We start from the raw sequence: 137,658 nt of genomic DNA on the forward strand, positions 1-137,658 counted from the left end.
TCCCTGCCTAAGATGATGGGAGGGATCGGAAAGGAGAGCACCTGAAAAGGAAGACAGAGAAGAGGTGTGAGAGGGACCGAAGCTGTTTCAGAGCGCAGCAGCTACGTCTCAAGCTGGAAGACATCGGTTGCTGTGTGGCAAACGTCCATCGGGAGGGCTGTGGGACACCAGCAGACAGTGAGCAGCCAGGGCAAGGAAGAGGCTAAGCTCTGGGTCTGAGTGGATTGGGGAAAGCCATAAACCGTCATTACCCCTATAAAAATAGGATGTGGGGCAAGATGGCTTAGCAAGTGCAGGTACAGGCTGATGAGCTCGACAGCCTGAGTTGCATCCCCAGGACCATTATGATGGAAAGAGAGAACTGACTTTCATAAGTTTTCTTCTTACCTACACACACACACACACACACACACACACACACACACACACACATTGGGGATCCCACACCCCCTACACTGTATTTGTGCGCGCGCGCGCGCGCGCGCGTGTGTGTGTGTGTGTGTGTGTGTGTGTGTGTGTGTGAGTGTGTGTGTGTGTGTATGTTATGTTATGTTATGTTATGTTATGTTATGTTATGTTATGTTATGTTATGTTATGTTATGTTATGTTATGTTAAAAAGTAGATTGTGGGCCACTCAGATATTTTTCATTTTCTAGCATCCATGTTTAAAAGGAAGAGAGATGAGCTGGGTGTGTACCTCAGCTGGTAGAGTGATTTCTGGGTGCACATTGCTCTGGGTTCAATCCCTAGTATCACACAAGAGACAGAGACAGAATCAACAGCTCCAAGTCATCTCTAGGCATCGTATCTAATTCAAATCCCGGGTTATATGAGAACTCATGTCAAAAAGAAAAGTCGGGTGAGCGGAGTGGTGGTGGTGGTGGTGGTGGCGCATGCCTTTAATCCCAGCACTCGGGAGACAGAGCCAGGAGGATCTCTGTGAGTTCGAGGCCAGCCTGGACTACCAAGTGAGTTCCAGGAAAGGCGCAAAGCTACACAGAGAAACCCTGTCTCAAAAAACAAAAAAAAAAAAACAACAACAACAACAAAAAATCAGATGAAACCGATTTCATATCTTATATATACCTAATATTCATAACCTAATACAAGCCCAGACACCATTCAAACCATACACATCTTGGCTTGAACTAGCCATGTTTCTGGTGTCCACATGCAGCCATTGCATCAAGGAATGTGGACTTTATCATTCACCTCCATTCGGAAGGAAACACCAACATTTCCTGAGGCATTGGTGGAAGCAGAGCCCATCAGTCCAGATCTGATGGGTCGGAGAGACCCACACACCTCTGACCATGGAGGGGCTGCTCGTGATAATGCTCTGTATCTAGGAAGGGCCTGCATGCCTGTCCTCATGGCTTCTCCCGTCAGCCCTGAAGTAGGGATTGACTCCTTTTATGAGCAAACTAACTGTCGATGCAGCTATGGTGTGCCAGAGCCAAGCTTAGACCCTGTCTGGGGAGGTGTTGCCTTAGGGGCTGAGGCCTGATGGAGGCGGTGCCCTGTATTCCAGGGCCTGGACAATGTGGTGAGGAAATGTCTGAGGAGCCAGGCCCCGTGTGCAGTCTGTATCTAGAGTGAAGGTGGAGGCCACCCATCAGGCCACTTAAGCAGGGCCATCCACAGTGGGGTGAAGCCGCAGCAGGCGGGGGGGGGGGGGGGGGGGGGGGCGGCGGGGGTGGACTGCTGCTGCTCCTTGTCAGGGATTGCAGGAAGCGGTCCTGACTGCAGTGTGGGACTCTTACTCTTCCAGGAGCGGCTGCTGCCCGGGCAACAGTGGGTACTGGGTGTCTATGTCCCCCTCCCATGCCGCTGTCAGCTGGGCGTCCACGCCGGCCCAGGCAGGGCTCGGTGTCTTCTTGTAGTCACGCCATCCTCCCGGCTACTTGTCTGGGCCACTTCCTTTCAGGAAGGCAGCCAGGCAGGCTTCTGTGTGCTCTTTGGAACTGAGCTGGGAGAAAGAGGCTGCCAAGACCCCAAGGCAAGGCCAGGAAGCAGAGGGAGGGAGGGAGGAGCTGACGCCTCACTCTCCCATCCTTGACCAGCCCAGGAAGGCCTGCAGAGGACCAGACAGAGGTGAGAGGGAGCCAGAAGTCCCCACCTTAAAGGCACAGGGACCCAGGGGAAGCCAGCCTAAGACCTAGGGCCACTACACTGAGCTGCCACCTGAGCTGGGCCTGTGCCTCTCCATCCATCGGCTGAAGGGCCTCCAGGAAAGAAGGAAACAGCAGCCAATGAGAAGCCAGAGGCACCTGTTTGTTCTGCAAAGAACCTTTTGATTAGAGATCATCCCTCCAGCCTTCATTCACTGAGTACATATACTGTGCTTGCGTGTGAGTATGCACACACACACACACACACACACACACCACCAGGCTCTGTCAATGCTTAACTACTCAGTTCCTTAATTAGGCAGCTAATGGGTTTGGGGTGCCCAGAATGCAGGGGAGGCACAGGAGATAGTGGTTTGGGGTGCCCAGAATGCAGGGGAGATGCAGGAGATAGTGGTTTGGGGTACCCAGAATGCAGGGGAGGTGCAAGAGATAGATAGTGGTAGAGGCTTAGCCTTTGGCCTAAAGGGGAAGTGCAGCCTCCATAAGCTCTGAGCGGGCGGGTCTGAAGGAAGTGAGTTATCACAATTGACTGGTCACAATCAGTTACAGATTGAACTCCTGTTCTATACTCACCCCCCCTCCCCTTCTCAGTACTGCACTTAACTAGTTGTTAAAAAAGAAAAGAACTCTGAGCAGCGGCTGGCGAGACGACTCAGCAGTTAAGAGCATTGGCTGCTCTTGCTGAGGACCAGGGTTTGATTCCAGGCACCCTCATGGCAGCTCACAACCATCGTTAACTCCAGTCCCAGGAGATCTGACGCCTCTTTTGGCCTCTGCAGGACATACATGCACACAGAACACCCAGACACATGATAAACAAATAAACAAATAAATAACTGAGCAAACACACAGACAACAGTGTCCCTTAGGTATTCCCTCTAAACAGCCTTGCCTGGCATCTTTGTGCAGGGTCTGTGCTGGGGCTAAGCGGGTAGGGATGGGGTGGGGGGAGCTATTAGAGAGAGGGTGGACAGAACCCTGAATCTAGTACTGGAAGAAGACTTGGTGCTTTGGGTTGTGAGCCCAGCCTTTAACAGCTGAGCCATCTCTCCAGCCCGGAAGACCTATAACCCACGAGCCCAGAAGCATCTCCTGTCCGAGAGCCAAGAGGGCTGTGAAGGGACTCTGGAGGTCGTGGGAGCAGAGGGGACAGGGAGGGTCTCTCTGAGGATATGTGTTAGAGCAGAGACAAATGTCTACTAGTGAAGGAAGTTGTGAAGCTATAGGGGGAGTTCGAGGCCAGCCTGGTCTGCACGGTTCCGGGACAGCTAAGGCTATGTAGGGAGACCCTGTCAAGTGAAAGAAAGAGGTGGGGGCAGCTGAGGGGCTGGACGCTCCCAGGAAAGCAGCCTGAAGGAGGGCCAGGGTTTTGGGTGTCAGGCACTTGTACGCCTTCTCTTAGAGCTGAGATCGGCTGGGCCACCTGTCCTTTGTTGCCACCCTCTGTCAGGACCCTTTCAGGCTTAGTCCCAGCCTGTCCTCCCACGAAGGTGGTACCGTGTGAGTCCCGGTCCCAGTGCAGATGGCAGAGAGCACAGCAGAACTGGCCCACTCCAGTTGTACCAACCTGGGGAAACAATCCCAGGCCTCTGCAGCCAGCTAAGTACTCCAGAGCTCCTGGGGAGAAGCCACACTGGCAACACTCAGATCAGGGAGGGGACATTCTAGAATGGCAGACCTCTGGGGCCTAGGACGGTCAGCCAGTAACACCTCCCAACAGCTCCATACTGAGATCAGCTCCTCCCCAAACACAGTGCACACTGAAGGTCCTGCAGGGAGCTGTGACAGGTGTCCCCCAACACAGTGCACACTGAAGGTCCTGCAGGGAACTGTGGCAGGTGCCCCCAACACAGTGCACACTGAAGGTCCTGCAGAGAACTGTGGCAGGTGTCCACCAGATCTCTAGGTAAAGACCTAGATCCCCTATTTCTCAAACTCCTTAACTCCACAGAAGGCAGTGTATGGGCAGACAGGCCTTGCTCTGTGACCCTGGGCAAGTCACTTACTCTCCACAGGCTTTAGTCTCCTGGTCTCGAAAGTGGAGTTAGGGCTGGAGAGATGGCTCAGAGGTTAAAAGCACTGCTTGTTCTTTCAAAGGTCCTGAGTTCAATTCCCAGCAACCACATGGTGGCTCACAACCATCTGTAATGAGATGTGGTGCCCTCTTCTGGCCTGCAGGCATACATGTAGGCAGAACAGTGTATACATAATAAATAAATAAATCTAAAGAAAGAAAGAAAGAAAGAAAGAAAGAAAGAAAGAAAGAAAGAAAGAAAGAAAGAAAGAAAGAAAGAAAGAAAGAAAGAAAGAAAGAAAGAAAGAAAGAGGAGTTAATAATCCAGTCAAGCCTCATGATCAGATCCAGGGAGCTTGAGAACAGCAAAACTGGAAGAGTCCCAATGGCCAGTTGGTGGCCTCTGGGGATTCTCAGAGGGGGACATGGAGGACACAGTGACATCTACTGAGAAGGTGACACCAGAATCAATAGGTGAACACAGCAGCCGGTATTTATTCTTGGGTGCTGACCCCAAGCGCCGTCCCCCCACTACCCCATCCATCTGCCTGTCTGGAGCAGGAGGTCCAAGTCGGCTAGCAGCTGGAATCAGCGGTGGACGTAGTCACAGGTCAGCGGCTCTGAGGGGTGCAGCTGGAACTGAACTAAACGAGAAGGACATGTGGGAAGGGTTGAGGGTACCAAACTCCTGTCTCCCTTATCCTGACCCTCTGGTCCTGCGTGCTTGGCAGTTGTGGGGCACTGCTGTGCACCCTGCCTATGGGAGCGGCAAGTCAGTGTGACCCCCTACATCCCACCCCGTGCCCCTGCCTTGAGATAGAGCCTCCCTTATTTCTCGGTTAGAGGATGGCGCTGCCCAGCCAGACCCACCTGGCAGGGCTCTCAGTGCTGGTCCAGGATGAGGGGCACCTGTGCGCTGTCCACTCGAGGAGGCAGCCGCTCTCCCGTGCGTACGTTGAACATGGGTAAGGTAGAAAGAGGCCGAGGCACCTCACGGCTGGCTGCCATCTGCCGAAGCTCTTCCGTATTCCCGTGGATGGTGCAATGGTGAACCATCTGGATGCTGGAGACAAAGCAGAAGATCATCAGCTCTTGAAACGAGCCTCTAGGGTCCAGCCTGGCACTGTCTCAGAGCCACCCTGCAGTCTGCCTACCAGGTCTGGTTGTAGGGGCACCTAAACACAGGATGTAAGTGCAGGGGGAAATGGGGAATTCACTGGGGCCTGCTTGTGCCCAGTGACTGAGACAAAGCTCAGGGTGCAGACAACCTAGATTTAAAGCTCTGTGTTGTTGGCTTAACCCCTTTGTGCCTCCACTTCCTCCAAGTGTAAAACACAGATGATAATGGTAACTCTCCTCCTAGACTGTTATGCAAAGTAAGGAAAATACAGCTGGGGGTTTGGAATAGTGGCCCGCATAGGTAACACACGAGATGCCAAGGCAGGAGCAGATACCCACATGGAGCATATATTTGCAGAAGCTGGTACTGGCTGGGATTTCTAAGTCTAGTGTTCTGGTTTGTTTGTTTGTTTGTTTGTTTGTTTTAAGACTTAGGTAGCCTGAGCTTCAAACTCAATACTTACAGAGGATGACCTTGAACTCCTGATCCACCAGCTTCCACCTCCCAAGTGCTAGGATCACTGGGATGTGCCACCATACTCAGTGTACATATGTGTGATAAACCCAGCATGCTGCACATACTAGACAAGTGTCCTCCCACCTGGCCTCCTCCTCAGCTGTATGATGTCTTTATATTCCGACGGTCTTCTCAGTTCCTTCTAGAATTCGGCAGCCTCCCTCAGTACCAACTCCAAACACCAGGACTAACTCTCTCACCTTCCTCCTGTCTTTTGTTAGTCTGGCTATCCGGCTCATTCCTTCACCTCCTCTTATCTCCCAGACCTCCACCCTTCTGGGAATACCTTCCCCGTGTCCCATCAAGCTCTGGATCTCATTATCTGGGCTCCTTGAACTTGATCTCTGTTCCTTTGTGCCTGCCCCCCTCTGCCCCATACCTGCCTCCCTGTCTCTCTTTCAGACCAGAGCTCCCTGAGCTGTTCCCAGCTCCACCCTCAGCAACTTGGAAACCCCTACTGCAGGGCGTGGCCACACCCATCAGGCCTTTCCTGAACTCCAGCTTCAGGTCCTGATTTAATCACATGTGACAGACTGTCCTTGGTCCTTGCCTTCTGTCATCCAGGGGCAAGCTGCAGTGTGTCTGAGCAGAGGCTGGCACGGGAGCAAAGCCTTGGTTTTTCACTGAAGCTTCAGCTGCTTACTGCTTTGTGACATTTGGCAACTTGCTAACCCTCTCTGTGGCATTATTATAGGAAGCTATATTTTACTATAGCAAGCCCAGCGGTGAATTTTACCTCCAGGGGAAGTTGTTTTCAAGCCTAATTTATATGAATCCACCTTATTTGTTGGCTTAGTCTGGTGACATTTTCCCAAACTCGCGATCATCAAATCAGAGCAGAGATTTCTCTTTGTAAACAATGTTTTTTGTTTTTTTTTTTTCCTGCTAGGATTAAGGCTGAGGCAGGAAGAGTGTGAGTTTGAGGCCAGCTTGGGCTGCACAAGGAAGCTATATCAAAAACAGTTTTTAAAAATAGAATTGGGCTGGGCGGTTGTGGCACACACCTTTAAGCCCAGCACTTGGGAGGCAGAGCCAGGCGGATCTCTGTGAGTTCGAGGCCAACCTGGTCTACAGAGAGAGATCCAGGACAGGAACCAAAACTGCACAGAAAAACCCTGTCTTGGGGGGAAAAAATAGAATTGGGTTTTCTTAGGGAAACCAGGCTCCAGGCAGGCTAAAGAATGCCTCTTCCCTTGTCATTTGATTACTAATAAGGTAGTGGACCACAGCTGCAGTTAAGAGCCTGAGGCTGGAGAGATGGTTCAGAGGTTAAGAGCACTGGCTGCTCTTCCAGGGGACCTGAGTTCAAATCCGCACAACCACATGGTGGCTCACAACCATCTCTAGTGGAATCTGATGCCCTCTTCCGGCATAAAGGTGTACATGCAAATATTGTGCTCATATACATAAAATAAATAAATCTTTAAAAAAGGCGGGGGGCGGGGGGTAGAGCTGAGGGATTAGACCACTGAAAGACAGGCAGGCCTCCTGGAGAAGAGTCGGTGCTCCCCTTGGAAGTGACACTGAGCACCCACTGGCCAGGAAAAGAAGTGAGGTCACTGTCTAAGGCCAGGCAGAGTTAGATAAGCTCCTAAATGTGGAATCTGACAAACTGAGTTGTCAGAAACACAACTTTTCATCCCTGGGGGAGGAGACCCTGTAGAGGGGAGAGAGCAAGAAGTGTGTGGATGCTAAGAGAGGCCAGTGTGGCAAGTGTGTCCCCCAAGGCAGGAAAGGCCCTTACAAGCAGCCCCTCCCCCTCCAGCTCCACATCCAGGTCTCATCACTCTTGTAATGCACAGGTAGAACAATTTCCCCAAGCCGGGCGGTGGTGGCGCACACCTTTAATCCCAGCACTGGGGAGGCAGAGGCAGGCAGATCTCTGTGAGTTCGTGGGCAGCCTGGTCTAGAGAATGAGATCCAGGACAGGCTTCAAAGCTACACAAAGAAACCCTGTCTTGAAAAACAAACAAACAAACAAGAAAAGAGAAGAAAAGAGAAGAGAAGAGAAGAGAAGAGAAGAGAAGAGAAGAGAAGAGAAGAGAAGAGAAGAGAAGAGAAGAGAAGAGAAGAGAAATCTCCCTAAGAAGAGCAGATGAGCAGACATCAAATCCAGAGGCGCCTTCCCAAGAGGCTTCATGTAAGTACTCCAGGCCAAGGCACTGTCACGTACAAACACAAACCCACAGACACACGCACACACGTGTGGTCACAGGTCTCTCCTACACCTACTCCACCACCAACGGACATTCTGCCCCCAAACACAGAGGCCCACAGGGCAATGCCACTGGGGCCTGGAGAACTCTGTGACCAGTCAGATCTGCTGCCAGTGAGAAAGTCACCAGGCAGCAAAGTCACTGCTTGTGGCTAGTTTGAAAAGTGGCAGACATTGATGTAGGTAAAATAACTGTATCTGGTAGAACTAAATCAGCACAAAAGTCAGGCCAGCCCAGGATGCTCGAACACAGGGCAAAATTATTGGTTACAATCAAGAGGAGAGCAGGTCTCCCTGACATCAGAGGTACAAACTGAACCAAGAAAGCTAGAAGTGGCAAAAAAAAAAAAAAAAAAAAAAAAAAACCACTGGTCACAAGAGAAAAGTCACAATGTCAGTGACACAAGTGATTAAGTCTGTCACAGCCCACAAAAAAAACTTATAAAAAAATCCTCTTGTGAAATGTCAAAATTATTGATCTCAGTGGAAGAGATCTATAAAGCAAAAACAAATAAAAGACATAAAACCCAGTCAGGCATGGTGTCGAATGCCTTTAATCCCACCCAATACTCAGAAGGCAGAGGCAGGTGGATCTCTGTGAGTCCAAGGCCAGCCTGGTCTACATAATAGAGAGACCCTATCTCAAAAAAACGAAAACAAAGCCCAAAACCTTTCTTTTTTTTTCTTTTTGGTTTTGAGACAGGCTTTCATGGAACCCAGAATGGCCTTTGAGGGAGGCGAGGTGGAGATCCTCCGGCCTCCACTCCTACGGTGCTGGGATTACAGGCATGGACCAACACACCCAGTTTAATAAAGCATTTTACCAGTTTCATATGGAAGACTGGTTAATTTAATAAATCGAGGAATTGCATTTTACTCTGAAAATTATGTAATCTCCTTTAAAAAGTATGATTATAATTCTTATGTTTAAAATGTATTGGAAGAGTTCAGGTGGTAAAGTGTCTGCCTAGCACGCACGAAGCCCTGGGTTCAACCCCAGCGCCACACAAGCTGCATGTGGTGGCACATCCGTAATTTCTAGCACTCAGGAAGGCGAAGGTAGGAGAATCAGAAGTTCAAGGTTATTTTCAGCTGTATATTGAGGCTAGCACTCTACCTCAAAAAATAAACAAATGTGGCCAGGCATGGTGGCACACACCTTAATCCCAGGACTCCAGAGGCAGAGGCAGGGGCAGGTGGATCTCTGTGACTTTGAATCCAACCTAGCACATATAGGGAACTCCTGCCCATCAAGGGCTATATAGTTTGATCCTGTCATGGCTATCAGTGGTGGCGCACACCTTTAATCCCAGCACTCGGGAGGCAGAGGCAGGAGGATCACTGGGAGTTCGAGGCAAGCAAGCCTGGTCTACAGAGTAAGTTCTGGGACAGCCAAGATTGTTACACAAACTGTCTCAACCCCTACCCCCCAAAAAAGCTGACCCTGTCTCAAAATAATAAACACAAAATATTAGCATTTTTACACTCAGAGACACAAAGACACAATGAGCAGAAGATGTTGGCAATTCAGGGGTGGATTTAAAAGTGAGGGCTTGAGTTAGGAAGATAGTTCAGTGATGAGACACTTGCCTAGTACACAGCACCACTAACTGACTAACTAAAGGTCCTGGAATTGGTTCAGAAATGTACACGTCACATATGCACGGGCATTCCCTGTGTGGGCTCACCCTGCTACAGCTCTCAACTGAAGGGCATCTGGCACATCAGATGTCCCCACTGTCTCATGCCTCTGAGCTTCCCAAGAAGAGACAGTGGGTCTGCTATGACCCCCACAGGATTCTGCCCACCTCACAATGGCCTCCTGAGGTCATAGCGGAGATAACTTCACCAGCCCCTGAGCCCACAGCACAAGTCTGCTGAGGCCAACCGTGGGTGATCATCCTCGGTCCTCCCTCTGGCCACCCAGAAGAGGAGCCTCTGAGGGAAGCAGAAGCCAGAACACAGCTCGCCCACTACTGAGAGTAGCCCGGCGGATACTTCCAGCCGCCACCCTGGAGGTCTTAGCATCCAGTGCCCTGCAGTCATCCCCGGGAGAGATGCAGAGAGACACATTGCTGGTGTCACCATCTACAGCCCCAAATTCTGCGGTGGCTGTAGACCAAGATGCCAGCACATCAGACGACCCAAGCAAGAGTGAGACGGGGCCCTACACCTGTCCCCAAACCGTGCGGAAGCCCAGCATGTCGAAGGTGATTCTGAGGGCTGTGGCTGACAAGGGGTTGCACAGACGTGTGTCCCTTGTTGCCTTGAAGAAAGCTGTGAGCACCACAGGCTACAATATGGCCCACAACAGCTGGCGCTTCAAGCGTGCGGTCGAGAATCTAGTGAAGAAAGGCATGCTCAAGCAGGTAACTGGCAAGGGTGCCTCAGGCTCTTTCCGCCTGGGCAAGAAGCAAGCCTTCAAGTCCAAGCGCAAGGCCAAGAGACGCCAGCGGAGGCAGCGGAGGCAGAAGCCTAGGCAGCGCCGGTCTGGACCACGCCAGTCACTACTAGGCTCTGGAAAGAGCCATAAAGGGCTTTTCAAGGGAGTTCGTAGGGGGGCCAGAGGCCGCCGCCATTAATAAGGCAGGTTAGGCGGGGTACCAGGCTTGCCACAAGCTCAGTGAGATGGAAATAAAAGCCCAACTTATTTCACAACTGTCTTCTGGAATCTTTGGGGTTCAGAGGGTGGGAAAATTAGGCCAGGGGCTGAGGGGCACAGGGTGGGGGAGGAGGCCATGGATGATAGGAGGAATCTGAGGCAGAATAAGATGGGCTTGGAAAGATACGGTAGGATTCAAAGCATCCATTGCCATCCACTAGGCCAGCCACATCCTCTAACACATGGAGAATCAGAGGCCAGATGTCTGGTTCACAGCGGGGGAAAGCAGAGGGAGGGAGGGAGGGAGGGAGGGAGGGAAGGGGAGGGAGGGAGGGAGGGAAGGAAAGATGGAGGGAAGAAGGAATGGAGGGAGGGAAGGAAAGATGGAAAGGAGGGAGGGAGGGGAGGAGGGGGGAGGGAGGGAGGGAGGGAAGGAAGGAAAGATGGAGAGGAGGGAGGGAGGGGAGGAGGGAAGTAGGGAGGGATGGAAGGAAGGAGGGTTGGAGGGAGGAAAGGAAAGATGGAGGGAGAGAAGGAGGGAGGGAGGGGGAAGTGGGAAATGGGGAGATGAGGGAAAGAGAGAAAAGGAGGGAAGGAAGGAAGGGGCAGGATGGAGAAGAGCGAAGGAGGAGGAGAGAGGAAAAAGGGATCCACACGGGGAGCCGCTTGCCGCCTCTCAAGCCCTGTCCTCGGTGCAGGGGCAGATCCCCTTCCCTGCGCTGTGCCACAATAGCCTCTTCTATGACCAGAACACAGGAGGACAAGGTCAGGACATGGGCTTAGCCTCCAGCCAGCCCAGGGCCAACCCTCAGAGGTCACTGCTGCTCATAAAGAGTGAAGGGTCCAATTCAACAGTCCAGGGGAGGGGAGCATCCCCTATCCAACCTCCCCCCCCCCCGTCTTCGCTTTACTCACTCAGAGGTGGCCATGTCTCTCTTCAGCCTGTGGAAAAATGGAGGGGGGGGGCAGTCAACACAAGTGCGGCTTTGCCCCACGGTGTCCCGAGAGCTCCCGGGTAGGAATCTCATGTGCTTAGATTCAGAATCGCTCCTAGTCCCAAGCCAGACAAGAGTGGACCTCCATCTGCCTAGAAAGGGGGCCCCACATTCCTCTTACAGTTGAGAATCCCATTCCCTGAGAAGTATGGCTCCCCCAGTCTCAGGGTGGTCCCTTAGATGTGCCAGGCTTCTGCTCCCCCTGGCCAGCAAGCACACTCACCGTCCTTCACGCCGGCAGCACATGACATAAGCCAGCAGCAGGGTGAGCAGTAGCGCCACCAGCAGAGGCACCAAGAGGGTGACCAAGGCATCTGCCAGGAAGTCTTGGCCTGTGGCCTCAGTGGGTGGGCAGAAAAATGGGTCATGCTCCAGGATCCCGTCACCTGGAGTAGGCACCTCATCCAGGGGCTCCGGCACCGACCTGTCCACCTGTGTAGAGTCCAGAGCTGACCCAGGAGTAGTAGCTCAATGGGCACACGGGACACTGTCCCACAGGAAACATGGCAACCACCAATCTGTCGACCCCATATAACCACAGGCCTTCTTCCTGCCTGCCTTCCCTAGCCCATGAGACTACAGGATGGACACTGGATGAGGGGCCAGGAGAAGCCAGTTCCAGGAGAAGCAGGGATGTACAACAGTTAGTATTGGTGCTACGTTTGGACTGCCTGAGTGTGAACTCGGGGTCAGGCTAGTGCTTCATGGGGGTGAATTGCCTCAACGTGGTCAGTGAATTCAGAATGATGATAAGTGTGCTTATTCCTGCAGTGAACCATGGTGGTGAAGAGACCTGGGGGTGAGCACACAGCCTTCAGTAGGCTGCCCATGACCAGTGCTAGCCCCTGACCCTGATGGAGTCCCCTGTTGCTGGTTCCCGGGAGCTGTACACCAGCAGTTTCCAGTCAGGGATCAGGATCCCTAGGGTCCCTTGAAACATCACCAAGAGCCCAATGAGTCTCTTATTGCAGGCAGCCTTGTTTGGTGGCACTTCCTCCGAAAGCAGACAGGGCTGTCACACGGATGCCCTTGCTGGAGTTCTAACTTAGGAATTCTTGGTAGTTTCAGCTGTTGGGCTGAGCAGACCAGGGACTCAGAGCTGGAGCGTCCAGATGTGGACTGTAAGCTTTGTCGCCCTCTTGTGGCAGGAAATAGAACTTTGTGTGTGTGTGTGTGTGTGTGTGTGTGTCCATGACAGAGACCCCAGACTGATTCTGAGACGCAAACTGACCCTATCAGAGAAAAAAAGCTGGGCTAGAGAAATCATAGATAGAGAGGACTTGATGAGGACTGTACCCTAAACCCAAACCCCAGAACCAGGATCCCTTCTCACCAGAGATACATTGCACCAGTCAACACGGAAATGGGGTGCCAAGTTGTCATAGCAGGACAGTAATGGAGGCTGTCCCTGGGCACAACGGGCAGAGCTGTCCGGTGATGCCACCATCTTCAGGCAGGTGGAGAAGGGTGTGGCAGAGCCCACCTTGATGTATACCCTGAGGCAGAAAGAAGCCACCGTCAGCACAGTGGAAGAGGGTAGGGCACCTCTCTGTCAGGGAGAGGTGAAGGTGTCCTGACAGTAGGCAAGGACCTGGGCGAGGGCAGGGCTGGCCCATGGGAGACACATGAGGGCCTGATGGGAGCGGTCACAGCCCCCCAAGACCTGAGACCAAGTCAGAGCACCCCACTCGTTATGCACCCCAGAAATGACTTTTAACAGATGGATCTCAGATGTCCTCATGGGGTATCAGCAAGTACAGACTTCAGGGTGATGAGGGTTTGAGCCCAGGAAGGAGATGGAAGGGGAGGGAAGCAAAGAGAGATCAACCTGATGAAGGCATGCCACGGTGGTAATCAGGAAATCAGGGAGGTGGCTATTTTGGGTCCATTCCCCAGCCAGCCAGGAAGCCCTCCCGGATTGCCCCCTTACCCTTCCTTCCGGCCCTCGATGGGAAGAGGGACGCGACCTCCACGGTCCAAGGCAGAAGTGATGTTGAGCAACTGGAGCTCCCCTGGCTCCCAGAGTCCCCCCAAGGCGGTGAGGAAGCGGCTGGCAGGGGTGGAGGGCAGCACTTCCTCCACATCATGGCTGCGCACCAGGAACTCGGCTTGGTATGGCAACCGGGGACCTGGGGAGGCCAAGTCAGCACTCAGTTGGGCCCCACCCTGTGCTCGGTTCTCCAGGTGCTTCCTAAACCTCCTCGGAGTTTTCCCATATTCCGCACACCACCTCTGCTCCAACAGCCTGTGTACAACACAGGCCTTAAGTTCCCTTTCCCAACACTGCGGCCAACGGCCAACGACTGCCTAATGCCCTGCAGCCTGCGGGCAGCTCAGTTACACAGGTGAGGACAGACCTCCCTCCAGAGCTCCTTCCCTAAAGCTATCAATGCCCCGCCGCGCTGCATCTGCCCTGATGCCCCCTCTCCGGGGTGCCGCGCTCCCCACTGCTTCCCAACACTCTTCAAGATTGGCACCAGTGGAGGAATGGAATAGGGATGGAGGTACCTTCAGGGTCCTCAATCAGCAGCAGCAGCCGCTGTCTAGTGGTGTCAAAGCTGTCGCGATTGTAGGCTGTGACCTGGGGGAATGGAAAGAGGGCGGAGGACAGGGGCTAAGGGGAAGCGGGTATACATGGAGTGTATGCAAATTATATGTAAATAAGCATGCATAAACCCCCCAGTCCCACTGGCAGGGCTAGTCCTAGGAGGACCCAGTGGCCACCCCCAGGGGGTCTGGATGTTTCTGGCCGCCGCCGGCACCTCGATGACCTGGCGCCCACGATCTTCCGGAGTGGGAGTGCCATAGAGGAAGCCAGGGTTATAGGGACTGCGCTGTGTGTAGCGCAACCACCGGGGCAGGTCTGGATGTCCCTGGAGGTGGGCCTGGTAGGTGAGTCGGACGGTAGGTGGCACCGCTGACGGAAGAAACAAGAGGAGATTGGGAATTGGAGACAGGACAGGCGATCGGGATTGGCACACTCCAGCCCATCTGGCCCCTCGCTCACCGATGTGTTCTGGCAGGCGCAGGAAGGTGGCATGTTCCAAAGGGTGCACAAACACACGGCCCACGAGTGGGTACAAGGTGGTCTGCTGGGCTGTGGTGTCCCTCAGCCCTGCCAGAAGACCTGTGGGGGACCCCATAAACCCCAAACACACAGCTTCAGTCACAGGCAGGAGGCGAGCTCCCTTCCTCACAGTGGTCCTGATGTTCTGAGAGCTGAGGTCTCCTGGCTGGCTCCAAGTGGTGGGGTGCAGACCCTGCTCTGATGCATAGTTTAGAGGGTAACAAGCCCCAGACTTTCGTTGGCTTTGGATTCATGGGAGGGACCCCCAGCCATCATTTCAGTCCATGTTTTGGGCCCACAGTGGGAGGGGACTGATGTCTGGCTGAGAAAGGTGTTGTATGCTGTCTGTGTTCAGGTTACTTGAAAAAAGAACCCCATGTTGAATGTCTGGGAAGCTGGAGATAGAGAGGACCCTCAGAAAAGGGGTAACCACGACGAGGCCCCCAACTCCCAGAGAAGAACACAGAACAGGGTCTACAATGTAGGCCAATAGGAGCCCAGCAAAGTGGACTCACCCAGGCTGCCTCCTCCTTCCCTCTTAATGCCAAATTTAGCCTGTCTGCCAGAAGTAGCGTCCCAGCCAGCTCATTAAAGGGCCCATGACCTCTTCCCTTGTCCTGCCATGTCCACCCAGGGCTCTAGGACACCCCTGCCCTCAAAGCTCGCAGTCCCCATCCTCCAGAGCCCAGCTCCCAGTCCCTGGATCCTCGAGTGACTTATCATTACCCCACCCCCCAAAACCCTCTAGGTCCTGTTTCACCCACCCCAAACCCCTCTTCTGAGGACCCCCCCCACTCTTCTTCCTCATAACCTCTAAATTCCACCCCTCATTCTGTCCCTTCCCCTGAAGAAGATCCCCGACTTGCCCACAAGGAGAGGAATCCAAGTCAGCACGGCTGCCATGGCTGCCCCAGCCTAGCCAGCCCTGTGAGTGACAGAGACAGGGGCTGGAGCAGAAGAGGGAGGGGCGGGGAGGGGGAGGAGGTGTGTCAGAGCAGCTGGGAACAGCCTGGCCCGGAGTGAGCACTGAATCTGGCACAGACGCTGTCCTCACACACTGTGTCCCCCAGCTGTTTCCTGGTGACCACAGTGGGCTTTATTTTGTGTGTATGTTTCTTTTTTTTTTTTAATATCATATATTTGATGCATTATCCTGCGCTTTACTTGTTTCTTTTTTTATTTTGTTATTGTGTGTGTTTGTGTGTTTCCTGCACATACGTCTGTGCACCACCTGAATACAGTGGCTCCCAGAGGCCAGAAGGGGGAACTGGACATCTGATACCCTAGAACTGGAGTTACACGTGGTGGTGAGCAGCCATGCGGGTGCCAGAAATTGAACTCGGATCTTCTGGAAGAGTAGTCAGAGCTCTTACCCACTGAGCTACCCTCGTTTTTGTTTTATGAGACAGTCTCATGTAGCCCAGGCTGGCGTCAAATTTGCTATGTAGTGAAGATGGCCTTAAACTACGTCTATTTCTCCTCCTGCCTCCATCTCCTGAGTGCTGAGATGGCAGGTACGCCCCATGCTCGGCAATGCTGGGGACTGGACCCGGGACTCTGTGTATGTTAGTCAAGGACTCCATAAACTGAGCTACATTCACAGCCTTGTTGTTTTTTGTTTTTTGGGTTTTTTTGGTTTTGTTGTTGTTGTTGTTTGTTTGTTTGGTTGGTTGGTTGGTTGGTTTTTTGAGACAGGGTTTCTCCGTGTAACAATTCTGGTTATCCTAGAACTACATTTGTAGACTGGGCTGGCCTCAAACTCACAGAGATCTGCCTGCCTCTGGCTCCCAAGTGCTGGGATTAAAGGAGTGTGCCACCACACCAACCCAAAATGTATTTGTTTATACATATGGGTGTTTTGTCTGCACACAAGAGGAAAGCATTGGATCACACATGTCTACAGCTGTAGTCTATTTGAGCTGCCATGTGGGTGCTGGGAATTGAACTCAGGATTTCAGGAAAAGCACTCAGTGCTTCTAATTACTGAGCCATCTCTTCAGCCCCTCAGCATGTTTTCTAAACCACCAATCTGGCTACTTGGGCCCTCTCTTAAATTTTTAGGATTTATTTTTATTTTGAGTGTATGAGTAATTGCCTGCATGTGTGTTTATGTATGACATGCATGCTTGGTGCCCATGGAGATCAGAAGAGGGAGCCAAATGCCCTGGAATTGAAGAAACAGTAGGTGGATGTTGGAAACTGTCCTTTGCAAGAACAGTCAGTGCTCTTAACCACTGAGCCATTTCTTCAGACCCGCCCCCTTTTAAAATCTCAGTGACTCCCATTGCCTTTGAGTTCCCAGCTCATATCCAGTGGAGGACTTTCTGGCCCTTCCTCTATCTGGCCATTTTGTCTAGAACCCCATCCCCACCCCCATACATCTCCAGTCTCTGGCCCTCCCTCTGCCCTTGCCTAGCTTAATATGTCTTCTTAGTCTCCTGGCACCCGTCCAAGCTGTTCCCTCTGCCTCGTATTCCCTTCCTGCCTTGTCCCTTGGGCAGACTTTGATCAGACTGCATGCACAAGTCCCCTCCTCCCTGAAGCCTTTCCTGTCCCTCCTCTTCCTAGGCTGGCTGCTTACGGAGGAGTCCACACACACGCACACATCTCTGTCAGCTCAGCCCCACAGCATCGTGGTGTGGAACAGGTGTTCTGGTCTCCTCATCTTACCACCTTCTTAGCCCTGAGCCTGACGTGGGGTCTAGCAACTAGTAAGTGCAGGGGGCTGGTTGATAACTTCCTTAACAGTTTCCCCCCAGTCCGAGCCCCAGACCAAGCATCTCCATATGAAGGCCTGGATGGAAAGAACCCAGATGGTACCGTCAGGTGGGGACAGGTAAGCCGAGGAGAGGCTCTCTGGCTCATGTAGCTGGAGCTCAGTGCACAGGCTTGGCGTCCCAGCTTGACAGTTCCTGTAGACTGTCTTATCACTCGCCCTCTCTAGGCCTGTTCTCACGACTATAAACTGCATGATTAGTGCTGGCCTCTGGGCACCGCCGTGCAGAATCCACACAAACACCCATGGTAGCATGTGTTCAGCCACCTGTATCATACAGGGATGAGAACATCCTGTCTGACTGGGGCTGGTGATGGTGGGAAGGACAGATGACCTGTTAGCTTCTGTGCCAAAATGCTTCCATGCATCTGTGGGCACTGACCCATTCTGTACCCACAGCAATGGCCGAGGTAGACGTTACTATAGCCCCCATTTAACAGTTGATAACACTGAGGCATGGCGGTTTCTAACGTCCTCCAAAGCCATGCTGCTGCTGATCGAATGCTCAGAAAGTGCATAACCCTGTGTCCAGCTCCCTCCTCGAGGTACTGGATGGTGGACACCACCGAGGAAGAAACAGTGCCCACCACTGCCAGCACCCCACAGTCTCAGCAGGCATGGCCCCAAGGCTCATGCGTCGCTTACCTCACCCCACCCTGAATGTCCCGGTCAGGCTTGCATTCAGGTGACTAGTGGGCAGGTTTTGTCCTTGTCCCATCTCTCTTCCCACCTGACCACCCTGCTTGTCCCTGGAGAGTCACAACATTCCCAGAGTCAGCATCCACGCAGGCTCCCAGGCAGGTGTTTGTCCCCGGGGTCACCTTGCCATCTCCTGCCTTCTCCGAGATGGAGGAGAGAGGAAAGGGGTGTGGAGGCAGAGCAAGAGTGGAAGGCGCGGAGAGTGGGCGGGGCTCGGAGCCGGCAGATGGCCCTGCCCTGCCCCTGCCTCCCGTGTGACGCCCTCCCCAGATGCCTTACTGCTATTTTTGGTGTCACTCGCTCGCACCCTCAGCTGCGTTAAGGCAGAGTGTGCTCCAGTGTCATCAACTCCCAAAGACGCAAGGTTCACAGGGGCCGGCCTCCCTCAGTGGAAAAGCTACAGCTACTTCTCTTCTCCTCTTCCCCAAGAGCACCCCCATTCAGGAGAGCCAGGGAATGTCCCAGGAATCCACCGGAGGCCCCCAAAGCTCCCAGGTCAGGAGCTGCTGCATTAAAACACCTCAGGCTGTTGGGATCTAGGGACTGGAAAGGTGTCGCAGAATCTTGAAACCTTTTTTTTTTTTTTTTTGAGAAATTTTTATTGATTGCTTTCTGTTTTAGGAAACTGGACCTGACTGTGCAGGCACGCTCCTTTAGTTCCAGCATGAAGGAGGCAAAGGCAGGCAGATCTCCGTAAGTTCAAGGCCAGCCAGGGCTACACAGTGAGGCCCTGTCTCAAAGGAAAAAGGGAGGGCTGGAAAGATTGCTCAGGCTGGGAGCACTTGCTGTCCTTCTGGAGGATCTGAATTCAGCTCCCAGCACCCACACAGGAAGTTCACAATCACCTGTAACTCCAATTCCAGGGGATTCAGCTAAGTGTGGCATACACACACACACACACACACACACACACACACACACACACACACTAAATTATTAACTTTCTTTTCATTTTATGTACATTGGTGCTTTGCCTGCATGTGTGTCTGTGTGAGGGTGTCAGATCTTGGAGTTACAGACAATTGTGAGCTGCCATATGGGGGCTGGGAACTGAACCATGTCCCCTAAAGAACAGTCAGTGCTCTTAACCACTGAGCCATCTCTCCAGCCTGGAAAAAAAAATTGTTTGAACATGCACAGAATAATAAAACAGGCCCTTATATATCTATTCCTTATATATCTATCATCCAGCTTTAACAATTATCAACTCCTAGCCAATCTCTTCCTGTCTATCTCACCCAGGTCCCCTCTCCCATTTAATTTCATCTGTCAATATCTCAGTACATATCTTTTAAAGATAATTACTCTTTCTCTCTAAACACAATCACAAAGTATTACCAGTTATCAAACTTCCAGTGTTTGAATTTCCATTCTCTTGTAAATTTCATCTTTATTTATTCTCTAGGACACTGATCTCAAACTCACGGGCTTAAGGGATTCCCCTGCCTCAGCTTCTCAAACGCCTGGGACTGTGGCCTCATGCCTTGGTACTTCTCTCATTTCAGGCTTTGTTTTGCTTTTCGTTGAGACAGGGTCTCTCACTTTGTAGCTCTGGCTGGTCTGGAACTCATGACTCTCTTGCCTCAGTCTCCAAAGTGATGGGATTACAGGCAATGTATCAAAACGCCCCACACATATTTCAGGGTTTTTTAAAAAAATATTTATTTATTTATTTATTTATTTACTGTACATTAGGGTTTTGCCTGCAGGTATATCTGTATGAGACTCTCAGATTCCCTGGCACTGGAGTCACAGACAGCTGTGAGCTGCCATGTGGGTGCTGGGAATTGACCCCTGGTCCTCTGGAAGAGCAGCCAGTGCCCTTAACTGCTGAGCTATCCCTCCAACCCTCTTCAGTTTTTCTTTTTTAAAGCAAAGTATTTGCTTTTGTCAGGATCCAAATAGGTGGATACACTTTAACAGGTTAGTAGACTTAAATATTTCTGCATTTTTATAGACTTTCCATCATCTCTTCCTCTTTTCCTTCCCTCGCATCCCTCCACTCTCCTCCCTCCATCCTCTCCTCCCTTCTTCCCTCTCTCCTAGGAAGAAGCCAGGTCAGTTCTGCAATTGCTCACACTCTGGATTTGCTGATAGCATCTCCCTGGGGATCTACCACGTCCCTCCCACCTCTGTATCATCCATAGAAGGAATTCTCTGGACACTGTTATCTTCTGTAGAGTTTAGTTGGATCTAGAGAGTGGGTCACATTGAGGTTCTTTCTGTAGATGAACCCACTCCATGGATGCGCAGGCTCTTCATTTGGAGGCTTAGCATGTGCCCTCAGCATTACCGCTTTTGATGCTCTGTCTTGCAAATTGGTGATACTCAAATTCCGCCATCGGTTGGACTATAGCAAGATAGAGAAATTGCCCTCACGATTTGCTTTCCAGGTGGTACAGTTCGTAACAGGAAAGGGTGTAAATGCTCGATTCTTTCCGTATCTAAATTTACTGGTTTCAAAATAATGGGTTGGTTCCCCAGCATCCTCCAAACTGTGGCCAATTAGCATCTTGGTTTTCGCTAGCAGTATAAGCATTACTTTACGGTTTAAACATATTTGATTACTTTAATCCATCACAAACAGCATCCCTCCTGGTGCTCAGGGTGTTCCATCTTTAATTTATTTATTTAATCCTCATCAGAGAGAGCATGCGGTACAGGATGGGTCAGGTCTCAGCCTCTCTCAGCTTTATCCCTGTAAGCTCAGTAGGAGCTTCCCCCTGCTCCCCTCCCCCCCGCCACCGAGTCCTGCTCTTTGCTAGCAGGGTCTCTTTCCTCACCCCCACCCCCACATCAGCGACCATTTCCCTAGCTTCCTATGCCATCTGTCCAACCCAGAGAATGTTTGGGCAATGAATGAATGAATGAATGAACGAATGAATGCATGCATGAATGGAAGCATCATCTCCCCAACAGTCTCATTCTATTCTTGTCTCCCCTTTGATCTCAAAGGAGCATATTTCTTTATCTGCATCCGAAACGCATATTATATGTCTTTGTGAGGGACAAAGGAAAAGCTTCCTCATCATTGTGATCTTATTCTCGCTTCTGCCTCCCAGACTCCACCCACATCTTTCTCCCTCCTCTTCCCCGCCCCCAGAGCAACAACAAAGAATGCAACTGGGTCAGTCCACCACGAGAGGGCGCGTTCACAGGCTTCAGCACTTCCCTGCGCTTGCGCAACGTAAGGACTGATCCATGAGTGGAGAGCTGGGAGGAGCGAGGCCTGCGCATCGCCCACTTCCAGTACCACCAAGGGGCATGCGTGCTGGACCCGGCTGTTAGCCTAGTGACCCAAGACCACGAGCCTATCGCGTGTGTCATCCATTTCCCTGCCCAGAAAACGTACTTTCTTACAGGGAGAAGGACTCATGGAGGGGTAGCTGGTTGGAAATAATGCTCACCTCCCCACCCTCCTTCACCCACCATGCTCTCATTTCCAAGGGCATTTTCTATTCCCCCACCAACCTCACAGACATTTTGGGGACACCAGTCTGAAGACCTAGTACATCTTCCTGACCCTCTTGTTTAATTTTTGTTCTGTCTTACTCTTGAAAAGGGGTTTCAGAGAAGCCCAGGCTGGCTGTGCAGCTAAGGATGACCTTGAATTCCTGATCCTCCCCTCTGTGGTGGTGCTGCTGAGTGCTCAGGGCTTTGTGCAAGCTAGGCAAGCACTCTACCAGCTGAGTTGAATCCCCTTTCCGTAAGTGGACTAAAGGTCCCCAAGGAATGACCATCCAAGAGCATTGAAACTGGAGTGCCAGGCTGTTCTTGGACAAATTTCTTCTATTACGAGAAGTGGGGGGGGGGGACTGTTTGGGGTGCCTCGGCCATTGCCACTGAGATGCTTCCTCTAAAGTGGAGGTAAAAAAGAAAATAGAGGGCACAGTGCTTTGCAAACTGTAAAGCCCTGTAAAGAGTATGGGGTCGTTTACTTTTTATAACGGATAGTGTGCACAGCAACAGCTGGCCAGAGCAGCCCATCAGCTGGGTTTGAGAACTGGAAGCAGTCAGCTTTATCTATTTAATTATTTGGCTTTTTTTGGGGGGTGGGTGTGCGAATTTTAAGACAGGGTTTCTCTATGTAGCCCTGGCTGTCCTGGAACTCGCTCTATAGACCAGGCTGGCCTCAAACTCAGAGATCCACCTGCCTCTGCCTCCTGAGTGCTGGGATAAAAGGCAAGCGCCACCACCACCTGGCTGTATGCACATAATTTTAACAAATAAAATAGTTTTAAAAGGATAAGGAAGATAAGAGACAAAATTGCTGACATCTTTATTAGTGAATTATTTACTGAGAAAATATAAAAGATCCTAGATTCTTCAGGCAGGTGTGTGTGTGTGTGTGTGTGTGCGCCTCTGCTTGCTCCTGTGGAGGCCAGGTGTATTTCAGGTAACTTCTACTATCTATCACCACTTTATATTTTGAGACATGATCACTCATTAAACATAAGGCTTGCTGTTATGATTAGATGACCAGCCAGCAAGGCCCCCCCCCCTCCCCGGCATCTGCCTGTCTCTGCCGAGCATGCCACCACAGCTGGCTTGCACATGAGCACTGGGGATCCAGTCTCAGACAAGACCTCTTGCTTGCAAGTCCTTTACCCACTGAGCCATCTTTCCAGCCTCCATATTATTGGAATTATTATAAGGGGCCTTGACTAGGTTGCTGGACAAAGATCAGCATCCAAATACAAATGAAATAGAAAAATTCAGTGTTTCTACACATTAACAATCACTCATTAGAAATTTTAAGCTTTTAGCCAGGTAGTGGTAACACATGACTTTAATCCTAGCACTCAGGAGACAGAGACAGGCAGATCTCTGCAAGTTTGAGGCCAACCTGTTCTACAGAGCTAATTCCAGGACAGGCAAGGCTACACAGGGAAACCCTGTCTCAAAAAAACAAACAAACAAAACCTAACCAAACAAACAAAAAACAAGATAAAAAATATGTAAATGTTACAAGATTTTTGTTGTTGTTCTTAGACAGGGTTTCTCTGTGTAGCCCTGGCTGTTCTGGAACTCACTACATAGACCAGGCTGCCCTCAAACTTACAGAAGTCCACCTACCTCTACCTCCTGAATGCTGGGACTAAAGGTGTGGGCCACTACACCCAGCTGATATTTATGAATGAAGCACTATACTTTAGTCTCAAAGAAAGAAATGGAGAGATGTAGAAGGGATCGTTTTAAGCTTGAGAATTCTCACGGTCATGCTCAAAGACATTCATCAGTTGATTCCATGCATGCCCAACAAAGATCTCAAAAGAAGCTTCTAACTGACTCTAAACATCATACACACTGCAAAGGGCCAAGAAAGTGGTGGACCATTCAGAAGAAGAAAGTGGTGGACCATTCGGAAGAAGAAAGTGGTGGACCATTCAGAAGAAGAAAGTAGTGGACTATTCAGAAGAAGAAAGCGAGCCTGGCCCAAAGAGACGCCGAGACTTTCTTTGAAAGTGATAGTAATTAAAACAATGTGGTATTGGTGCCGAGCTGGACAAAGGGATCAATAGAACAAAGTGCCCAGAAATGGAGCCAAGTGTATGTGGGGATTTGATTTATGATGGGGGAGGCACAGCAACTCGGGGAGAGAGAGAGAGAGCAGTCTATTCAATAAAAAGTGTTGGGACAATTGGCTTTTCATACGAAACCTCTTTACACCATCCATAAATATTAATTCCAGATGGATTAAAGATCTCAAAGTGAAAAACAGAACTTTAAAATAATTAGGAAATGTAGGCAATCTGAGAGTAGGAAAATAGTTCTTACATAAGAGACACAATTCAGAAAAGATTGATTTTTATTATATTACTGCCCCCCCAAACCTCTATTATAAAATTGTCATTATGAACAAAGTAGAAAGACAAGGAACAGCCTGGGTGGCAATGTTGGGGACACATAAAACAGATAAAGGGTTAGTATTCAGATTATAGAAAGACTTCCCAGAAGTCAGCCTTCTCGATACCAAAGCAGAAGAGTCTGGAATTCTAAGCCAGCCTTGGCTACACAGTGATGCCCGCTCTCAAAACACAGGGGTTAGGGATGTAGCTCAGTGGTAGAATGCTTGCCTAGCCTATGCCAAGCCAATCCCCAGCACTAAAATTATTATTTTTTTCTTTTTTGCTTCAAGACAAGGTTTCTCTGTGTAGTCTTGGCTGTCCTGGAACTCACTCTATAGCCTGGGCTGGCCTTGAACTCACAGAGATCCACCTGGCTCTGCCTCCCAAGTGCTGGAATTAAAGGGGTGCACCAACAACAACCACTACCATCACCACCCAGCTTAAAAATATTTTTTAAAAAAACAGACCAGGGCTAGGCATGGTGGTATACACCTTTAGTCTCAGTGCTCTGGAGGCAGAGATAGCTGATCCCTTGAGTTTGAGGCCAGCCTAGTCTACATAGTGAGTTTGAGGCCAGCCAGAGATACATAGACAGCAAGATCCTGTCTTTACGTAAAGAAAAAGAAAAAAAAAAAAAAAAGACGTATCTTGAGTGCATTCTAAATGGCATCATTTATCTTTTCCATCACAGAACACTGAACTGAGTCAGGCTGTCAGGCTTTGGGGATGGATGGCCCCTCCCTAGTCCCATCCATGAACTACGATTGGTCAAAATATAGCAACGATTTTGTTCCTCTGGCCCATGATTGGTTTGAGTATGGACATGTGTAGACTTCTGGTCACCAAGCACGAAACGAAGATTATTTAATGGGAGTGGCTCTGGGAGAGACTCTAAGATGAAAAGCATCTACTACTGTCTTCTGCCTCTGGGTATCTCCACACTGTTGCTTGTGTCAGATACCTGGAGTTGAGGCAGCCATCTTGGTACCACTCAGGGATGGCGGCGGTTTACCCTCCTGAAAGGAACATGGAAAAGAAAGATGGAAGAATCTGCATCCTGATGTCTCAGTTGAGTCTCTGCACTAACAAACTCTAGGATTTCTTTCCTTCCTTTTCCTTTATTTTTATTTTTATTTTTTTTTTTTTGAGGCAGGGTCTCACTATGTAGCTCTAGCTGTTCTGGAACTCACTCTATAGACCATGCTGGCCTTGAATTCAGAGATCCACCTGCGTCTGCCTCCCAAGTGATTAAATGCTTGCTCCGCCACTCTTGGCTTCAACTCTAGGATTTCTTGATATGGAAGATAATCACTTTTGCTCAATTCTCTCTCTCTTTTTCTCTCTCTCTCTCTCTGCACATCTATGGGTCTGTATGTGTGTAGACTAGAGGTTGATCTTGGGTTTTCTTCCTCAGGAGTCATTCCTCTCGGCCACCCCGCCCCCCGCCCCCACCTCTCTCTCTCAGATTTATTTACTTTTTTTCACATGGATAAGTGTTTTGCTCACATGTATGTCTGTGAACCACATGTGTGCCTTGTGCCCACAGAGTTCAGAAGAGAAGTTTTTGAAACTGGAGTTACAGACGGTTGTGAGCCACTATGTGGGTGCTGGGAATTGAACCCGTGTCCTCTGGAAGAGAAAGAAGTGCTGTTAACCACCTCTCCAGCCATCATTCCTGTCATTTTTTGGGACAGAGTCTCTCTCACTGGCACCTGGCTAGCTGATGAGCCACTGGGGTCTGCCTGTCTCCACCTCTGCAGCAGTAGGGTTAAAAGTGTGTGCCGCCACTCCAGCTTTTGACAAGGGTGCCCCTCCATGAGGCTCTTTATAGCGTCCATCAAAAGCAACTACAAGACAGCTAAGGTTACAGACTGAAGTGATTTATCCAGAGGAAACCCAGATGGACAATGAGCTCAGGAAACGTGCTTTACCTCAGTCAGGTCACGCACATTAAGGTGAACTATGTCCCATCCAGCAGACTAGCAAAAATAAGAAGTCCCAGGTGCGAATGTAGCCCTCTGGTAAAGCACCTACCCAGCATGTGTAAGACCCTTGTTTTCATGCCCTACACTGGAAAAAAAAAACAAAAAACCCTAGAAAAAAAAAAACCAAAAAAACCCAAAAAACAAAAACAAAATGAGAGGAAAAAAAAAAAAAAGAACAATCAGACTGCAACCCACAGAACCATGGAGGATACATATATAGCATGGGGGACCCTAGGACAACTGTGGCTTATAATAAGTTTTGGTTTTACTCAATTACTGAGCAAGCCTCAATGAAACATTTCACTATTAAGATAAGAATTTATACTGTATCAAGCTGATAATAGAAAAATTAATTAATTAACTAATTAATTAATTTAAAAAAACAGGTAAAAAGCCCAACAAGAGAGGCTGGCTCAGCCAATAAAGTGCTTCCCTTGCAATCATGAGGACCTGAGTTCAATCCCCAGAACTTACATTTTTCAAAAAGTGGGGGAGGGGCATGGTGGCACATGCTAGTAATCCAAACTGGGGAGGTGGAGACAGGAGGATCCTGGGGTTCACCGACCAGTTAGCCTAACCGATGAGCTACAGGCCAATCAAAGACCCTACCTCAAAAGAAGTAGATAGCCTTGGTGGGGATGACACCATATAAGTACACATATCCATCATATAAGCCACAAACACACAAATAAAAGAAAGTGTAAGCTGGGTAGTGGTGGTGCACACCTTTAATCTCAGCACTTGGGAGGCAGAGGCAGGCAGATCTCTGTAAGCTCAAGGCCAGTCTGAGCTACAGAGTGAGTTCCAGGACAGGCTCCAAAGCTATACAGAGAAACCCTGTCTCAAAAAACAAAAAACAAAACAAAAAAAAAAAATGTGTAGAAGCTGGGCATAGTAACACACCCCTTTAATCCCAGCCTCGGAGGCAAGTTTAGGCAGAGCACTTTTGAGTTTTTGGCCTACGTAGTATAGATGGTGAATCAGGGCTACATAGTAAGACCTTACCTCAAAAAAGGTGGGAGTGGGGCAGCAAATGTCGGCAAGATGTGGTCTTGTACAGTTGCTGGTGGTGGGAGGAAGAACGGAGATTCATCAGCTATAGAGAACATCTGGACAGTGATGGCCAAGTTCAAAGTTCAACCACCCTAGCAAAAGACCTGACTTTCTGTCTCTAGGTACCATCCCGAATGGGTTCAGATAAAATCCCAGGATGTGTCATTGCGGCCCTGCTTAGATCAGCAAAAAACAGATGCCACCCAAACACCGTCGGTAGGTGAACTGGCAAGATCTACAATGAGACTTAGTCACACGATAAAATGACACACAGAAATTAAAATGTACACACCACAGGCATAAGCACACATAGGGGCCTACTGTCAAAAATCTCGGGGGTGGGGGGGGGCAAAGGTACAAATACAGGGTTTGCTGTTATTACACAGGATGTAAAGACTCAGAAAGCACTACTGTCCCATGAATATGGAAATGCATGGGAAAGAGGGGAGATTATGGACTGGCACTTGCTACAATGTATGTAAACCAGGCAAAATAAGCCAGGCACAAAAGGACAGATTCTCTATGATGCTTACATAACGTACCTAGAGGAGTCAAGTTCACACAGATACAAGTGGTTGCCAGGGACAGCAGGGGGAGGGAGTCACTGTGCTTGGAGACAGAGTTTCCATCGGAGAAGATGGAAACACCTTTGCAGTTTGCTTTGGGTTTTGTTCTCTTTTTTTTTCTTTCTTTTTCTTCCTTCCTTTCTTTCTTTCTTTCTTTTTTTCTTTTTCTTTTTCTTAACAGGATCTCTCACTAGCCCCCAGTAGGCTAGGCTAGCTGGCTTCTTCTATTTTTTTTTTAATTTTTATTTTTTGGTTTATTTATTTATTTATTTATTTTAGACAAGGTTTCACTGTGTAGCCTGTCCTGGAACTGGCTCTGTAGCCAGGCTGGCCTCGAACTCACAGAGATCCGCCTGCCTCTGCCTCCTGAGTGCTGGGAATAAAGGCATGCACCACCTGCGCCCAACCAGGCCAGCTGGCTTCTAAACCCTGAGGGTTCTTCCCTCTTTGCTTCCCCAGTTCTAGGATGACAAGCAGGGGCCACCACACCTGGTGTGGCTTCACTTGGGTTCTGGGGATAGACTTCATGCTTACACAAGTCCTTTACTGACGAGTCAACTCCCCAGCCTCCCAAATTAATATCATTTACAGGGACAAACCCGAAGCAAACGTGACCCAATATGAGCATTTGTAAATTCTGCTGTGATGTTGATTTCTGAACTTTCTTTGTTTTCTAAGACAATGTTCAACTAAAAAGAAGAAGAAGAAGAAGAAGAAGAAGAAGAAGAAGAAGAAGAAGAAGAAGAAGAAGAAGAAGAAGAAGAAGAAGAAGAAGAAACTTGATTAGAAAATAGAGTTTGGTGAAGGAGAATTATCCCAAAGTAACAAGATTGTTTTTATGTTTCCACTCTCCACCCCATCCTCCCCAGGCTACTTGAAGAGCAGGGGCTAAGGTGGAGGGGCAAAAGGTGGCGTTCTGGAGACTGAACCTGTGCCAGGTCCCATGGGAGCCCAGCAGAGCCTGGTGGAGCCAGTCAGGCGGGGGACGGGGGGGTGGGGTGGGGGGAGCAAAGGCCTATGGGAGAAGGTGATTCTGAAAGTTGTCTCTTCCTTGCACATGATCCAGAAAGCAGACGAAAAATAGTAGCCATCAAAACACAGAAATGTGAGTGAGTTCTTAGCAGCTGAAGCAATAGAAAGCCCTTGGATTCGCTGATGACAAAATATATTGCCTAATCTTTCTTGTTGCTTCTTATTTTTCCCCCTTGACCTCTCTGCATGTCTCTAGAGCTCCATGGCTACAACTACGTTGCAAAATACATATTTACAGGCTCCTCTAAGCCTAGCTAAATATAGGCTTTCCTTTAAAGCAACTGAGGATTGGGAGAAATCTCTGCTGTGTCCCACCCCTTCCCCCACCCCCCAACACACACACACACACACACACACACATACACACACCCCGATGCCTCCAAGAAGCATGTGAACTTTCCAAGGGGTGCCAGAGTACAGTGTGAGACTGATGGGAAGAAAGCCAGCAGCCAAAAAAAAAAAAAGACCAAGCAGCAGCAATCTCCCAGCTGTGGGAAGAAGGACCCCTCAGTTCCTCTCCCTACAGGGGCCATGAGAGACTGAGAGACTTGAGGCGCACCAAGAGGCAGGAATAAAAGACCCCTTGAGAAGTTTAGAAGGGAGGTCATCTTCAAAAAAAAAAAAAAAAAAAAAACGTTCTCGGGCAGGGGATGTAGCTAATCGATAGAACACTTACCTGGCATGCTTGGGGTCCTGGGTTCACTCTCTACCACAGCAAAAAGAAATGATTCAGAAAGATTTGGAGGAGCCATGGGCAGAAATGCTTACAGACCACCATACCAGAATTTCACCTAATGGACCTTGAAAAGAAAGCAGAGGCCCAATGTCTCATGGAAACAGACTCGAGCTGCAGCCGCGGGTGGGTGCTCATTCTCAGTCACACACCTGCCCACACTCTTGCATGCACTGCCCCCACGCATGCTCCAATACACGTGCCATTGGGGACAGCCCACACTCGGGGTGCCTCTGTGCTTTCCACAGTCAGGATCTATTCAGCGCCCTCGGCAACTCCTGGAGGTGGGTATATTGTCCCCGGCTTACAGATGAGGAAATCTGGCAAAGTCCTTGAGCTTGGAAGTGGCAGCTTGGGAGTCCTAACAAAGTGGCCCCAACTTCAAAGCCCTGTTTTATTCTGTGCTACTTAGAAAGGAGGAGACACCCAGGGTCATCCCCGGTCAGAAGATTTCAGACATTCAAGTTGAGCATGTTAGCAACTATGGAATCCAAGATGACTAGCCCAAGGCCATCTAGCAGATGGGAGGAGGCAGGACTCAACTGAGACCTACCTGCAGAACCCTAGTTGGGTCTCTAAAACTGTGAACCACTGCTCACTCCTCCGGACCCGGGTGACTAGGTTATCCAAAGGTCTCTAACCCTCTCAGGCACCCCATGCTAGAGTTGAGCTCTCCTATTTGGAAGTGCGGGAAGACAAGCCTCCTTGGCTTCCACAACTAGCTCAAAGCCCTGGCCAACCACACAGAGGAACTGGGGTAAGTGTGATGGACTTACCATAGACCAGGCAAAAGAGCAGCTTCTTTTCTGATGACAGTGGCCGGAGGGGGGGGGGGGACGGGAGGGGGGGGGGGACGACGGACCTACTTTCAGAAGTTGTCTCAAAGGCCCAGGGCTGGGAAGAGCAGCCAGCCTTGGCACCCAGCCCACGCCTGAGCCCAGGGTGCTGAAGGCTGGGAACTCATCCTACATCGGGTTCTCCCCACCCGTCATCACCATCCTTGCTGTTACACCTGGCATTTAAAGCCAGCAAAGCCTCCAGGCATGATCATCCACGAGCACCTTCCCAGAGGGCCCTCATCAGATGGGACCTGAGAACACAAGGAAGGGCTTGGCTAGGAGAGAGGGAGGATTATCGCTGCCTTCTGCAGCTCCCACCCATCCTTTAGCCATGGCTGGGAAGGCATCTCCCTGTCATAAGCATCCGGCAACTCTCCCAGGCCTGTTGCTCCCCTCAGAGCACAAAAGAGACACGTGACTTCTGCAAAGGCGCACAGACAGTAAGCGGTACAGCCAAGACCTGAATCCCAGTTCACCTTTGGGAACCACTCCATCCCCACCCCCAGACAGGGAAAGGAATGGAAGGACCGTCCATCCCAAGACCACCAGGTACAGTGGCCATGACATCACAAGTTTCCTCCACATGGGCCCTGGGGAGAGCCGAAGTTTTAGATTATCCTGGGATGACCATCGTGGCCTGAGGGCTGAAAGTTTAGCTCAGACTGGGGGGTGGGGGACGACAGGATGGAGGAGGTGACACCTCGTGCCCCACCCATCTCATAGGCAGATTGTTTGGACTCCAAGGAAAGAGTGATGGTAACGTAATTCTCACTCACTCCCTTAAAACTCCTTCCGAAATTCCAGCTTGGGTGTTGTTGCTCTGCCATATAGGAACCCAGGAAATAATAATCTCTACTTGCTCACTTTACTTCCTCACATCCCAAAGCCCTTGAAGGGGTCTCACTCTGAGAAACCACGGGACAAGGGAGACCTGAGGGTGCCTATTAAGTCCAGTTCATCTTAGTTTTCTGCCAAGGATGTTGGGGGAAGGGACCAACAGCTGGTTCTCAACCCCTCCTCCCACCTGGCCCCGAGTGTGGGCACAGACCCCTTGGGCTGGGACCAGATAAAATGACTCACCACTAAGGGTGTGGGAGATTCTGGGCAGAACACCCAGGGGCCTGCACCCTCCCCCAATCCACACAGGAGCTGTAAGGACACTCTGCTCAAATTCCCAGCTAGCAAAGGGGTGAGCAGCAGGGCATCGCCCAACTATCACAGTGGGAGCTGGAGATGTGGCTCTGTTGCTAGATGCTTGCCTAGCATGCAGGAGAGCCTGGGTTAGAGCCTCAGGAAAGCAATCACTCAAGTCTGTAACTCCAGCACTCAGGAGGTGGAGGCGGTTGGGATCGGAAGTTCAAGGTCATCCTTTGCAACAATGGCTAGTTCAAATCCAGCATGGGATACTCCAGATTCTTTCTCAAAAACAAAAAAACAAAAAACGCCACCTAACTGCCATAGTCGGGGGAGGGTGGGAGAGAGGTTCAAATCCCAGACTTAAACTTGGGTACAAGTCCTAAAGCTTGTTCAGGAAAGAGGGTTTCTAAGAAGGGTCAGAAGGTGAGGAGGCACCTGGATGGCTTCTTTACCCTGCACAGATCCCCCAAGTGCAGAACTGGGGAGGGGTAAGTCTCCTGCCTGCTGTGCAAAAATGAAGGGGACATCTGAAAGCCTGAGGTCCGGCTCCAGATAAGAGCCAAAATCTTCCCTCTCCTGGCACACTACTGGAGGGAGCCAGCCCAGTGCTTCTTGGCTCCTCCCCACCCCAATCTTCAGGGTTCCCAGGCGGTTTCCCCACGTCCCATCCCCCACGCACCGAGCTCTTTTGCACGTGCTATGGGTTAGTGTCCCACAAAACCCACACACCGAGAATGGAAGGGTAGGAGGTCTCCCTCCACCAGCTCGGCCAGGCCAACCGGAGAGAGTGGGAGAACGGGAAGAGGAGGAAGAGGATGGAGGGGAAGAGGGCGGGGGAGGAGGCCGAGGCCGCAGGAAGGCCTGAGATGCAGGAAGCAGCTGGGGGGGGGGGGGAGGCTTTGTGCCTGAGTTGTTCTCTGGGTCCTAGTGTCCACTCTGTTCATCCCTTCCTGGGATCTACAGACTGGATCAACACAATTAGACCTGACTGTTGGATGGATCCTCACTGCCAGCTTCCAGGCAACTGAGGAGGGATAAAGGGCAACACCAGGCCCCTTGCTGTGTGTGTGAGGAATGAAGGCACTCTAAAGAAGCTGAGTTCTCAAGAAGGGAGTTGTAGGACACACACGGGCACACACACACACACACACACACACTCTCTTTTTTGATTGTTTTGTAGTTGTTTCGAGACAGGGTTTCTCTGTGTTACAGCTCTGGCTGTCCTGGATCTCGCTCTGTAGACCAGACTGGCCTCGAACTCACAGAGATGCGCCTGCCTTTGCCTACTGATTGCTGGGATTAATGCACCACCACTGCCTGGCTCCTGTGGTCTCTCTCTCTCTCTCTCTCTCTCTCTCTCTCTCTCTCTCTCTCTCTCTCTCTCTCTCTCTCTCTCACACACACACACACACACACACACACACACACACACACACACACACTTGCACACAGTGACCAGAATATCCTTTAAATCGGAGACCCTAGCTAGAACTGTCACTAGGGAAACTTTGGCCTCAGGCCTCTAGAATCATTTCTTCCAACTTCCCCCAACACCCTCCCAACCCTTCCTGTTTTGAGAGATAGGAGTTCTCCGGCAGGTTATGGAGGCCAGGGTTCGACAACCCTCCCGGGGCCTGGAAAAAGAGTGGGCAGGTGATGAGCATCATCTTAAAACTTCCAAAGGCAAGAGGCAGCTTTGGAATTCTCCTGCCATTTGGGTGACTTGATCCCGGCCCTCCTTCTTCTTCATTTCCCTCAGCACCGCAAGTATTGCCGGGCCAAAGTTTTACATCCTGGAAGGTGAAAAAAAAAAAAAAAAACTCCCTAGGGGGGGGGCGGTTGTTAAAAATGCAGATTCCCAGGTCCTGCCTCTGGGATTCCCTGCACCGAGTTTGGAAGGGGCTAGATACATGTGCTTTGGCCTAGCACCCAACAGTTTTGATGCTGATTGCCCTAAACACTCGAGGGGCCTTTAAGGGGATGAATGATTCGGGGTCCCTCCTCACAGAACCCCTTCACAATGTGGGGACGATCAGGCCAGCGGGAGACCGCTGCGTCCGGATGGCTCCCCGCCCCCAGGGTTAAATGAGGGTACGCCTATGTGGGTTGTGAAAAGCCGCCGAGTTTGGGATGGGGAGGGCTGAAGAAGGACAGCCAAGGTCCGAGAGGCTGCTGCGGAAGGCTGTCCGCCAACTGTGAGTAGCCGAGACCAGACGACCGAGTGGAAGGGAAGGGGAGGGCCCACAGGCTCCGGCCCCGGAAATCCGATCCCTTTAGGACCCAGTGGTGCCAGTCCCCCAGCGGCGGCGGCGAGAAGGGCAGCCGCTCGGTCTCCGGCAGCCGCGGTTCGGGCTGAGCTAGAGAAAGACCGAGGCTCGGGGCGCGGGGGGGAGGGAGGGAGGGAGGGAGGCGCGGCGGAGCGGCCCGGGTCAGCGGAGCAGCCACGGGCGCGGGGATGCCGGGCACCCCGAGAGCCAAGGCCACCGGCCGGAGTAGGGGGCGCCCGCGCCGCCAGCCCCGCTGACACCGCCTCGGAGGATGTGAGCCGGCGCCGCGGCCGCTGCTTCGCGGGCTGGGCGCGCGGTCCCAGCGGCTCCAGCCAGCCTCCGCTTCTCCAATTTGGGTGGGGGCGACCGCACCAGGCCGCTCGAGCTTTCGAAGGGGGCTGGCTGTCTTTGGCAGCTTGGTTGGGGGAGGCGACCCACACAGGGCGCTCGGAGATTTTTTTTTTTTTTTTTTTCCCCTTTAGAGCAGGGTTAACTGTTTTTTGGCAGCTTGGTTTCTGGGGGACTCTATAGAAGGCCTTTCGGGATTTCTTTCTTTGGGGGGAGGGGGCGGTGGTCCCGACTTGGCCAGCCGCCTGCTGGAGGGGGGCAGCGGGGAGCGGGGGGATGCGAACCCGGCTCCCCCCACCATGATGAAGACGGAGCCTCGGGGGCCCGGGGGTCCCCTCCGGAGCGCCTCCCCGCACCGCAGCGCCTACGAAGCGGGCATCCAGGCACTGAAGCCTTCCGATGCGCCCGGGCCCGACGAGGCACCCAAGGCGGCCCACCATAAGAAATATGGCTCCAACGTCCACCGCATCAAAAGTATGTTCCTGCAGATGGGCACCACCGCGGGCCCGCCGGGTGAGGCGGGAGGCGGCGCAGGCATGGCCGAGGCCCCGCGGGCGTCCGATCGCGGCGTGCGCCTGTCCCTGCCGCGGGCCAGCAGCCTGAACGAGAACGTGGACCACAGCGCCCTGCTCAAACTGGGCACCAGCGTGTCTGAGCGCGTGAGCCGCTTCGACTCCAAGCCCGCGCCCTCGGCGCAGCCGGCTCCGCCGCCGCACCCGCCGTCCCGGCTGCAGGAGACGCGGAAGCTGTTCGAACGGAGCGTCCCCGCGGCCACGGGTGGCGACAAGGAGGCCGCGGCGCGGCGGCTGCTGAGACAGGAGCGCGCCGGCCTGCAGGACCGGAAGCTGGACGTCGTGGTGCGCTTCAACGGCAGCACCGAGGCCCTGGACAAGCTGGATGCTGACGCCGTGTCGCCGACGGTCAGCCAGCTCAGTGCGGTCTTCGAGAAAGCCGACTCGAGGACCGGCCTTCACCGTGCGCCCGGGCCCCCCCGGGCCGCGGGGGCGCCCCAGGTCAACTCGAAGCTGGTCAGTAAGCGGTCCCGGGTGTTCCAGCCGCCGCCGCCGCCTCCTGCCCCGTCGGGGGATGCCGCGACCGAGAAGGAGCGTGGCCCTGGAGGGCAGCAGCCCCCACAGCACCGAGTGGCCCCTGCCCGACCGCCGCCAAAGCCGCGGGAGGTGCGCAAGATCAAGCCGGTGGAGGTTGAGGAAAGTGGGGAGTCTGAGGCCGAGTCGGCTCCCGGGGAAGTGATCCAGGCTGAGGTGACCGTCCATGCAGCCTTGGAGAATGGCAGCACTTCGGCCAGCACAGCCAGCCCCGCACCCGAGGAGCCCAAGGCCGAAGCGGTCCCCGAGGAGGAGGCAGGGTCAGTGGCGACGCCAGAGAGGGGGGTGGACAATGGCCGGGCTCCGGACGTGGCACCTGAGGAGGTGGATGAGTCCAAGAAGGAGGACTTCTCAGAAGCGGACTTGGTGGACGTGAGCGCCTACAGTGGACTCGGGGAGGACTCTGGGGGCAGTGCCCTGGAGGAGGACGATGAAGATGAGGAGGAGGACGGGGAGCCCCCCTACGAGCCGGAGTCAGGGTGTGTGGAGATTCCCGGTCTCTCAGAGGAAGAGGACCCGGCCCCGAGCCGGAAGATCCATTTCAGTACTGCACCGATCCAAGTGAGTGATCCCCTCACCACCACCCTCCCCGACCCCCCGCGCTGCCCCTGCCACGTGCAAGTGGTCGCCCCCGCCCAGACATCCGTGTTTGGCAGGGCTGAGTCAGCCCCTGCCACCCAGCCGGGTTCCCAGAAGTTCCCACAATGAGGGGGGCGTGGGGAACTTCCAGCTGTTTGTCAGTGGGAAGGTTTTCAGGTCTGGGATTGTGAAGGTGGCCTGCTGCGACCTGCCCTCAGGTTCCTAGCCTGCTGCCCCGCCCAGCATCCCGCCCTGTCCCACGCCTACTCCGGGACACCTGCTCTCTCTCTCTCTTCCTCCCCCAGACATTCTTTCTTCTTGAGGCTGCCAGAGGCTGCCAGAGGCTGAGACTGGGCTGGCCTGAAGGGGTGTGGGACGTGTCCTCAGGATACTGTTCCTACGCATACCCTACTGTCAGGAGAGAAGGATGGGGACCTTAGGGACACTTCCTGCTTCTCCGATGATGTGTGAGGCTTGGCTCTGCCTGGGATGAGAGAGAGGAGAGCTAGGAACTTCCCAAAACAAAGATGCCAGGGACTGCAGCTCCTCCCTGTCAGTACCCCCACCCCAACTTTGCAGAAGTGAAAGAAGGAAGCAGGCTGTGAGGGTGGCCTTGTGACAGGGGCTGGGGGAAAGACCCTGCATCTCAGGGTCTGTGCCGGGCCAGCTTGCCATGTCCAGGGCTGCACCGGAAAGGGACCTCTGATGTGGCCCTGGAAGGCCCAGGCCCTCTGCGGGCTCCACAGGAAGAGGGCGGTAGGTCTGGGAGTTCCCCTAAGGTGCCTGGCAGACTCATATGCCTATAGCCTTAGGAATCCTCCCCCTTTCCATATTCTCTGGGTACTTTAAAAGAGGAGGGAGGCTCGCTGGGGGGGTTTCAGGCCCCCCCCATCTCTAACACCACTATTGGTGATTGGGCTGTGAGCTGTGCCAGTCAGCGCTTTGGGATTTTCTGGGTAGTGGTGGGTAAAGAAAAGATGTCCCCCGGGGAGCATTAAGAACAGGAGGCCACTCCCATTTCCCACTGCCCTGTGAGCTCAGCGGGCACATTCAGCTTCCATGGCCTTTCCTTCCCAACCTGAGCTCTGCTGTGCCCAGCACCTGGCCTGCCCCGACGGCTGTATTCAGCACACCAAGGACTTTCCCTGGCCTGGACCCTCCCCCCCCCCCTCCCCCTCCCCAGCCAAACCCCATGTGTTTGCTTGCAGTTTCCATAACTACTCCTGGACACCAAAGCTGCCCAAGTTTCTCTCACCCTCCGCCTCCTCCCCTCTTCCAGGCCAGCAGAGGTCTAAAAGGTTAAGAGTGGCCAGCCCCCTCCCCTCCCTGCCTGGGAATTTGGAAGACTTCTCCATGCCCCCGTTTCCTCTGAAGGCAGTGGGATCCAGGAAGGAGCAGAGGCTGTGGTGTTTTGGGGGGGGGAGGGTGTCAGAGGCCATTGCCCCATCCCCATGGGTTCTTTGAACAGCGCCATGCCCTCATCGAGAGGGAGTGTGGTCTGGGCCTCTGTCTATATCTGACGCCTTACCCTGATTTTTTGGTAAAAAATAGCACATGATTTGGAGCACTGCTCCGGACTCCCTGGTGACTCTGAAGCAGGCTGGCCACTAGCGCGAGAGCCAAGGCAGTGCAGAGGCTGCGCGTCTGACTTTTGGCCTTTCTGGGGCGTTCCTCCTCCCCACCCTGGCCCAGGGCCCCAGGCTTTTCTCCATTACCACTCACTGCTATAGTGATTCCGAAACCAGGGTTCTCTGCCCTCCCTGACCCAGTTGTCACCGTTATGGAGGTAGGTGGGGGTATCTGCTCAGGGCAGAGAATACAATTCCAAACTGTCAGCGGAGGAGATAGCTGAGGCCCAGGGCCTTCTGATAGCAAGCAGGAGTGACTGGTGGTCTGAGGCCTCCGAGCCTGAGGCCGGCCTGGGCTTCCTGCAAGGAGCAGGCTGCAAAAGGTGAACAGGTTGTAGACAGGAGACGAGGCCCAGGTCAGTGTTTTGGAAGTCAAAGTGGGGTGTGTATGATGAGAAGTGGGGAGGGGTTGGTCAACTTGGAGAGGGTTGGGGGATGCTGTCTCCTGGGCATAGGGTAAAGGCCAGAGGCCTCCAATGAAAAAGTGGGCCAGGGTCAATTTGCTGACCCAGACTTATGCCATTCTTTGTCCTAAAGCTTGGGACACCTTTGCAATGGGGGCCAAGTCACTAGTGACCCACCTACTTCAGCCCATCTTGAATTTGGTGCCATCCTGCCCTGCTACTGACTAACCAACCCCTTGTGACCTTGGGTAATGGATTATATGTGGAATACGGAGCCTGTCGCTTCAAGGGCCTGGGACTGCGGACCACTGGCCAGATGTTAGAGAACAGTCCATTGGCCACTGCACAGTAGCTGGGTGATCATTAAGGGCCTGATCCTGAATGTCTGATACTGTGTAGTTCAGGGCATCGAGCTAGGTGAACACATAGACCCCCGCTGTGCTTCTGGCCGCTCCTGTAAGCATCCTCTCCACCTCCCACCTCTCTCCTGTACACCTCTTTGGAGGGTCTGGAGGACTGAGATGACATTCAGCAAGCCCCAGGACACAGGAGTGACCCTGCCTTCCAGGGTGCCCATGAGCGTGCTCCTGGAACCGAGGAGGGCCTGGCATGGGTCTTACTGGAGACAATATCTCCCCTTAGTTTCTTCCGGCCCATCTAGCTGATGTAGCTGCCTCTACCTCTCCTGTCCCTTCTTGACTTCAAGTGATGCCAGCCTGTCACAGCTAGCAGGAAAGCCAAACAAGCCACGGTCCCCCAAATGGTGCTCATTAAGTGCCTTGCAGATGCAGACACCCTCCTGGGTCCGGCATCAGGTACCCACAAAGCCCCATCTCCTCTTCACTGGCCCTGGGAAGAGGTCAGTTGGACACAGAAGGAGAGGGCCAGCAGAGGGGCACAGGGGTTCTGTGTAAGGACAGGGAGACTGCCACTGCCCCATGATCCCTGGTCCCTTTAGGGCACCAGTCTTGGAGCCTATGCCTGGTTCTTCCGGTGCCTGTGGACAAGGGTATCGTTCTTCAGGGATGCAGTTCTGGTGCTTGGAAGGGCCATAGGGGCTCAGCTTTCTACCCACCCCTCCCCTCTCCTGCTACCTGAGGCCTACCTGGGAGTTAATGGCCTTCTCCTCTCCAAGGGGGTTGGAAGGACCCTCTCTGCTTCCTCTCCACCTCCCTATGGCCATCCACTTCAGCTGCTGGGCAGGGAAGGGTCCTGGTGCCGCTGCCTCTTTCCCCCTTCCCTCCTCCTCCCCTCCCCCTCCCCATCTGGCATCCTCCAGTGTCTTCTCCATCCTTCCTCCCCTCCTCCTCTTCCCGTCTTCTGCTCAGCCTGTTCCTTCTCCATGTGCGGCTGTCTTTGTGTCCACCCTCAGCTGTCTGGCTCTTAGCTCTTGTCTTGTCTTCTCTCTACCCTGGTATCAGAGATTTCCAGACCTTGCAGTCTCCCCAGGACTATCCATCTAGTAACTACGCAGACTATATAATATGGAATGGGTCTTTTGCTCTCTTGCCCCTGGGTTCTAAAATTAGGAAGCCCTTTTGCTGAGAGCTGGATTCCTTGGGAGATTGGTATAAGGGAAGGGCCTCTGGCGGGAGAGACCTGGGCAACTTCAGGCAACTCAGCAGGCCCAAGGGCCCCTCCTGCCAGCTGCGCCCGCCCTTGGCCTCCCATGCACCTCTGACAGCTGCTCCTCCCCAGGTATTCAGCACCTACTCCAACGAGGACTATGACCGACGCAACGAGGATGTGGATCCCATGGCGGCCTCTGCGGAATATGAGCTAGAGAAGCGTGTGGAGAGGTTGGAGCTATTTCCTGTGGAGCTGGAGAAGGGTGAGAGGCCAGGCCAGTCTAAGGGGCACACTGGGGTCTTCTGTAGTGTTAGCCTCTGTCCTGCCAATCTTGTGGGTACCCACATGCTGGACTTCTGACTCCAGCCCCTATTGGCCTTTCTTGGCATTCCTAGTCAGCATCCAAGGCACCGGCCTCTCCAGTGTGTTGCCAAGGAATGATACTTGGTGAGCGTATCTCCTAAGCACCGGGTATGTGGTCCTGGGCTCTGTTGGAGGCACAGGGACAGGAAGAAGCAGGCTCCAAGGGAGATGGCGTCTCTAACTTCAGCCTTACGTGCCATCACGAGCTCTGGGAGGGATGAAGGGCCTCTGTCGGTGTATCTGATGGAGCCTCGCCGTGCTAGCAGATTCTCAGGCCAGTGCTACCTGAGCTGAGCTCTAAAGAGGAGCCATTTGGAAAATGTGGGGTAGAGCATAGAGGTACATTCAGCACAGGACGAATGTGTGACCGGGGTGGCGTGGACCACGGCAAGAACATAGTCATTTCTGAGAGGGATTGGGAGCTATGGTAAGGACTGGGAAAGCTAGTCTCGAAAGATCACAGTGGTCCAGGCGGTGGTGGCACATGCCTTTGAGCAGGCAGACAGATCTCTGAGTTCCAGGACAGCCTGGTCTACAGAGAAAGTTCCAGGACAGCCAGGGCTACACAGAGAAACCCTGTCTTGGGAACAAACAAACAAACAAAAAACAATTAGAAAGAAAGAAGAAAGAAAAGATCCCAGTGGCCTGGGTACAGGGAGGGATAATAATGGATGATGGACCCAGTAATGGGGTCAGCAATAGCATAGTGAAAGTGGACGTTCTGGGCAGGAACAGTCAACATTACCTGTGGTTACTTAGTGGAGCCCGGAACCACGAGAGAGGAATTTGGATGCTCCCCAGGCCTGGCATCTAGTAGATAGGGGTGCCAGTCCTCAGGGAGTGTTTGTGGGGAAGGTCGTTATGTTTGGATGCTAGAGAACCAGGGGACAGACAAGGCAGATGTGACTAGGCAGTGGGTCTCCATGTTCAGTCATTGAAGCTCTGGGCACAGAAGAGACAGACTAGCTGATGAGAGACCAAAAGGCTTAGGGCTGAATCCTGGCTCAGCCCCGATCCCAGCCACACACCCTTATCTGTACACACAATAGTGCGCCACACCCCAGCCACCCTCACACACCCTGCTGCCTGTCAACTCACTGGATAGGGCAAAGGGCAGGAAGTAGCCCCACTGAGTTGGCCTGGCGGAAAAAAGGAGGTGGGCAGAACCATGGGTCTCTCCCCATCATGGGATGGCTAAGTGTGGGGACTACTTCTGAAAGGAAACTGTCTGCACCTTGGAGTGGGTATAGGACAGAGGATCCCTGCCAGCCATGGCTTCTCCCTTTCTGCCTCACAGACTCTGAGGGCCTGGGCATCAGCATCATTGGCATGGGGGCCGGAGCCGACATGGGCCTGGAGAAGCTGGGCATCTTCGTCAAGACCGTGACTGAGGGTGGCGCCGCCCATCGGGATGGCAGGTACCCGCCTCATTCTGCACCCTTCCTCAAGTCTCTTTTAGCAGTCATCACCTGGGGGGGGGGAGCAGCCTCGAGGAGGCCTGCGTGTGTTACGTGTGTCTTTGGATATTCAAGGAGCACCGCTGTGCAGGTGCTGTGCTAGGCTTTGGGGTGACAGCCATGAACAGATGGAAGCCCTCCCCGGGGCCTGCGCATTCTGTGGGGGAGGGGTGCGAAGCTAGGCTGTACCTAGTACCGTGTGTTCTGGCCTAGGGTGCGTGTTGGCTCTAGTGGGAAGAACACGGGCTGTGTGTCTGGAATAAGGCTTCGCATTTCTTTCCCTTAACACATACTAAGGGCCTGACTCTCGCTGGGTTGGTGCCAGGCTCTGGCAGTCAGTGTAGAGGGCCTTGCCCTCAGAAAACAAGCAGCGTAATAAAGTAGACAGATGCCAGACAGAACAAACAAACTGGCTGAATAGGGAAGAATATACGAAGGCACAAAATAGGAGGGCCTGGCCACTCTGACGGGCCGGCTTCGTAGAGGAAGTGATTGATACTGAAAATGAGAGCCAAAGGCCAAGCAGGAACTAACAAGACCAAGTGAGTATATAAAAGGTTCCTTGTAGCCAAGTATAGTGGAGCATGCCTTTAATCCCAGCACTTGGGAGGCAGAGGCAGGTGGATCTCTGAGTTCAAGGCCAGTCTGTTCTACAGAGTGAGTTCCAGGACAGCCAGGGCCACATAGTGAGATCCTGTCTTACAGAAACAAAAACAAATATAAAAGGTTCCTTGTAAACTCAGGGCCTCATGCGTACAAGACCAGCACTCTGCCAGCTGAGCTACATCCCCAGCCTGAGAAGAAAGGGTTCTAAGTCTGGAAACCAGTGGCAGGAATGTAGATAGGCAGGGATCCGGGTATGGATAGGATTAGGCTGGTTATGGCTCCATGTTCTGAGGCTGAAGTTGCTCGTTGTATGTGCATAGGTGTGTGCCTGTGTGGAACATCTATGATCGGAGGACTGGCATTCTCCGAAGGATCATGAAGGGCACAAGAGGTCTGGCATCCATGCCCCTCTCTGCCAGATTTTCTGATGTGTGTGTGGCATCGGGGAGGAAGTGGGAAATGCTGCACGGCTTTTCCCTCAGGAAAGCTGTGAAGAGTTGACACCCACACCCGCTCCATGTGACAGATGAGGGCTGAGGGCTGGGTGACTGTAGGGTCATGTTGGTAGAGTCATGGGTGCCCCAACTCAGAGGGCTCTTGCCTGCCGTGGCCTGGGTGGCATGGGGGCAGCAGGAACAGAAAGGATGGCATCCTGCCTGGCATTTACCTCCCCTCCCTTTCCAGAGCTTGGCCATGGTCGCTCGCCCGTTTGTTAGTAAAGCAGGAGTGTGAGCATCATGGGCGAGTGCCCACATGAGAATGTGCGCTGTCCGGGAGAAAACTGTTCCCGTCAGGCATTCTCTCCATTCCTACTTGAAGCCCCGAGAAGCCCAAGACCTCCCAGGAAGTGGAAGTAGAGGAAGGAGGTGCCCAAGTCTTCCCCCATCTTTGGCATCCCCTCCCAGGCTAGGCCACTGCCCCATCTTCCTCTTCCATGTGGGGAGCCAGGACACCCCCACAGCTGAATTGTGTTGGAAGTGTGCAACTTTGTGGGTGTGGATTGGTGTGTGAGCATGAGAGGGGCATGCTTGGGTCCTAGGCATTTGGGAGGACACTGGGGTGGTGGCCCACGGGCGTGTGTAGAAATGAGCTCTGAGCATGTCGCAGCACCCCGTTGAGTGTGACTGAAGGACAATGATGTGATTACAGGAAGTGTGCCGGCCACCTTTTCTGGTCCTGGATAACTGCAGCTGTGTTGTCCGACTGCTGTTGTGAGGGCCAGCCTCTAGCAGCTCAGGAGTTGAGGAGGAGCCACAGAGTCAGCGGACTAATCACTCAGTTGACTTTTCTGAGGGAGAGTAACACTTAATTCTCTGGGGCTGGTGGAAAAGGGAAACACACACACACACACACACACACACACACCCACACACACACACACACACACACACCGTTAGGGTCTTTCTGTCTTCTCCCTCTCATCTTTTTGTTTCTTTTTCTCACCTCTATCCAGAGGTATCCCTTCTGTCTCTCTCTTTTTTTTTTTTTTTTTTTTTTTTTTGGTTTTTCGAGACAGGGTTTCTCTGTGTAGCTTTGCGCCTTTCCTGGAGCTCACTTGGTAGCCCAGGCTGGCTGGCCTCGAGCTCACAGAGATCCTCCTGCCTCTGCCTCCCGAGTGCTGGGATTAAAGGCGTGCGCCACCACCGCCCGGCCCCTTCTGTCTCTCTTGATGTCTTCCTTTAACTTATTTTTTCCCTTACAGCTTATATACCCCATCAGAATCTTTCAAGCAGTGTAACATTACAAATGTGGTTACATTCAATTTTTTAAGTGAATGATTACAATGAATACAAGTAAATGCTGTGGAATAACCCTTCTTAAAGCCATGAGCCATGTGGCAAAATGTAGATTAATAGAAATGGGTTAATTTAAGTTGTAAGAGCTAGTTAATAATAAGCCTGAGCTATTGGCCAAGCATTTATATGTAATATAAGCCTCAGTGTGGTAATTTGGAAATGGCTGCTGGGATGGAAAAACTCTGCCTACAAGTAATAAAAAAAGAAACACATTTCCCATTTCCCTTACATGATTAAACATTTCATGTATTACAGGTGAAAAACAAATTATGTCCAATAACCCACATAAATTCATTTCCAAGCAACTTGTTATAAATTAACAGAGTGTAAGCAAGCAAGGTATTTTTCTCAGCCAGTTCCTTTATTGGCAGGCTATATTTTGCAGTTTACAAGGAAAGGATCAATCATCTTATTATTTATCTTAAAAGGTAATCTTATAAAAAAATTTTGAATAACACAATCTAAACTTTTACATATGAAAACAAAGAAAGTCAGCCCTACTTTTAGTCCTCAGGGTACGTGCCCATTTGTCAACAGTTTTTTCTATCAGGAAGCTGAGGGCAGAAATGGGTACAAGGAATTAATCATCACCTTTGATCACCAACCCATCCTAGCAAGAAAGGCACGTCAGCTAATAATAACCAGGCCGTTTTTGTTCTTGTTTCTTGACCTCAACATTTCGCTCACTCAACTAAGTGCCTTTCTAAACTTTAAATTGTTCCCCAAGATTTTCTACCTCAAAGCCATTAACAAAAACACCTTAACTTGACCTTACTAACAATTCTACATATCTAAATTATTTCTAAGGGTAGGGGTTGAATCATTAATCTGCTCCAGCAGCAATTTTGGGAAAAAGTCAATCACTATTATTTTAAGTACCAGTAACACTGCCCAATGAGGGTCTAGAAGCCCCCTGAGAGTTTTCATACAACCCATAGATGATGAGGGTTGTGGTGACCATGAAGACAACAATCAGAGCTGTGTTCAATAACAGCACGAGGTCCTCGGGACTGGTAGTCTTCAGGGATCTGCCTCCCCAAGGCTCATTCAGGTGTGGCTTTGCCAACCTCCCAGCCATGTTCCATGAGTTCCAATGCTGCCTGTTGGTCGCCTCGCATGGCCCCAGACACCTGGCTCTCCCTGTCCTCACATATTTTATGCCAGAACTGTATGCCAGACTGAGCCTTGAGTTTCGGATTGGAAGAGTCCACCCTTAACCCACCTCCTGTTCCTCTCCTGACACCCTAACAAATGTCACTTCCTCTAGGATCCAAGTAAACGATCTACTGGTGGAGGTGGATGGAACAAGCCTGGTGGGAGTGACCCAGAGCTTCGCAGCCTCTGTCCTCAGGAACACCAAGGGCCGAGTGCGGTGAGAGCCAAGAGAGGGGACAGGCAGGAAGCTAGTCCCCTCATGGCACCAGTTCCCTGCCAGAGGGACTTAGACTTGCAGCCCCTGCCCCAGGCCTGCCTTCCCATCCCTGGGTCCCTGGCTCCTGCTCACCACTGCGACTCAGGCTTCCAGGCTCATGTCCCTCCATGCTCTTCTCTGGGCTTTATTCTCCTTCCCTGCCAACCAAATGACTGCCAACCAAACTAGGTTCCCCCACCTAGAGCGTCCTCTTCCCTCCGGGTCCACACCATGCCCTGTTGGTTAAGGTTGCTCCATTGGGTTGAATAGAAGTTTGTGTGCACCTCTGGCGGGACTCCTGGGGATCACTCTCTGCCCCCCTTCTAGAGGGGTGCTGCCCCCAGGCAAGGGTGCTGGAGAGTAACAGGATGTGGGTGCCTGGGGGAGGAGGAACAGGTGCCTGGAAGTCTCACTGTTTCCTCTCCATGCTAATCTGTGATTGCCATCATCCTGCCCCTTCCTGACTAGGGGCTTGGAGCACACCCAAGATACACCTCTCTGGTCTAGTCCCCATCCCCTAGGATGGGTCATTTAGGCCACTCCCCTGCTTTGTTTTGTTTGTCTTTTCTCTTCGTTGGGAAATGCTCCTATGCTGCTCTAGAGCTCCTGAGTTCACGTTCCCCTGTATCCCTGCCCAAAGTTTGGCTGACATCCCCTTCCCAAAAGTGGCCGGGAAGGCTAGCAGGTCTTCCTGCCTCTTCTGGTAGGCAGCCCTGGGAGAGCCCTAGCTCCCCCATTCATTATTAATTCCACAGCTTCTGGACTCCGGCTCTCACTTCACCTCCCCTGGGAGGGCCTAGGTTGGGGGGGCGGGGAACACCACCAGGAGGGCAGTGGCATGCCCAGCTGTAGGCAGGCTGGGATGACGCCAGGATGACAGACGACTCTGGTGTCCCTGCAGGTTCATGATTGGCCGGGAGCGGCCTGGGGAACAGAGCGAAGTGGCCCAGCTAATTCAGCAGACCTTGGAGCAGGAGAGATGGCAGCGGGAGATGATGGAGCAGAGATACGCCCAGTATGGAGAGGAGGATGAGGAGGTAGGGACTCGGCATGCTCGCCCTCTGGTGGCCAGATGAAGCAGTGCAGTCATTGGCCTTAACTCCTTTTTCCAGGCCTGTTAAAGAAACTCAAACCCCAGGGGAGCTTATGGTCAGAGAGAGAAGCAGACCCTCCCCTCAGAGGACCCCCTGGTCAAACGGAGGAGTCCCACTCTCTGTCTTCAGAGGGTGTCCCTGTAACTAGAAGGAAAACAAGGTCCCCTCTGAGTCCTTACTCTAGGAGCAGGGTAGAGCCCCTAATCGAGGGAACCGAATCGTGGGAGAGGGTTGGGTCCTCAAGGAAGCTATGTTATGGGGAAAACAGTACAGGAAGTTTCTTCCGAGTCTTGCAGTTTGCCTGTCCTAGCCATGGAGACTCCCCTGGCTAGCCCCCAGTGTGACATGAGCATCCTGCTGCTGGTCTCGGGCCTGGCAGCAGGGTTGCCGAGGGAGGTGGAGTGAACGGGTCCACATCGCCTGCATCCCTCCACAGACAGGAGAGTATGCCACCGATGAAGATGAAGAACTGAGCCCCACGTTCCCAGGGGGCGAGATGGCCATCGAGGTGTTCGAACTAGCAGAGAATGAGGACGCGCTGTCCCCTGTGGAGATGGAGCCGGAGAAGCTAGTGCACAAGTTCAAGGAGGTTGGAGGAAGGGCCCTGGGCGGTGGGTGAAGGCAGGCGGGGAGCTGGCCCCAGGGGCTGAGTGCCACCCTGTGTCTGCAGCTCCAGATCAAGCATGCTGTCACTGAAGCGGAAATCCAGCAGCTGAAGCGGAAGGTGAGGGTGTGCGTGTACATGTGCGTGTGGGTGCACATTGAAGAGCTGGGCTGAGGGCTGGAGAGAGAAGCCCTGCCTTCACACAGGGGGACACACACACACACACACACACACACACACACACACACACCCCAACACACAACATTCCACCGTGGGCTACCGTGAGGCCAGGGATATCGGGATTAAGATCCCAAGCTCTGGCCCATCTGTTCCCCCGTTCATTAACTGGGTCTCCATCCCATCATACGTGAGGTGAGGTATGAAAGCACTGCCAGCAGCATAGAGAGAAACCGGAGATCTGCTACATGCACATCTGCAGCAGATAGAGGAAGTCTACAGCCTGGTCCGGGGTCGGTGCTCAGTCAGAAGTCAGAGTGTGTCAGCAAGTCCGTGGAGATAAACCAGCTCTCATTGTCGGCGTCCGTGTTTACTGTTCAACACCCATCCACTCTGCACAGGCCTAGGGATAAGAGAGAGGCTTTTTGACTACCTAAAGTCCACAGAGCTACACAGAGTGACGCATACCAGCCTGGATCCCCAGACCCATTTATCCAGACCCTGCACACTCCTGTCTGCACAGACATTATTTTCATATACCTGTGACCGATTGGCCTGAATAGGTAGATCCACACTGCCCTTGAGGTCACAGAAACGCATGGGCATGACCCACCATTCAGGCTGCCGGGCCCAGGAAGAGTGTCAGAGGACATGCACATTGTCACCTGGGCCAGCAGCACGCATGCTGGTGCTGACGGCGCCAGCTGGTGACACACACGGCTGCTGTACATGCCTACCAGATGCTTACAAGCACACTGGGTACCCACACACTCCCAGGCGTTGTAGACACACAGACTCTATATTGAAGGAGTCCCAACTCCCACAGGGTTTCCAGGGTAGTGGGAGAAAAACCGATGCGGGCGGGAGATGCAGCGCAACAGGGATGTGTGTGTTCTCTCCCCCATGGATGGAGGAGGGCAGGGGATGGGTGCCTAGGAGGGAGATTTCAGCTGCCTTTGAGAGGGGGCCTGCCAGGGCATGGCAGGTGTTCCTGTGAGGAGAGGGCAGGGGCAGCTGGGTGGTGGGAAGGCTAGAAATGGCATTGTATAGACCTCAGCCCTCCAGGAGCTGTGGCCTTGGTTCTATGGGCATGGAGCTGTGGCCCCTAGGGATTTTTTTTGGAAGTTCACCACCTAGGAAATGGGGGTGAGGGGGCAGGACTCAAGGGTAAGAAGGCCTTGGAAATGGACAGACTGGTTAGAAGCCTAGGCAGAGCCTGACAGGGTGAGTCAGAGTACAGGCCAAGGGTGGAAGGGAAGTGAGGCTACATTTTTGAGGGTGTTTTCAGGGCATGAAGCAGAGGGTGGCTCACAGGTGGTTGCAGGCTCAGGAAGCAAAGAGGCATTCAGTTGGCAGACACCCAGGGCAGCTTCTGGACCGCTAATGCCACTTCAGGCCCAGTGCTGAGCAAAAGCAGAGCTGATTCTTGTCCTTGTGCGTCTTAAGAGTCGGCACACCACTGGCTGCTGTTCCTGCCTGATAGGCTCTGTGGAGCAGGAAGAACCCCATCCAGTTGGAAGGAGGATGCTGCCCTACTGAAGTCGCTGCAGGGAAAGTGATACCCAGCAAGAGTACTGAGGAAGGGTAGATGGGGCATTCCTAGCAGAGGGAACAGTACCTGCAAAGGCCCTGTGGCAAGTCCCAGGGTCTGCAGGAAGGCCTGAGTTATCAAAGCTTAGAAAGCAAGAGGTGTTTGCAGTGGGTAAGAAAAAAAAGGACCCCCAGGAACTGGAGACTGAGTACCGGGACTGCCGTGAGGCGGTGACACCTTCTCCCAGGCAAGCGAGCCAGGAAAGTTGGCTTCGGATGAGGGAGGGTCCCATTGAGGGCCTGGTACCTGTGAAAAGCTGGGAGGTAGGGCTGGAAGTTAGGAGCAAGATCTGGCCAGAGCTCTGTGCACAGCAGTGGTGTGGGAGGGGGGGCCTTGCCTTGAGGAAATGGTCAGGAGAGAAGAATGCAGACCGGTTACCCGAGAGCTGGAGAGGGGCTGGATCGTTCAAGAATCTCCGGGGATAGGGGCTGGTCAGCATGCCATGGCTGCAGAGGGTGCAGAGCTGGTGGTGACCGTTTGATATCGATCATCTCACTAGCCCTGAGGCTTATCGCTCCCACCTTCTGGATAAGGCAGAAGTTGCTAATGAGCGACTCCTGGGTGCCTGCTACCCCCTGGGAGAACTCTGAGGTCAGCCTCAGAGAGTTAGCAGTTGGGGGCCAGTGGATTCCACGGGTGCAGGGATGGCCGGAGACCGTTGGCTCCGCCGCTCACTCTGGTCGCCTTTAACCCGGGGCTGCCCTTTGCTCAATAGTTGCAGAGTCTGGAGCAGGAGAAGGGGCGCTGGCGGGTGGAGAAGGCCCAGCTGGAGCAGAGTGTGGAGGAGAACAAGGAGCGGATGGAGAAGTTGGAGGGCTACTGGGGTGAGGCCCAGAGCCTGTGCCAGGCCGTGGACGAGCACCTGCGGGAGACTCAGGCTCAGTATCAGGCCCTGGAGCGCAAGTACAGCAAGGCCAAGCGTCTCATCAAGGACTACCAGCAAAAGTAGGTGTGAGGAGCTTTGCATCCGGGCCCGGGCAGGAGGGGGAGGCCCTTCAGTGGTCATCCCCACCCCAGCCTCCCTCCGGCTGAGTAGGGAGACAAGGAGTACAGAAGTCAGAGGGCACCATGGTGGGGTACCTGAGCTGGAACGGCTGAATAGGACCGAAGCCACACCATCAACCCTAACCCACCGTCTGTTCCTCGCCTGTCTCCAGGGAGATCGAGTTCCTGAAAAAAGAGACTGCCCAGCGTCGGGTCCTGGAAGAGTCGGAGCTAGCAAGGAAGGAGGAAATGGACAAGCTTCTGGACAAGGTAGAGCCTGGGTGCCCTGAGCGGCCTCCAGAGGGAGCAGCAGAGAAGCCAGAGTCGAAGAACGCCACTCTGTTGTCTGTTGTGTGGGAAGGACTGTACTGCTGGCCACCGGGGAGCTTAGGGTCAGGGCTGGGGGCTGGGGGCAGGGTCCACGCTCAGTGGCCAAGCCTGATGCCCCCCGTCTTTGTTTTCTAGATCTCGGAACTGGAAGGAAACCTGCAAACACTGAGGAATTCCAATTCTACTTAACCGGAGTCACTCCTTGACTGGACAATAATAATCATCCCCTCCCGATATCCTCACCGCCCTGTCCTCAATCCCCGCCCCTCCCCTAACAGCCTGGGGACAGGTGCCCCGACTTCCCCCACTCCTCCACCCCACCTCCCCCAGCTTCAGGGACCAGAGGGCCCATACTACAGGCCCCTTTAGGGCGGCCCGGGCAGACGATGGTGGCTGGAAGAGTGGCCTCCTTGTTCTATGGGGCTAAGGGACAGCGGCTGAGTGAGAGAAGCTGACCTGGGTGGTGGATGGACACAAGGACCTGCAGACCAAACTGCCAGACTTTACAACCTCCAGCCTGTGTCTCTGGACCGGAGTGGAGCTGGGGCTGTCCCAGCATCTCACCACTTGGAGGCTGCTCCCTGCCCACCGGGTCCCTGTGGCCCCTGGGCCTCTTGACTTGAGATTCTACTTTCTTGGCCCTTTCCTCCTTCCCTACCATTGTGCTGTCTGTTGCATTCTGGCCTCCTGCTTGGAGGGGTTGCCTCAACATCTCCCACCCCTGCTCCCCATCCCAGGAGGGATAGAGCCCACCCGTGAGCCAGAGGCTGGGCCTGGGCCCGCACTGATTTCTCACGTATCCTTGGTGGGGTGCGGGGAGAGCCGGAGTGGGGAAGAGGATGAGTCCAAAACACCTGGAATCCGGCCCCCCTTTTCCTAGGAAGGGCAGCGGCCCTCACCTTCTCCTTGTGCCTCCCCTCTCCCAGGTGCCAAATAGCCATAGCCTCCTCCTGGAACCTGTCCTGAGGCCGCGCTGGGGTTCAGGGTTCCTTGGTCTAGCCTAGGAATGCCAGGAGGGAGGGAGGTCAGCTTAGGTGGTGTGCCTGCAGAGCTCTCGCTGGGGAGCTAGGCCCAGCCCAGGGCCACACCTGGAAGCCTTGTTTTACCATCAAAGAGACTCAGCCTCCCCCTCCTCCCCTCCCCCACTGTTTTCCAATGTTTTCACTGGAGGGCAAAATTTTACTAATCTTTTTGGAGACCAGGGCTGCTTGCTGTCAGCCTGCTTTCTAAGTGAAATTGACTCAGTTTCCCCACTTTAACCCCAAATTGGGGCTTGGACCAAGGGAGGTGAGACCCCCTCAGGAACCCTCCCCTTTCAAAAATCCATCTCATTTTGCCACTTCCACAACCCCTGCCCCAAGCCTAGGTTTCTGTTCGTTTTTTTGTTTTGTTTTGTTTTTAAACAACCCTGTTCTGTCCTTTTCGGCTTCCCCTAGACCCCTGTAAATAGACCATACCATCAGTCAGTATTTCTTGCCCCTCTCCCGCCCCTAGACGTTCCCCGACTCCCCGGAAAGAGCTGGCTGTCAAAGTGCCCGGCCCCTGCACTTCACCTAGGCAGATGGAGGGGGCGGAGCCGGGTGGGCGGGTCCTCGATGTACTTCCGGTTCTGACCGGCAGCGCTCTTGCCCCGCCCTTGGAGGACCCCGTCTCTGTATATACTATATATATGTATGTATTGTTCCTGGTTTTGTACGGACCATGCCCTCTGTCAGGTCGTCCCCATAAAAGCAGCCCCAGAGCCTTGCTGCCTGGTTTCTTGATGCGCTGGTGGGGGGAGGGGGAGAGGGAGGGATACTAGAAGTTCCCCACCCTTTTCTAGTTTTGCCCAGGACCTAGAGATGATCTCAACGCCAGTTCAGTTCTCCAACCCGTCTCGGCAAACTCACTTGCCACCATTGCCCAGCTTTCGTGGGGTCTCAAGACAGCTTTTCAGGTCCCCCTTTCACAAAGTCTTTCGAGCAAGCCAGAAGATGGACTGAAAAACAACTCCTCTCCCCCGAGAACTGAGCAGTCTGCAAGACCCCAGAGGTCTCCTATGAAGTACCAGGGGGACCAAAGATTTCTTGGGGTGACGACCTAGAAGACGACTTTCAGAGCATTGTTGTCCACAAGGGCACAGAGAATGTTCTTTGGCCCTCCTGGGCTGGCTTGAGAGGCTTCATATAGTCCTACTGCCCAGGAGAGAATGTAATGAGCCCTGGAGTATACAGCACAGCCTTGTCTTGTCCAGGGGCTGGGAGGCAATCTTGTGCTTTAGTAGCTTGGACCCCGGGCGAGTCTCATCTTCCCTTCTTCCGATAAGAAACAAAAGTCCTAATCTCCAGATCACTTTGCTTGGCCCCTGACAACACCAGAGATGAGTGGTCTCCACAAGAACTCCACTAACGGCCCCTGAGGTCGCCTCTCCCTAGCGGGTAATTCTGTCACAGAACTTGTTCCTGTCAAGCCAAATAGTGGCTTCCTGTTAACTACCCTCAAAACTGGTTCTGCACCTCAGGGCCATATAAGTCCTGCCCAGCTCTGACACCTACCGCACAGTCATCAGGGAACTTAGCAGTGGCGGTGGCCCCTAGGACATTCCCTCTCATCGGGTCATCCTTGGAACATTGGGAGCCCTGGGGATGCTGCAGGTAGATCCAGGCGGGGTTGACTTCCATAAGAGATTCCCTAAGCGAGGTCTCAGGTTGTCATGCCTAGGTTAGATCATCCTCCCTGAACCAGTAACCTACCAAGTCCCTGCTCAGGAAACCTTGCCAAGAAATGAAGCAGCTGGGCTTACTGGGGGGTGGGGGGTGGGGAACAAATGGGTTTGTGATAAGATCTAGTCTGACAGGCCAAGCATCTAAAGGGGAAGACCTGTGGCCCGTACCTACCCTGTGTACTTACTATGTGAGGAGGGGACCTCTCCTAGATGTTCAAGGGGATGGTTCAATAGCACTTCGTGTTTGAGTGTGTCGTATGGCTGGGGACCTTGTGTATGGCTTTTCTGGGAGTTTGTCAGGCCTGAGCTGTGACTTACACATGAAATAAGTCCATTTGGGGGGCTGTCAAGTGGTGTGCGCAGACTGTGATGTTTGTCCTCTTAACTCCCCCAACTCACCCACTCCCATCATCTATTGAGTCGTGGGGATTTGAGCAGATCTGCCACCACCCCAACATTTGCTGCAGAGGAGGGATATCAAATGGATTTCCCCAGATCCCAGCACCTTAGGCCCGAGTAGGAAAAGGGTCCCATTCTAGCACTGACACACACACACCTCCTATAAAGACTCCAGAGCAGCAGTTCTCAACCTGTGGGTCGTGACCCTTTTGGGGGCCAGACAGCCCTTTCACAGGGGTCACCTAAGGCCATCAGAAAAAAAAAAACAACAGATATTTACGATTCAGTAACAAAATTATAGTTATGAAGTAGCAACAAAAATAATTTTATGGTTGGGGGCCACCCCAACATGAGGGACTGTATTAAAGGGTCTCAGCATTAGGGAGGTTGAGGACCACTGTCCTAGAGTCTGCCTGCACAGGTGGTCGGTCCCCAGAGACATTTCCTCACATGACTCTACAGTCTAACCAGACTTTCAGCAGAATTCGAAGATACCCAGAGGTGGGCCCCTCCAGCTCTGAGATGCTCTGAGCTCCACTGATACGTCCTCCCTCAGTTCTAGGGAACTCTTGGCTCACCATGCCGCTGCCCACCCTTGGCAGTCCTCCATTCCCATGAGCCACCAGGCGTTCTCTAACTCTCCGGACGGCACAGCTCACACTAAGGTCATCACTTGCTCCTGAGCAAACCATTTTCTATTTGAGTCGCTGGCCTGTGTATCTTAGAGGACAAGAGAAGCCCCTACCTTAACGTTTATTGGGAAGGCGATGTTAAAGAATCTGAGAAAAACGCCTGGTACTTGGTACCTGGTACCAAGTATGCCCTCAGTCTTGCTGCATGGTAGGTAGCTGGTGATCACACCCACCGCCGCCACCACCACTCACCTGCCACCATCTCAGGCTCACCAGGTCTAAGTCTGAGCTCATCCACCCCACCCCCTTACCCCCTAGCTCCAGAACTGCCAGGCCCCCAGCCAAGACCCACAGCCATCCTAGACCCCGCCTTCTCTCAATTCTTTGTCCAGCCGGCTCCAAACCCTGTCTGTGTCTTCAATTCTACAGTCAGAATTGCTCTCAGCTTGATCTTTAATCTTCATGCCCACTGCTGTCATCTTCCAGCAATCCCTTGAGGCCGGCGCCAGACTTCCGGCTGCCCCCTGCAGTCCACTGGGGTGCCCAACGAATTTTCCTAAAATGCATGTTGAAGCTCCTCCCTCCTAGGTTAGCCTTTTTTGGGGGTGTGGGGGGCGGGGTGGGAAGCAGAATGAATCAACCCTCCAGCTCCAGCTCATTTTCCCCGCTGGTCCACCCACCCAGCAATGCTCATGAGTAAGTCTCCCGTAGCCTGGCCTGCAGTAGCCACACACCTCTAGGAATCCTCCCTGGGCCCTACTCCAGTGCCTCGGGTGCACGCCCCCTCCAGAACTTGAAGTGTCTTTTTCGTTCCGGCACCCACAGCTTTCAGTCTTGGGAAATCCCACTCGGCTGAACCCCGACAGCACTGGACCAGGTCTGTTCTGTTCCACAGTGGTTCCCCTCCAGCTTCCAGCGCCCAGGCTGGCTGCTCAGCGGATGCTTGTTGAATAAAAGAACGAGAGAATTAGGAGCCCTCACAGACCCTGCAGAGGAGGCGGAAAGCCCCGTGCGTCCCGAAGCGGACCGCCCCCACCCCCCCCACTCCCCCACCTCCACCCCCCACCCCCCCCACTCCCCCACCTCCACCCCCCACCCCACCCCACCCCTGTCGCTTCGCTGCCACTCGCCGGCTCCTAGCGCGCAGACTCCCTAGCGCCGCGTCTCCGCCGGTCCAAGAAGTAGCGGCGCAATTGGGATCCCGGGCCCCGCCGGGGGCACCCGCCGCTTCCTCCCCGCGGTCCTTGTGGCCTCCGCCGCGCCCGCCCGCCTCCTCCTCCCTCCCTCCCTCCCTCCCTCCCTCCCGCTCTTTGTCTCCGGGGCGACCGGCATCCCCACAAGCGCCCCCCGCATTGCCTTATCCCAGGCGACCCCCACGGACCTAGCCACCGCGACGCTGCACAAATCCGCCTGTGGCGCGAGGGTCCTAGATCCGCGGGGCTTGGCGGGGGCGGGGCGGGAGGTGGCTCTCCTCTCTCTCTCTCTCTCTCTCTCTCTCTCTCTCTCTCTCTCTCTCTCTCTCACACACACACACACACACACACACACACACACACACACACACACACACACACACACGTACACGCACGCACACACGGAACATCCTCCCGCCGTCAGGTTTCCCCGTCCAGCCCCGCCCGCGCCTCCTGCTTCCCGCAGACCTTTCTCCCTGCATCCCTACACACCTCGCCTCTCCATTCTTTCCGGTTCTGGGACCCTCCCCTCCGATCCCCCCCACAACACTCTGGGATGGAGCGACTCGAGCCCGCCCGGAGCCCCCCGCGGCCGGGGTGAAAGTCCTCCGCCCCTCTCCCGCCCGGTACTCGCCTCGAGCACCATGGGCCTGAGGGGTTCCCGGGGCGCTGGACCCTGAAAATGACGGATGCTGGAGGTGAGGGGCCGGGACCCCTAGGGTGGGAGGGGAAGCGGGGCCAGAGACTGCTGGACTCAAGGTGAGACCCCCGCAGGGTGGCTAGATGAATATAAGCCACAAGGGCCTTTCTTCCTCTATCCCTAGGGAGACCTCACTGGACCGGGGAGCTGCTGGGCTGTCGGGAGGAAACTGAAATAGGATTTGTGTCCCTAATCCCCTTCCTCCTGCCTGAAGAAATTAATTTTAAAAAAGAAAAGAAAGAGAAAAAGAAAGAGAAACTGGTGTGGGGGCAGGGGGAGAGGCTTAACTCCTTCCAACCCGGGCCGGTTGGGCCGGTGGGTTGGAGAAACTGCTCTACCCTCTGTGATTAGGGAGAGGGGGCTCTCTGATTGGAGTAGGGGCCCTGTGCCCCAACCCCATCTTCCGTGGCGCTTTGATGGGTTGTCAAACTCCCGCGGACTGCTCCAAGCCTGGGGCTGGCTGGAGGCTGGTGCCATGGGAGGGGCACGGCCTCCGTGGCTCTACAACTGCTTCCCCCATGCCAGCCTGTCACCCACTTCTGCGACTTGTCAGCTGCCTCTCTCCCCCCCCTCTCCCTTTCCCTCTCCTCCTCTCCCCTCTCTTCTACTTGGGCCCCCCTTCTCCCCTCTGGCTTGTGGGGCAGGTGTTCTGTTCTTCCCTCACCCCATGGTGGGGTCTCGGCCGCCCAGCTGCTTTTCCAGAGCCTCCTGGGTCTGCTCTTTCTTGATCTTTCTTCTCAGCTCCCTGTGGACTGTCAGTCTCTACCTCTGGGTCCGCTAGTTGCTCCTTCTGCTCCATTCCCAGGCTGTATACCTTTTGTTTTGCTTCTGCTTCCCCTGGGCTCTGGGTGACTTGGAAATCACCTGCCTTTCCTTTTCCCAGAGAAAGGTCAGAGGTCACAAAGGGTCCTCTAGGAGCTGGTAAGCTGTTGGGGAAGGGAGTGGTCTGGTGACAAGGGACCCAAAGGTTGTTCCAAGGGAACAGGTTCATTTCCGCCCTTGTGTAGTTGAACACCTGTGAGTGAGAGGGTGTGTGTAGGAGTGAGAGCCTGGGTGAGGCTGGGTATCTAATTTTCCAAGGCTGGGTTTGGGGTGGCTGGGGCAGGTGATCTCCCCGGTATATCACACTTCCATGGAATTTCGCACGGGATAGTGCAGAAAGCCCCCCCACACACACACACACAGTTATAGGAGCTGGCTATTAAAGACAGCGATAAAGGAAGCAGTTTGTGCTGAATCAGGATGGGCTGAGAGTCTGAGCTGGAGGCCCCAGTCCACCCAACGGGGCTAAAGCAGTCCCCGGTGCCCATCAGGAGCTCACCCCTGGACTGGAGCCCTCAGTAAAGAACATGGGCTGGCCTTCTCTGTGTTGTCTGCAGAGAGCAAGCCATTCTGGTGGGAGAAGCCGCTATTACCCCGAGTCTCTGGCCTGAGAGGAGAGTACATGGTTCATCTGAGACGGGGAGATAAGACCCAAGCAGGAAACCAGTAACCTATGAAAAGGTCTCCATTCCTCAGGGACTGGGGAAGTGGCTTTCAAACAGTGTAGACAAATGGGGGGTGAGGGGTAGGGCGGGGAGGGGGGGAAAGCCCAACCTAAGACAACAGTCCAGAGAAGGGACAGCTGGACCCTAGTCAGAGCAGGCTTTGTGATCCAATGGAGAGATATAGTTTATGTTGAGGGCCAACCTATCTTCTCATCTGGCTTCTTGGGCCAGGAAGGAATATTCTAGATCTTGGCTACTAGTTCTCAGAGTTCAAGAATGGCAAAGGGGTCCTTACTGAGCCATTGCTGACCTCTCCCAGATGGCATGTTTTGGCCCAGCTCCAAGCATCCCTGAAGCCTAGTGGAGGTGGTTTTAATGCTTGCCTTAATCCTAGCCAGTGCAGACCAGCTCCCCTCCCTCTACCCCAGCCCTCCCTCTACCCCAGCCCTCCCTCTACCCTGGCCCTCCTCATGAGCGACACCGAAACTGCAGATCAGGCCTCTAGGATAGGGCTGGGAAGCAGCAGCCTGGGTCAACATCTGCTCCTGAGCTATTGTATATTAGGGTTCACCATAAAGTGGGGGATACCAAGATGCAAGTCAAGCCCAGTAGCTCATAGAGACGTGATGTCTGTGAAGTGTGTGACGTGATAGGAGAGCTAGAGGGCATGTGGTCCAGGCCAGTGAGACCAAAGGATTCAAAATAACTGGAGATTATGTCTCAGCCTGTAGCTAGGTTTTCTCCAGTCCTGCCTGGCCCACGGTCAGGACAAATCTTTCTCACCCGCCAGTCCCAACCAAGGAAACACACAGAGACTTATATTGCTTACAAACTGTATGGCCGTGGCAGGCTTCTGGCTAACTGTTCTTATAGCTTAAATTAACCCATTTCTATTAATCTATAAGTTGCCACATGGCTCGTGGCTTACTGGTATCTTAACATGTTGCTTCTCATCACAGTGGCTGGCAGCGTCTCTCTGCCTCAGCTTCCCAGAATTCTCTTCTCTGCTTGTCCCGCCTATACTTCCTCCCTGGCTACTGGCCAATCAACATTTTATTTATATAGAGCGATATCCACAGCATTAGCCATTCAGTGTTCTCCTGGCCCTGAGCCATCAGTGGCCCTGAGCTCCCTCCCTCCCCCCTTCCTCCCTCCCTCCCCTTCTCTCTCCTTTCCTCCCTCCATCCCTCCTCTCTTTTAATATCTTTTCATTTATCGTATATGAGTGCTCTGCCTGCATGTATGCCTTTATACCAGAAGAAGGCATCAGACCCGACTATAGATGGTTGTGAGCCACCATGTGGTTGCTGGGAATTGAACTCAGGACCTCTGGAAGAGCAACCAGTGCTCTTAACCACTAAGCCATCTCTCCAACCCCTTCCCTCTCTTATCCGTGTCCCATATACCTGTTAGGAAGGCCACCCGAAGTGTTTCTGATGCATTTCTCCTCTTTCCCTTCCTTCCTTCCTGCTCTTCTTGCTTCCCACAACAAAACAAAACAGACACCTAACCCAAACAGCAGCCCAACTCTGCCCATCGTCACTCCTTCCCAGAACATTCTGAATGCTGCAGGGATGTTCTGCTGTGAAAACTCAATGCCCTGTTGCACCCGTGAGTCTGTCAAGCACTGTGAGAACTGGGATTCTGTCTGAAACAGTGAACAGCCCTGCTGGTGATGCCAGCTTCCCACACAGTTCAGAAAAGCAGGTGGCAAGGGCCCAAGTGATGGAGGAGGAAGAGCTGGATGGGATGATGGATGGAAGATGGACAGCTGATAGATGCAAAGATGGGTAGATGTATGGACATAATAGATGTTGGGTGGATGGGAGGAAAGGAAGGAGGGCGGGAGGGCAAGCAGATAAATAGAAAGCTAGGTAGGCCAATGGATGGAAGAACCTGGGTTTTAAATCTGTCCCTGCCATTAATTGCTGCGAAATCTTGGGCCAGCCACTTCCTCTTCTGTCTCTGTGTAAAACAAGAGCTCTGGCTTTACTAATCTCCGTGACTTCTAGATTTGATTTTGAACAGCTGATGATGATGGAGGCTTTCAGGGGAAGCTAGTGATTGGAGAGCCGAAGGCAATGCAGAGACCTACGTGAAGCCAACAACCAGTAGTTAGACTCCGAGAAGCTGGCTTGAGTCTGTGCCCTGGAGTGGCTTTGCTCTGACTTTCCTGCTAATGTCTCCTGCCTCAGCGCCTCAGCGCTCACAGGCTTCTCTTCCAAGGACCAAAGGGAGAGTTCTAAGGAAAGGAAGGCAGTGAGTGGGCGGGGATCGGGAAGCTATTGACTTGACTGCCACGACCAACTTGAACCTCTTATCCAGGGTCCTCTCTCTCTCTCTCTCTCTCTCTCTCTCTCTCTCTCTCTCTCTCTCTCTCTCTCTCTCTCTCTCTCTCCTTTTTATCCTCCCCAGCTCTCTTGAGTCATGGCTTCGTCAAAGCTCCGAGAACCTGTGGATGAAGTTTTTGGTAAGTTCTGTGTGACTTTATGTCTAGCGGTAGACCTAGCCATGGGATCCTTCCTTCAAGTCTACTGGGCATGGCATGAGATAAGGGCAGATAGGGCACTTCAGGATATGGTGTGCAACTGATCCCACATGCAGGGTATCCTTTGATTCTAAAATAATGTTAGTTGTCCAGACAAGGGGTGTAGGATGCAGAGCGCTGATGTGACTTGCTTTAAAGATCACATGGAGGGGTTTGGGGATTCAGCTCAGTGGTAGAGCGCTTGCCTAGCAAGCACAAGGCCCTGGGTTCGGCCCTCAGCTCCAAAAGAAAAGATCACATGGAGGCTAGTGAGATGGCTCCACAGATAAAGACACTAGCTGTACAACCTGCCTTTGATTCCCGTAACCCACATCAAGGATGAAGGAGAGAATCGGCTCCACAAAAGTTATCCTCTGCCCTCCATGTGTACTATCACACACACACACACACACACACACACACACACACACACACACACACACTAATAATAATTTTAAAAAATAGCATCAAAGCATGAAGACTTGAGTTCAGTCCCAAACAGCCACATAAAAATGGAACACAAGCCGGGCGATGGTGGCACACGCCTTTAATCCCTGTACTTGGGAAGCAGAGGCAGGTGGATCTCTGTGAGTTTGAGGCCAGCCTGGTCTACATAGAGTTCCAGGACAGCCAGGGCTACATAGATCCTATCTCAACAACAATAATAATAACGAAACTGACGCAGCAGTGCAGGCCTGTCATCCTGGTGCTGCGACAGGAAGGCAGGATTCCTGGGCTTGCTGGCCAGCCAGGCCAACCGCATGAGTTAGCTCTAGGTTCACTGAGAGTCCCTGTCCCCAAAACTCAGGTGGAGAGGGATTGAGGCCATCAACCTCTGGCTCCTATGTATACGTGCATATGCACTCACACACATATGCACCCAGAGAATGAATGAAAAAATAAATAAATCGCATGGCAAGTTAGCAGCAGAATTGGGCTAAGAACCCCTGTCCTTAGTCACTGGGCTAAACCTCTATCTACTCCAGTTCAGACACCATGCATTTTCTCCAAGTCACATATATAAGCGCCTGAGATCTTCTCTCTCTCTCTCTCTCTCTCTCTCTCTCTCTCTCTCTCTCTCTCTCTCTCTCTCACACACACACACACACACACACACACACACACACACACACACACACACGGCCTCCATGTCTCCGTCTGCCCATGCCTTCAGCATCCACTGGTGTCCACATATACCCTAGCATTTAGCGAGGCAGAGCTGTCAGTGGGTTCTGTGGCTGCGTTGTGGACAAGCTGTCCCCCAGCTAGATCTGAGTGGACGACTCCTGTGTGTAACTCCACGGGGCTCCTTAACGTGGGATGCCGGAGGGCTCCAGCTTCTCCTGCTTCCTCCGATCTCTGCCCTTCTCTCTTCTCTTCCTCCTTGCCGTTGCCACTGGTCCTGGTCACGCCAGTAGTGTTATCTCAGTGCTTCTGGGAACACTGCTCCCTCCTAGCCCCCCCGTGCCCCCAGCTACTCCCCCCCAGCTAGTCCCCCACCACCACCACCACCACTGCAGCATTTCTGTATCTCTGGCCCTACGCAAGTCCAGCCTAACCTTGGCAAGTCCACAGAGGTGAGCTTCCCTTAGTGGAGGGAGGGCTTTTCGTCTCCTCTCTCCCCACCTCCCACCCCATGCTCCTCACCAATCCTTTCCTGGTTTCCTCCTGTCTGCTGAGGTAGCTGGGCACTGCCTGGAGTGCTTCCTCATAAGAAAACAATTAAATATTCATCACTCCCACTGCCCAGAGCCCAGAGGGGGAGGCTGGGAAGGGAACAGATGGAAGGAGGGTTTGAGGGACCCTGGTGAGACTGGGCCCCACTTTGTTTTGTACCCCCCAAGCTCTCGGGAGACCCTTTGCTCTCCAGACTATGGGTAATACCTATGTTGCCATGTGCAGCAAGGTCCCGTCACCCTGATGCGGATGGCTGGATACCAGCTGGGTGCCAGCCGTGGAGAGGAGGTCAGAGCACTGGCCCCAGGGCCAGGAGACCTGGACACCACCTTTACTCCCTCCACACAACTGACCAGACCTCTCTTGTCCGAGTTCAGTTTCTCCACCCTTAAAATGAGGGCTTAGACATAATGTTGCCTCCTTCTCTGTCCAGAAAGCGCACAGCTGATGTGTCCGGTACTTCCAAACAAGCCAGCCTGCCTGTCTTGGACCCCAGCTAGCTCTTACCAGCTCTGTGCTCTTGGGCAAATTAAGGCTGCCCTGGGGATCCCGAGTCTCTTCCTCTGAGATTGTAGGAGGGTTCAGTGACCGGTAATTGTGAAGCACTTGGAGCAGTGTGAGCTATTACCGGCTCCGGGCTGCTTCCAGGGAACCGGGATGTTCTTCATCAGGACCCAAGTGAGTCACATCTGGATCCAAAAGAGCAGTCCTGACAGTAGCTGTCCCCTCCCCGCCCCTCGTGACACCCCTGGACAAGTGCCACGGCCTCTGATCTACTTCTGTCTTCAGTCAGGCTGTTCCTGGCTGTCCCTTGACACCTCAAACCCAGGGCTACACCATTCCCTCTCCTTAGAAAATCTCCTCTGGCCAGGCAGTGGTGGGTGGTGCTGCACACCTTTAATCTCAGCCCTCACGAGGCAGAGGGAGGCAGCAAAATCTCTGAGTTTGAAGCCAACCTGGTCTACAGAGCAAGTTCCAGATCAGCCAGGGCTACACAGAGAAACCCCGTCTTGAAAAACCCCAAATCTCTTTAATGGCCATCCAGGCCTCAGCCTGGAAACCAAATCTGAGGCAGTAGCCCTGGTCGTTATTGTTTTCTTGTCCATTCGGGATAGTTCCTTATGTGCCCCTTTTCTTTCTTCAAGAGAGTATCCACTAGGCACCTGCTATATGGGTTAGGTGCTGTCCGGTGCCCGTGGTACAGTCATAGACGGAAAACTCTGTGCTTATGGAGCTGAAAGTCTCATAGGTGGAAAGAGGCAAGCTTAAATAAGAAAGGTATTCAGGATGCCAGAAAGTGATGTGTGATACAGGAAAAGACAGGTAGGGCACTCTGGGGCATATAGGGGAGGGTGCTATACATGCAGAGACTTTGAGGCGCAGACTGGGTGGAAGGAGCGGGTGGAGGCAGAAGCGCAGGGAGGTGAGGAACACAGACTGAATCACGAAGGCTGAAGGCCGCCATCACTGGGAGAACTTTGGCTCTGCCTCTGCCTGAGATGGTTCTGAGCAGGGGAGTGACAGAGCTGACACCCCATAGTAATAAGATCATTGGCTGCTGTGCTGGAAAACACTAAGTGTGACCGGAGAGCAGGAGGCCACGCAACAGCAGAGGTGTGAGAGGACAGGGACCTAGACCTGGTGCTCCTCTCCCCGCCCCGCCCCTCCTCCCCCCTCCTCTCCCCTCCTCTTTCTCACTCCTCTCGGTTTGTGCACACATATGCGTGTGTAAACTCACCGATAAACCTAAGAGCTTGGGCTGTAGAGTGGGCGGTTTAGAGCAGGTACGGCTCTTGTAGAGGACCCGAGTTCGGTTCTCGGCACCCACGGTCAGGCAGCTCACAACAGCCTGTCACTCCATTTCCAGAAGGATCCAGTTCCTTCTTCTGAACTCTGAGGGTATCTGCATTCAAATGCATATCCCCACACACAGAGAGAGAGAGAGAGAGACAGCCAAATAATAGTTTTAAAAAAATAAAACCTCAGCCATCCTCAGAAGTAGAGAAAAATAACACAGTGCACCCTGCCATGTGCTCAAGTTCTGGTCCATCTCCACCATGCTCACCCCCTGGCCAGGCTTGCACCACCCTCGCCATTCTTCACCTCCATTACCCTGGATCACTTTGACTCTGATTGAAAACAGTCTCAGGCTTCACCTCTGTGTTTCAACAGGACTAGCTATTTTGAGGGCGGAGCTAACAGGAATACAGCTAAACCAATTTGTTAGAAAGGGGGTAAGGTGGCGGGGGGGGGGGGGGGAAGGAGAGTCAAAAAAGACCCAGAGTTTAGCTTGAGTAGCAGGAAGGTTGGAGCCACTGTTTACCAGGATTGGGAGACCAACCAGGAAGAGAGCCATGGGGGGAAAAGAAAGGCTGTGAACTGAAGACCCTGCTGAATAGCCAGCAGAGGAGACAAGGAGCAGCGTACATGTGGGAATAGGATCTAGGAGGGCTGAGGGAAGAAGGGTAAATCAGAGCTGTCCGACTTGGATGACTTGGGTAGACTGGTCTCTAAGAGGCAACAAGTCTGATTAAGGCAAGCCAATGAGTGTGTGTGTGTGAGTGTGTGTGTGTGTGTGTGTGTGTGTGTGTGTGTGTGTGTGTTAGACAGGGTTTCTCTGTGTAGCCCTGGCTGTTCTGAAACCAGCTCTGTAGACCAGGGTGGACTTGAACTCAGAGATCTGTCTGCCTCTGCCTCATGAGTGCTGGGATTAAAGGCAAAAGGGTGTGCTTTTATGGGTTATGTTTGGCTGAGGCACGGGGGGCTGGGGGCTGGTTTGTGGGTTCCCTGGCAGGGGCTTCTGTGCTCAGGCTCAGTATTTAGTGGAGGAGTCATGGCTGGGAATAGACAAAGTGGCCGTTCAGTAGGGGGGTACCTTTGGCATGTCTGCAGATGAGAGAGGAGCAGGCAAGAAGAGTGAGTGTGAAGGATGGAGTGGGGGGCCCCAGAGATACTAAGCAAGGGGGGAACAGGAACGTACTGACCCATCCTGAAGCCCGGGAAGACCCCAGTCAGGGCCAGAACAAGAGTGATGCCCCATTACCAGGCAGGCAGACAAAAAGTGTAAGTGTGGCCATGGAGTGCTTTCTGCACTGCCCCAGCAGGTGCCGACTCCCCCCCCCCCCCAGCTTCTAGCAGAATCTAGCACTGGACGGTAGAGCCCAGGACCCAAGAGACAAGCTGTAAGGGCCTATGGGAGCTTTGCGTGTGGGTACCCCTCTCCTCCTCCTCAGCAGAGCAGAGGGGCTTACTGCTATCCTTAAATACAGTCCTGAGTGTGGCACAGCAAGATCGTGTCCCCAGGAGGGTCCCTTTCTGGAGCCACACCCCCAGACCCCAGACTGTTACTAGCCAGTGGCTCCAGTCATCACTTACCTTCTTGGGTCCTAGTTGGCTCGGCTGTAAACGTTTCCCAAATGCTGTAACCTCCCCTCGCCAGGGAGCTCTGAGGAGGAGAGTGATGTGTGTGTGTGTGTGTGTGTGTGTGTGTGTGTGTGTGTGTGTGTGTGTGTATCACACTGGATGCATGGCAGATTCATCCCCTTGGTCTCCAGAGCTTTTCTCCCAGTTCTTACCCCCACAGAGCTACTTCCTGCCACCCAGAGGTGCCATCCCTACTCCCTACTTTCCACCCATTTCAAGGCTTGCCAACTCTCACCCAGACTTTAGGATCCAGGCGGGTGTGCCCCCTCTCACCCCTGCTTCTATGAGTGTCTGCACAGAGCCCAGCCACGCCCGCGGGAGGGCCAGGCATGTCGTGCCGTGTGCAGCAGGTGGGGTTGGGAGACCTACAGTCCCAGTGGACCGCACTCCCAAGCAACCAGCTTAATGCCTGCGGTGTGAGTCAGGGTGGCCATCTGAGGTGGCTCCGGTCTCTGTTCGCAGACCTGGACTTGGCTGTACCGGAGACCACCAGACTGGACAGCAGCTTACACAAAGCCCGGGCCCAGCTGTTGGCCAAGGGCCGGAGACACCGGCCTTCCCGCTCCAGGCTACGTGACAGCGCCAGCTCTGCTGAGGACGGTGAAGGCTCTGATGGACCCGGAGGCAAGGTTGGGGTCACACACACACACACACACTCACGTCTTGCCCCCTGGATCACCAGCACCCCCTTCCAGGGAAGTGCGCCCCCAGAGATCTGACAGTCATCCACCCCAAGGTCAGCTAGCTGTTCACTTCTGGCTCCTGTACCTCTGTAGAAAAAGTGTTAGCCCATTTCACAGATGAAGAAGCAGAGAGCAGCAGGGATCGGGGGAATCCCGAAGCAGGATGTCCTCACTTGATGTGATCACCCATTTCTCCCCTGTCACTGCTCAGGCACTCCTCATCCCCGGGCCCAAGGAACCCACCCTCCAGGCCCCAGGGAGTGAGGAGGGGGCGCTGGATGAGCGGCTGCCCTTCTTCTAGGTGACCGACGGCTGCGGTAGCCCCCTGCACCGGCTGCGCTCGCCTCTGCACTCGGGCCCCGGCTCCCCGGCCAGCGGCTCTTTCTGCCTGGAGCCCCCCGGCTTGCGGCGCAGCCTGGATGAGGACGAGCCGCCGCCCTCGCCCCTCGCCCGCTACCGGCCCCTGCACAATGCCGCCTCGCATGAGGGCCTTGCGGCCACCTCCGGCTCGCCTCCGCGCTCCGCACCCTCCTCGGACAGCTCCCCCAGCTTCGTGCGCCGCTATCCCCGAGCAGAGCCGCACAGCGAAGGTGAGCCCGGCAGGCGCGACGCCCCCTGTGAACGAGCACGGGAACTGCAGCCTGGCCAGGCGGTATGGTGGCTACAGGGGAAGTAGAAGGATGGATGACCAGCAGGTTCCATTCTTCCTTTACAGAAGCTCACTATATGACAGACATCGCTGGGACCAAACAGAACAGTGATACAGTCCTTGGCCTCTGGGGACGTGTAGCTTAGGAAAGAAACAACCAAACCACCCCATAATTAACATATGGTTACAAATGTAATAAAAAGCTATGGGGGGGTGGGTGGGACGAGACACACACACACACATACACACACACACACACACACACACACACACACACACACACACACACACACAGTTGCTGAAGAGTCTCACCTGACCTGAAGGGCTTCCCTGAGGAGGTGACATTTGAGCCAAGATTGAAAGGCTAGTTAGAAGATGGCCAAGATAAAGTCAGTAGTATACCTAGCATGCAGGAAGCCGTCCGTGGTCACAGCACACCACATATGGTGATGTGCCCTGGTAATTGCGGTACCCAGGAGGTGAGGACAGGAAAATCAGGGGTCCAAGGCCACATAGGGAATTCATAGGGTTTCATTGAGACCCTGTCTCAAAAGCAAACGAAAACAAACATTCATAGCCCTATTTTCTCAGTTATCAAGTGCTTTTTTTTTTTTTTTTTTTTTTTTTTTTTTTTTTTTTTTTTTTGATTTTTCGAGACAGGGTTTCTCTGTGTAGCTTTGCGCCTTTCCTGGGACTCACTTGGTAGCCCAGGCTGGCCTTGAACTCACAGAGATCCGCCTGCCTCCGCCTCCCGAGTGCTGGGATTAAAGGCGTGCGCCACCACCGCCCGGCTTATCAAGTGCTTTTACAGTTTTGCTTTTTGGGGTTTTTTGTTTTGTTTTGTTTTTCAAGACAGGGTTTCTCTGTGTAGTTTTGGTGCCTGTCCTGGATCTCGCTCTGTAGACCAGAGCTGGCCTCGAACTCACAGAGATCCGCCTGCCTCTGCCTCCCGAGTGCTGGGATTAAAGGTGTGCGCTGCCGCCGCCGCCACCGCCACCACCACCCAGCTTGCTTTTACAGTTTGTAAAAGGCAGAAGCCTAGGCTCCTATTAGATACTGTAAAATGGACATGTCTCTATGTTTGAAATGAAGGGGAACTCAAAAACAGAGAGCGTGTCTTCTCCTGGGTCACACAGCTAATGAAGAACCCCAGAGCCAGATGGTCTAATTCTAAGTCAAGAAATGTCTACCACCCCACATGGGCAGCAGCAGGAGGCAGGCAAACCACCACTGCTTTAGCTGTTTTCTTCTTCTTCTAAAGATGACAGCCGGGATGCCAGCCCCCCTGAGCCTGCCAGCCCCACCATCGGCTTGGATAAGAAGACTCGCAGAAAATTCCTGGACCTGGGGTGAGTGGGGGGCAGGTCTTGCATGGGTCCTTGGAGCTGTTGGGGTCTGAACATCGCAGTGGGCAGGTGTGCTCCATTCCCCTTGCCTCCTTACAGGGTCACTCTCCGCCGAGCGTCCACCAGCAAGAGCCGCAAGGAGAAGGGTAGCAACCGCCTGTCCATGGGCAGCAGGTGAGAGGTACCCGCGGCACCCACCCGCGGCTCCCATCCTCTCCTGGACACCCACACCATGCCGGATGTTTTCTCCACAGGGAGTCCGTAGAAGGTTCTGGAAGGACAGGGAGCTCCCCCTTCCTGCCCTTTTCCTGGTTCACAGACAGCGGCAAAGGCTCTGCTTCCTCAGGGAGCACCACCTCCCCGGCCTGTTCCCCCAAACATGAGGGCTTCAGCCCCAAGAAGTCAGCTTCCCAGGTAAGCCCGGGTCTTTGTTCCTTCTCCTCCTTCCCTCTTATCATCCGGCTCTCCCTTACATCTGTCTTTTTGCCCCGAGGCACTTTTACTCTGTAGCCCAGGCTGGCCTAGGGCTACAAGAGTGTGCCATGCTTGCCAGTGGAACCCCAGGACTTTCTCGTCCCACACTGGCTTCCAGCCTCATGACAAGGACATACTTCATCTGGGCTTGGACTGGGACCTAGGTTTTTCTGGGACCCCTCATGTCCCTCCACAGAGTCACCTAGTGACTCATGACTTCCATCTTCTCTGGCTTCGTTCCTTCATGGGCTCGTGCACTCGTATCCATTCACACTGCTTCCTCCACTCGGCACTGGTGTGGGAACACTGAGTCCCGCTGCTCACTCTGAGGTTCCCTTGCTTCGTACTGTTTGCCTGAGTCAGGCCCGGACTACACCATCAAGAGCTGGCCACCTGCATGGTGGGACATTTTTAGAGACAGAGAGATGAGCAGGTCCCCCACCTAGTGCTCTGAAAGCGTCCGACCCCAGGAAACGAGAACCAGCCACACAAGCAATGCTAATGTCTCCAGACGCTCACAGGCGGCTAGACTTCACGAAGCCCATGACTCATGTGTGGATTTTCCTGTGATGCAGCCAACCAAGGCGGGCATTATTATCTGCACTGTACATAAGCAAACGAGGCCCGGAGAAAAGGGACTTGCTCCCAGATGTGCACAGATGTGTGTGGTGCCAGGACTTAGGAGAAGCATAGATCTTGGGGTTCGGGGGAGACCCTTCTGATGTGCAACTTTGTCCTTTGACCACCGGGCAGCCTTCCTCAGTTCCTCCCTTCTTTCCTTTGTGCTGGTCCAGGGGGCGGGGGGCGGGGGAGACACCCTGCTGAGTGAGACACAGCCCAAGTTCTCACAGAGATCTGAGGCCAATGAGGGTACCCGCCAGCCGGGATGCAAGAGGCCTAGGAGAGGGGTTCCATGTAACAGGGACACGTGACCCAGCCTCGGGGAAATCCTGGTGGGCCACCTGAAGGCAGCAGCACCTAGCCTCCTTCACTCCTGTTAGTTCTCCTGCTCGACTCAATGCTAGTGCCCGCTCCTCTGGGTAGCCAGCTCCCTCCTAGAGGGCTCAGGTTCTGGTGTGTCCCTTGAGTCATCACAGCCTGTGTCTGGGTTCATGGTCAGGAGCACGGAACAACTGCTGGTGTCTACTCCAGTATTTCGGGTCCATCTGGTCGAGGTGATGGGCTGGGGTGGGGGGGAGGTGAACTTGCCCCTCAGCACACATCCCCTTCTGTCCAGGAATCCACCCTGAGTGATGACTCCACCCCTCCCAGCAGCAGCCCCAAGATCCCCAGTGGTCCTCGGCAGGAGTCCAAGTGCTCCTATCCCTACCACACGCTGTCCCAGTCTTCGGATGAGGTGAGCCAGGCTAGCCTTGGGACCTGCTGGGGGCCTGGCCCCAGGCCGGGCTGCCTTGACTCTCCCCGTCTCTACCACAGTTCCTGGACGAGTCCCTCCCCACCATACAACACTGGACCAGCCAGCAGGTGGGCCAGTGGCTACGCAGCCTCAACCTGGAACAGTACACCGCCGAGTTTGCTGCCCGACAGGTGGACGGGCCGCAGCTCCTGCAGCTGGATGGGAGCAGACTGAAGGTTGGTCAGGGTGCGAGATAAGGACCCCCTTTGCCCTGACTTTTGGCCCTGACTTGTCTCCTGAACTGACCTGGGATTTCCTCTCCCTGTCTAGCCGCTGGCCTGGCTTTTGACCTAATCTTTGCAGTGTAGTGTGACCCCCCAGTCTGAGGTGAAACTCAAGCCCACCACCTTCCTTTACCTAGCTCCAGCCCGGGTGTTGACCTTGCCCTTTGAACTACCCATCCAGTGTTGGGAAGCCAGGCCTCCTTCCTGGCCAGCTCCATGCCACATTCAGTCTCAGAGCCTGATGGTAGGGGTGTGTAGAGGGGGGGCTTCCAACACCTGTAGGTTCCTGGGTTTGAAGGACAACCCCACAGGAAATCTTGAAATGGGGAGAGACCTTGCCGCCTAGCAGTGTGACTATGAACAAATCACTCTCCATCCGGAGGACCTCGGGAGGTTGGGCAGGGTCATGGCACCTCGGTTGAGGTGGATCTGGAGCCGAGGATGGGGCACAGATGGCTTAGTGCCAACGGCCATCTCTATGATCACTTGCAACCCAGTCCCCTTCCCTTGAGGCCCAGTCCCTAGGCGAAGGCCGTTCTTCAGAGCAGACTCCAGAGGTCTGCGGGGAGTATGTGTGGGAGGGGTGTTCTGGGCTTCTTCCCTTCATTCTGGGTTTCTTCCCAGAGCCTGGGGCTTAGCAACTCGCATGACCGGGCGCTGGTGAAGCGGAAGTTGAAGGAGCTGGCAGCGGCTGCTGAGAAGGAACGGAAGGCGCAGGAGAAGACCGCGCGCCAGCGTGAGAAGCTGCGGCGCCGGGAGCATGAGGCTAAGAAGAGCTAGGGATGGCTGGCGGGGCTGGCACCCCGGCGCACTTGCAGCCACCTGCATGGGCCTCACCAGGGAAGTAGGGTCTAGGCACCAGGTTCTTGGGGTACAGGACCCCTCTCACCCTGTTTGGACCGAGTCCTCCGGAGGGAGATCCCAGGGAGAGGGCCCAGGAATAAACCCAATTTCGAGGACTTGGTTGGCACAGATTTCCAGGGGGAAGCGGGTGGCAGATGAGGAGGGCAGAGGCCAGGAACGCAGCAAATCTGGAGCCCAGAGGAGCCCGGTTCGGGCTGAACCTCTTCCCTCTGGCTAGAGTGGTACCGGACAGGAAGTGAGCTCGCGAGAGAGGCCCTACGTGACCAGGATTCCTAGGCTCAGAGAGCAGCGGCCTGGGCATCCCGACGGGAGACAGAGCTGTGTGTTCTCAGCTCTTGAAGGTGGCTGTGTGGTGGGAGAGCAGATCTCCCCAGAGAGGCCAGTGGGCACTGCGGTAGAGTCACTCAGGGCAGATTCCCGGACACCTCCTCCAAGTGGAGAAGAGCGGGCAGTGCGGGGTGAGCTGGCCTCTGTGAGGACTGCAGAGGGAGGCGGGGGGGGGGGGGCTCTTTCTCTCCCCCCCTCACTACCCTGCAGGATCCAGTGGACAGGACGGCACTGCTCCTCTCCACTGGGTCAGGAGTGGGTCTTTGGCCCCTTCACAGAGCTAGAATCCACTTCCTCAGAGAGTGCTTGGGCCGTCTCTGGGGGCAGGATAAATGGGAGCTGCTGGGGACCCGGGACATTTCCCCCCACTTGTGCCTAGGTGGCACTGAACTGGTGACTTTCGTCACCCCAGCCGGGCAGAGGCACAATCTGAGGGTGGCCTGGAAGCTGCTGGGTCAGAAAGGTCCATCAGCTCCCCAGGTGCCCCGGGGTGTGTCAAGGCCTCAGTGGGCCGAGAGCGGACAAACGTTGCTGGCTCAGGTTTGCTAGGCTACAGGGGGGCCTGGGCCAGCCCTGGGTGGGTCTGGCCCATGTCCTGTGTAGGCTATGTTCAGAGGTAGAGGGTCCAGTTGCCATGCTGACCCAGCTTCTCAGGTGCTGGTCGGCTGCTGCTGGGCCCAGGAGGTTTCTGAGGAGAAACTCCCATCCCTCCCAGCTTCCTGGAGGGGTGGACAGGACCTGCATGCTAACCCCCTCTCTCTCCTGCCTGGGGAAGCGGCTGAAGGCCAGGGCCCTGTGCTTGGGCTGAGCCATCTGTACTGGGAGAGGGGCCTCAGAGGGAAACTAAGGTACAGGGGCATTGGCACTATCTAGACTGGGTGGGGAGGGTGGAGGCCCTACTGTCCCTAAAGCTGTCAGGAGCCAAGTGTGCCCCACCTGCATGTGAAGGGGGAGATGGTTCTCAACTTCTTTCAATAAATATTTACCACACACCAATGATCTTTCTGTCTGGGACGAGTGACTGAGCTATGCCTTGAGTGCCCACTGGGCGACGGGCTGCCAGGTGTTCTGAGGGGATGGCCCTGCCTTGTGGTGTACGCAGGTCCCGGGTACAGCTGATCCTGGAGGACCGGTCTTCACAGGGGTGCAGGTGGGGACTCCCCCTCCCCCCACCCCCAGCAAGGCAGCCAGCTGGACGCCAGTCTCATTTCATCTATTTACTGTGGATGTCACTGTCACCGTCCCAGCCACTGGGAGGGGCACACAGCTTTAACCCCTGTGTGCGGAGGGGGAGGGGGGTTGGACATTTGAGATTACAAAACCGGCTATGTACATGGGGTGTCCTAGGGTGAGTCAGTCACCTGCGCACACATGGTGGGCACAGGGGCTTGGGGTCTAAAGCTCAGGCAGGACAGGGTGGGTGTACACTGGGCAGGGAGGGGGCGTGTGTGTGCATGTGAGGACATGCTGGGCAAGGAAGGGTTTAGGAAGCATCACAAACATTGCCAGGATCACCTTGGAATCCTGGTGGGGCCGGGTTACCTCAGGGCTTTCTCAGGTGCCCCCACTTTAGAAGTGGGCCTTGGCTGAGAGCCACTACCCACTCTCAAGTCCCCAGAGTAGCGACAGGGAGGCTGTAGGACTGGGGTCAAGGGTGCCCCGCCCCCCTCCATCCTCTCTCCAGACCTGAGGGCATGCCACCCTTCTTCCCATTGACAAAAGACACAGCCCAGTATACCTGTACAGGGTGTGGGGGTGAGGCAAGCAAGGGCAGCCACTCGGAAGGCCAGGACTATGCAGGCAGTGAAGGGGACCCAGGGTCGCTGGCAGAAAACCGACAGCTCTGGTCTTGGGAGAACTGCCGTGGAGAAGTGTCTCTGGGGCACCCCATCAGGTAGAGCCATCTACAACCCTCAAGCGTCACCATGGAGACCAGACTCCAGGGAAACCCCCTAGGTGTCTCCATAGAGACAGATTGGCACTTAGGGACCACCACAGATGGGTCACTGAGATTTCTACAAAGACAGACCTGGCCATTGGGGAGACCCGGCCTCGCCCTCTGGACCCCAGGGGATGGGGAAGGTCCCTGTGGTGGCTGGATTCAGAGGTGGCAGCAACCTCCCAGGTGCCAGGGAGAGAAGGCCCCTAGCTGACCCGATACGTCGATGTGTTCTTGGGCTCTGTGCTGGGCACACACCAGTCACCGGCCTCCTGGATGGTCTGGTAGTGGCGCCAGGCAGACTTGTTGTAGACAGGCAGGCGCTCCACTGAGTCCGTGGACAGGGCCTGGGGAGAACTGCCATCAGCCTCCTGCTTCCTCACTCCTAGGCACACTACCCTTTCCCACCTGGGCCCTGATGATCTCTGCCCCTGGCATCCTAACCCATGTCTAAGTCAGCCCCATAACCAGACACTCGCTGAGACACGACCCCAGACCCAGAGAAGCCCCTAAAAGGGTCTGGACCTTCTGTATCTTGCTCTGGTCCATTCCAGAAAGCTGTTCCCTCAGGAACAGGAGAGAGGGAGGAGGTTGGGCTGTGTGGTCTCTATCAATCACCAGGGCACATTGCTTCTCAATGGAAGGCCAAGATCTGTAAGGCCCCTTTTCTTCCAAACCTGAGTCCTCAGAAGAGGGGCTCTACTCACAGACCCTGGAACCCCTGAAATTCCCTACCACATTGGTTTAAAGTTACAGCGCTTGAGGAGCCGAGGCCCGGCTCTGAGTCTGGAGGCAGGATGAGGGTTAGGTAGAACCCTGCTAGCTTACCCCCACCCCCAACCCCCCCCCCCCCCCCCCCCGTGGGCCTCACCTTGAGATAGATGACAGCATCTGTCCCAAAGCCCTCCATAGAGAAGAGCTGCAAGTCCCCTTGGAAGTACTTGGCGTAGAGACGGGAAATGGGGAGTCCATATCCGAAGCCAGCCTGCAGATAAGCCACAGGTCACAGAGGGAGCCGGGGATGCCTGGCTAGGGACAGGCAGGGGTGCTGGAGCAGGGGTGGGCAAGAGTCACTTCTGGAGCAGACGGGAGTGGGTGGCAGACAGGGGGATTGCAGAGGATGCAGAGAAGGAAGCTGGACAGGAGAGCTCTACCCAGAGGCCTGGGGGGTCACGAGCACCTTGGGGCCCATTCCCTGAGCCCAGCACTGCCTGCCTATCCACGGGAGGTGGAACAGAGGTGCCGGCGATTCAATGAAGTGGAGAAAGAGGCAAGAGAGAGCACTGAGGAAGAGTAACAGATCGGTGACGGGCAGATGATCAGCAGGCAGGGAGAGTTGGGAGGACCAGATTCAGGACAGGAGACCTTCACCACCCAGCCATGGGGGAGGGTGGAGGGTGCTTGGGAGTTAAGGAAGCAGGAGCCAGGGGGACTGGAGGAAGCCATCTCACCAGCGGGGTACCCCCAGTGCCGGGCTGGGGTGTGGGGGCTGTGGAGTACATGTAGCTGAAGAGCCTCTCAATCTTCCTCAAGGGGACACCCCCACCTCGGTCACTCATCTAGGAGACAGGGGACCAGTGAGATACCCTCCAGGGTTATGGACTCTACTCCTCACCCCCATCCCTGTGACCTCCCGAGGTCAAGTCAAGGGCCACATACTTTGATGGACAGATCTTCTTCACCCAAGGCCACCATAATCTTGATAGGGGGGAGAGTGAGGCTGGACTCGTGGCTTTCCACAGTGGCCCGCATGGCATTCTGGGGAGGGGATGGAGGGCACAGTAAGGGACACACGCTGCCAAAGCTGAGGGCCAAGGGCCGACCCTCCCGGACTCCCCTGAGGAGGGCAGCCTTCTTACCTTGAAGAGCTCGAAGAGCATGTGGTAGAGGTGGGAAGGGACGTAGACCATGTGAATGGGCTGGTTGGCGTTGGTCGCTGTGGGGATCAAGACCGAGGACAGGAGCACACCGCAAGGTAACCCTCCACAATCTTATCTACAGTGTGGCCCTCCTTCCTGCAGAGCAGACCTCCGCCCGTCTCCCCACAGCTGTAACTGACACATGGCTGTGTGCCTTCCAAGCTGCCGCAGCTAGCAACCCTTGGAAGGTACAAGTTCAGGTCCTGCTTTGCCCAGCTTCCTGGGAGGGGGTTCTGGCTCCACCTGGGGCTGGCCACCCAGGCATCTCTTAATTAAGCCATTGTGTTCCGGGGAGGTATCCCATCACACATCGCTCTCCCTGGCCTTTGTCCTCTGACCCCACATCATGTCCTTGTTCACTTACAAGGACAAGGACACCAGCCTGTCAGTTACAAGGCTTGGAAATTAGCTGCTGTATTTACATGCTCAGTGGTTAACCGTCACAGGTCCCAACCTCCCCAGCACCAAGGATGTAAGCTCTGTGAGAGCAAGAGCTTGCCTGCCTTCTTTACATGCTGCAAGTGCCAAATAATAAGCAGTTATCCAACAAATTAATAACACAGAACAGCTCCCCTCTAAGGGAACCCGACCCTCCACCCAGCTCCCCTATTCTGGCCTGTCCCCAGTGCTCTGAAACACACACACACACACACACACACACACACACACACACACACACACACACACACACACATGTTCACACACACAGACATACATGCACACAGAGCCTCATTTGCTTACCATTAACTTCCTGGATCTCTAGGTCAGGTGAAGCCATATAATACTTGTCGCACAGGAGCTTGGCCATGTCATAGGCATCTAAGATGAGAGGGAACCACTCAGGTTATGGGTGGCTGACCAGCATGCACGAACATTGGGCATCACCAACATGAACCCATGGGGACATGCCCCCTGCCACTGGGAATGGGTCACCCTCTGGCCAGGTAATCTGGGAGGGCTCCCTGGAGCTCCTTTATGGGCAGGACCCATAGTGGGGGGCTCACCTTTCACCACATCAGACACACTGCAGTTGGGGTCAATGCTGCCAATGTGTTTGGGGTGAGCTGGGTTGGTACTCCCATCGAAGATGAGGGCTGTGGGCAGAGGGAAGGAAGGGTGTTGCTGGCGAGTTCACGGGGCCTAGGCCTCTGTCTCCCTAAACGCCTTCACCTCACCTGTAAGCGCTCTGTACGCCCGTGCTAACCACGCCCCCAAAGTCCTGTCTTCTCCCCAGGTCAGGCCTTCCAGAGCCTCTGCACCCTGCAGCAGGCCTTCCAAAGGCTTCTCCCACAGCATACCCTGTTAAGTGTACTGTTTTTTTTTTTTTTTTTTTTTCCGAGACAGGGTTTCTCTGTGTAGTCCTGGCTATCCTGGAACTCCTCTGTAGACCAGGCTGGCCTCAAACTCAGAGATCCACCTACCTCTGCCTCCCAAGTGCTGGGGATTAAAGGCATGCGCCACCACTGCCTGGCTTATTTTTATTTATTTAAGGGTTTTTTTTTTTTTTTTTTTTTTTTTTTTTGAGACAAAGTCTCATGATGTAGCTAAGCTTGGCCTCAAACATGGGATCCTCCTGTCTCAGCCTCCCAGGTGCTAGGATCAAAGGCATGTGCTACCACACCCGACATAAACTCTTCAGTTCCTGAATGGTACTTAGGCCTCTGGGCATAGTGGCTGAAGTGGGGGCCCCCCCCCACTTTCCTGTCAGGGGAGGTGCCTCTCCTTGGCGTGCCCTGCCCGCACCCCTTGCCCTCTCCGAGGCCGCCAGAGCTCACTGTGCTGGTTGATGAGCATGCGGATGGAGATGCGGCTGAGGTAGAAGCGGTCCAAGAAGTACTGAATGTTCTGGTTGGAGACGGGGTCATCGCCGTACGTGTCCTTGTACTCCAGCACTCCCTGCGCCATGGTGGGTACCACGTCATTGTGCCGGTTCCGGATGGTGACCAGGGCATCCGTGAACCTTCCGAGAAGGCAGACGTTTGCCCCTATCCAGTCTCAGGCTTGGGGGCACCCCCGGCTCTCCTTTAGTCTCAACTTCCTTTCACTTTCTTCATTTTCTCTATCCTTCCCAGCCCCACGGAGCCACAGTGCTCGCCCGCCTGAAGCCCGTCCACATTCTCCCAGCTGCCCATCCATCTTCCTGCTCACACCTAAAGCTCTCAGTTCCTCTGAAGGTCTGTTCCTGAGGGCAGGGTTCCCACATCCGCTTGGCATACTGATCACTGGAGTCTGCCTCTCTCCCCGCCGACCTGGATTTCCCAGAAGTAGCCTGTCTCCCCCGCTTTCTTGGGGTATCCCTGGAGGTAGGGGCCTTTCCCTGCATCCGGCTGGCATTCCATCCTTGGGGCCCTGACCAAGATGTCCTTGCCTGCACCTGTCTTCTTGTCCCTGAGGAGGGCGCTCACTCACTGGCTTAGGGTCCGGTGATCCTCCGGGTCCTTGTCCAGGAATTCCATGATGTCCAGCAGACTCTGGACATACCTGTGTGAAGGTAGAAGGGCCATGAGCTCAGCTGAGACTACACAATGCTCCCTCCCACCCCCTCAGATGCCACAGTAGGTAGCACACAGAGCTGAACCCGCTGACAATCAACACCCCATTTCGTCGGCTCTAGGTCTCCCTGACGACCTAGCAAGTTGTACAAGGAAACCTTGCATCCGATAGTTCCCTTACAGCACATTTCTTTGCTTCAGAACCCTGTAACAGCAACCTTAGGAGGGACCAGGACCTATTCCAAAGAAATCACCCCCTCCTTGAGGCTGCATAGAACAGGGACTGAGGCCCAGCTGTATCAAAGGCCACAGTAACCGAGGGCTCAGATTTCCACCTGCCTTGCTGAGCGCTGTTATAGACGGAAGATCCTGGCACCTCCCACGGGGGGCTACGGCATCTAATAGACTATAGGTGTATCTGGCAGCTAACTGGCAAAGGGCCTCTCCCACAGTGACCTGGACCTGCCTAGGGGACCCCAGTTTAGAAAGGTGAGTAGGTGTGACTAGCTCTGTTCTTAGGTGGGACCCGGGAGGCTCACTCTGCCCTGCAACACCAATGAGCAGGGTAGGTGTGGGTGGGCCCTGGCGTCTGCTCCACCTATAGTCTTGGCCAGAGGGCCAGGTCTCCTCTCCAACTAGGAAGGTTAGTAAACAAAGCTGAGCCAGTGTACTGAGCGTCTACGTATGAGGTGGGTCTGCCTGCAGCAGCAGATGGTGCCAATCTGATACCACTGACCCCTGGCTCCACTGAGGTATGACCTTAGCTTCCCCTACAGACATGCCCGGCCTGTAGCTTGTTCCGGAAAGGTGAAAGTACCAGCCTCCCTCGGTTCCCTATGACAAAAACACTTCTGGCCTGAGGATGGGAGGGGCTACCTGGAGCCCTGTCAGGGAGAGAGAGCTCTTGAAGCCCTGCAGTGTCTCTAGAGGAGATGCTAGGTCAGGACCTATTCCAAAGCACTCAGCCCTCTAAGAAGGGAGGCAAGAGCTGGGTGGTGGTGGTGGCGGTGGCGGTGGCGGTGGCGGTGGCGGCGGCGGCGGCGGCGGCGGCGGCGGCGGCAGCGCACGCCTTTAATCCCAGCACTCAGGAGGCAGAGCCAGGCAGATCTTTGTGAGTTCGAGGCCAGCCTGGTCTAGAGAGAGAGATTCAGGACAGGCACCAAAAAATTACACAGAGAAACCCTGTTTTGAAGCCCCCCCAAAAAAAAAGGGAGGCAAGAATGAACTCTCGAGCAGTGTCCCAGCTGGGTAGGCATCCAGCAAGGCCTCATGGGTCTCTAGAACTCCGGCCACCTACAGGGCTGCCACTGCTCAGGATCTCACCTCGGCCTCCACTCAAGCTCTTCTGTGCAGAACGCCCTTTTCTCTGCACCCCGCAACCGACACCAGAGAAGAGCTGGTTCCGCTGGGTTCAAGCGTGGCCCCGGGGAAGCAACGGAACTTCTCTGGGCTTGTTTCTCCACCAGGAAGGTGGAAGCTCTTCTTCTTACTTCCCACCACATGGGGGTGGGGGTGGGGGGGCATTCGGAATGCTGGTGGCTCAAACACCTGTCACCGGCTGAGCACACTCACTCAGCTCCACTGCCGCCTGTGCTGCCAAGCTGCAGGCCACCCTGCACTGGGGGCAGGAACAGGCTCCGTCTGCAGCTCCTCCCTGTCCTCCCCAGCACGAGACCTGTGGGAGCTGCTCTTCTGGCTCACTAGCTGGGGACAGGATGGACAAGGAGACCAGCTTCCTGTCAGACTGCCTTCACCCCCACCCACAGCACACCTCTACATCAGGAGGACCTCGGTCTCCTTAGAGAGGTGTGACAGCTGACCTTCGCTGAGCTACTGCTAGGACGGACCTGACCACGGCTGCCTACCTGGGCTCGGAGGCCCACACAGGGCCTCTAATCACTAGACGAAGGGGCTCTGAGGAAGAGGGGGCTTGGGAGAGAAGCCACGAGTGTGGGAGAGGGAAGGGGACAGAGGAGGTGGGAACAGTTAGAAGGTGGGGCCACATGACCCCTGCTCAGGATCCAAGGTGGGCGGGGACGGAAGCGTCAGAGGCAGGAGGCAGAAATGGACAGGGTCCCAGTTTCCAAGCCCCTGCGCAGTGAACTTCCAAGGGAACAGATGTAACTGGTTACAGGGCCACTGACATGGGACACAGGGCGCCGGACATATCGAGGAAGGTAGAACTGTTGGAGTTGCTGTGGGGACACTGTGGAGACGCACGTCCCTGTCTGCCCCTCAAAGAGCCACTTCCACAGGCACACAGCGCTGGGTGTAGCCCTGTGACCCAGGGGGGAACACGGGAGGATTTTGCTCAGGGCCCTTGGTCTAGCTCTGAGGTACCATGGGCCTTGGCCTTCCATGTTACCTAGGCTAGAGCGGGATTCTCCAGAGAGAGACACTGGGATGAGCTACTTGGGTAGCTCCTCTCCAGAGCCAGGGAAGGGTGGAGAGGCAGGCTAAAGGCAGAGTCTGCGTCCAGGTCTGGAGGGGAAGGCCCTCTTTGGTAAAATCTAGTGTTCCTAACCTCCCTGCAAAGATAACACAGAGACACCCCCACCCACCCCCTAGACAAAGCCCTCCAGGGAGTGGAATGCAGGCCCCTGAAGGGAGAGGCAAGCAGCGGAGAGAGGCGGGGGTGTGGCCACCTGCAAGTAGTGTGTGGGAGTGGAAAGATGGCTGAGCCAAGGGAGCGAGTGTGTAAGTGTAAAGAGTGTGTGTGTCTGTGGGTGTGGACCAGCATCAACAGCAGCTGGAGACAAGGGCGTAAACCTGGCCACGGCCACGTGAGGAGGATGGCTATTGGCATGAAGGGAGACAGTGAACGTATCTCACATCCGGGGCCGCTCTGTGAATGCGCAGCAGGCTCAGGCTTGGACACTGGCTGCTCCCGAAGGCCACTGGGATGCACCAGCCCAACTGCAAAATGGGGTTCACAGCAGGAGCCTCGGGGTGGCACAGGATTTAGCTTTTAAAAAATGCCTTGGGGGATCACTACCTGTGGGGCTACTCATCAGTAACCTAGCCTGGGCCAGAAGGGACAGGCTGGCTGGCTTCCTGCAGGCTCCAGCTCCTGTTGGTGGGTCTTCTACCTCTTTGTCTGCTCAGGACATGGGCTAAGTGGCTTCTGTAGGGTGGGAGGGGGGCTATCCATAGGCAGGGCCTGGGGTCCACACACTTTGTGGACAAACTAGGGAGGTAGGTGAGAGGGTGATGTCCACACACACACACCACACCCACACCCTCTCCCACTGAATCACCCCCCTCCACGCACTCCTTCCAACTCTACAAAGCTCAGTGACAGGGGGGTGACTCACTGGCTGTGTTTCCTAGAGGTGCCTCCCCACCTGTCCAAGCCTCGTCAAGTGGTCTTCCTCCTGAGAGGAACCAACGGACACCTCTCTGGACCCTGGCAGCACGTAGGTAGGTAGGACCAGGAGAAGTATCATTCCTGTAGGTGAGCCCTACATTCCCACAGGCTTGTATGGAATGTGGAAATCACCGCCCTAGGTCATAACCCCATACATACAAAGCCTTTTTCCTGTCCCTTCCCAAATGCAGCCTCCAGAACCCACGACCTGGGTTCAAATCCACCACTACTCCCCTAACTGACTTTAGCCAAGATTCCTCACTTCCTGAGTCTCCATCTCTCATCTGGAGATGGTGAGGAGACTCACTCACTAGGGAAAGTCATAAAGCTTACAGACCATCTACGTCGGCATCTAGAATGGCCTAGGAGAAGTCAGGAAGCTTAGAGACCATCTACGTCGGCATCTAGAACGGATCTAGAAGTCATGAAGCTTACAGACCATCTACGTCTGCATCCAGAATGGACCTAGGGAAGTCATGAAGCTTACAGACCATGCATCTAGAATGGACCTAGGGAAGTCATGAAGCTTACAGACCATCTACGTCTGCATCTAGAATGGACAGGGAAGTCATGAAGCTTACAGACCATCTATGTCGGCATCTAGAATGGACAGGGAAGTCATGAAGCTTACAGACCATCTATGTCGGCATCTAGAATGGACAGGGAAGTCATGAAGCTTACAGACCATCTACGTTGGCATCTAGAATGGCCCCCGATGCTCCAAAGCCCCCAGGTATGCTGACTTCTTGGCATACCCCTTGTCTTCATTGCTTCATTGCCTCTGAAACTTCCGACATAGTATCACCTTTGACCTACAGGGGTGGCTGCCCAGAAGCATGGACTGTGGCTGGTACTGTCCAAATTCTAGCTGTGTGCGCTGGCTAGTTTTATGTCAACTTGACACAAACCAGGGTCACTGGAGAGGAGGGAGCATCAACTGAGAGAATGCCTCCAGAACACTGGACTGTAGAGACTCTGTAGGGCATTCTTCAAATTAGTGGTTGATGCAGGAGGGCCCAGCCCATTGTGGGTGGAGCCATCCCTGGGCTGGTGGTCCTGGGTTCTACAAGAAAGCAGGCTGAGTAAGCCATGGGGTGCCAGCTAGTCCTGACTTCCTTCACTAATGGACTATGTATACCAAATAAACCCTTTCCTTCCCAGCTTGCTTGGGGCCATGGTGTTTCACCATGGTAACCCCCTTGGCCATGCTCCCAAATGCTGAACCATCCACTGGGGAAGTGTTTTCTCTGACTTTGCTCCTCCTGCTGTGTCCTGGCATTCCTTCCAAGCTTTGAGGAAAGAATAAGTCAGGCTAAGCCCCAAGATGTCTCACAGACTCAGGAAGAGGAGGCACAGGTGGTCCAGCGGCCCCCTGCTCTCCTCCTGCCCTCCACACCTTCCTGAATGCCTCAGAACGGTGTCTTGGGAGGGGTCTGAGAAGTCCTGTCCTGAAGTCATAGACCAGCTGGTGAGTCAGCCAAGCCAGTCATCCGGACAGACTGGAGGAGGGCCGGGAGAACAGATGGTACCTTCTGTCTCCTCCCGACAGCTCAGCTTGGCCACCCTGTGATAAGACACGCAGATTGGCTCAGTGGTCCTGAACCTCCCCGTGTAGGGCTCAGTGATGGGCAACCTAGCCAGTGCGGGCCACCTGAAAATCAAACCCTGCCCTCCACCCACCCTTTACCTTCTCAGTTACAGTCACAGCACCCTCTTCCCCACACTTCTTTATAGCTTTGGAGAATCCAAGTCCTTCTGTGTATCCATTTCAATTTTCCCATTCGTTTTGCTTTGAAACATGTTTCACTCTATTGCCTGGGCTGGTCTTAAACTCCTGAGCTTACGATCCTCCTGCTTCAACCTCCTGACCACTAGGAAAACAGGCACTGCCTCCACCCTGCTCCGTTTTCTCCATGACTTCCGTCAGCATGCACTGTGCACCTAAAACATACCTGGCCTTGTGTGTACAACCCTGTCCCTTACTGGAGGCCACCTCTCTAGAATAAGCCGGGGAGATGCACACCAACGTGCACACACAATGCTGGAAGGCACCAAAGAGCTGCAGAACACCCTGGCGGGGACTGGCAGGAGAGAGGGTTATGGCGGACGTGTTCCATCTACACTTTGGTGTTTTACAAGCGTCCAAATGGACACTTCTGCAAGGGGAGATGTCATAATCAATGCCATTTCTTTTTTTCTTTTTCTTTTTTTGTTTTTTTGGTTTTTCGAGACAGGGTTTCTCGTGTAGCTTTGTGCCTTTCCTGGAACTCACTTGGTAGCCCAGGCTGGCCTCGAACTCACAGAGATCCCCCTGTCTCTGCCTCCCGAGTGCTGGGATTAAAGGCGTGTGCCACTCAATGCCATTTCATACACCAACCAACCAACAGACAAAAAGGGCCCTAGCCTTCCCTGCTCATGACCACTCCACATGTTTGTACTGTACCTTGTTTGCCCTGTCTTGGCAGAATTTCATTTCCCAGGAACACCACGGGCTCCTTGTGGGAAACTGCCGCTGTGTCTTTGTGTGTGTGTGTGTGTGTGTGTGTGTGTGTGTGTGTGTGTGTGTGTGATACTGAGACTTGAGCATGGGGCCTCATCTAGAGCAGGCAACTGCGTTACCACTGACCTACAGTCTCAGCCCTTGGTTTACTTTGAGACAGGGTCTCACTAAATTCCTCAGGCTGACCTTAAATCATGATGGTCCTACCTCAGCCCTCGAGCTGGGATGATAGGCCTGCACCACTAGTGAGGCCCAAACTGCCTCTCAGCTGCTGAGGGACAACCCAGGGCTTTGGCATGCTAGGAAAAGGCATGTTTTTATCACTGAGCTGCACAGTCAGCTGCTATTTGCTTAGACATGGGACAGTGTTGGGTCCATAGGTATGACCCAAGTTCCCAAGTCCCAGGGAAACCTTGGTCATCCCGCGTTGCAAATCCTGAAGACTAGATTTCTGTCTAGTTGCCACAAAAGTCTATTGATGACCAGCCAGGGACATGCCCAGGGACAGACACACCTTTGTTTACGTTTCATGTGAGGTTACTGGCTAGTGACCTCCTGTTACCCAACTCCAGACAGAGTTCTGTGCCTACGGCTACCTGTAATAAACTTGATCCCTGCCCTTGAACTCTTCGGGGACTGTATTGTCTGTGTTTAACTGAGTGCTTCCCCAATACTCAAGACAGTTAGATAACTGCCTTGCCACTTGGATAACTGCATCGTCTTCTTGTTTCTTGTTTTCTCCAAGTTACCTGGGCAAACAGGGGCTTGGGCTCCCGGAGCAGGCCAAGGGTTATTGCTGACATTAACATGACTTTTGCTCTTAACTGAGAAAGCTGCACTTCCTTGGATGGACCCTAGCTTCCCAGAGAAAGTAGGATGGTGAGACACAGACTGAACTTGACCTTTGTCCCTGCTCAAGCTGAGGATTTCCACGTGATCCTGGGCAACTCCCCAGTCTCCTGGAGCCCCTGGGCCTTGCCTCTGACCTAAGAACATGGTGATAATGGAGGGGTGACGTCATGCGCAGGGCCTCACCAGCTCTGCACCAGTTGCACCGAGGGGGTGCCCAGCACTCGGTCAGGCAGCAGGTTAATCTCTTTCATGATGTTGGCCAGGCGCACGGGCAGCTCCTGCCGGAGGAAGGTGAAGGAAGTTTTCTCGCAGGCATTGCTGGATCCTGAGGGTAAGAGAGAGGCCAGTCAATAGCTGTAAAGCACGGGAACGGGCACACACGTGGAGGCTGGGCAGGCTGAAATGACCAAGTGACCTATCCGTGGCACACAGTAAGGCAGCCGTCCTAACACAGCAGTGTTTGAGCCTTCCCCCCAGAGAACCCACCACCCGGCTTGACACTTCAGGAGAGGTATCCCCTCCTAACCCCCATCTAAAACCCCATCTCTTTAACCAGGGAGACAAGACGTTCCTGGGGCTCATTCTGAACTGCGCTGGCCTAAGTCACCTCACTTTTCTGTCCATCCCTCTAGGTAGGCACTGATTTCAGGGAACTGGTCCAGGGGGCAGAGGTAGGTACCTAAGCAATCCTTCCCTCCCTGGAGTGCTGTGCCTAGATCCCCAGGACTGTAGGAACTCAACGGCATCCCTGAGGCAGCCCATCTCATCCAGGCTGAGGAAACAGATGGATGCCAGTGGAGAATTGGCCATGTCTAATGACCATCTGTGAAGCAAATGGGGACCTTGGTCCAGGGTCAAGAGGGACAGGCAGTGGAGGAATGAGTAGTGTTAGCCTAGAGACAGGAGACCCAGGATCAAAACCAGGCTGCGCTTCGGTTACCCAGGGTATGCCACCATCCTTGAGGGGCTCAGTTTTCCCCATACAGGTGGGCTGGGCTCCTGCAGGCCCCTTCCAACTGTGACACTTTGCTCGGGCTTTAGAGTGAGTCCTGAAGGATTTCCCACACAAGCAAAGCTCAAGACTCCAACAGAACAGGGAGACACAAAGGCACCTCCTGGAAAACAGGTGCCCAAATCTCGTCTGCCACCTCCCTGTCTTCCTGTCTGTGACGCAGCTGTAACCTAAGCCAACTCTTGAAAGACCTGGGCCCACTCCTGATCACCAGCTGGCACCGTGGGAACGCCATGTAGACAGAGAGGGACATACAACGTCTCCATCCACCACCTGGCACAGCTTTCTCCTGCCCCAAAGCCACCTCCACCCCCAGAACACTGGTAGTGGGTGATCCTCAGAAACCCAGGGATAGCCATGGGAGGATGAAAGCCACCTGACTACCTCATGGCAACTTGGGCTCTGCCCAGCTAGAAGCGGCTGCCAGGCCAGAACAGATTTGATCTTCAAGTGTCCTTGCCCAGTGGGCAGCTGCAGGGGTGGAGGCTCACCAGTCAGGGTAGCTCCTCCTGTCAGCACCTCCTACTCAGAGGGCCCCCTTCCCAGCTGCCCCGGGATTTCTCCCTGGCTCAGTTCAGAAGTACCCCACCCCGTGCACAGCACAGGTCTTCCAGGTGACAGGATCTCCCTGGCAGTCCCAGCAGCATGTCCCCTATTTACTCCTGGTCTCCCACTCTCAGTAGTCAGGATCCCCCATTAGCTCTATCACGTTTGGATGGGGTCCTACACCCCCCACTGCCTCCAACTCTCCATGACTCCTCCCAACGCTGTCCCCGAGCCCCCATTCTTAATAACAGTGTGAAGGGGCACCCTTTAACTCTTTCTGGGCAGCCAGGCTTGCCTAGCCGTTTACCCATTCCTGTCCATACTCTTCCAAGCCAACCCGCCTGCCACCCAGAACCTCTTCCTCGGTCGTTACCCTGTCACTGCCAGGGTCTCCTTCTCCGCGCCCAACGCCCCCTGTGCCCACCTACGCTGACTCCGTACCAAAGTCTAGAAACTGCTTCATGGACAGCGGGGACGGAGAGAACTTGCTGAAGTGCTCGATGTACTTGGGCGCCCCTGCTAGGGACGCATTCTTCAACAGCGCCCGGACCCAGCGCATGGCGACGGCGCCCGCGGCTCCGGCTCGGCTCCCGCTGCTGTCCCGGAGCTGGAGGAGCTGGCACCAGCCCTCGGCTTGGCCCAGCTCGGCCGGGAGAAGCGCTTCGACCGCCTCCTCCCTATGCCTGCCCTGGCTGTACCTCCAACGCCTAGCCAATCGGCTTGTCCCTGCGCCTTGACGTCTCCAATGGCCGCGCACAAACAACTCCGGGAGAACCAATAGCCTTGCGCTTCGACACGTGGCTCTCCTCGGGGCCCACCCCCTTAACCGTGTCGGTGCTGGAGGTGGCCTGTTGTTTTCCGCCGCTGGTCGCAAGTCCCGCCTCCCGCCGCTAACTCCCTTAGACTTCTAAGGGGGCGTGCCCCGGGTTAACCCCTTCTTTCCCAGAGTCCCGCTAACCCTTCGGTTAGCCTTCTACTCTTGCCTTTCCCTGGCTCCTTCCCCGTCTCCTTCACTCTCCCTCTCCTTTAACCCTGTCTTCCCTGCCTTGTCTTTTTCCTAAAGGCACCTGTTTCACCTGTCTTGATGCTCACCTGTTCTGCCATAGGAGCTCTTGGTGGTTTTCCACTCCTGTGATGGACCCAGAAAGAACGCTTGCGAAATTGGGAACCAGAATGCAAGCCTATACTACTTACTCTCTCCTATAAGCGTGGAACCCGCTAGCTTCCATAAATATCCAAGCGGCCCAGGAAGAGGCGGGGTTTTCTTTTCTCATGTGAAAAACATCTAAAATCGGGGTGGAAGTGTAGTTCAGAGGGTATGACACTTGCTTAGCATGCGTGAAGCCCTATATTGATCTCTAGCACTTGAAAAACAACAACAAAAATCCCTCTGGACTAGCAGAGGCGGCGGCAGGAGCTAATTTTAGGAAGTTCCAGTTTATTATTCCCTAGCTCGTGTGGCTGAACATAAAACCTTGAACGTCTTGCACAACCACCTAAGAAGGCAACCTTCTGTGTACCTAGCCTGAGAAGACAACCATCTGTGCCGCTGGCTTCCTTATTACAAGTCCCTTATTATAATTATGAGCTCCGGAGCTCAGCCCAATATTCCTAGTAGCCTGGGCCTCTTTCCTGCAAAACATAATGCGCCCTCTTTTGGCAAAACGTGGTATGTTTCCCACTCTCTGGGCCAACATCGGTTCCTTAGTTCTTCGTTTATTGACCCACCCTTCCCACACCCCTGCTAAGGGCTGAACTTTGTTCCAAAACACCAGCAGGGGCAAGGCTTAACCTTTAATAGGGTCTGGCAGTTCTGCTTGAGACAGAATTTCAGTTCAAGGCCCACCTGAGGTAGAGTGAGTTCAAGTACAGGCTGGGTAATTTAATGAAATCTCAAAAAGTGAGCAGAGGACCGGTGGTAACACACTGGTTTGATTTCCAACTGCCTCCCCCGCCCCCGCGCCACCACCCCACACACACTGCAAATTATAACAGCATATAACTGTAGCCAAGACAAAACAAAGCTTCATTATGGAAAGTGTAATGCTGTGTGCCAGGCACCGTTTGCCTGGATTATCTCACTTAATTTTTTGTTTTGTTTTGTTTTTCGAGACAGAGTTTCTCTGTGTAGCCTTAGCTGTCTTAGAACTTACTCTGTAGACTAGGCTGGCCTTGAACTCACAGAAATCCACCTGCCTCTGCCATCACCACCTGGCTTCTCATTTAATTCTTTTCTTTTCTTTTTTTCTTTCTTTTTTTTCTTTTTTTGAGACAGGGTTTCTCTGTGTAGCTTTGGAGCCTGTCCTGGATCTCACTTTGTAGACCAGGCTGGATTCGAATTCACAAAGATTCGCCTGGCTCTGCCTCCCGAGTGCTGGGATTAAAGGCATGCACCACCACCGCCCAGCTCTCATTTAATTCTTAAAAAGCTCTATTATACTCTATTATTATCCCCATTCTACAACTAAGAAAACAGAGTTGGCAAACATTCTCAACTACAAACTTGACCTTGTTGGTTCTCTGCTCAATCTTTTCTCTTAAAAAAAAAATCAGTGGGTCATGGTGGCACACGTCTCCCAGCACTCGGGGAGCAGAGGCAGGTGGATCTCTCTGAGTTCGAGGCCAGCCTGGTCTACAGAGTGAGTTACCAGACAGACAGGACTACACAGAGAAACCCTGTCTTGAAAGACCAAAATTAAACAAACACACTATGATCTGTAGGTATGTGTGCCCAAGTGTGTTTATGTACCCCACGAGCATGCGGGTTTCCGTGGAGGCCAGAGGGCACTGATTACCTGGAATTGGAGTTACAGGGGGTTATGAGCAGCCTGCTGTGGGTGCTGGGAACCCAGCCCAGGTCCTCAGCAAGAGCAGGAAGCACTCTTAACTGCCGAGCCACCTCTCCAGTTCCTTCCCACCTCTTCCTGGAACCTTTCCAGTTGTCCCGATACCTGCTTTGGCCCCATTCCTTAGGCTCATCTTTTCACATTCCCCTGCTCAACTGCCCACACTGTAATCTACCTGCAGTTTTGACCCAGCCTCGAATCCACTGACAATCCTATCTTCATCTTAGTCGGGGGTGGGGAGGAGGAGCTATTTCTGGCTCATTCTTCTTAGCTTTCTATACCTATTCTTCAGGTCTGAGCTGCTTGGTCATCTTCTCCTCTTCCAGGAAGCCTTTGCTGAGTTCCTGGCCTGTGTGCTGGGCTCCCTACATGCCTCCTTGGGTCTCAGATCTTAGGAAGATGAGAGCTGCTCACACCGAGGGTTAACTGCTGATTCATGGCTCCTTCCCACTGGACTTTAGCTTTAGGGGGCACAGGTTGTCTGACCGGCCATTGGCTTATCTCCAGCACTGGGTACAGTGCTTGGCCTGTCGTGGAGCCAGAGGGAAAAGGGACGTGAAGTAGGCGGAGAGGCCCCAGGGCCGGGAGCCAGGATCCCTGGAGATCTACCAGCCTAACAATGAGGAAGTAGGGGATGCTGACACAGTGAGTGCATTTTCAAGGGCCAGGCAGAGTGTACGGGGTAACTCTAACTCTCTGTCTTCTCCCCAGAGCCACTCTGTGTGCAAACCTGGTATCCCAGCGCGTGTTAGAGGGTGAGTTCAAGGTTCTCCTCAACTACAGTTTGAGATCAGCCTGGGCTGCATGGGGCCCATTCTCAACTCCCCTCCCTCCCTGTGACCAAATCCAAGCCAGAGCCTAGCAATAGACGGAAGCAATTGATGTCAAAATGAACACAGCAGGAACAGACCACAACTCTTTTTCTTTTTTCTTTTCTTTTTTTTTTTGGTTTTTCGAGACAGGGTTTCTCTGTGTAGTTTTGGTGCCTGTCTCACTCTGTAGACCAGGCTGGCCTCCAACTCACAGAGATCCGCCTGCCTCTGCCTCCCAAGTGCTGGGATTAAAGGTGTGCGCCACCACCGCCTGGCCCCACAACTCTTGACCCATAAAGAAAGCACTCCCCCATCCTGCTCCCCCTAGAACTGGAATTCCATAAAGTGGACTCTATGCTTGAATCAAAGTTCTCCACGCAGGGCTTGCCGTAGGGTGCTAGGTCCATCATCCAGGGATCAGCTGGGGGAGGCCATCACCCCTCCAGAGCTAAGACGGGGGTAGGTGCAGATGCAGCCGTACAAACTGGGAACTGTTTATTTACTTTAGTGAGAAGCCCATATACAAAGAAGGCACAGGGTGGGGAAAGTGCTATAGTACCGTGGAGGGGCGGAGCTGCGGAGCGGGCCTGCCTGCGGTTCCGGTTCCGGGAGAGGACCTGGGAATCCGCCTCCACTGCCAGAATGGGGATGCAGCTCCTAGGGGAGGGGGCGGGGGCGGGGGAGGGCTGGGTTTCTCAGAAAGCCACAGGCAGCTCAGAATACCATCTCTGTGGTCAAGGGAGCAGAGTTCAGTCTGGCCAGCCGGGCCAGGGGTTGGGCTCTCCCCTGCCCTACATTCAAGTATCACACCCCACGTGGTCTTGTGGGGTCTCCAGGCCTTGCTCAGGCTGAGGTGGCCAGGACGGGTCAGGAGTATCTTCCCCAGCATCCTGCCAATATCTGCTGCTGGGCCAGGATTGGTACCCTGCTCTCTGAAGGATGCCACCGTGCTCCAGCACAGTATATCCAGGCTGTCCATGGTTTCGCTTTGTTCCTTTGGGCTGCGTTTCTTGCCAACTCTGTCGCCAAGGTTTTGGAGATCCATTCATAAAGCCCATTCTAGGGACTTGCTTTTTAGTCCACTGCTCTTGAGTCTGAGCATACAAGTCACAAGAACATCCCTTTTGGTGTGGCCCGACTCTCCAGTGGGTGCCAGGAATTGCAGCTGGGCCCGACTGTCTCCTTGTCGTCAGTAGTTTCTTTCTGGACAGTAAAGTCAGTCCAGGGACAATGGCTCAAGGGGGATCCAGTGTGGAAGAGGGATGTCACCACGTCAGGGACCTTTTCCTCCTGGCTCCCGGGAGAGGCGCTTTGGCTTGGTTTTGGCACAGATAGAGGCTCGGACACGGCACCCTCCATGGTATATCTGAACAGGCCCTTAGCAGTAGGCCGTGTGTGTGTGTGTGTGTGTGTGTGTGTGTGTGTGTGTGTGTGTGTGTGCCCAGTGGGCAGAGCTGCGCTATGCTCAGCGTCGCAAGGTCTTAAAGGAGATTCTGGGGCCCCAGAGAACTTGCCTGCCCTGAAGGGGGATAGATGCCTGAGCCTGCTGGTGCCAGCCAAATGTGTGGCCCCTTTTGGACTGTCAGAGTCATTAATTTATGATAAATAGGAAGGAAGGGAGCACTGGGGGTGGAGGGAATGACAGGGAAGGTATCAGTAGTATTGGTCCCGAATCTGCCAGCTGGTGACCCAGTGCTTCTTGGTGGGTAGGGTGCTCCCTGGAGGTGGGTAGCGCTCCTCCTCCCGGATACGCACTGCATGGTACTTGGGCATGATCCGGTAGTATCGGGTCGGTTTAAAGAAGTCACACTGGAGTTTAGGCAGAAGAGAAATTCTGTCAGTATCCAGCATTCAAATGGGAAAAGATGCTGCCCCCCCACACCCAACACACACACACACACACACACACACACACACACACACACACACACACACTCCTATGGTGCTTACAGCAGGCTTCCACTCAAACATCCCAACCTCAATATGAGATGGGAGGATGAACATCCCCAGCCCAGACCCAGAGGAAGGAGGAGCTGAGGAAGACACAGAGGAGAACAGAGGCAGGTGGAGACCAAGCAGACGCCAAGATTGTGGGCCAGGAAGACAGGGTGATCTCAATGGCCAGTGTTAGGGGTGGGTAAGAGGGTTATCCCTGGGAGATGGTGGGACTCAGGACAAAATGTTCTTGGTCCTCTCCTTCCTTGTGGGAGGGGATAGGGTTTAGAGTCATTGTGGACATGCCTGGTGATCAGACAGAGGTGGTCAGTCCAGCCCTGACTGTTTCTCTTTTCCAGTCCCCCAGAAAGCAGCATGCTCACTGGAAGGATTTCATGGCATGCTCTTGGGATTGTAAGCTCCTGAGAGCCAGGTGTAGGTGGGGGGTCCCGGGGTTACTCAGGGTGGCCTTTGCTTTGAGATGGTAGACAAGTGAGATCCAAGCAGGCCCTAAGGCGAGAGGAGCAGACAGGACAGAATCAGAAGCCCCAGGCAGCTGGGGCTTTGGAGAGGAGGCCCATAGGCCATGTTACCCGGGTGGGCCGGGGCAGGGGGGGCGCCCCCCCTCAGTAGTCGTCGGTCAGCCTTTCTGTCTCTGACGGCTGGCTCTTCATCTCAGCCTTCTGCCTCTTAGCTTCATACAGGGCCCGAGTGCGGGCTCGCTTGAAGAAGCCGCACTGGAGGGAGGAGGCGGGGACGGGCATCAGGGGTGCTGGTAGACCTGGCCATCAGCACTCGGGGAGCTGGGGCTTAGAGGTGGGGAACCTGGGAGGCTACGTCCTGGGCCCAGCGTGGTGGGTGGCCAGACACCAGAGCAGCCTGCAGTTCCCCAGGCGTGGGTGGCACTGGGAGCCGGGGGTGGGGGTGGGGTGGGGGAGTGGGGGGGTTGGATCTGGAAAAGGGCTGCCGAGATGGAGATGAGGGATGGGATGCAGAGCCGTGGGAGGGAGGGAGGGAGGGTGAGCCGTGCTGGCGCTGGCAGGGGGTCTGAAGTGCGAAGCCCCAGTAGGCTGGGAGTCTCTACCTTCCACAGCAGGATGATGATGAGCCCCAGCAACAGCAGCCCGGCACCGACGGCCACAAGTACCAACCACAGCTCAATCTCAGCAGGCAGCTCCTCCACCAGCTCTGAGTCAATGTCCACTGAGAACTGCAGAGGAGAGAGATGAGACTTAGCTGAGGCCAGCCTGCTGAGACCTTGCTCCCGTCCAGGTCACTTTTTCTGTCCCTGCTGGGTCCATAGCCCTGTTATTTGATCTACAGCCGGTAGGGGGCGGTCAGTGACTAGAAAAAGGTCCAGCAGTACTCAGTGAGGGGAGCAGGCCTTGTGTCCAGTTTCTTAGGCACAGATTTGATCAGAGGGACAGCCTCAGATCTGATAGGCAGCCTGGCATCTGAGTTTGTGATCCACACATCTGGACTTGCATATCAGCTCTGTTCCTGATAAACCGTGTGACCTTGGACTAGTAATTTCATCTCTCTGCATCTTTTCCTGTGCTCTGGGAAAGAGATCACTGGTGGCTTCATTACAGTGTAGAAACGTGACCAAAAGCATGCATTCGAGAGCCAGGCTACTTGGGCTCAAGTCCAGCTTTGCAATCCACTGGCTGTGTAGCCTTGAACAAGTTACTCAGCCTCTCTGTTATTCATCTGTACACTGGGAATTATAATCCCCTACTCATAGGCTGTTGGACAGGATTAAAGATAGCATGAGTAGACTTCTCAGAGCGACACCTGTTACATGACGAACGATGGCATGGGCGAGTCCATGTGTGCACGTGTATCCGTAGGTTAAATAGCCCACACCAGAGATGCCTGCGACTACAAGTGTGTCATATTTGGGGTTTTGTTTTATTTGTGGCTCAGGGAGCTTCAGGTTTTGGAGTGTTTGCATTTCCAGTTTTTGGAGTAGAACCTCTCTAGACCACCATGCTTACTTTTCACTTCCTTTGTAATTATTTTGATTTTGATTAAAAAACAAACAAACAGGTAGCAGAGAAAACGAAAGGCTTCCAGTAATTTGATGCTCTGGGAAAAAAAACTGTCTCCATAGCGAATAGTAGCTAGCGGTGGTGACCCCAGCAGAAGGTAAGAGGGTCTTGTTATATTAGCCCAGGCTGGCCTCAAACTTTTAATCCTGTCTCAACCTCCCAGGGGCTGAGATTATAGGCATGCACCCATTTGCCCTCTCCAGCTCTCTCCATATATTTAATACGTTTGCCCCACATGGATGGGACCACGCTCTAGTCACACTCTGGCAAGCTTTGTCTCCCCCATTTTTATTAATACCATCCTCTTTCCCTCTCAATTGATCTCTTCTGAGGACCACACAGTCATTGTAGAAATGGACCACATTTTATCGAGCCAATCTCCTACTGACAGACATTTAGATCATTTCCAATTCCCTGCTCCTATTAACGATGCTCTAAAATATCCCCATATATTTATCTTTGCATGCTTGTCCGATGAGCTCCTTGAAATATGTGAGCATGAGCTAGCTCAGAGGGAATGGGTGCTTTAAATATTAATGAATATTGACAAATGTATCTCCACAAAGGAGCCACCAATTTATACTCCAGTCAGTAACATTTCCCACTACCTACCATCACCAGACAGCATTTCTCTTTTTAGTATTTTCCAATCAGACAGGCAAACAACTCTCGTTTGTTATTTGTGGGTTGTTTTTTTTTTAAAGGTTTGTTTGTTTGCTTGTTTTTTGAGACAGGGTCTCACTAATGTAGCCTTGACTGGCCTGGAACTTGCCATGTAGACTAGACCGGCCTTGAACTCACAGAGAGGGATCTTTCTGCCTCAGCCTCTAGAGTGCTGGGACTAAAGGCATACACAAGCATGCTCAGCTAAAGGGTTTACCTTTTTATATGAAATTACGCATGTGCACGTGTTTTACATTAAATTATGTGTGTATTGTGTGTGCAGGTGAGTGCAGGCTCAGAATAGGTTGTCTGATCAGGTGAAGGGAGAGGTAGCGTGGTTGTGAGCTGCTTGATAATGTGAGCTGGGAACTGAACTCAAGCTTCCTGCAAGAACAGTGTGCACCCTTAACTGCAGAGCCGTCTCTCCAGCTCCTATTCTATGTATGTGCAAGTTAAATACTTGTGTTTCATCACACATACATTATCTTCTATATTGAAATATTAAACTATATCCACACTTAGTCACGTTCCTTTGGAACTTGTCCTTTTAGCTTATCACCTTTTGTTGTATATCGATTTACAATTTCATATAGACTAATTTTTCATCCCGTTGGTTTACTTCGGGAAATGCATCACGGAGTGTTTCATCAGCCTCCCATCTGCTCCGCTCTGTGTATCGCCTATGTGTTTCCACTTGCATCCTTTCACAAGAAATTATTAGCCATCCGCCATACTTCTTCTTCCAGCTGTGACTTAGAACATTCCTTCCCCCTGTGGAATTTCCTGAATCTCACTTGAACTGGAATGACTTGAAAAGATCCAACAAAGAGAGAATGTCGGCCTTTTTTCTATTCATAATTTAATTTTTTGTTATATGTTTATTGTTATGTGTTATCCCATGGGGCTGTATACCTTTTCAGCCATACACACAAATGCTGTTATTGTTGAGGATTTGTTTGATTGATTTTTGTGAGACAGAATCTTGCTATGTAGACCAAGCTGTCCTTGAACTCACTAAATTGCCCAGGCTAGCCTCAAACTTGGGTCAATCCTCTGTATCAGTCTCTAGAGTATTCTACCATGGTCAGCCTTTTTAAAAATTTTTATTTATCTATTTATTTTATTATTCTTTTTTAAGTATAAAATTTTCTTTTTTTACATATAAAGTTATTTATTATGTATACAGTGTTATGCCTGAGATGGCACCAGATTTCATTACAGAGGGCAGTGAGCTACCATGTGGTTGCTGGGAATTAAACTCAGGACCTCTGGAAGAGCAGCCAGTGCTCTTAACCTCCGAGCCATCTCTCCAGCCCTATTTTATTATTCTTATGGGGGGGCAGGTGTTGAGACAGGGTCTCTCAATGTAGTCCTGGCTGGCCTGGGACTCACTCTGTGGACCAGGCTGGCCTTGAACTCAAAGAGATCCACCTGCCTCAGCCTCCTGAATACTGGGATTAAAGATGTGAGCCACTATGCCCAGCCCCTCCCCCCCTTAAAATTTTGTGTGTGTGTGTGTGTGTGTGTGTGTGTGTGTGTGTACTCATACATGTGTGGGCCTCCTGTGTGCATTTTTGGAGGCCAGAGATCAGTGCTGGATGTCTTCCTCTATCATTTTCTACCTTTTTGTTTGTTGTTTTTGGTTTTTTTTGAGTCAGGGTCTCTCACTGAACTAGTAACAGTTTGCCTAATTTGGCTGGCCAGCAAGTCCCCAGCATCCACCTGCCATCACTGGCCTATAGCCTGAAGTTACAAGCATGTGTCAACACACCCAGCTTTTCACTAGGTGCTTGGGTGCTGAGGATCCAAATTCAGGTTGTCAGGCTTGTGGAGCAGAGCCTTGGTCCACTGAGCCATCTCCCCAGTCCCTCACTTTACACTTCTAGTTTCAGGACAATATCCTAGGTTGTCCAGACTGGCCTTGAATTCACTCTAGAGTGCAGGCAGACCTGGGCCTTAATACCCTTCTGTTCTGTCTCCCCACAAACTAAGATGGCCGCCCTACACCATCAAGGCCAGCATCAGTGTCCTCTTAGAGATGTCCTGTGTCGTGTGGCCTGGCCTGAGACGGCTGGCCTTGCTGACACACTGACTCACCCATGTGGTCTTGTTCTCCATGTTGATGGTAAGGATGTTGGTTCGCAGGAACAAGGTAGCCCAGCCATCCACCCGGACTCTGTCAAAGTCTCTGTAGTCCTACGAGAAAGACAGAGGGGTCTGAACTAGCGGTGGAAGTCTCTCTTGGCCTCCCTCCTGACTAAGCTCTACCCACTTCAGTACCCTATGAGGCAGCACCATCACAGGACCTGTCATCCAGCCTCTCCTTCACACACAAATGCATGCCACTCACTCATCTGGGCACAGGGTCCTGTGCTGATGCTGGGACAGGAGAGAGGGGGAAGGTCATGGTCTAGGTCAGATTCATGGACTAAATCTACCCCGGCACCTGTTGCTGGCACATAGCCACACCCCTTCATTTGCCTAAGGCAACCTTTGTGGCCCAGTGTTGGAAACTGAGTACAAACAACAGAAACCAGCCACACAGGCCACAAAATTTGAGTCTAGTCCTAAACCAAAAAAGAAGGGAGGGGAGACTAGGTAGCAAGAGAAGGTTGGCATGAGAGTGACTATAACCCATCCAAGCAGGACAGATGACAGACATATGTAACTTCTGAGAAAGGTCTGTGCAGCTCAGGAGAGTGGACTCCAGGTGCTGAAGTTAGATAGGATCTCAGTGATGAGAAGTGAAGGCTGATGGAGGCCTTGATGGCTGAACAGAGAATTCACACAGAGAGACAGAAAAAAAGAAAAGCTGGTATCCCAGTGGGGAGGGACAGAGGCAAAGGACAGAGGTAGAATGTAATGGACACATGAGAGATCATTTTGGAAGCATTATACACTCATGCACAGACACACAATCATGACACCAATGTGGCCTATGGTGATAGACACACAACTGTGCAGGACACGACACTGTTTTGCACACTACACACACACACACACCACATGCTGGCTTCAATCCCTCCCTGTCACTCTCCTCACCCAGGTGGACGACAGTGGAGACCTCCCAACACAGCACTCACCTCAATAAAGGTGCTGTTCCACACCCGCGCCTTCACGGTCACATTGGTGACGTTGGAGGTATCAGGAATGGGGCACTCCAGCCACACACAGCGGGCGCGGCCGCTGGCACAGCTCTGAGGTAGATAGGAGATACAGACATGAGACAGCCTGGGTCTCCAGACCTAATGCTGCCTCTGCTCACCCTCTACCCTCCTAGACTTCAACCCACCCCTGAGTGACCAAGGGGTTTGATCGTTGTTCTGCTCACACACAAATTCCTCTACTTCTCAAACATCCGTTCAAGCTGCATTCGTGGGACACACTCATCTGATTCAGGGAACACAAACGTGAAGCATAGTCCTTGCTCAGGCTGCCAAGTCCCAGCCTCAGAAATTTCTCCCAAGCCAAGTACGCTGGGTATTGTCTGTTGGCTTGGGATACCCCTTCAACCTCTCTAGCGAGTTATGCCTTCCCTGGGTCCCCGTATTTGTTTCTCCACCTCTTCCTGCAGAGGGCACCCTGCTCTACACTTCCTCCTGCCCCTCCCCAGCCCAAATGCCCAAGCAAAACAGCCCCCAACATGGGGTGAGGCCTTGGAATCCAGCCAGCAGCTCCTCTTTAGTTCCACTGTGATGGATGCTCCTTAGGGTAGGAGGTGGATCTGTTTTCCTGTCACACCCAGGTCCACAGCCCCTCTGTAGACCAGCGTCTCTGGGTGAGTGGTCTCTGTCCCCCTCGCTTCGTGGGGCCCCCCATGCCCATGCGCCTTGTGTCAGGATGTGTAGTTCTCCCCACCTCTGCCCTGGCCACTCACCAACACAGTCTCAGATTTGGCTTTTTTGGCAGCAGCTAGCGTGACAGGTGGGGAACCTTGGTCTCCCCCTGGATCCAGTTGTCTCCGCCTGCGCTGTGGAGAATGTGGCTTGTCTCCAGGGTCCTGGAGAGGGCAGAGATGTGTTGGGAAGGCAGAGAGAGCTAAGAATAGCTTACGGGAGACAGGGAAGGGGCAGAGGGGACCCAGGCTCCCAAAGAGGACCCGTGGCAGGGGAAGATAATGGCTTTTCTGCCCTCCGGCATGCAAATGAGATGTGCATGGACCATCCCTGCTGATGAACTTACAGAGAGAGTAAGGTTGAGAGGGTTGACAAGGTTTCCAGGCGGCTGGCAGGGCCAGGACCCATTGCTATGGATGGTGATCTCCGTGGGGTACAGCAGCCACTTGCCATTGGTAACTTCATAGGGCCACTCCAGACCTAGGATCAGTGTGCCCAAGGCCGCCAGCCTGTCTCCCACGGGGCTCACCTGTGGGCACACATGACCTGTGTGTCACGGTTACCGTCTTTTGGAAAACTCCCCTACAGCTCAACAACCCTCAGCCCTCCCAGTTTTGAACCCCAGACCCAGAACAATCTCCCCATTGCCTTTCTTAAGAGTCTCCAGCCAGGACCCCAGAGGTGCCCTTGCCTGGAATTCATATTTCAGCGGACTTCCCACGTCCTCCACAGTTTTCATGCCGGCCTCGCCCATCACTGTCCCACCAAAGGAGCTCTGTAGCCGATGGGTCATCCTAGGGTCAGAAAGACAACGAGTCAAAGCAGACAGGAGGCCGGAGCCCTGCCAGAGGGGACTGTAGTGCCAAGGCTGGTTGACTACAGTTCCCCTGATGCATAAGCCCCAGTTCTACCACACGCCGGTTGTGTGGCCTCACACAAACTGCAGAGCCTCTCTGAGCCTCAGTTTCCTTGCCTGTAAGGTGGATTCAGTAATGGCTGGCACAGTGCAAAGCAGGGGTGCAAAGTCACTAAGATGTCTTTGACATCTTCGAAAGGTGGGCTCTCAAAAAGGTGGGGGAAGGGCTGAAGAGATGGCCCCGGGGTTAAGAGCACATACTGCTCTTCCAGAGAACTGGGGTTCAGTTCTCAGCACCCACATGGTGGCTTGCAACCACCTGTCACTCCAGTTTCAGGGGAGCTGACACCCTCTTCTGACCTTCAGGGGCACCAGGCGTGCACATGATGCATACATGCATGCAGAGGAAACATTCATACACATAAAATAAAGTCAATCTAAGAAAAAAGGGGGTGTCTGGGGAGCTGGCTCAATGGGTAAAGCACTTGCTATGGTAGTGTGAGGTTCTGAGTTCAAATCCCCTTAGAACTCACTTGAGAGCCGAGTATGGTAGCACACATCTGTAATGCAAGTGCTCCCAATGTGAGTTGGGTGGTGGAGACAGGAAGATCCCTGAGGAAATGCATGGGCCAGCTAGCCTGGCATATGCATTGTGGAGTATGCAAGAGACCCCCTGCCTCATATGGTCCTCTGACTTCTACATGTGTTCCACAGCATGCACATTCCTGCATTCTCACACCTGCACATGCAAACACACATCATACATATATACACATACTCAAAGATAAATATCAAGAAAATTAAGTGGAAAAGTTAACATGAAGGGCAGAGACCACCACCTTAGCCCCGGGTGTCAATTCGGCCCTTCCTACCTGTGTTACAGGAAATAATAATGCAACCATCATGGTGGCCATTGTTATTAGGAAAAGATGACCCAGGAGGACACCAGACCAAGAGAAGTGTCAGAGGAGCCTAGGAGGCACCTTGAGGGTAGGGAGACCCTGGCTCAGGCACAGAGGACTAGGGGCAGAGCGGTACCCACAAGCTGAGTGAGGCCTGGAGTGTGTAGTCCACCTCCAAAGTCAGGGTCATGGGCTGCAAGTTGTCCTGGTGACTTGACCTAGGGGGAAAATGCAGGTGGTAAGGAGACCCAGGACGTGAGCTCAGCCCTGACCAGAGCAGCTTTCCAGGGTCACTCACGTGGAGAGCTGCAGCTGTGCCTGAAGGTCCCTCGTGTTCAATGTCACCCCAATAACCTCAAAGGCGATGAGCAGCTCCATCTAGCACAAGGGTCAGGGTAACAGAAAGGAGCATTGGATCGCAGCAGGGGGCTACGGATGGCATGGGGAGATCTAGGCGAGCGACCCTCCATCCCTCTTCCTGGTCCATCTCTGGTTCCCTGTCTCTTCTTTGGGTGACATCATTGCTACTTTGGGGATCTCTGCTACTTTTGCACACCCTTAAGCAGGTTACTGAAACTTTCTAAGCCTGTGTTTCCCATTCTGTGAGACAGCTTTTGTATTAGGGAAAACTGAGATACTACATCAGATAAAAGAGGCGGCATTAGGTGTAGCGGTGAGCACAGCATCAGGGCTCCGCCAAAGGGGTCTCCTTGCTTACACCTCCCCTAGAACCATGCATAGCTCCCTAGTGGCTCCACTGCTTAGTCTCTTGGCCTCTTCTCACCCCTTGCTGGGCCTTCCCCTCCTCCACTTTGGTTCTTTGCTTCAAGAAATCCCATGAACGGGCAGGTAAAGTGGCTAGGAGCTCGCCCGAGGACCCTCCAGAAGTGGAACATGTGGCCAGGTCTCACCCTCTGGTTCCTTTTGAAGGGGTTTCCTAGCTCACACAGGATGGTCTCGTTAGCTTGGCAGGTCCCGGACTGCGGAAAGACAGCAAAGGTCAGGGTTATGCTTGTCTCCCGTCTGCTGTGGAGTACCGTTAGAAGCCCTAATGACCTGTCTCCCGAGCAGCGGAGGGAGCCCAGTCCCGGAGGAGGTCAGCACACCACAGCAAAGGATAATTCAAGTAGATGTCATATACACTGGGGTGCCAATGGACAGGAAGCCAGCTTTGGGCTGAGCCTGGGCGGTGAGCACTCACTGGGCGCACAGAGGACAGTAGCAGGGCGGGCGGCACCTCCAAGGTGAGCAGTGCCTCGTGGGCATCTTCCCCGGCACGCTCGCGGCTTGGCGTGTTGGTCACATTGATGCTCAAGAACAGTTTCTTAGTGTCTCTGCTGTACTGGAGCCTGAAGAGAGGAGCCCGGGACTAAGTCAAAAGCCCCACCTCCACTAGGCTCCGCCCCTCGGCCCTCCGTTGGGGGCTGGGGGGCGGGGTCGGAAAGCCACTGCTGGGCCAACCAGGTTTTACCATGCAGTCTTAACAGGGCTTTAAAGTCCCTCTGCCCACATCCACCCTACCCCTGGCCAGTGAGGCCTCGCCCCAATTCTGCCAGCCAATGAGGCCCCGCCTAGCCTGTGACCAATCAGCATCCCCCAGAAACCACCTGCTCAGAGGCTGCAGCTGCTCAGACACGAAGGCCGCTCGCATCTGCAGGTTGCTGTCACACTTGTTGTCCGGCCCGCACTCCTTCTGGAAGTGGACCTGGGGACAGCGGGAGGCTTGAGGGGGCTGCGCCCCAGATCCCCCTCCGACCCCACAAGCCCTCCTGGCCCGGGTAGGCCCTGCTCACCTCAGTGTGGTTCTCCAGAGCCTGTGCCTGGTTGAGAACTGGGTAGGCATCCAGAGACCGCATCCCCAGTTTGAGGCGATCGGGCATGGGCACAGGTAAGGAGTAGTTCATGGCAATAACAATGGGACGGAGTTTATCACGGACATTGTCCTGGAGAAGACGGTGAGGTGAACCCAGCCCTCAGGTTAAATCCTCCTACCTCGCTAAACCCTAGCCAGAGTAAGCCCCAGGGGAGAGCTAGGGTTCCTTCTACCCTGAACCCCCAAGTTAAGCTGAATCCTCACGAATCCGGTCACCAAATGAGTCCTACCATCTTGTACTGCCCTGCCTCCCCAGGAGATGGAGCTTTTTCTTCCTAGAGATGGGTGCTCCCTTTACGGATCTCCAGGTTCACTTTCCCTACACCATGATGCCCCAAAAGAGGAACTGAGCTGGTCCTGCGTCAGGGACCCACTTTTTCCAGACTGGACCAGAGCCAACATCTCTTTCCCAAGGTGATAAACCCGTGGCCCCATCCCCACCCCTGGGCGTATCCTACTCCTCCTACCACGTGAGACATGCTGTGTGTTGACACCATCCTGCCTACCCCTATCCTCCAGACATCCCCAACCTCTGTCTTTGGGGAGACCTCTGTCCCTCCGCTTTGACTTAGAGGGACACGGGCCACCTCTTCCAGAGATTTCAGAGGCCCCCATCCCATCCTGCCCCACAGCTCAACTCCTCCCTCACCATCAGCAGTAACTCCAGTGTCTGGCAACGTGTCTCTGGCATGGAGAAGAAACCATGGAAGACAGCTGACTGGCTGCGGGCGAATCGGAGCCTAGGTGGGCGGCGGTCCCGGTCGGCCTCCAGTGTGTAAGCCAGGGCTGCAGACAGACCCGGCAGTCAGCAGGTGGGCCAGGTGAGCATCCCCCCCCCCCCACCCGAGCACCCCGTGCCCAGCACTCACTGATGTTCCGCCTGTAGTTGGGGTTCCCAGCGCTCTGGTTGTAGGCAAAGCACAGCTCCAGCTGAACACTGTTGGGGGGACGCACAGCAAGGCCTGGTCACAGCGGGAGGGACAGCCGTGTCCTACTTCTCACTCTTGTGCTAGGCAAAGGGAACTCAGGACCCTTGTGGGGGGGGCGGGGGAGTCAGGAGCAAAACTGGGGGGGTCTACAAAGCTGTGGTGACTTCTCGCTCACTGTTTCAAGAGGTCACCAGTGAGGAAACTGAGGCGGGGGAGGGGGAGGGGATCTGTCTGACGTTATCAGGCAACTGATGGCCCTGCCCAGGTCTTGGAATCTCCAGAGCTTCCTTTTGTCACCCACCCCCTGCTTTTCCGCTCAGTAGGCCCCTTGGCTATCAGACTGACAGCCACAAAAGCCCTCAGGGTCACCACAGTCTTTTCCACTTTCTTCGCTATGGTTTTTTGAACACTTCCCGTAAAGATTTTTGAACACTTCCCGTAAAGAGTACTGTGCTTAGGGCTTTTCTGTATATTGTCTCATTTAATTACCTCAAGGACTCTGTGAATTGGTTATTACCTTTCGTATGTTATCTGAGTCTCGGACTAATTATTTGCCCAGGGTGGGTCTCCTTCCCCACACCCATCCACCTAAGAGCATTCCTCTTCCCTTCCCTTCAGCACTCACTCCTCGGAGTTCACCCTGCTCTCCCCCAGCAATGAGTGGCTGGGCTTTGAGCCAGATGCTGCGGAGCTCCTGTTTCCTAACCTTGTGCTCACACGTTAGTTCCTGCAAGGAACTTTGAATTGAAATGACATTGGATAGGGAATGTATCGCTGCTCAGGGTAGGACATCTGGAGTGTCCAGGGGAGGGTTTAGGGCCTGAGCCCTCTGGGCCTGCCTAGACATAAGGAGTGGGCAGGAAGAACCGGGCTGACGTCTCACCAGGAGGTAGCAGTACAAAGTGAGGGGTCCAACACAGCTGGCCTGGCCACCAAGGTCCTTTGGAGAATATTGATGACAGGCCGGGCCCTATCGTAACAAGAAAGCAGGCAGAGATTAGTATTTCCTGCCTACCCCAGGCTAGGGCTGGGGTTCAGGTTTCTGTGGATCACTGCAGAAGGTGGACAGGTCCATAAAGATGAGGATGGAGGAGGGACATGCCCCTGCCCACAGTCTCCTAGCTCACCGCAGCAGCACAATGTGGTCTGACAGGCTCCCTACTAGCAGGTCTGGATATAAGTTGTCATCCACATCCATCTTCCCACTCAGAGAGTAGCCGAAGGTGGACAAGCCAGGCAGTCCTAGTTTCTCTCCATGGACTATCTGAAGCCAAGAGGAAGTGGTAGGGGCAGGCTCTGAGACATGCTTGGAGGAGGAGCCCTGGGGGATAGGGGTATCAGACACGTCCCCATGGACTCATACCTGCTGGGGCTGCCTGAGGAGTCCCCCGGAACTGCTGTGGTAGATGTAGACCTTGCCCAAGCCCTCAAACGGAGCTCCCACGGCGATGTCTGGGGAGGAAAGACGGGGCAGGGTCACCAGGCATTCCGGGCCCCATGGCTCTTTCTGCTGTCGGCCACTGAGCCCAGCGTGGCGGTGACCTCAGCCTGGCAGAAGTGTTCAGAGCAACAGGGAACTTCGTCGCTTCCGAGCTCTGGTGGGAATGGAGGCTGGGGGAAGGGGAAGAAGTTTCCTCCAAGGCAGACAGCTGGTCAGTAGCTCACACAGAGCTTTGTCCCACATTCCCCAGCGTAATCCAGTGTTTCCCGCTTTCCCTATCCCCCATCAACCACTTCTCCAGACACCTTGGTTCTTCTAATGACATTCGCTATCAAGGCCAGAGAAGAAGCCGTTCCCCAATGAACACTGCCAGCGCTCACAGCGTCAATTAACCCTTACAAGAATGCCCGGGGTTGGGGGGGGGGAGTCCTCTACTGTCATTTACCCGCTTCGTAGATGAGCGGACTCAAATCCCAGAAGCTGGATTATAACTACAATACCACAGTGCACTTTGTCCAGTATAATGGACCTTCAAGTGTCAGGACTTTTAAAATGCTAAGCAATGTTTCCTGAGACTCAACACGTTTGATGATCTGTCTTTGCTGGACTCATCTGCTACGTGTGATCTAAGAAGGCCCGGGTAACGGTAAGGGGAGTCAGGGAGAATAAGTGGCCCCTAGGCTGAAAACAGTGACCCTTCTGTGGGAAGAGCTTGGGCCTGCTGGCTGACCTTCCTGGCCTCCATTTCTGCCTCTTCAGAGGCTTTGCCTTCCCTTCGGTTCTCAGCTGTGTTCTGACTTTTGGTGAGCTGAGTACTCCCTCAGTAACCTGGTTCACACCCTAATGTGTCCTCCCTGTGACTTCCCGGGTCCCGCAGAGCACCTGCCAGGTAATGCCACTATACCTAAGGCCCCCTCCCTTTCTCGTCACCTGATAGGGTACATCCCTGGTCCTACCTCCCCAGGTGTCCTACCTGCTTTCCATCCCAAGCCCCTCGGGAATCACCCTCCAAAGTGTCAAACCATCATCTAACGTCCCTGCTCCAACGATGTCTCTGGATCCCTCCACACCTTGCTCTCGCTACGCCCCAGATAGAGAAAAGCCCCATCTGCTCTGCCTGGCTCTCAGAGCATTCTCCAGCCCGTCCCCAGTGGACACTTTGATGGTACATATCACATGGCAAGTTCCTATGCTCATGCTGCCTATTCCTCTCTTCTGGGCACCCTCAGCCCAGCCACTTGTCACCCACTCTAGGTGAGCCTCTGCAGCATCCTCTGCACATCCTCTCTAGCATCCCCTTGAGCGGAGAGCCCGGGAGGCAACTGGTGCTCAGTCAGGGAGGGTGCTGAGGGCGGGGTGCAGGCTCCTACCCTGGAACCCATCCTGGTTGATGTCACCGATGCTGGCTATGGAGAGGCCAAAGGCAGAGCGACTGGGACCGTGAAGCAGGAGGGAAGAGTCGTTCGGGAAGGACGTGCCCGCCTGGTTCATGAAGACGTAGACGGCACCCCCTACCTCCTCTTTCCGCTCAAAGTAGTAGGGAGCACCCACCAGGAGGTCCTGCCACCTGCACAGGAGAAGAGTGGGAGTGAGAGTGTGAGGTTGCCCCCCCCATACACGACGAGACTGTCATTGAATGAGCAGGATCGTGCCAGGGCCATGCAAATGAGCAAACGACCTGCCTGACCCCCCCGGCCATGAGAAGGCCAACCAGACCCACCAAACAGAAAAGTCGAGTCATGGAGAAATCATGCAGGCAGAGATCACACCCGGAAAAAAGCTCCTTCCCCATTGGCACCTTATGGATGACAGGCATGATTGACAGGTACAGACAAGCAAGCAAGGTGTCATGCAAACGTCCAGACTCCCGTCAAGTGTGATTGCAAGACCCTAAAAACAGCGACTGTGCGAATGCAAAGCTTCTACTTCCCTGACCTAGCTCGAGCAAGCCTGCCCCCCCCTGCCCCGCCCCCCACCCTTCTCTCCGGGCCCAGAGGATGTCCCATGTCCCTAGGTTCTCACCCATCATTGTTCAGGTCTGCCAGAGCGATGGCACTGCCAAAATAAGCGCCCACCTGCGTGCCTTGCAGCACCTGCCTCATCCGCAGGTCTCCGCCTGCCTCTTGTCTCAGCAAGAAGACAGCGCCCATGTGTTGGTGCCGTGGGGCACCCGTCACAACAGTGATATCCGTGGGATGGAGGACGGCACTGCCTACCTGCATCGAGTACCCTGGGATGAGGAGGGGAGGGGGTCAATCAAGGACCCAGCGAATTTGCCCCCTTCTGTACTGGACCTAGTCACCCACCCTCTATTATCTTCTAGTCCTCTGTTCCAGATGAGGAAAAAGAAAAAGTGGGCCCAGAGATCCAGCTGTAGCCTCCCTTGCAGACAACTAACTTTGCACCTGGAGCCTTTAGACCAGAGCCACACATGCAGGCGGGGTGCAGTGAGTGTGTGCCAATTGAACTAAATGACACTCGTCACACCCCACAGCACACCAGAGGTCAAAGGGTCAGTACATTAGGGACCAAATTGGCTTCCTCCATCCTCCAGTGGGCCACCAGCACTGGACTTACCAATATAGAAGTTTCCTTCGTCCTCGGAGCCCTTATAGCTATATTCAGATAAATCCCAGTCCTTGCGCTGAATCATGTAGCTGTTTCCTGCAGGAAGATTGGGGAAGGGAGCAGAAAGTGTTGGTCACTCCCTTTTCCCTCCACCGTGCCCGCCTCCCTTGACAACAACAATAACCCCTGTTGTGTATGAGCACTTAGAAATCACTGCTGTTGGGGATTTTTGTTTATTTTGTTTTGTTTTTGCTTTTTTGTTTGTGGGTTTTATTTTTGTTTGTTTGTTTTTTGTTTATTTTTTTGTTTTTGTTTTTGTTTTTTTTTTTTTTTTGGTTTTTCGAGACAGGGTTTCTCTGTATAGCCCTGGCTGTCCTGGAATTAGACCAGGCTGGCCTCAAACTCAGAGATCCACCTGCCTCTGCCTCCTGAGTGCTGGGATTAAAGGCATGCACCACTACTGCCCAGCCAATAAACCACATCCTCTTTAAGGATTTTTGTTTGTTTGTTTGTTTTTGTTTTTGTTTTTCCAAGACAGGGTTTCTCTGTGTAGCTTTGCACCTTTCCTGGATCTCGCTCAGTAGACCAGGCTGGCCTTGAACTCACAGAGATCCTCCTGCCTCTGCCTCCCAAGTGCTGGGATTAAAGGTGTGCGCCACCACTGCCCGGCCCTCTTTAAGCATTTTATGATGGGAGGCTGGCTGGAGAGATGGCTCAGTGAACAAGATCACTGGCTGATGCTCTTCTAGGCCACCCAGGTTTGATTCCTCGTACCCTCATGGTCTGCAACACCAGTTTCAGGTGATCAGACAGGCCTTGAGCTCATGATCCTCAGGCCTCAGACTCCCACTTGTTGGCATGTACATTACACCTGGTTGACATGATTATAGGTATGGATGTTTTGCCTGCATGTATGTCTGTAATATCACCTGCATGCAGTGACTGCAGAGGCCAGAAGAGGGCGTTGGGTCTCCTGGAACTGGAATTAAAGCCACCGTGTGGGTGCTGAGCCATTTCTCCAGCCCTTTAAGCAAGAATCTCGGAGACAATGAAATCTTCTACGACCTCAAAAGGACAGTCCTGTATGTATTGACCTGAAACATGGCTTTTAGCTTATGGTGAATGAAAAGACAAAGTGGAAGGCCAGAGCATTTAATTGGATTCTGTTTGTTTTTAAGAAAATACCTATAAATACTAAAATAAGGGGCTGGAGAGATGGCTCAATGTTTAAGAGCACTGGCTGCTCTTTCAGAGGTCCTGAGATCAATTCCCAGCAACCACGTGGTGGCTCACAACTATCTGTCACAGGATCAGATTCCTTCTCTGATGTTCATGAAGACAAAGCACTCATATACATAAAATACATGAATAAATAACTCTTTTTAAAACTCATTAAAAGCCGGGTGGCGGTGGCACACGCCTTTAATCCCAGTACTCGGGAGGCAGAGCCAGACTGATCTCTGTGAGTTCGAGGCCAGCCTGGTCTACAAAGCAAGATCCAGGACGGGCACCAAAACTACACAGAGAAACCCTGTCTCAGAAAACAAAACACAAAAACAAAATCATTAAAGATATTAAAATAAGTGTGGAAGGAGTCCTAAGACACGATGAACCCTGGGAAATGGGATGAGGGAGGTTGGGAAAGAGAAGGGACTTTTAAAAAAAAATTTCCCCTTCTTAATTTGTGGTACTGAAGGTTGAACTTAGACCCTCATACTCTGTACAGTTCTCCTTTTTAAAGTTCATCTTGAAGCAGGGTCTTGCTAAGTTACCCATGCTGGGCCTGAACTCAGTATCCCAGGCAGAATTATGGATGGCATCCTCCTGCCTCGGTGTCCGAGTAGCCAGGATCACAGGGTAGTGCCACTTTTTTGCTGGCCAGTTTTGCTCTTAATTCTAACAAATCCTAAGCTGAGATTTTACTTTTTTGCACCAGAAGCATGATTGTAAAATTTCCCAGAGGTTGAGCTGATAGCAGACAGGCCACAGTCCAGCCTGGGTTTCTGTATTTACTTATACTTTGCTTTTATTTGTTTGTTTGTTTGTTTCCAAGACAGGGTCTCATTAAGTAGCTTTGGTTGTCATAGAACTCTCTGTAGACCAGGCTCGAACTCACAGGGTTTTCACCCTGCCTCCTGAGGGCTAGGAGTAAATAAAGATCTGTCCCAGTGGCTTACTGGGGACAGGTGGTTTCTGTCACCCTCCTTCTCCCTTTCCAGGGTCCTCACCTTTCCAGTTGTAGGCTCCAGGGGCACCGAAGTACACGGTGTTCTGGGTGAAGCCACCACTGGTGCCCAGCTGGCACATGCCAGTCTGCAGGTAGTCAGTGTTGCTATTACACATCTCATTGTGGTAGGTCTGCCAGTCGTCACCATGGTCCAGCTGTAAGTCGTTGCCACGCACGTAGCACTTGCCCACCATACGCCGCTGGTCCTCTAGCCCAGACCATAGCACCTGGGTGTAGCGATGAGCACAGACCTAGGGACCCCCAAACACACAGACACTTGGCCTTAGCCAGGATCAGGGGACCCATGGCAAGCTGTATGTCTCACCCTGGGCACTGCTGGCTTTGTGAGTCAGAGGCCAAAGAGGAACGCTGTCTTCTTTCTCTTCCTGTGGGGACACTGAAACGTGTATCCCCTTTCCATTATTTAGAAATCAAGGGCCAGGAGCAGATCTGGGGGAGCCAGGAAGCATGAATTTGAGAGTAGCTGAGGAATCTTGGTGAAAGGAATTGGAGAAGGATGAGGGAATGTGGGTCTTAGTCTCCTGGGCTAAAAGGAGCCATTTACAGGGAGATTGTCCCCAGATGATTCTGTTGTTTAATGAAAGGATCATTTAAAATAATAATAATAATATAGCATTATAAACAGCAGTGAACACTTACTGAGTACTTACTATATGCCAAACACAAGTCCAAGTGCTTCTCATATAGTAACTTTTAAATTTATTCTTATCTTATTTTCTCTGTATGGGTATTTCGTCTGCATGTATGTCTGTGTACCATGTATGTCTGGGCATCAGATCCCCCTGGAACTGGAATTACACACTGTTGTGATCTGCCACGTGGGTTGCTGGGAATTGAACCCTGGTCCTCTGGAAGAGCAGCCAGTGCTCCTAACTGCTGAGCCGTCTCTCCAGTCCCGCATCATATACATTTATTGGGAAAATCAGTGGAACGGTAGAGTTACTTTAGGGCTGATCATGGCTTAGCGTTTTTTAAGACCCTGGGTCTGATCCCTAGCAAAGCCAAAACAAACATAAAAAACAAAATCCAAACTACAAATTTAAAAAGGACTCTGAGCCAGTCATGGTGGCACCCACCTTGCATCCCAGCACCAGGAGGCAGAGGCAGGCGGATCTCCGAGTTTGAAACCAGCCTGGACTACAGAGTGAGTTCGGGGGCAGCCAGGGCTAAGAGTGAAAGCCAGCTTCCAGGGGGTAAAAAAAACATTCTGAATTAGCCTTTGGGCTATACAATAGCCCCTTTTCTGTCCTTCAGAGCAGCGAACACCACTGGCATTTCACGGGAGCCTGTCCTTAGATACTGCTAAATTTCTGGTGCTCAGAACCCAGCAGGTGCTGACTAAATATTTGTGGACTGGGTGAAGGTGGGGAAGTAGCTAATCCCAGAGTCTGCAATCACTTAGACAAACTTCTAGGCTCACACCCACAAACAACGGGGGGGTACAAAAGGGTGGTCTGGCGCACTGGCTGCCAGCCTGCAGCCTGCCATGGTGTTCAAAGGGCAGAGATCCCAGCAGGGATGGCAGTAGGAGTTGGTGGCTGCTCACAGGTGGACCAGAGACCTTCCGGGGGTGATATAAAGATGGTGTTTCATGGGCATTACTGACACAGGCTTATCACCGGTCAAAGCCTGGAGAAAGTTCATGCCTGCCCTTCTCACTATATGGAAGGTTTATATACATCTAAATAATGTCAGTCTGGGACGCAGAAACTGAGATCCCCCAGGGCTGGCATTGAAGAGTGGTCTGCAGCAGGAGGTGACAATGGACAGCAGGGAGTGGCACTCAAATCAGTGCCAGGATGAGCCAGGGTCACCAGGGCTGTGCTTCTTCCGGCAGCCAACCTCCCAGGAAGGAGTGCCTGCCAGCGCCCAGATGCCCCGGGGCTCTCTCTGCCCTTTCCCCCTCCAAGTTCTCTCTGCTCTTTCCCACCAATCGTGAGCATCCATGCAGGTCACACAGGACCCACGCCACGTCCAGCCTTGGGAGAGCGCCAGACAACCCTCTCCCCAGAGTCCAGGGATCAGGGAACACGCAGGCCTACAAAGACGTGAGGCTGCAGAAAGAGACGTTTGCAAAGGTCCAAGCCATGCACAGAGGGTCCCCTGCCACCCGCCGCTGTCCTCCCTGGCTCTGGGAAGATGACGCTAAGTGTTCACTTACCAGGACTCGACCTGCCGGGCCCTGGCTGGCCACAGTCACCCCAAGCCACATGTCCTCAATAATGTGATGGTCAGGGTCACCTGCAGGAATGGGAGGGCTCATGAACGAGGCCCCTCGTTGCATGTTCCAGTGCCCGAAGCCTCCCCAGGGCAGCCCTCCCTCCTCGCTATCTATGTCCTGCCTGTCATTGCTCGGAGCTCGCGCCATCTGGCCTTCCGCCTTTCTCGGCTCCTCTTCCCAAGCAGACAAGACAAAGCATGCCAGCGTTGCTTCTTTTGTTTGTTTGTTTGTTTGTTTGTTTTTTGAGTCAGGGTCTCCATGCACATCTCAGGCTATTCTGAAACTCACTATGTAGCCCAGGCTAGCCTTGTTCTTGCTGTCCTTCTGCCTCAGCCTCAAGTGTTAGAACAACAGGCACGAGCCTCCCTGCCCTGCTGACAAGCGAGCCTTGTATCTTCTCTCTTTGGGCTCTCTCTGCCAGACTCCTGACTTTAGCTCTGCTCCCAGCCTCTCCTCACTTTTCTCTGAGATGTCCATCCGTTCACAGTCGTTCTTGAGGGCAGTGAGGGGACACAGGTAGACAGCGCCGGTCCGGTTGGTGTAGCCGTCAGCCACAGCGAGGTCCCGGGGAGCACCAGCCAGAAGCCTGGGAAAGGGAGGCAGGTGGACCAGACTTCCCAAGCCTCCCTCCAGCCAACTTGCAAATCAACCCTCACTATGCATGGGCTCCAGACCACGTTCTGGGGACGAAACATTAATAAAACCTCCGTCCTGTCTTCCGGGAGAGCCCGTCACGAGGGAGGGCAGGCCAGGGAACACTAAGCATCTCACGAGGAAAGCATGGAAGTCTGTGCACGAGGTGCCGTGGCCTGAGTGTGAAGAGGACAATGGCCCAGGGTCACCCCATGAAGGAGGGAGGAAGGGCTCCCGAGACAAGGGTACAGTATGTGCAAGGACCAGGAAGCATGAGCAAGCCAGTGATTCAGGCACCAGCCCTCTCTACAACCGGAACCCGGCAAGAACATGAGGGGGGAGGTATATAAGCCATGGCAAAGGCCTTAGAGGAGCCACAGAGGGACCCCCGGCAAGGCAGGGACAAGACCAGACCTGGTTTTGTGCTGTATTTCATTCTCTTCTTGAGACAGGGTCTCATGTAGCTCAGGCTAGGATGCTCCCTATTCAAAGATGGCCTCGAACTTCTGATCCCCCTGCTTCCAGCTTTCAAATGCTGGGATTTTCAGGTGTGTACCACCATGCTCAGTTTGGTGTAGGAATTTAACCCAAGGCTTCCAGAATGCTGGGTAGGCACCCTACCAGCTGAAGGACATTCCCAGACCCAGATCAGGGGTTTTGAAGGAATCCTTTGGCCTCGGAGATAAAGGCAGACATGAAGGAATGACGGTTCTGGGTTCAAGTCCCGGGGCATCAGGGAAGGCAGAAAAGAGAATCTGTGTAAGGGTGGGTGAGTTGTTGGAAGCCTGGATCTCTCCTCTTGAAACCAGAGAGCACATTGCTCTAAGAGGCACAGATTTCTAAGTGAGCTGAGTGATGCCTCCATTTGCCCCACCCCCTCCTTGAGACAAGCACACAGGTACGGGGTGGGGCTGGATACTAGTGTGGCCCAAGAACAGAGTTGATGTGGGTGGGAGTGGACAAGGGCTATCATCTTATCCCCAGAATCCATCTTTAGGGACATCAAGAAATTCCCACAAGGGGGCTAGACCCTGGAACCCCATCACCCACACCAAAGGGGTAACTTAAACAGAGCAGACAGGGGATCGGCCCTGAAATCCTATCTCAGACCACCCTCAGGTATTTGCAAAAGATCTCCAATGTAGGCTAGGTCATGCAAATAGTATCTGGGGCAGCACAGCTTGAGAACCAAGTTATTTCTTGTGTCTTCTCCCTGCAGCCTTTCGATATTCTGATTGGAACACGCCCTCTGCCACCTTCCTTCCAACTCAGCCTCCTGGGTGGCAGAACTTCCCAGGTGCCCCTCTGTTTAGCCCAGCAACACTGTGGCCCTGAGGCTCCCAGGCTCCAGGCCTCTCACCAGTCTGGAAGTGCTGAGCAACGGCTGTGCCTACAGCCCTGCTTAGGATCTGGTTGCGAGGGCGAGGGCGGCAGGGTGTAGGTAGGGCAGGGCTCGGGCATGCTGGGGCCTGGGGTGCCTCCGCCTACCGGGAGTCAGGAATGCATTGCCTCCAGGTGCTAGGAAAGGGGTGGACCTTTGCCTGCACCTCACGGCTGCAGCTCAGACATCACCCTCAGTGGCTGTTCCTCAGGGCAGAGGCAAAGAAAGCTTCCCCAAACATAGCGTCCCGAGCACCCTAGGGAGGGGTAAGGGAACAGATGTAGCAGATGCTAGGCCTTTAGCCCACTTTAGGGAGGGTACCTGCCTGACCACCCTGGCTCAACACAGGCACCCACCCACCCCCTGGCATGCTTGACAAACGAAAGGAGGAAGCTGGGGCCTGTGGGAACATCTCAACCTGGGAGCTAGGAACCCACTCTAGGACTGGTGTTGTGACGAGAGTGATTTCCTCTCCCTGCTGAGTCTTGAGTGTCTTATCTGTAAAATGGGAATCCCAGCTGAACGCCCTCCTCCGGGGTTTGGGGGAAACAAATGGGCTCTCTGACTGAGAAGACATGGTTGGTGTGAACACTGTTGCTCTGGGTGTTGTTGTTGTTTGTTTTTTAATGGTACCAGAACTGGCCCTAACTTGACTCCAGTCTCTCTGGGGACTCAGGAGTTCCAACACTGCAGGTTAGGGAACCTGAAGCACAGAGAAAAGGACAGACTGCTTCATTGTTTAGAAGGAATAAGGGGTGAACAGAAGCAGGACTTTCCCATCCCGAGGACAGCAGGCAGCCACTGGGAGAGGGGAGGAAGATGCTGGCGTCTGCTCATCTAGAAGAAGAGCTCAGAGTCGGCTGGTGGTGGGCTCGGCTACAATCGGCTTGGAGAGCTGGAAGCGTCAGTGGGTGGAAGGGGGACCTGGGAGCATACAGTGTCAGGGATGCACTATGCTCATGGCTGCCAATGTCCTGCCTAACCCATGTAGCAGCGGGGAACTGAAGAGCAGGGTTCCCATGCCTCCCAAGTCTGCCTCCGCCAGGAGGGACTGAGGGACCCTTCCTCTTAGCTGCCTGAGGTACGGACCAGGCAGAGCCAAATATAAATTATGGCTGGATTAGAATAAGACTCCATGCAGTCTTCGCATTCCTATCCTTGTCTGGTGCCAGCCTTGTGCCCACTGATGGGGACTGGGAAGGGGCCAACTCCCTAATCCCTAGGCTCCTCCTCCTGAGAGATTCCACTGGGAGCTCCCCCACACCCCCTGGAGTATTTTTAGCTCCCACTTGGCCCGCTTAGAGGCCCTTTAAGGCCCTCTGGCTCCCAGCCCAGGATGCAGTAGTCTACAGCCAGAGGCCTGCACATGGATGGAGGGAGGGGGTTCAGAGGGTAGGGTCCACCTTCCTCCCACCACAGCCAGGTATATGTAAGACCAGGGTTAGGGAATCCCAAGACTGGCACAAACCTTGCTGGTCCATAAATTGAAATGTAAAGTACTACGTAAATAAATATCAGGTGGCACTATTGGGTCCCAGTAAAAAATAAAAATCTAAAAGCTGACCTCTCCCAGACAACCACCGGACCCAACCCCCATCCACAGACAGAAGGGGCAAAGGCACCTGGGGATGCCTAGATAGAGCTCTCAGGAGATAGGACCTCCCTCTCCTGGAGTCAAGTTGGGCAGGGAGGAGCGGAGAGCGCCCCCCGGAAGCAGATGTGGGTGAAATGGAAGATCAAGGGCTCTCAACAGCTACCTCCTCATCCTTTCATTTGGCTCCAACTAGAAAGCCCCACCTGGCCTCCGGGGAGCCCCTGAGTTCTAAGTGCAGGGAGTGGGACTCTTCTTCGCCCTGACCAGCCCTCTACACCTCCGTTCCTCCCACGCAGTTCAAAGCTAATAGGATAACTGCACAGAAAATAGCAGGATCTGAGAAGGCTGGGGAATGGGACCCAAGAGAGACAGGGCACCAGGCAGGCTCGCCCCAAAGAGGAAGAGGCCCTCGGGACTCCGGGAGTGCTCCAAGAAAATCTATACGATTCAACTTCATTTCAGGGAGGTGTGTGGTGGCGCCTATGGGAAGATTCTGGGGAAATCACCAGACCTTTCTTGGGGTCGTGGTCACTGTGCCCCTCCTATGGAAGGCGTAGAGGCAGCAGGGGAGGCAGGAGCTGCTCCAGCCTGAGTAGGGGGGAGGTCAGTTCCTGGATGCCAGCTCCATGCCCCGCTGCCTGATTCAGCCGCCTCCCCAGAGGCTCTCCTGTGGCGCTGAAACTGCAGCCCTCCCATCCTCCTCTACCCCTCCTCACGCTGCCTACCCAACCCCCTCCCGCCTGGTGACTCAGCCCTAGAACCAGAGCAACAAGAGAGAATGAGAAAGATGGAAGAATGAGATCTTGGCAGGGCCCTGAGTGAAAGAGGGTGAGACCGATTTCCTCCTCGTTTCTCCTCTTTCCCGGCTTTCCAGCAGGTATCCCAGGTTTGACCCTCTATGGCATTCAGCTAACCTCAGTCCGCCTCACTGCGGCAGCGGTGGATCTCTTCCTTTCCTCTTTTGAGACAGGGTCTGACTATATGGCCCGGACACCCAGCAAACTGCCAATTCTCCTGCCTTCCTCTCTGAGTTCTAGCATGACAGGTGTATGCCACCCCATGGGACACCATTCCCTCCTCGTGGCTTCCTTTCTGCAAGATCAGCCCTCCTCCACCTCCTGCCCATTTTAAAAGCCTTTGGGCCTAGAATGACCACCGAGGAAGGCAGCAGAGGAGGATGAACCAGATGCAGGCCTTGTTTCCACGGCCACAGCTGCTGTACCATTGCTACTGGCTCCAGCCAGGAAGGCTGCCAGGAACCCGCCCTGTCCAGGGAGTGTGTTTCAAGAGAGTGCAGCAGGTAAGCCAGGCCCCTGCCTACCTCAGAAATGACCTCATTTCCAGGAGCCACTCCCTCCCAGGTTTCCCAGACACCCTCATTTCCAACTGTGAAAGAGAGAGGGGGCCCAGAGGAATCAACCAGGGAGGGCAGGCCAGAAAAAGAAGGGACAACAGAGCAGGTGTGGGGAGGGGGGTCAACAACCACCTCGCCAATGAGCGGCTCTTCTCCCTCCAAGGAGAGCTTATGTCACATCAAAAAAAAAAAACTCAAAGTGAGCCCGACAAGGGGGCACAAGCCTTTAATCACAGATTGGGAGCCAGGGGAGGGTGGATCTTTGTGAGTTCAAGGCCTGCCTGGTTTTACAAAGCGAGTTCTAGGACAGCCAGAGCCATCTCAGAGAGACCATGTCTCAAATAAATAAACGAGCCCAAAGTGAGTGGTCTGCCCCGGATTCTCACTATCGAACACTGAGTGCTGCAAACATGGGTATGGGTGGGGTACTCAGCACAGAGATAAAGGTCGGAGCCGCAAAGGGAGTGTCTCTTGGATTTTTACACTTAAGCTATGTATGCTCTCCCCTCCCTGACATATATACAAACCTGTGATTGTGCACATACCTCTCGGGAGCCCCAGGACCCCTGGCAGACCCCAAAGGAAGGACCATGAGCCACACCGCCCTTCCAAGGGGACTTGGATGCTGACAGAACCTGAGGCTGCAGTTTGACTTAGTAGTTCCCTAGAATACTTGGGCAGCTGCTCACATCTGGCTACACAGCTGGCTGTAGTGAATCCCAGCTGTTTCTCCCAAAGGGCTGGAGAGCTGAACCCCATTAGATGAGGACAGAGCTAAGGTACAGAAGCAGCTCTGGGCAGGACAGAGAAAACACATCTGCCCTCAGAGTCCTTTAGTTTCAGCATTCTCCCCGGCTGCCCGGAAAGGAAAGCAGAAATCTTTCACTTGGCCAACTTGGGTACGACCCATAGGCAGAAGAGGTTCACCTCCAGCCTGGTCTCAGCCCCAGAGCCTTCCGGTGTCCACTGGAGAACTGGACACACCAGGACCATTCTAGACACACTATGTCATCAAAGCACCACTAACCCCGAGGAAGCGAAGGCTCAGGTGTCAGAGACAGAGCCAAGACGACAGGCACGGGGACACTCAGCTTCTCCCTTTACAATGTCAAGGTCCCTCTCACAGGCCGGCAGAGAAAGGGAGGGGGAAGAAGCATACAGATCCAGGTACAACCTCATCCTGCAGGAAGCTGGCCCCTGGGAAGGAAATATCTTCCTCAAGGTCACAGAACGTGTGTGCGCGTGTGCACGCACACCGCAAAATTGTCTTTTACTCTTTCCAGGTCTCTCCCACTGTCCTAACTCAGGCCATGCACATTCAGCATCAGAACATAGGAAAACTACATTCTGGGCTAGGACAGGGGAGGAAAATCCACTACTGTAGCAACTACCCATTGTCAGAGAGTCTCAGAAAGGTAGAAGGTTAAACCTGCCTGGCCAGGGCAGGAAGGGTGTGGTGGCCCTACCTTCTGCAGGGGCCAGGTAGGGTAGAGGCTAAGTCCAGGTGGGCAGTGTGGACAGGGGCTGGGCCAGCAGGGCAGAGGCAAAGACTGAAGTGAGCTGGACTTTGAACATTCCAAACTTCCTCAAGTTTCTACAGGCCCGAGGCAGAGCGGAGAGTGGTTTCAACACTCTTCCCTTGACTGTGTCTTTTAATTTAGTAACTGTCAGAGGCCAGGTAGGAATCAACGCCTAGTAGGCTATCCAGCTCAAAAAGGTAGAAGGGGTCTGTGTGATCATCACTGTCTTTGCCTGGGCAGCCTCACCGCCTCTGGCCACCCCCTTCCCTCAGCCAGTCACCCTCAGCACACAGAACTCATACAGAGAAACCTCAGACACCTGGACATGACCCGTTGGGCATGTGTGTGCATGGGGAGGGGCAGGTGGCTGGAAGCAATCTCCTCCCCTCCTCCACTCTGCTTAGCTCTTCCCGCTTCTTGCAGCTGTTGCAAAGGAGAGCAGAAGAAAGAGAAAACACCATTTTCCCTCTTCAAACCAAAACAAACACACTCAGGGCTGCTGATTCAACATGAATCTGTGGAATGCAGGGAGATGTCTGGTGGGAGTACCCCACTGCTTCCGGGTGGGCTCTGGCCTCTGAGGCTTAAGACAGCGCCTCCTCTGTCTTCTACTGTCCGTTCCTCTAGGGCTCAGAGGGAGCCTCTGGACAGCTCCAAACACCCAGCCTCTTCATCACCTCACTCTGCAATGCCAAGCCCTTGAGAAGCGGTCCAGCCTGGCTCTGCAGAGGGCGTGGCTGCTGTGGCCACAGACTAAATGAGAGATGTAATGGGGGCTTAAACGCATATATCTCGGGTTCCTCCCCAGGCGGAAAGGAAGAGGAGTGTGATATGTGTTTATTTTACAGGCTCCTCCAAGCCTGGGGAAGAAACCAATGTTAGGCACTGGATTCTCGGGGTGCTGGGCAACAGAGACCCTACTTCTGCTCTCCAAAGAGGTCTGAACGTGGAGCGGCCGCGTCTAGACAGGTTCTGGCCAGGTCAGCACTTGCTATGATTACTGCCCCCCATCCTCCACTTCCCGCCAAGCCCCACAGTCGGAGGGCTGCGGGCGTACCCGCCCCCTTAATCCAGGCTCACAAGGAAAGGCCAGCAGCAGCAGGCCTGGAAGTCAGTGGGCCCAGGGCTCGGTCCGACTCAGCTTAGGTCAGGCATCAACACACGTACCCTCTCTCACCCCACCTCACTGCCGCCAGGCTGACTTACAGGTAGCGCTGCTGTCGCTCGGTTTGCCGATGGAGGGCGACCGAGTAGCCGAAAAGGCTACCCGGGTTCACTGCCTCCTTCACCACCAGGAATCGGGTGTCCAGGTTGAAGGCGAAGGCGACCCGGCCGCTAGCCGCCACCATCAAGGCCAGGGTGCCGAGCATCCAGCCGGGGTCGCGGGGCGCGCAGCGGGGTCTGGGGCCCATGGCCGCGAGTGCGGGCCGGGCGGGCCGACAACACAAGAGGGCTCAGCACTGGGGGTGGTGAACGGTTCACCTGCTCCAGGCGCCGCCAGAGGACACCCGAGCCCGCAGCGCCGCTGCGACCGGAGTCCCAGACAATTTCTTGCCCTGGTCCGGACCAGCTTCACGTCTGCTCTGGGGTGGCGCTTCTCCACTCCTCTTTCCAGGTCTGTGGATCTACTCTCCCGCTGGTCCGGTGGACAGGTCACCGTGCCCGACTCCGGGCACCCGGGCACCCTAGATGGTCCTGGCCGCGCCCCCTTGGCGGTGTTAGCTCTTTGGATCTCAGCTAGGTGGAGGATCTGAAAAGGCAAACCCTCGACCGCCAGGAGGGCAGGAGGGAGGGATTCTCTCCTGTGCGTGCCCCGCCTCCCCACTGCCCAGCCCTGCACCTCCCCACCTTGCGCGCCCAGCCCGGGCTCCGCTTTCCTTCCGGGGAAAGAGAAAAGGTCCCTGCTCGGCCGCCGCCTCTTAAAGGGGCAGCGCCGCCCCTCCCTCTCCATCATTCCTACCCTGACTCCGCCCTCTCTCTCAGACACCTGTCGGGAGTCCTTAAAGCCTGGATTTCCCCTCCCAGCGGTTTGCTTCTCCCAAGAAGCATCGCCTTAGGTGCAAAACGGATGGGACGGGCGGGGCCGGAGGTGGGATTTGTCTGGTGCTTCGCAGCGGCTGCGAACTGGAAAGGCCGTTCTAGGCAAAGCCACCACTACGGTCCGGACTGGACAGACCAGGCGCTGGCTCTCCGTTGAACTGTCGTCGGTGCCCGGCTGCCTGGAATGCGGACATCCGCCGCACTGCAAGAACCTAAGAGGTGACTACGGGTCTCCGGACTTTCATCTTCATACTCAGTGCCCTCGATGTTATGTGCGAAGGAGTATTTATTTCTCCTGCCCACCTGCCTCCTCTCATCCCGATTCCAGCCGGAACCGGCTCCTCCGCAAAGCCAGACAGATATTTAGCGGTGGTGATGATAACTCATCAGTAATTGTAATTAGCAAAGGGCAGCATTTGTCTCTAAGGGCAGCGAATGGGACCTCAACTCCTACAGTCGTGTTCTAGGTGGTGTCAGGTGGAGACAGGTAGGGTAGGCTCCAAGATCTCATTATCCGGGAAAGAATCAAACCGAAAGAGAACTCCAAAAGGTCATTATGGACTGTGAGTCTAACTCAGATTCCTCCTATTGCAGAACAAAGACTCATTTCCCCCGAGCATCATTCTCTATGTGTCCTTACAATAGGAAGAAAACATCACGTGCAGCAGGAACGATGCTAACTGCTTTACTTAGGAACACTACTTTTTCGAGTCAGTTTTTATCACCTGTCACATACAGCAAGGAAAAGGAAAGCAGGCAATAGACCCATCCAATGGGATTCTGCTTGGGTGTGTGAGAAGCCAGTGCATTCTGGGTCCAATTCCCTGCCTATGCAGTGTGACCTTAGAAGAGGCTCATTTCCACATAGATGATCTTATCCCTCGAACCTAAAGGAGCAGCCCTTAGAGAGAGTGCTGCCTTTTTTCTCCTGACAACTACCGACAGTTGGCCGTTGTCACCACTATATCATGTATGTGTCTGTACCTGTTGTTTACATGTGGGAGCAGGGCTGTCCCTACATCGGCACCGCAGCAGCTGCGTTGGTGGGATGCTCCTGTGTAAACACAGCCCCGGAGGGAGCAACTCTTCTTTCAGAAAGCAAGTTTGAATGCTTTGCAGCCCTGAGTGCCTGCCTTGGTTCAGGAGCAGCCCAGATGAGTCTAGAGTTAAGAAGTGAGAGTGGAGGTGAGCTGCTGGAAGACACGTTGTTCTGCAGTCATTACGTCCTCACAGCAGCCATCAAGGTGCCCTCCGCTTTAAGATGGGCACACCAAGGCCCAGGGGGGTTGAGCGATTTGGCTGAGGCCACACAGTTGGGATTCCAATAGCACAGGATCTAACCCCAGAACCCTTCTTAACAATTATGCTAATGATTAACACTTAAGGGCAAATCAGATTTTGGTGAGATTTGGCGTGACAGGGCCTCTCCTTGGGGAGTGTCCTCGGCCATTACTACTTCCCTAGCTTCTGCCTGGCACGGTGACTTCTAACCAGAAGCCCCGCCTAAGTGGTTAAAATGGTAACTGCTAAACAATCAACCTTCCTGGAGCTTTGCAGATACCAGAAGATCTGATGACCTTTGTAACATTGCTTCCTTGTCTTCTCCTACTGACTAACACATACTCACCACTGTGCTGTTTAGCTCCTGATAAGCAGCCCGTCTGTTTTAGGAACACACAGGAACTAGTCCCAGGAGATAAAGTGAATTGCGGTGTTCTGGACAGAGGAGAAGAAACAAGACAAACACACCAAAAACAAACAAACAAACAAACAAAAAACAGAGACAACCTCTTGGGATCACTGCTTCTCGATCCTTCCACTGTTACGTGAGTTCCGAGGTTGAACTCAAGTCATCAGGCTCACATGGCAAGTGCTTTTACATGCTAAGGCATCTTGCCAGTCTGGTATGACATCTACCATGTAGCCCAGGCTAGCCTCTGAAGATTGGCTTTTGAGCAACAAGCATCCTCAACCAGGTACAGTCAGGAGCACCACTTTAGAATCAGAGCCTGGGAAGTGGCCTCAGCCTGACGTCACAGCTTACAAATCATTTCAAGGGCAGACTCACTTCATCTTTCCAGGTTCCCTGTGAAAGTCAGGATTGTCGTCCTTGTTTGCCTCGTGAGGGAACAAAGCCTCAGGAGTGTATTTGGATGCCCAAAGCCATACAAATGATGGCAAGAGAGCAAGGCACAGCTGGAACTGGGAGCCACTTGACCACAGCTGGGTCTTTAAGAGAAACTCCAGGCAGATGTTGTTCAGACAGTCAGACATACCTAAACAAGAGCAGCTGTGATAACAGTTTTCTCTGTGGCGTTTAGGAGAGGACATTTGTCCCTGGCTGCCCTTGGAATGGTATTAATCCGAGCTGTGACTTCCAGAACTACTCAGCCTCTCTCAAGCTTTGATTCCTGCCCTAAAGCTACCAAAGGTTTAAGAGACATCTGGAGTCAAGGAGCAGGAAGCTAAGCCAGACGCAAGTTGGGCCATTGAATTTGCCCCTCTGGTCCTTGGCCTTATGATGTCTGGAGGAATGTCCATGGCCAGGGCCAGGAGGGCCGGGTGGACACTTGGAATAGACAGGGGTCCTGCCCAAAATAGCTTTGAGTCATGTGATGATGACAGATGGGCTCCATGCCAGGCCTTATCTCATAAACTATCCCAAACAGGAAGGACCAGCATGTCCGATCTGGGGACCAGGAGCAGGAAAGGGATGAGGGATGGCATTTCCAGTCTAAAGGAGTGTTCAGAAAGAACGTGGGAGCAGGAGCTGGGAGACTGGTAGAAGACAGACCCAACTGAGGAATGTGGGAAGTGTTGAACAGACCCACGGGGGGTGGAGTGGAATGGAGGGAGCCTTGGACTGTCTGAGCCTGGGCTGGAGATCTGGAGAGAGAACTCCCAGTTCCACGCTGCAGGGCTGAAACTCTTTGTTCCGAAGGACTTTATCTTGACGGCGTCATCTCAGGCCTCCAGTTGACTTTACACTGTCTGCTCTTACCTCTCGGGGAATGGACCCGCCTAGAAACATAGGATGCATGTGAAATGATGGGCCTCAGCTCAGCTTTTGATGTGTCTCTGGATAGTCTTTAGGCCTCTCCCAGTTCTCTTCCCTAATGGCTCACACCTGGACAAGCCTGCCAGAACAGACAGGGCCGCCCTTCATTGTCTGAGGGAAGGAGAGTCCCAGAGGCCCTCCCTCACACCAGCCACAGTGAAAATCCAGGTTATCCTCCTTCCTGGCTCTCAGGCCATTTGGGACCTGGTGTCCTGAGAGACTCCCTTTCTGCAAACAACAAAACCTTTCATGCTCTCTTGGTTCATGAGTAGTGTTATACATCTTGACATTTGAATAAAACCTTCGATGAGGTCCCTTGGCCTTTGCAGGTCACTATGTAGGAGTCAGGGAGGCTTCTGGGAGAAGGAAGAGGGGGTGCCAAAGGAAAAGCAGGCCTAGAGTGGGAGACCTCAAGAAAAGAAATGCAGAAGTTGGCCTCACTTGGGGTCAAGTTTCCCCAGCTGGAATAGTGACAATGTCAATATCCTCAGAAGGCGGCTTCCGTTCTTCTTGGAGCGTTTACTGTGTTCGCACCAGCGTGACTACACAGCCCCAGTCAGCTGCGGCAGGAATAACAAGGACACATCGTGGCCTGCTGCTGGGCCTGAGCACCGGCTAACCTGGCTTCTCACCCTAGCAAAGTTACCTTCCTACCCCAAGCCTTGGAGTCCCATCTAGTAAGCAAGAAAGCTGGAGAAAACATCTTGGTATGACTCTCCGTCAGCATTCAGTGTGTCTCAAGGGTCCTCAGATCTGCAGAACAAAATGGACCAACTCTGCTACTGAACCTAGTCAGGTCACTCTCTGGCTCCAATAGAAGATACAATTACATAGGGAGGGGGGCGTGGCTGAGCGTGAATATGTTTATCAGATTTCCTTTTCCACTGACCCAGATTCAGCTTTCTCTACCTCAAGGCAAAAATCCCCCCTCTCAGACCTGAGTCCCCCAGTAGGACTAACAAAGGTAGAGATTTCTGCTAGGAAGCCAGGCCTCCAGCCGGCCCTCTCCTCTGTCTTTCTGGTTTTGAGCCTAGCGTTTAACAGCTGAGCCATCTCCCCAGACTCCAGGAAGCATTCTGGAAACCCAACATTAAACAGGCTAAACTGACAGTGCCTTGTGCTATGGAGTTGGTGTGTGTGAGGCTAGAGGGCCATTAGAAACAGCATGCTTATTGTATGAAAGAAGACTAAAGAAAAAGAAAGAAAGGAAGAAGGAAGAAAGGAAGAAGGAAGGAAGGAAGGAAGGAAGGAAGGAAGGAAGGAAGGAAGGAAGGAAGGAAGGAAGGAAGGAAGGAAGAGTGTGCTGCTTATGGCATGAGGTTGGCATGGCCAGGACAGACAGAAGGACCAGCATGGAAGCCTGGAGACCAGGAAAGACAGGTGCAATGGTGCACACCTGTACTTCCAGCTTTGGGGAGGCTGAGGTAGGAAGATCGAGAGCTCGAGGCTGGCCTGGTCTAACTGGTAAGTTTCAGAGCAGACTGAGCTACGCAGAGGAGACCTTGTCTGGAGAAGAAGAAGAAGAAGATGGGGAAAGGTGGAAAGCTGGCTGAACAGGGCCGGGGAGGAGGGAAGGAGAAGGGTGTGTGAGTGAATGACTTCAGGTACAGGTAGGGAGGGGTCTCACGTAGGAGAGCTGAAGAGCATTAATGGGCAATGTCCCCTGTGGGGCCCTAGTGAGTTGCCCCAAACAAGGGCAACTTCCCTGACAGCCGACCACCTCCCATTCTTCCAGCCTCTTCCAGTAGCGTTTCCTCCTCCTGCCTAAGGTATAGCCTTGTGTTCACACTGGCTTGACCCCACGGTCCCCCCCTTTCTTGTCTGGCTCCTGACTCTAATGGGCTCTGCAACGCTCTTCATGTAAAGTCAGGATGGCCCCTTTGAGAAGGAGAGGCAGTGGGCCCACAGGCTGAGTTCCTTCCATGTGTGTGGTGGTGGTGGTGGGGGAACTGTAGCGAGTCTTTCTTTGTACCACTAACTCCCAAATAATGACATGGAGAATTATTATTATGAAAACTTGGCCATTAGCTGAGACTTGTCCCACTAGCTCTTAGAACTTAAATTAACCAGCTTTTATTAATCTACATTCTGCCACGTGACTTGGTTACCTCTCCTCTGTAGCATATGTCCGACCTCTTCAGAATCTCCCTGGCATCTCCTGTCTTCTTCCCAGAGTCCTCTCTGCCCGGAAGTCCCACCTATTCTCTCCTGCCTCGCTATTGGTCATTCAGCTCTTTATTACACCAATCACAAGGTGCCTTAGGCAGAGACACATCTTTACAGCATACACAAATATTCCATAACAGAGGGCTGACTGCCCTTGACTCTTACTAGTCAGATTCTCTGCTCGGGTGGAAAACCTGGGCAGGTGGGGACTTTATACCCCCACTCCCACTCTTTTTCACTAGAGGTGGAGAGTCCCTATAGAAATGTTCATTAGGAGCTGGGCAGTGGTGGTGGCGCACACCTTTAATCCCAGCACTCAGTGGGCAGATGCAGGAGGATCTCTTGTGAGTTTAAGGCCACTCTGGTCTACAGAGTGAGTGCCAGGACATCCAAGGCTGTTACACAGAGAAACCCTGTCTCAAACACCCCCCTCACATAAGAACATAAGAAATGTTCGTTAGGACACGCATCCGCAAACAGTCTCTTGTATGTTGTCGTATAGTCATACCTGTTTGCCTGTGTGACTGCGTTTCTGAATTTTTCATGTGTACCTGGAAAGGGAACTGGTATTTATTGAGCATGTATTATCACCTGGCTCTGTATATGCGGTCCCTTCTAAAAGTCCTGTGACACAGAGGTGTCACCCAGTTTTCAGTTGATGGCCATCAAGATGGCCAAGGTGCGGCAGTTGTGAGCACTCTCTTATATGACAGGAGCCACCCTGAGGGCTATCCTGACTCCTGGACAGGTCCTTTTCTCCACAGTAAGTTCCTCGGGGACATGGTATGTGAAGTTTGCATGCCGATGTCTGTCCTTCTGCCAGTGGCTGGTTGGTACAATAGGTGGAGAGAATGGCCTGGTAGATAGAATGGCCTAGAGAATGGCCTAGAGATAGAATAGGCCTAGAGAATGGCCTGGTAGATAGAATGGCGGCATCCAGGTTGCAGGAATACATACTCCTGCTCTGGGTAATCCGCGTAACTAGCGCGCCTGGTCTTACCCTGCTAGAGGCAGAGGCCCTTGTGGCTTACTGATGACTTGATTTGTTATCTTTGTGGAGATCTCTGTGTCTCACTGTCACAGCTTCGATAGGAAGTGTCCCCGCCAGCTCTGCTTTAAGAGCTGGTCCTCAGCCTGTGCTGACTTTCTGGAAGGTGATGCAAGCATTAGGAGATGGACCGAGCCCAAGGGAATAGGTCATTGAATGCATCATCTTCTCATCTTGGGGCTATGTCCGGCCCTAGCCCCTTCCTGCCTCTCTGCTTCCTGTCTGTGATGAGGTAAGCTGCCTGTGTCTGTCACATGTGCCCACGGTGATGTCCCGCCTCCCCACAGCCCAGCAGCAAAGGAGTCAAGTGATCATGGGATGAACCCCTTCAGCATGTGAACAGATTAAACACTCTTTACACTGTTTCTCTCAGGCATGTGTCCCAGTAACGAAAACCTGAGCACATGCATGCAACCAAGAAATATGATTGATTGTGTGCTCAGGCAGAAATAAAGATACAAAACCACTGGACAGGGCGAGGCTTGCCTGGACACGAGGTGGAGGAAGGAAGATGGTGTGTTTGAAGCTAGCTGGTGCTACACAGCAAGACCTTGTCTCAACAAAAACAACAACAACAAAGACTCTGTGTGTGTGTGTGTGTGTGTGTGTGTGTGTGTGTGTGTGTGTGTGCAGGAGCACACAAATACCACAAAGGAAAACCTATCTCCATTGTGTTTCCTTTTGTGTTTTGTTTTGTTTTTGAAATGGGGTCCCTCTACATAGCCCTGAATGTCCTGGAACTCACTATGTAGACCAGGCTGGCCTAGAACTCACAGAAATCTGCCTGCCTATGCCTCTTGAGTGCTGGGATTAAAGGCATGCCACACCCAACCATTGTGTCTCCTTGACAACTAGGTAAAAAGTTGTCCCACTGGCTCATTTCCCATGTATGTATTATGTATGTATGTATTGTGCATGTGTGCATACATAGGCCACATGAGTCCTGGTGAAGCTTAGAAGCAAGCGCCTTCACCTGCTCACCCATCTTGCTGACCCCTCCGATGGCTCGGTTTTGAGGCAGAGTCTCCCTATGTTACCCATGTTGTCCTTGAACCCACAATCCTCTTTACCTCAGGCTCCCAGGTGATGGAATTATAGTCATGTGCCTCCACACCTGGATCTCATCGGCTCTTACTATCTGAGACCCCACGGTAGTAAGTCTTGAACCAGCACCCCACTCCAAGCCCCAGCCTGTAGCTGTAGTTGCTGAATCTAAGTCAGTGAAAAGCAGAAGATCTCAAAACCCTCCCCGCTCCCCTGTCCCCCACAGCTCCCCCTCCCAGCTCCCCACCCCGCCCCCACATCTCCCAGCTCTCTTGCTTCCTAGGTCTCTCAGCTGGAAACCTGGCCAGTGCTGCTCCTGCTCATTGGCCCGTGGGGACAAGGGCTGTGCCCCCCCCCTCCTCCATCTGCCTACCCTCACCTTGTGCATTTTTTCACACTTTCACTTCCACTCTTGGAGTCCCTCCCAGATCTCCAGGGAACCACCCTGCCTCTTGCCTCCAGCTTCCCGCTGTCCCCCTGTCCCTCCTCTGTTCTCAGTCCCCGGCCCTCTTTGATACCTTGTGTTTTCTCAGGCTGAGAAGTCTGAGTCACCTGTCGGCCCTGTTCTGGAGCTGGGACCTTCCCTGGGGTTATCATGGCCAACCTGGCTTCTTCGGTCCCTCCATCTTTTGGAAGGCTCCTCTTGTCCTCCAGCTGCAGCTTCCTCAGAGGGGCAGAGGCTGCGGCAGCTCTGGTCCTTGGCCCTGGCCTCTCTTCAGTGGTAGCCATGACCTACTGAGCTAGGCCTCTGCGTTTCATTCAAACCCCTCCTCTCCCGGCCCTCGATGTCTCCTCCCAGCACTCTTCCAGCCCAGGTCACCCTCCCCATGACCCCTGCAGGCTACTGTTCTACATGCTGACAACACCTGCAGAGTTCCTCCAGGCTCCACGGGTCCCTCCACAGCCTGCTCCTCCTGTCCCCTCTGTATCTCCCTCCACTCCCAAGGGGAGTCCACAAACAAGACAGGCCAGTCCACGCCAGCACCCCTCACAGGTGGCCACGCTGCCTGGAATGCCCTTTGCCCACTGGACCACTTGGGAAATGTCCACGTGTTTGGTCTTCAGAATCTTTTGTGAGTTTCCACTCTCTCGGTGACTCTGTCCCTCACACCCATGTGTACACAGACCAACACAACAGACGCAGTCACTGGAAACTTCCAGGCCTTGCACTCACTGACTTTGAGCCTGAGACGGTTATTGAATGGTGGGACTGTGACCTTAAACAAGTCTCTTTACTTCCCTCGGCCTCAATTTCTTTATCTATAGATTGGGCACACAGATACCAAACTCACAGGTTTGTTGAGGCAGCAAAACGAAGGCCCAGTCCTGAACACCCTGGTGGCAGCTGTCACATTCCCCAGGGGGACCCCTGTGTTTCCCAGCCCTGTGACAGCCCTCCACATGTAGCAGGTCTTCACCTTCCTACATGTCTAGCTGGCCTCAGTCAGCCACAAGCTCGCATGGCTCTCCACCCACAAACAAGGAATCCAATGGAATGGAGCAAGAGGCTGTCTGTCTCTTTAACATCCATGGCTGCCAGCCCCTCCTCCACCCCAAGATCCTGTCGGGACAAACGTTTTGGCTCAGTGGGTTGAAAAGGAAAGTCAGAAGTTTGAGGCATGAGTTGCTATGCCCATTGACTCACTTCCTCCTCCGGGCCTGCTCTGCATATCCTAGGGCCTGAGTAATGCAGGTGGACACCTCCCCGCCCCCATCCCTTCCTGGGACCACCTGCGGGAAGGCAGTGGTCATAGCTACCACTGGCCAAGACTAGTGGCGAGCTGGTACAGAGCTGAGGAGACAGCCACCCGAGGGCAGGCCAAGTGAGAAACCAAGTGTGTTCCCAGAAGCCTGAACCTGGTGGGCAAGGCACCGTGGCTCCATGCAGGTTTAGAGTGGGCAGCCACAGCTCACCCCTCTCATTCCGGCTTTCTCCCGTCAGAATCACAGGGAAGCTCATCATTAGGACCCTCTGGGATAGGCGAAGGGCTGGCCTTCGGAGGGCTTTAAGATACCAGGAGGCCCACCTGGCAAGGGTAGCCCTCCTCCTCCCGGGCAGGGAGAGGGCAGGATGTGACAGCATTGCCAGAGATGAGGGCCCAGGGCACAGATGAGTCAGACCACTGAGAACGGGGTGAGAGGAAGGGCCAGAGCCTGGGAAAGGGCGGAGACAAGGAAAGATTTAGTGGGGCCAGTGGGGGCAGGGCAGGGGCTCCATGGGACGGAGAGGAAGGTTTGACTTTCTGACCCTTCCCTTCTCGCCCACCCCAGACCACTCTCCTGAATGGAGGAGACAGGTGAGGCTCGGAGGACATCAAGGCTACTCCCTCCATGGCAGAACTGCTCTAGGTTACATCCTTGGGGGGGGGGGGGCAGTGTGAGGGCAGAGCACAGCTCACCACCGTTACAGGGAAAGGGACAAGGGGTTGAGAGGCAGATGCGGCGGAAAAGATGAAGGGGCCATAAGAACAGGGGTGACAGTGGACATCACAAGCCCAGATGTTCCTGGGAATGCTCAGGAAGCCCGAGACGCTCTTCTCATGAGTAGGGTTCATCAGCCTGCACCCAAAGGGAAGGTTACTCCAGGCACCAAGTCGACAACCTGGAGATTATTCAGGGCATCAAGGAGACCATGTGTGGGTGGATGGAGGTTAAAAAAAAGAGTGTGAGGGGTTGGAGAGATGCGGATGGACTTGAGAGATGTTTAGATGAGGATGTGTGAGCTGGTGCTGGTACCTCGTGGGAGGAAGAGGAGACAAAGGGCGAGTGAGAGCTGAGACACAGAAAAAAGACTGGGCAGTGAGTCTGTGGAACCACGGGGGTCTCCTAGACAGAAATACAGCTAGTCACCTGACCAGGATGGGGATGGAGACAGGGAGTCCAGAGCCCAGAGGGACCCTGTGGCAGCCCGAACAACACACCAGCAAAAAGCCCTCTCCCCGTGATGTTGACCAGGCTGCCCTGGCCTGGCTTCCACAGGAAGCTCAGCCAGCATAGTCCCTCTGCTGCCAATCCCTGCAGGCCTTCCAACGCCGCCCTCCATCCCCCTCGGTAGCTCTCTAGGTGGCCTGGCTGCAGCCCCAGAGCCTCCACTTTATCCATTTACGATAATCTTGTTTTCCTGCCCGCAAATGGTATCCACCTGACCTACCAGTGTGTAAAGAGGGCCAAGGTCCTGGCCCATCCCCAGGGAGTGCGAGGGGGGTGCACAAGACACACACGCACATACACACACACACACACACACACACACACACACACACACACGGGGGGGGGGGGGGGGGGAATCAGTCCAGTGCACATCAGACGTCAGGACCCCAGAGGATGGACTGGATGGAGTTGGACTAGGGAAGCCCCTGGCATCTGGCCCAAGGCCTACGCTTCTCTTGAAGCCTTCTCACCTGGACTCTGGGAGATCAGTCTGTTTTCCCCCAACCCCAGCCCTTCCGGGACAGTGTGAGCTCCTCCACGGGCCACCTCACCCACCTTCACCACGGTCCTCCCCACACAGCCCAGCCAGTCAGGCGGTTCTTAATGTTCATGCCTGCTCCCTACTTTCTCAAGACTTCCAGCTTGGCTGCTCTCTGCCTGTGAGGCCCCAGTCCTCCTCTGCCTGGTGACTGTAGCCCTTCTTTCATGGGCAGTAAAGACCCACCATCCCCTAGGCTTCTTGGGCAACCCCATGGATTCTCCCTGGAGAAACATTTGCCGTGTTCGGTCACCTGTTAGCTTTGGGCATAGTTTATGTTCTCTGTGCCTTGCTTTTCCGATCTGTAAAATGGATTTAATTTAAATAAATAATCGGACCCTAGTTGTAGATTCACTGCGGCGAGTTAGAAATTGTACTGGGCTTTGCACTGAGCAATCGCTAAGCAAATGGTATTTTTATTTGAGATGATAGCGGCAGCTGTGAGAGTGAGGGGCTGTGGTGGACTTGCTTCTAAAAGGATCTCGAGGAGGTGGGAGTGGGGGTGGATTGGGGGGAGGGCTGGGGGGTGGGAGGAGGGAGGACGGGGAAATCCGTGGCTGATATGTGAAATTAAGTTAATTATAAAATAAAAATACTATTTAAAAAAGGGGGGGGGCAGGATCTCCAGGAAAGCAAGCTCAGACTCTCTCCCCATGCACCCTGCCTGGAGCTCTGACCACAGCGCTCTGCCTGGACTGGAGAAGGACCGCATGACTGAATCTTCTCTGCTCCATTGAAAACGATATTCCCTGCCGGGCGGTGGTGGCGCACACCTTTAATCCCAGCCAGGCGGATCTCTGTGAGTTCGAGGCCAGCCTGGTCCACAGAGCGAGATCCGGGACAGGCACCAAAGCTACAGAGAAACCCTGTCTCAAAAAGAAAAAGAAAGAAAAAAAGAAAAGGATATTCCAGGCAGGCCACCACAGGTCCCATCTCTGTGGGACACTGGGGCAAGGAAGTAGACACCCAAGAGCTACCTGGATGCATAGGCTGCTGTTAGCGGTGCCCTGGTCACAGAGGAGCCCAGAAAGCTTACCCCAGGACTCAGATTAAGACCCCAGTGTGGTGACATGGAGTCCGGAAAGGGGGTATCCTGGGAGACTTGGTGAAGGAAGAAAATGGAGAGCCGCTGACTGAGAAAGAGGGATGACAGTCCTTAGTGGCTGGCTCCTTGGGTCAGCCCTCTCAGCGGCCGGGTATCCTTTCTTCTCTACAAAAAGCCTGGGAGGTAAGCCATGGTGACTCCCTTTCCGGGAAGGTAGCAAAGGCCCTGACGGGGTCAGTGACATGCCGGAGTCCAGGAGGGGCATTCTCACCGGGTCCAGGGGCTGCTGGCCTTTGAGGGGAGCATCTGAGGATGGAAGGATTCCAGTTCCAGGCCAGCTGCCCACTCAGACAGGGAGGCTGTGGGCGGGGCGGAAACAGCTACCAGAAATCAGGGGCACGCGGCAAACAAGGGTGCCAGGAAATGACCCGGACCCGGGCCTTTCCTCTCGGCCCGCCCTGTGCCCCTGGCTGCCTGCCGCCTGCCTCACATTCCCAATGCTCCAGCTAAGGGAGAAGAGAAGGCTGGGCTGGGGCCAAGGGATGACCCTACATGGAAGGGGCGCTCGGGAAAGGGAGGTGCTAGAAGGCCCAAGATAGCTCTGCCAGGCTGAGCCCCCGCCCGAGGTCCCTAGAGGAGAGACTCGGGGCAAGGTTCCAGGGATCTTGTCCCTTTGGCTTCAGAAGGGCCTGCACGAGGCCGGACACAGGGGCCCTACTCAATGAATAGGTATTGAGGGTGCAGCCAGCGGGGGTCAACAGCGTTGGGGAGGGGATAATTAGACCGCATGGCCCTGTGCCACCTGGTGACCCTGGGTGAGTCTTGGAGGCTTCCATCCTTCAAAGCAAGTCGCTGTCTTGGAACACACCCCACCGCCTGGGCCTCTTCCAGCTCTGACAAAATTGTCCCATTCTTTTCCACACTCCCAAACTTGTTATTTCAGCCCAACACACGGCGGCGGCGGCGCTCAGTAAATATATTTTGGTACAAATGAGGTGAGTGGAGTCGTGGCGATAAGCAAAGTGGACGGGAGAACAGCATTGTGTTCAGAACAGAAACCCTCTCAGGTCCCATGGCCTGAGGTCTTGGAGGCTGGCATTTCCCAGCTGGTATTTCCTGGGGCATTCAAGTCCCTGAGTTTTGTAAACATACAAGGGGAGAGGTGAATGACCACAAGGAAAAGAATGCAGCTGGACCCCCACCTCAAACTTTACATAAAAGTCAGCTCAAAAACAAAAACAACAACAACAAAAAAAAAACAAACAAAAACCCAACAAAACAAACAAAAAACGGATCAAAGACATAAATAGGAGGTCTAAACCTATAAAACTCTTAAGACATGGGAGTGAATCTTTGTGGTCTTGGATTTGGTAACAGTTCTTAGCTATAACACCAAAAGCTATAACAAACTCAGCTGAGCACCATTAAGATTTAAGACGGAAGTGCAGTGCTGGGGTAGAGGAAAAACCGAGGCTCTGGGCAGGGAGGCCCGGCCAGCAGTGAGAGGACTTACTGTTTCCCTAGAGTTCCCTGCAGCCACGTGGTGCTCACAGCTACCTGTAACTCTGCTTCCAAAGGATTTGTCACCTTCTTCTGGTCTCTACGGGTTCCTGCATGTCCACAGAAACTCAGGCAGGCTTATACACACATTTTTGAAAAACAGGTGTGGTGACCCACACTTTCACTCCCAGAACTGGGGAGGCAGAGGCAAGCAGATTCCACAAGCTTCAGGCCAGCCTGGTCTACAGAGCAAGTTCCAGGACAGCCAGGGCTACACTGAGAAATCCTGTCTCAAAGAGGGGGTGGGGAGAATATTTATTTTATGACTCTCATAGGGATTTTTATTTAGGCTATGTAAAAAAAAAAGGGGGGGGGCAATTCAATAACAAAACCAAGAAGACTGGGAGCTGAGTAATGGTGAGGTGGTTACTTGCTCTTGTAGAGGCCCCGGGTTCAGTTCCCAGCACCCACATGGTAGCCCACGACCATCCATAACTCCAGTTCCAGGGGATCTGATACCCTCTTCTGACCTCCACGGGCACCAAGCACGCACAAGGTGCACATAACACACTGACAGGAAAAACACTCATCTACAGTAAATAAGATAAATAAATCCTTTTTGAAAGGAGAGCTGGTGAGGTGCTCAGAGGTAAGATGCTCAGACTTGTTGCACAAGTCTAATGACCAGAGTTCGGTCCCAGAATCCCATGTCAACGTTATAGACAATAGACTCCCACTTCACAAAATTGTCCTCTTACCTCCACTCATGTGCTGGGGTATTCATGTGCCCGTATACATATCACACACACACACACACACACACACACACACACACACACACCACCACCACCACCAACAACAACAACAACAACAACAACAACAACAATAATAAATTTGAAGAGTGGACAACAAGTCTGAATAGACCTTTCTCCAAAGACAGAGAAAGGGCCAGTAAGCACACAAAATGATTTTGTGGGAAAATGCAACTCAAAAGTACAATTAGATACCACTCCCTCCTCCTGAGGCGAGGCAGGACTGAAGAGGTAGCTAGACTTGATATATATGGAGAGAGCTGGAGTGTAGCTCAGTTGGTAGGGTCCTTGCCTAGCATGCATGAAGCCCTGAGTTTGATCCTTGGCACTGTACAAAATGGGTATGGCAGTGCATGCCGGTAATCCCAGCACTTGGAAAATAAGACAGGAGGATCAGAAATGTATAAGTCATCTTCAGCCAAATATTGAGTTTGAGGCTAGCCTGAGATACATGGGACCATGTCAAAAAAAAAAAAAAGAAAAAAAGAAAGAAAGAAAGAAAAGAAAAAAGGGAAGAAAGGAAGGAAGAAAAGAAAAAAGGAAAGAAATCAGAACCTCCGGTTCTAATAGTAAGAATATTAAAAAAAAAAAAAAAGCCTGGCATTTCTTGGGAGGGTTAGGTAGAGAGAATACCATTTGACTCAGTTTTTCTACCTGTAAGTCTATACCCAAGGAAAATAAAACAAGCCCATACAAAATCCTGGACATGAATATTCATAATAGCCAAAATATAGAAGCAGCTCAAGCATCCATTGATAAACAAAATATGGTCCACCCACATGAAATTTTCTTTGGCAATAAGGCATGAAATTTGATTCAGGGAACAACAAGGGCAAACCCTGAAAACACACCATCTTAGTCACTGTTCTAATGAGGTGAAGAGACACCATGACCAAGGCAACTCTTAGAAAGAAGTTAACTGGGGGACTTGCTTACAGGTTCATTGCTGTCGTGGAGGGGAGCGTGGCAGTAGGTTTGGCAGACATGGTGTTGGAGAAGTAGCTGAGCGCTACATCCTGATCTGCAGGCAAAGAGAGAGAGGCTGGGCCTGGCATGGGCTTTCGAAACCTCAAAGCTAACCCCAAGTGACAGCTTCCTCCAACAAGGCCACATCTTTTAATCCTCCTAATCCTTTCAGTCAGTTCCTCTCCCTGGTGACTAAGCATTCAAGTCCATGAGCCTATGGGAGCTGCGCTCCTTCAAAGCACCACACGCACTGAAGGAAGGAAACCAGACACCAAAGGCTATTTACACCAGGATCCCTTTATAGGGACTACATGGACAGGTGACTAGCAAGCAGAAACTGGACTAGTAGCCCTCCGGGGTTGAGAGTGGGAAAGTGTCAGGGTCAGAGGGTGGTGGCTTTGAAAGGTCCAGGGTTTTATTATTTTAGATGAGGATCTCACGATGTCGCCTAAACTGGTCTCAAACTCTTGGGCTCTGGTGATTCTCCTGCCTCTGCCTTCCGAGTGCTAGGGTTTCAGATGCACCTGGAGCTATGATCTCCATTTTACAGATCAGGAAACTGAGCCTTAGTTTACCATATCTCCATAATGAGCTAGGGTCTCACTATGTAGCTGCAGGCTAGCCTCAGACTTATTAACCTCTTGCTTCCGCTTCTGGATTATGGAATTACAGGCATCTTGTATTTCACTGTGCCTGACTCAACTTTGCTCTATATTACATAACAAGAATGTCCACTGCCGTGGGGTTAGGGATGTACATAAGGGAGTGAACCTGGAGAAACACACACTGTTGTTATCTTTAGCATCCAGGCTCCCCACTCAACCCAGCCAATGCTCTCATATGTAGCTCCTTCAAATCCCCTAATGGTCCTGCCAGGGAACACACTAAGACTCTTCTGTGCAGCAGAAAGCTGGAGGGTCCCTTGTCCTCTCAGCTACCTGCTGTGCTAAGTGTCAGCAACTTCCTCTGAAGACATCCTTGCTGCCTTGATCTCAGGCCAGAAAAAAAAAGAGATCAGAGTCGGATGAGAGCTGTGTCCCCATCAGGAGCAGGGGTGGGGTGGGGGGATGGCAGTGGACACCCAGTAAGTACTCCAAGAGGTGGGGAGGGGGACAAAGAGCAGTTGGAGTTCATTTCTCTCCAAGAGTCGAGTAAGAGCTTCTGGGAGGGCAAAAGTTAGAGTTCAGAAAGAACAAGCATTCCAAGGAAGTCTGTGCTTCCGTGAGATGGTCTGGCGTCTCAAGCCTGGAGTAAATGCAGATAGCTATCTTAGTCTTAGTCACACACACATATACATACATATGTACATACACACACATAAATATGTATATATTTGCATATATATATATATATATATATATATATATATATATATATATATATATTTTTGAGATAGGGTTTCTCTGTGTATCCACAGCTATCTAGACCAGTCTGGCCTCCAACTTAGCGATCCACCTGCCTCTGCTTCCCATGTGGTGGGATCAAAGGTGTGTGCCACCACCACCTGGCTCAATATATTTTTTTTAATTTAATTTTTAAAAAATGTGCATTGGTGTTTTGCCTGCGTTCATGTCTGGGTGAGGGTGTCAGATCCCCTGGAACTGGAGTCACAGACAGTTGTGAGCTGCCATGTGGCTGCTGGGAACTGAACCCAGGTCCTCTGGAAGAGCAGTCAGGGCTCTTAACTGCTGAGCCATCTCTCCAGCCCCTTAGTCACTTTTTAAGAGGCAGGGAAATAACTGACATGGAGCTGCCCTATGGCTATTTCAAACCTGCCATATGGAAGGCCCCAGCACCCAGACCCTTGGTGCTCTCTCAGCAAAAAGGCCAAGGGGTGGCCCCCAAGACCTTCTCTCAAAGCAAGGGTTTCTGGTTGCAGGAAAGAGTTGACTGTTGGTGGTGGGGGAGGGGTGGGCATTATTCACTCCCCAAATATTTACTGAGAGCGTTCCTAGAGCCGGGCCTGCAGCCAGGGACCTGGGGTCAGGCCCTGCGTTTTGTCCACTACTCTTGTCTCACTCAAGCAGCCCTAGGCACAGGGAGGGGACAAAGGGAGGCCGTCGCCCTGGGGTGGGCGTGGAGGGGGTGATTTAAGAAATAGTAGCTTCTGTGGCCCACCCGCCTTGAAGGAATCTGGCTGTATCCCAAGGCTCAGGCCTGCTCTCTGGAGAGGTGGGGGAGCTGGGGCAGGAAGAGGGGCCTCCTGGGCGAGGGGTGGGAGCAGCGAGCAGTCTTGCTAACGCCCTACCTCGCCTTACCCAGCTCCCAAGCAGGGACTCCCCCGGGGCCAGGTGGGGTCAGACGAGCCTCAGCCTGCCTCACATCCTGGGCAGGAGGCAGGCCCTGGAGGCAGAGCAACAGGAACAAATAATCAAGAGTCTTGACAGGAGCGGAGGGGCTGTCCTGGGCGCAGCAGCCTAACAGCGGGATTACTTCTCAGGGCACCTGGTTGCACCATACGTGACAGCCCTGTGACACCCCAGAACTACCCCCTAGGGAGAGGTTGGAGTGGAGCGGCCCCCCAGAAAGGAGTCATTTTGGGTGTTTCAGAGTTGCCTCTCACGATGGTCCAAGCCAGTCTGGGTATCTGGCCCAATCCCCCAGGGCCCTGCCCAAGGCTCCCTTCTGGATCCTTCTCTCCTTCCCCTTCTCCCCCCCTATGACCTGCTTCCACCCCCTTTTCCTGTCTCCCTCTCCCTTAATTCCTGTCTCTCCCAAACTCATGTCTGCAGACAGGCTGGGACAGGAGCCCAAGCCACCCACCCAAAAGAGGCTTTGATAGGAAGAAGGGAAGTGGGCCGGAACTGGCCATGGATTGATTCTATTGGAGTGGGGGGGGGGGGGGCATAGCCTTAGCCACCTGCAGGGCTCTCCGGGATGAGAGTGGGTGCTTGGATAGACACACACACACACACCACTGCAGACACAAACCACACTTCGCGTGCATCCGCGCACATGCATACACACACACACACACACACACACACACACACACACACTGCACCCCACAGTATGAATGTGGGGGTCAGAGGAAACTTGCCAGAGTTGGTTCTTCCCTTCCACCACACTGGCAGCAGGGGTCTCTACCCCCTGAGCCATCCCACCGGCCTGACAAGACTTTAAAGTAAGAGTGTCCTTCTTGGATCTTCTCAGTCCTTCCGGACCCAGTCCTGAGAGCACAGGATCAATACCTCACTGTCCTTTGGGTCTCTCTCAGCACCCAGTTTGGAGTAGAAACTCAGAGAAGAAGCCTGAGGTCCCTTCCAGCACAGTCCAGGGAAGGTGTGTCAGGGGGAGGGGCCCCTTGACTCCAGGGCTCCCGTATAGGATGCTCCTTTGCTGCCTCTGTTCCCCCAGACCTGCTGGGACTGGATTCAGGCGAGGGTGGGTCTGAATAAGTCCTGAACTCAGCCGGGCCTGGGGACAGCTGGTTACATTTTCTACAGCTTTTGGGGTCCGGAGACAGTGCAGTAAGGGCAGGCCCACCCTGAGATCAGAGTGGCAAACGGGGCAGTCACGGAGGTCTGAGCCCCCTGCTCAGGCCACACATGTTCCTTGCTGCCTCCCCGGCTTCTGGAACATTCTTGTTTTATGACTACCACTCTCTGCCAACCCCCCTCCTTCAGAGCCAACTCCCCTCTGGTTAACTTAGAAAGTCCTGGAAGGGCTGGAGGCATAGCTCAGAAGTGGCTCACTTGACCAGCGTGCAGAAACCCTGGATTCCTCCCCCCAGCATTGCATAAACTGGGCACGGCGGCGAGCTTCCTCAAGAGCAGCACCAGAAGTTCAAGGTCATGCTCAGCTATATATCCGATCTAAGGCCAGCCTGGGATACCTAAGACCCTGTCA

At 53.5% G+C, this 137,658-nt stretch overlaps 6 protein-coding genes and 1 long non-coding RNA gene across 15 annotated transcripts; 3 read left to right on the top strand and 4 right to left on the bottom strand.

Annotated features, from left to right (window-relative positions):
• Positions 1-4,622: 4,622 nt before the first annotated feature.
• Sgca (sarcoglycan alpha) lies at positions 4,623-18,317 on the bottom strand. Of its 2 annotated transcripts, none has more exons than XM_076543189.1 (11): positions 18,084-18,317; positions 15,529-15,587; positions 14,603-14,722; positions 14,358-14,512; positions 14,104-14,176; positions 13,526-13,724; positions 12,929-13,091; positions 11,819-12,027; positions 11,516-11,542; positions 5,018-5,210; positions 4,623-4,786 (listed from the first exon to the last, which is right to left on the bottom strand). In XM_076543189.1, the coding sequence occupies exons 2-10, from the start codon at positions 15,563-15,565 to the stop codon at positions 5,030-5,032; spliced, it is 1,164 nt and encodes a 387-aa protein (XP_076399304.1). In that variant the 5' UTR covers positions 15,566-15,587; positions 18,084-18,317; the 3' UTR covers positions 4,623-4,786; positions 5,018-5,029. The 2 variants fall into 2 exon arrangements, with proteins under 2 accessions (XP_076399304.1, XP_006972004.1); XM_006971942.4 differs by having other exon boundaries at positions 4,623-4,791; positions 18,084-18,314.
• On the top strand, positions 9,839-10,656 carry LOC102913656 (histone H1.9). Its single transcript, XM_006971941.4, has one exon. The coding sequence runs from the start codon at positions 10,056-10,058 to the stop codon at positions 10,578-10,580; it is 525 nt and encodes a 174-aa protein (XP_006972003.1). The 5' UTR covers positions 9,839-10,055; the 3' UTR covers positions 10,581-10,656.
• Positions 18,318-20,304: 1,987 nt separating the features above from the next.
• Positions 20,305-32,195, bottom strand: LOC143266995 (uncharacterized). 3 transcript variants are annotated; one of them, XR_013041865.1, is made up of 5 exons: positions 30,132-32,195; positions 29,299-29,422; positions 26,977-27,034; positions 25,493-25,615; positions 22,188-25,002 (listed from the first exon to the last, which is right to left on the bottom strand). It is a non-coding gene; the product is annotated as an uncharacterized LOC143266995 (long non-coding RNA). The 3 variants fall into 3 exon arrangements; XR_013041864.1 differs by lacking the exons at positions 22,188-25,002; positions 25,493-25,615 and adding an exon at positions 20,305-20,487; XR_013041863.1 differs by lacking the exon at positions 25,493-25,615.
• Positions 32,196-34,113: 1,918 nt separating this feature from the next.
• Positions 34,114-51,386, top strand: Ppp1r9b (protein phosphatase 1 regulatory subunit 9B). The gene is made up of 10 exons (XM_006971940.4): positions 34,114-35,613; positions 39,362-39,494; positions 40,893-41,013; positions 44,722-44,826; positions 45,767-45,902; positions 46,396-46,548; positions 46,630-46,683; positions 49,047-49,276; positions 49,489-49,585; positions 49,781-51,386. The coding sequence occupies exons 1-10, from the start codon at positions 34,246-34,248 to the stop codon at positions 49,832-49,834; spliced, it is 2,451 nt and encodes an 816-aa protein (XP_006972002.1). The 5' UTR covers positions 34,114-34,245; the 3' UTR covers positions 49,835-51,386.
• A 3,189-nt stretch (positions 51,387-54,575) lies between these two features.
• Samd14 (sterile alpha motif domain containing 14) lies at positions 54,576-71,367 on the top strand. 4 transcript variants are annotated; one of them, XM_016008027.3, is made up of 10 exons: positions 54,576-55,271; positions 59,176-59,230; positions 64,850-65,011; positions 65,372-65,660; positions 66,981-67,068; positions 67,165-67,239; positions 67,320-67,479; positions 68,777-68,896; positions 68,977-69,132; positions 69,805-71,367. In XM_016008027.3, exons 2-10 carry the CDS (start codon positions 59,219-59,221, stop codon positions 69,958-69,960), a joined length of 1,218 nt encoding a protein of 405 aa, XP_015863513.1. In that variant the 5' UTR covers positions 54,576-55,271; positions 59,176-59,218; the 3' UTR covers positions 69,961-71,367. The 4 variants fall into 4 exon arrangements, with proteins under 4 accessions (XP_015863513.1, XP_006972001.1, XP_042138593.1 ...); XM_006971939.4 differs by having other exon boundaries at positions 54,584-55,271; positions 64,850-65,016; XM_042282659.2 differs by lacking the exon at positions 59,176-59,230 and having other exon boundaries at positions 55,116-55,271; positions 64,850-65,016.
• Positions 71,368-71,573: 206 nt separating this feature from the next.
• On the bottom strand, positions 71,574-86,611 carry Pdk2 (pyruvate dehydrogenase kinase 2). 2 transcript variants are annotated; one of them, XM_042282662.2, is made up of 11 exons: positions 86,091-86,611; positions 83,624-83,765; positions 76,639-76,710; positions 76,005-76,189; positions 75,234-75,323; positions 74,971-75,048; positions 74,170-74,246; positions 73,970-74,068; positions 73,762-73,869; positions 73,182-73,295; positions 71,574-72,657 (listed from the first exon to the last, which is right to left on the bottom strand). In XM_042282662.2, exons 2-11 carry the CDS (start codon positions 83,689-83,691, stop codon positions 72,517-72,519), a joined length of 1,032 nt encoding a protein of 343 aa, XP_042138596.1. In that variant the 5' UTR covers positions 83,692-83,765; positions 86,091-86,611; the 3' UTR covers positions 71,574-72,516. The 2 variants fall into 2 exon arrangements, with proteins under 2 accessions (XP_042138596.1, XP_006971999.1); XM_006971937.4 differs by having other exon boundaries at positions 85,440-86,199.
• Positions 86,612-89,134: 2,523 nt separating this feature from the next.
• Positions 89,135-118,531, bottom strand: Itga3 (integrin subunit alpha 3). 2 transcript variants are annotated; one of them, XM_016008019.3, is made up of 26 exons: positions 117,868-118,531; positions 110,638-110,765; positions 110,120-110,199; positions 107,939-108,188; positions 105,720-105,806; positions 105,165-105,372; positions 104,513-104,709; positions 103,065-103,153; positions 102,829-102,965; positions 102,585-102,671; positions 101,642-101,709; positions 101,422-101,558; positions 100,693-100,842; positions 100,507-100,604; positions 100,101-100,248; positions 99,811-99,879; positions 99,198-99,277; positions 99,040-99,117; positions 97,833-97,935; positions 97,488-97,670; positions 97,183-97,305; positions 96,389-96,502; positions 95,403-95,501; positions 91,676-91,801; positions 91,185-91,328; positions 89,135-90,465 (listed from the first exon to the last, which is right to left on the bottom strand). In XM_016008019.3, the coding sequence occupies exons 1-25, from the start codon at positions 118,071-118,073 to the stop codon at positions 91,218-91,220; spliced, it is 3,156 nt and encodes a 1,051-aa protein (XP_015863505.1). In that variant the 5' UTR covers positions 118,074-118,531; the 3' UTR covers positions 89,135-90,465; positions 91,185-91,217. The 2 variants fall into 2 exon arrangements, with proteins under 2 accessions (XP_015863505.1, XP_006971998.1); XM_006971936.4 differs by lacking the exon at positions 91,185-91,328 and having other exon boundaries at positions 117,868-118,530.
• Between the last annotated feature and the right edge of the window lie 19,127 nt (positions 118,532-137,658).

The sequence above is a fragment of the Peromyscus maniculatus genome, chromosome 8 (assembly GCF_049852395.1).
Source record: "Peromyscus maniculatus bairdii isolate BWxNUB_F1_BW_parent chromosome 8, HU_Pman_BW_mat_3.1, whole genome shotgun sequence".
In the NCBI taxonomy this organism is placed as follows: Eukaryota; Metazoa; Chordata; class Mammalia; order Rodentia; family Cricetidae; genus Peromyscus; species Peromyscus maniculatus.

Bases quoted from the DNA above. Each gene is read 5' to 3' on its own strand.
- Samd14 (XM_006971939.4), top strand. From the start codon at position 59,188: ATGGCTTCGTCAAAGCTCCGAGAACCTGTGGATGAAGTTTTTG. The intron at 67,240-67,319 runs GTGAGAGGTACC...TTTTCTCCACAG, and splicing joins CGCCTGTCCATGGGCAGCAG to GGAGTCCGTAGAAGGTTCTG. The intron at 67,480-68,776 runs GTAAGCCCGGGT...CCTTCTGTCCAG, and splicing joins CCAAGAAGTCAGCTTCCCAG to GAATCCACCCTGAGTGATGA.
- Sgca (XM_076543189.1), bottom strand. From the start codon at position 15,565: ATGGCAGCCGTGCTGACTTGGATTCCTCTCCTTGTGG. The intron at 13,725-14,103 runs GTACCTCCATCC...TGGCCTCCCCAG, and splicing joins GCTGATTGAGGACCCTGAAG to GTCCCCGGTTGCCATACCAA. The intron at 13,092-13,525 runs GTAAGGGGGCAA...TTTCTGCCTCAG, and splicing joins ATCGAGGGCCGGAAGGAAGG to GGTATACATCAAGGTGGGCT.
- Pdk2 (XM_006971937.4), bottom strand. From the start codon at position 85,557: ATGCGCTGGGTCCGGGCGCTGTTGAAGAATGCGTCCCTAGCAGGGGCG. The intron at 74,069-74,169 runs GTAAGAAGGCTG...TCCCCTCCCCAG, and splicing joins TGCTCTTCGAGCTCTTCAAG to AATGCCATGCGGGCCACTGT. The intron at 73,870-73,969 runs GTATGTGGCCCT...CCTGTCTCCTAG, and splicing joins AAGAAGATCTGTCCATCAAA to ATGAGTGACCGAGGTGGGGG.
- Ppp1r9b (XM_006971940.4), top strand. From the start codon at position 34,246: ATGATGAAGACGGAGCCTCGGGGGCCCGGGGGTCCCCTCCGGAGCGCC. The intron at 45,903-46,395 runs GTAGGGACTCGG...ATCCCTCCACAG, and splicing joins ATGGAGAGGAGGATGAGGAG to ACAGGAGAGTATGCCACCGA. The intron at 46,549-46,629 runs GTTGGAGGAAGG...CTGTGTCTGCAG, and splicing joins TAGTGCACAAGTTCAAGGAG to CTCCAGATCAAGCATGCTGT.
- LOC102913656 (XM_006971941.4), top strand. From the start codon at position 10,056: ATGCAGAGAGACACATTGCTGGTGTCACCATCTACAGCCCCAAATTCT.
- Itga3 (XM_006971936.4), bottom strand. From the start codon at position 118,073: ATGGGCCCCAGACCCCGCTGCGCGCCCCGCGACCCCGGCTGGATGCTC. The intron at 105,373-105,719 runs GTAAGTCCAGTG...TCCTCATCCCAG, and splicing joins CGAAGGAAACTTCTATATTG to GGTACTCGATGCAGGTAGGC. The intron at 102,966-103,064 runs GTATGAGTCCAT...TCTTGGCTTCAG, and splicing joins TCCTCAGGCAGCCCCAGCAG to ATAGTCCATGGAGAGAAACT.